General features: G+C 45.6%; 5 protein-coding genes and 1 long non-coding RNA gene across 8 annotated transcripts in view; 2 read left to right on the top strand and 4 right to left on the bottom strand.

The window, feature by feature from the left end:
* Positions 1-53,666, bottom strand: part of LOC106737636 (dual specificity testis-specific protein kinase 1) — a 73,417-nt gene extending 19,751 nt beyond the window's left edge. Inside the window, exons 1-2 of the mRNA XM_019475870.2 lie at positions 53,545-53,666; positions 5,482-5,681 (exon numbers count right to left, since the gene is read on the bottom strand). Coding sequence (XP_019331415.2) covers positions 5,482-5,670 — 189 coding nt within the window. The 5' untranslated portion in view covers positions 5,671-5,681; positions 53,545-53,666. The remainder of the gene's footprint in view (positions 1-5,481; positions 5,682-53,544) is intronic.
* Positions 53,667-58,656: 4,990 nt separating this feature from the next.
* On the top strand, positions 58,657-85,808 carry DPP7 (dipeptidyl peptidase 7). Of its 2 annotated transcripts, XM_014608171.3 has the most exons (13): positions 58,657-58,799; positions 58,905-59,018; positions 62,732-62,871; positions 63,549-63,712; positions 66,755-66,890; positions 68,661-68,742; positions 70,100-70,266; positions 71,525-71,585; positions 82,486-82,604; positions 82,684-82,840; positions 83,481-83,545; positions 84,459-84,529; positions 84,675-85,808. In XM_014608171.3, the coding sequence occupies exons 1-13, from the start codon at positions 58,730-58,732 to the stop codon at positions 84,814-84,816; spliced, it is 1,488 nt and encodes a 495-aa protein (XP_014463657.1). In that variant the 5' UTR covers positions 58,657-58,729; the 3' UTR covers positions 84,817-85,808. The 2 variants fall into 2 exon arrangements, with proteins under 2 accessions (XP_014463657.1, XP_019331172.1); XM_019475627.2 differs by lacking the exons at positions 58,657-58,799; positions 58,905-59,018 and adding an exon at positions 59,115-59,556.
* LOC102566914 (kelch-like protein 9) lies at positions 72,046-81,657 on the bottom strand. The gene is made up of 4 exons (XM_006264833.4): positions 80,342-81,657; positions 78,580-78,832; positions 75,862-76,022; positions 72,046-72,695 (listed from the first exon to the last, which is right to left on the bottom strand). The coding sequence occupies exons 1-4, from the start codon at positions 81,398-81,400 to the stop codon at positions 72,306-72,308; spliced, it is 1,863 nt and encodes a 620-aa protein (XP_006264895.2). The 5' UTR covers positions 81,401-81,657; the 3' UTR covers positions 72,046-72,305.
* On the bottom strand, positions 85,597-111,420 carry MAN1B1 (mannosidase alpha class 1B member 1). The gene is made up of 13 exons (XM_006264834.4): positions 111,222-111,420; positions 109,567-109,675; positions 108,693-108,829; positions 107,177-107,337; positions 105,305-105,414; positions 103,000-103,185; positions 100,503-100,651; positions 98,827-99,015; positions 97,703-97,893; positions 96,471-96,591; positions 93,007-93,204; positions 92,549-92,680; positions 85,597-91,269 (listed from the first exon to the last, which is right to left on the bottom strand). Exons 1-13 carry the CDS (start codon positions 111,339-111,341, stop codon positions 91,066-91,068), a joined length of 2,007 nt encoding a protein of 668 aa, XP_006264896.3. The 5' UTR covers positions 111,342-111,420; the 3' UTR covers positions 85,597-91,065.
* Positions 111,421-114,288: 2,868 nt separating this feature from the next.
* On the bottom strand, positions 114,289-135,689 carry UAP1L1 (UDP-N-acetylglucosamine pyrophosphorylase 1 like 1). Its single transcript, XM_059715527.1, has 9 exons — positions 135,134-135,689; positions 126,605-126,809; positions 124,002-124,177; positions 122,842-123,014; positions 121,802-121,995; positions 120,991-121,131; positions 119,062-119,247; positions 117,964-118,030; positions 114,289-116,751 (listed from the first exon to the last, which is right to left on the bottom strand). The coding sequence occupies exons 1-9, from the start codon at positions 135,429-135,431 to the stop codon at positions 116,665-116,667; spliced, it is 1,527 nt and encodes a 508-aa protein (XP_059571510.1). The 5' UTR covers positions 135,432-135,689; the 3' UTR covers positions 114,289-116,664.
* On the top strand, positions 134,719-138,194 carry LOC109286536 (uncharacterized). 2 transcript variants are annotated; one of them, XR_009455891.1, is made up of 3 exons: positions 134,719-134,917; positions 136,417-136,590; positions 137,790-138,194. It is a non-coding gene; the product is annotated as an uncharacterized LOC109286536 (long non-coding RNA). The 2 variants fall into 2 exon arrangements; XR_009455890.1 differs by having other exon boundaries at positions 136,417-136,640.
* Positions 138,195-142,333: the final 4,139 nt, after the last annotated feature.

Genomic DNA, 142,333 nt, shown 5'->3' with positions numbered 1-142,333 from the left:
ACAGATAAGGTTACCACAAGCAAATGAAGAGAACAGAGACTCGCATAACACCAGCTGGAACTGAACTGGTTTTATAAACACTATAAATGTTAATTATAAATACGGTTTTTGGTTGTAGCCATGTTGGTCTAAGGACATAGGCAGGGAAGATTCTTTGAGTAGATGTGATCTCTTCTATTAGATTAACTGAGTAGTTGGAAGAAAGTTCTTAGCAAGCTTTTGGGCGCAATCACCCTTCTTCAGGCATAGGGAGTCTCTTCAGGCATAAGAGTCTCCCTATGCCTGAAGAAGGGTGATTGCGCCCAAAAGCTTGCTAAGAACATTTTTCCAACTGCTCAGTTGGTCTAATAAAAGATATCACATCTAATCAACGAACCTTGCCTGCCTATGCAGTTATAAATAGAGCCACAAGAGAAATTAGCCTTGGGGGCATTGTTAACCTCTGCTTCCCCCATAGGAGAACACAACCTGATCCTCTATCCAGGGCCTGTCACAGCAACAATCTTATCTCTGCACTTCAGAGCAAATGCTACCATGAGTTTCCTGGTGTCTACAGCTGGAGGTTCTGAAAAACTTTACAATGAGCTTTCACAGGGCTCTGGGGTGTATTTGCTCTGAGTGATCTCTGCCAGAAGTCCTAGCCTTAAGGCAACCGATCTGGAGAAGCCGAAATCCAGGTCAGTCCACAGATCCAAGGCCCCATATAGAGCTCTCAAACCAGAAACAGTATCACGCAGTCACTTTACAAGACAGTACAGCACTATAGGCTTCACTACACTGCCTTCAGCAAAGCTAATTAGGCCCAGGCACAGATCAAGGTACACATGGCTCTACTACTTGTAGTTCAAAAAGCAGTACAACTGCATTCATGCAGCAGCATGCCCAGTTAATTAGCTCTGTCTTTTAGTAGATGTAGCCAGATGCTGCCTGACACCATGCAGCCATTTAAGGTGAGGGAGGGGGAGAGAAGTCAACCAATTTTGGAAAATTTGGGACAAAACTTGCATTTCAGGACTCCCTGAGCACTCCATGACACAGCCTGAAAATTTAGGACTGGAGCTTCCAAACTCAGCGAGAATCCATACAGAACTGATCGACGATCTGGGCTTTGGTGGTGTTCACAAACTCTGCAATGATTTCTGCAATGGGTTCCACAAATGCAGATGTGAAATACATTCTGCCTTTCTGAATCAGTGAAGCACAAAATGCCAGAGAACAGCTGATGAAAACAGAAGAAATACTCAAGCCAAAGTAAAAAAAATTGCTTAAGCAAGAACTCCAGAGCTGTAAATAAGTATCAGTAGCTGCAGAGGGAAGATAAAAAAAAATTCATATTTTCTTAAATTATAAAAAAAAAGAGATCAGATCTATAGCCACAGTTTTGCAGCACTCTGGGGTTAAAAATTGGGTCCATAAGTAATATACATTTGGTACATCAAAAAGACCAAAAAAAATATATAGTCCAGTATGGTCAGCTTGTCCAGGAGGCTTTGTGTGACCTGAGAGAGGACACAGAACAAGAAAGCTGAGAAACGTAGCTGACAGAAGCACATGGACATCTTATGCAAATTCCAACTCAAGTAAAAAAAGTCAACAAGGACATCAATTATTTCCCATGCCAGCTCAGCATATTTGGCCAGCACACCTCATCTGGGATGCAAAGCGATCCCAGCCTCCTTCCTCCCAACTGCCCCTGGGCTAGACCACGCTCGTTGTGGCCGCCAACCTACTACAGTCCTACAGACCTGTATAATGCTGCTCAGTCAGGTGCAAAATTGCAAAGCAGCCTTTCAAGACTGCTGGCATGGGGTGAGTCACTGGGGATTAAGTTTCACTACAGCGCCCCTGATTATGCAGAAAGGTTGTGCTGTTAGGATTGCGATGTAGTGCTTAATAAGCTGGTGCCATTTGCAATGTTATTCATTTTTAATTCATTTCCTCCTCTTTCTTTCTCCTAAGCTCAGTTGGCTCTGGCACTGTAACGAAGGTCATGAGGCAATTTCACAGCTTGGCCTGCCTTGCTCCAGTCAAATCTGGCTCTTCGTCGGGCTGCTTAACTGCTCAGTGACACAGTTTTCCTGCCCCTTTTATTTTGTTGGCTTCTCCTGTCACACACATGATTAGGGTACAGCAAAAGAGTCATTAGCCTGAGATCAACAGAACTCCCATCAAGACTTCACCCTAGATTTGAGCAGAGATCTCAAGTTCAAGGTTTAACAGATCAAAATATTATTTATACTATGGACCAGATGAGAAGGGAATACAGAGGTGCCCTAGCCAGACTTCCTGGATCCTTCTGAGGTAGGGGAGTCCCCAGGTGGTGCAAAGCCAACCCAGAGAGCTCTAGCCTTCTCCCAACCACCTGTCCCTCAGCAAAGGGGATTCCTTGGGCAGCCGAGGCACACAGCACTCAGCAAACCATTTTCAAAAGAGCAGTCCCTAGGGATTGATTTTAGCCAGACAACTTAGAGCAGCAACTGCCCTAAATTATGCCAGGGATCAGTTCAGCCTTGAATGGGCCCAAGTATCAGAGGAGCAGAGAGGTGTGTTCAGGGCTTTGCATATTCCTGGACTTGAGTTGATGGGTGAAGACAGACCTTGTAGTAAGAAACAGCAGGTGTAGAAAACTGAAGTTTAAAATTGCCCATCAAAAAGCAAAGGCTTGACAAGGATTTGTGAGACAAATTTAATTAGTGTATGTGCTCTTTGAGATCCTGTGGTAACAGGAGCTGAAGGAGTTCAAAGTCTTATCTTCAGTGATACTTAAGACCAAGACTAGCAAGGATCTTCACCCTTCATTGGCATCTTCCATCACCACAGAAATTCAAAGTATTCTATTACCATAGGTATCTGTCAACATATAAGCCTCACACTTGTTCTGAGATGGTATTATGTTTTAATATCCCCACACTAGATATAGGGAAACTGAGAGGGAAAGTATCTAGCCCCAAGATCGCATAGGAAGTTACTAGCAGGACCTGGAATGGAAGTCAGACCTTTTCACACTTGGTCTTTTGCTGAAAGCAATCCTTCCTTTCTAGCAAAGCTGCATGTAAAACTACTTGCTTGTGGGTATAAACAACAGCAAACAAAAGCTACGAGTGCCAATTCAGTGCCAATGTCAGAAATGCAGCCTTTGTGTACCGTGAGGCTTCATCAATGTGCATAAAGCGCTTTGAAGGAGAGCAGCTACCAGCAAAGAACTTCAAAGCATTATCTTCAATAGTGCTTACAAGCAAGACCAGCAGGAATGCTGGAGCAAAGGGATACTGGATCCAAAGGAGCCTACCAGACTCAAGAGGAATGCGAGCAAGCCATTAGGGTGCCTAGTAACAGTCACGCCAGAGTCTCCAGTCAAATGTCAAGTCCTGGTAAAGGACAATAACAGGGCCCCATCCTCCTCTGTGTTCCAAGTCTTTGACCCAAGGCATCTCATTCAACCTTTATTTTTTTTATACTTCTGCTTAAGAGTTATTGTATTTTCATTCAAACTCTGTCTCCGACCTGCCTACTGCTGGAATCTCATTCAGCAGCAAGACAGAATGGAAATGTCACGCACAACAGAAGCAGCAACTGTTACTACGGCAATTTGCTAAAGAAAAGAAAGGAAGGGAGGGAGGGAGGGAGGGAGAGAGAATGGCACTAGGCTCTCCATGTAGGTGGAGATAAGCAATTATTCACAAAGACTGCTGTGAGAAGTGAGGTGGAGGTGAAGGTATGTGTAGCACATTGCACACTCTCTCCCTGTCAGAAGTCTGCATGGATTCAACAGCGACAAGGGTACAAGAAGGTAAGTCAGCACTTTAAGAAGTCAATACACAGTGGTGTTTCCAATATACTGACCCCTTTTATACACTCCCGGGGTAAAATCGCCCACTAGTGCTAACTGTCATGGCTTCAACAGAGCAACACTAATTTACCCCAGCTGGATCTCGCCCCAAATGGCTGTGCAATGTGCACGTCCAGTTATTTGTCTGGTGGTAACCTCTTATGTTGGTATGGAGAAAACCAGAAGTCATGATCTTGTTCCTAAGAATGGCCACTGTAAGTACCCAAACCCTACTAAGTCATATTCATGGTTTATTTCCATTTCCTGTACATGACACAGCCATAACAAAACTGCCATTAGGTGCAGTATTCTGGATGGTTACTGCAAAAAAAACCAACCCCAAAACCCATATGGAGACACCTTTGACTGGCATGTGACATTGAGAATGGGGAAGAGGAAAAGGAAGCGTACAAATGTAGGGCAGGGAGGGACCTCAAGAGGTCACCTTGTCCAACCCTCTACCCTGAGGCAGGATCAGGTCTACCTAGACCATTCCCACCAGATGTCTGAATGGCAGACAAAGGCTTGAGCCCCATTTACCATCAGAAAACACTACTCTTCAAAGGTAGCTTATATGAAAGATCTGTGGCACTGTGGCCAAAAGGCAAGAGGTATAGTTCTTATCTGCAGACCTAAGCATTAAATTTACATGTGACCCATGGCCAAGTGTACTTCATACTCCATGCATGAGATACTCTAAGCAGCCTGCTACAGTGGGCACAGATGATAACTGACAAGTAACACCCTGGAATCTGGATTTGGACAGAAAGGGCTTTAAACTGCCTCCCACCTCAACAATGCCTGATGCAGAGTCACTCAGAGCATCCCCACTGCAGAACACAGTTGTGATTGTCTGGCATGTTGTTAAGCAACAAGGGTAAGCCCCCAGCAAGGTCCAGGATTTCTACCCTCAGAGCAAGAGAGAGAAATACCCCACAAAACAGCAGCCCTAAAGACTTTTCAGCTCTCCGATAATACCATGTGGATCAGACTAATACACTGTGGGCATGCAACAAGAGAAAAGCACATAGGCTGGTGCTTCCCAGGGGAGTGGGAGGCTGCTATTCTAAGAACCATGTGGGATTTAATTTTAGATTCTTTTTTCACTTTGTGCTTTGCCTTATTTTCGACAATAAAATATGCACAAGGGATAAATACTTTCCAGGCCTATGCCTGTCATTACCCAAGAAAAACGATGGCCCTCCCAAATTCCGACAAACACTGGTGACTTTGACGTAGGCCTCCTCGCAATGGGGAAATCAATGTGAAGACAGGGCAGTGATTTGTTCAGTGTCATCTACTGAGACAATACCAGAGCCAGGGATCATATTTCTGACTTCTAGTTCTGTGAAAGATCCTTGTCATAAATCAGAGCAATCCCCTCAGGGCTTCTCTGAAGAGAGAAAAATGGGATCAAATAAAGGGTTTCCTCTCCTGCCCCATCCCAAGCACTCTTCCAGAAAATGAAGCAGGAGAGACAATAATCTAGAAAACAACACGGTGGGAAGAGTCCTACCAAGAAATATGCTGGGAAGAGGAGTTAAACATGTGTAGGTCTGTCACACCAACACGTTTCTGCCACAACCTGCAAGCTGAGCACCACCCATCATCCAGGGCATCTTTAGTGTACCATACGCTTGCTGTCACTTTACCTTATACACCTTGGAGAAGAAGCCGCTACCGATCAGCTCAGCATTGAAGTTCTCCCAGAATTCCAGCTTCCTGACAGCCGTGCGGAGTTTCTGCCAACGGTCAACATGGTAGTAGGTATCAGAAGACTCTCCATAATACTGCGTGGGGCTGGAGGACTCCGAGGAGAGCAGGCCAGTCTCGCACATCATGGGGACAGCAACTGAAACAAATCACATCTTGCAATGAGCTGAGGGTGACAACAGCAGTAGAATTTACAGAAAGAACAAGAATCTGTGATGGATTAAGGCAACAAGTCCTTTTGGGCCTTCCAGTGAGTCAGTACAACGGTCGTTGTTGGCTCTACGATGTAGATTAGGATTACATGCATGATGTTAACATGTTGGCCAACAAATCTAGTGCGGTCACAGCATGTCACCTCTTCTATATGCTACACTGGTCCAATGAAAACTAAGAGGGGTGTCCCTTGTTTTGTCAGCCAGTTTTTTAAAATTTAGTATTGCCTCACCCACACTATCCATTTAAATTAGATAGTTAAAATGAGTTAGCCAACACACCAACAACAAAGTTTTCATCATAAACTAGATAAGATTTTGGACATCATATTATCTAGGAGTGCAGGCATTTTATAGCAGTCCTCTTATAGCATGTAAACACCATCGTGATTATCTAGTAATTCCATTTTGCCTCCTATTAGTAGGTCATGATTAACTTTAGGAGAGAGCCTAAACACATCATCAATCATCTCTTTTCCTAGTCAAGACAACCACTGAGACTGTAAGGAAGTGGGGGTGGGGGGGTGTCTCCAAACCCTCCCCATTCCTTCGTTCTCAGCTGCAAAACTTCTGTCATCTCACCCATCATCGACCACCCTGCCCTGGTTTCCTCCCCTACACTTTCAGCAGTCATTGTTTGTCATGCTGGTACAAGTGAGATATGGACTGGATGCTGTGGATTTATGGACACTGGCACAAATCCTGTGTGAGCAAGACCTGAATCAGGCTCCACTTTTGCAGCTTTTTAAAACAAATCACTTGTCTGCTACAGAGCGGTTTGACAACACTCCACTTGCAAGCATGTTAATGGGTAAATCTGGGCATGCTGTGTCTGAAGATCTCTGCTAGTCTGTATGCAAACAGAAGTCCTTAGCTAGATTGTAACCTAACAGCAGTGAAACAGAAGGGTAATCCTGCAAAGTCATCAACTAACGCACTTCAGGAATTCGGACACCCTCAGCACGCTACAGTACTACCTTGGCTTTCACCCCCAGTGAAGAAGAGGTGGAGCTCTAGATAGCAGGCCCCTGCAATCCGGCTGGTTAGTACACTGCTTCTTTATATCTGGAGAGCTAGAGCCAAATCTGGGTTGGCACATACATGAAATGAGTATCATAGTTTCAGCCTAATCCACTACAGAATTCAATGAGGAAAGCAAGCTGATCACTTCAAATGAGACTACAAGAAGTGAATTGGAGACTGGGAATTACATGTACTAGCAAGGCTAGGTAGAGGCAGAGGCAGAGGATTTGAACTTAAGCGACTCAGAGCTAAGATGCATAGACAGAGATGGGAGAGATGGTGGAAGCGCATAGGTGAAATAACACAGGATGCTGCGGACAGACTAGAACCTAATGCAAAACTGCTTTGGGACTTAAATAGCTGGGGCTGGGGGAAGGTCTGGGTTGAGATACATCACAAGAGCTGCAAATGGGCTCAAAACTTGATGATTAAAGCCCCAATACTGCATACATTTATGTGTGTTAACATGGAGTGTACAAGTATAGTCCCACTGAAACCAACAGATTGTGTGTACACGTAAAGTCAAACATAATGCATAAGCATTTGCAAGATGAAAGCCAAAAAGCTGCTAATGAAACAGAAGAGGTCCACTCTCCTTTTCCTCAGAAGAAAAGCAAAACCAAACAGCCAAGTCAGCAAGAGCTTGGATCTGGCAGATGGTATGAAAAGTCTGGCAGGGCTGTGTGAGAAATCAGCGCTAAATGAATCCATCTTCAGGTGGATGCAAAAAGCACTGACATTTTCCTTTATGAAATGCCACTGGAGATATTTGCTGATAGCTTTTCTCATCCCCAAGCCTCCGTACTGGGGGTGGATTTCCTGTTATTATCAAAGGCTCAGTTCCTGGCACTGGCTTTTCATGGAGGAAAGCTAATTGCTCTGGTCCACTGCTGTGACTGCAGAAAGACTGCTGTTGGCAGCAGCCAACCAAGTCAGCCTCAAGTTGGCACAAGCAATGTGAAGCCTAAAAAGTCTCCCCGTACTGGGACTCCACACCCAGCAAAACCTAGAAACTGAGGCTGATATTCCTGTCCTGCAATATATGGGTCCAAACAAGAGTGGAGCAGAGTAGGTTCACACAAGACGGGGGGAGCAGGGATCAGAACACCCTACTATAGCAGACCGGGTAAATCTGGGGAGCTCAAAGCACTTTCCAAAGAGCAATCAGTACTTGGGAGGTAGGGGCAGAAGGAGGATGTCGATGGCATTTCACAAGTCTTGTAGAGCCAAAATCCTTCAAGTGAAGCACTGCCAGTGGCTCCTACAGTGTCAGTATCATATACCATGAGCTGCTCTCTCCAAGGCTGTCCTTTTCTATTCAGACCTCCCCCTAGGAAGTCATTCCTTGTCTGCAGGCAGGCCAGCATCAGTAGTGCCCTGTTACAGATCGGGGACCAGGGATGGAGCCTGGCACTGACTTACCCAAAACCCAGTCAGTTAGTGGCAGGTCTAAGAATGGAATCGAGAGGTCCTAGCTCCCAGGCTGCTGCTACAGCCAGCAGATTCACAACAACCCCATCCCTCCTAGGACTACAAAAATAAAACCAGATCTTTTTTTTCCTTTCCTTTTTTTGCTATGCAAGCAGCATGCTTGAGGACTCCCCTTTTCCCTCTCAGCCATTCAGATTCCGCCCTGTTCCCTGCCTGCACGAGGCGCAATAGCTACAGGTTTCTCTTAATGAAACACAGGCTGCCTAGAGGTGGTTCTTTTTCAGGGAAAGGCTTCCTTTTTGCAGCCTCTCTGCTCAGCACTTTTCCCACGTACCATCTCCTCCCCGGCTGACCTAGTTCATCAATCATTTCTTTGTCTGCAGGAGAATTCCAGCAGCATCCTCGAAGCACTGGAGACAGCCCCTCCCATTATTCTGCTGAGTGGGAGCTGATTTTTTTTTCCCTAAATGCGGCTGGTTGTCCTCAGATTAGTGCTGACATGTCGGCTGGGTGGGAAATGGCTTTTCGAAATGCCAAGGGTTATTTCAAGGCCTCTTAGGAACATGTGGGTGCTTAGAGCAGCATCTGTACCATGATCAGGCTAAGCAAAGCCTGTAGCCTTTGGGAGGGTGGAGGACAAGGGGGGACAGAGCACAGCATTGTATCATGATGGAAGTTTATACTGCAGAAAGCGGGGCTTTTGTGCAGGCACAAGAAAGGGTTTAGTGGCTTCCACTGTATCCTTGGTACTCTCCATGAACACACAGTTCACTCCAGCTGAGATTAAATTCTACACTGAGAACCACTGGGCCAAATACAAAAGGGGAAGGAAATGAAGAAATTTGGGGGAAATTCAGCCTAATTCTCCACTGACTTCACTAAGTTATGTCAAGTTATCCCAGCTATAGAGCTGGCTGTTTAAATATAAAGCTGTACTTCAATACACTAGAGAAATGTAAGAGGGGCAATGTGGCCTGGTGCCAGCTTTCCCCTCCTAGCTAGGGAGACCCTTATATCCCAATACCTTTGAGTGCTGAACAAGAAGACCCAGCTCCTGTAATCCCACCAATTCCAATGCTGTGCCTCCGATAATAGCATGCGCTACAGAGAAGGAACAGGAAAGCAGCTAGAGAATCTCCAGGACATTTAAGCACTATGAAATGTTGTTCTGAGCAAGCGCTGTCACTCACCCACTGCCAGATAAAAAATTATTAAATCAATAATCCTTTTAAAGAGCTGATCTAAGACATCATCTTCCTCCATGTCTCTGAGTGTGTTGCATCTTTCTAATTAAACTGTAAAAGCCTCCAAGCAGGACCTGTTGCTTCTTCTTGTGTTTTCTGCAGCCCTATGCAAACTGTACTGGATCCTCAGTTGTGCCAATCAGCATAAATCCTTAAAAGTTCATGGAGCTAGGTTAATTTATGTCATTGGGGCCATAGCTCCCAGTGGGATGATTAACTAATTAATTAAAGAAACCGACAGCATGTCACACATACTCCACTCGGGACAGAAGCACAAATCCATATCCCTTTTGATTCTTGCACCATCTCCTACAGTCACCATGCAGCTGGGCATGACAGAAGCATAAGAAATAATAAGCAGAATGGAAAAGGTAAACCAGACACATTCCAATTTAACCTAATCCAAGAGCAAGCGGACAATGACAGTGAGAGGCAGCATGGTTAAAACCGAGAGAAGGGCATATCGTTCTAACATGCTGCGAGAATTAAGTCTGGGGAACTCTTTTCACACAGTATCAGCAAGGTCAAGACCTCAACAAGATTGAAAAATGAACACAAAAAGTATGCAGATAACCAGGACCTTCAAGGTTAAAATAGATAAGGCTCACCAGTTTTTTTAGATGGAAACTGTAAACCTTCAGGCTATAAACCAGTGACTAAGTGCCAAGCCATTACCCCTGCAGCTATGTTATTCCATATTTGCCTTCTCTAAAGTTTTTTTTTCCTCAGGAGCATCTGTGAGACTGGCCAGAAAAGCAACAATTCTAATTTTCAAAATGTTTCAATGTTTAGAAATTTGTTTTCAACCTAAAATGGAAGAAAAAGAGAAGATCTTTTGAAAGTTTTCACAAAATGGGGGCAGGGTAGGGAAGAGCTACTGGCTAAATGGCCCAGTGGTTAGGGCACTGGCTTAAAATGATGGATGGTCAGGTTCAAGTCCCCACAGGAATTTGGCTTAGTAATTGGTATTCACGCTCTTTCTACCTCGTGCTCTCTCCCAACACCCCACAACAATATTAGTCTTCTCTGACATCACTGTTGTACATATTCAGGCAACCCAAACCCACAATAGGTTGAACATTTCTAATCTGACACACACAGTGGGCTTCTGAAACAATGCCAGCCTGCTGTGCCTGCTGCTGGGGTTTGGAAAGGCTACCTGTTGTTTGAATAGCTTTAACGCACAAACTCATGTTTATATAGTAAACGTATGAGATACTCAGAGATTACCACAGTTACGTCCTCAGTAAGGGCCTGGGCATGCCAAGCACTCAAAATGCTCTCAGAAAGCCTCTTTGCAACCCAACATAGATGATAATCCCTTAAGCACCAAATGCAGATGAAAAAAAAATCCTGGGGATTAAGCCATCAGGGGCTACAACTAACAACACATTATGATGAACTACAGCAGAACTGACCCTGACAGACATTGAACCATCAACTCTTTCAGATAGCCGTGGTTTTTCACGTTAAAATGTATTCTTCACCACGCCATCTTTTCCATTGCCCTACAGCTACTTGCTACTTCTTCCTCTTCTTCTGGACAGCATGCAACACAGACTACACATTTCTTCCCCCAGATTGTTCTCAAAGTTTCCTCTTTGTGAACTATCTGGAGTTGTTAAAAATTTCAACTAAGGGGAGTATTCTTCTGGGAAACTACGAGGGGCAAAGGGGGCAAAGTAGAATAAACCACAGGGGGGAAATCATCTCAGCCCCACGGAGAGACTCCTGCCTTGCTCTCTGCATAGCTACAGTTACCATGCAGGGCTGAAGAGGAAGCTGGAGGGCTGCCTCTCTAATCAACAGTATGAGATGATAGGGAAGGGGGCGAAGATGTCCATCATCTGTTTTGTATTATGTTTACTAACAGTCACTGCCCACCCACACTTCGAAATGGCACAATCTGTCAGCTGAGTGCAGCTAGGCCTGACTGACAAAAAATCTGGGTGGATATGACAGGCTGTATTCTGCTGTCCACTTTCTGCTTTGCCTGTGATTGTCACTTATTAAATTACTTCCATTTCCTGACAAGCATCAGCTGTGGGTTATTCCCTAAATTTAACAACGAAGCATCCACGTTTCCCGAACAACTGCCCCCTCAGTCTCCTCTCCTCTGTCTCCTCCTACTCCTCAAAACATTTATGCTCTGGCCCTCTGGGAACAATCAGGCACCATTGATTCATGGCCTTCCTCTAATCCCATGTGAGGTACAAGAAGCCAACCTCCTTAGAGCATTCATTCTCTGAGGCTGCCCTCGCTCTGCACTCATTGCCAAGCCAAGGGCCCTGTCGTATCCTGTGCAGTGAAACAGGACCAGAGTCCTTGCTACTTTCAGGATCACTGCTTCCAGGACTTCCATTGGGTTAAAAAGGACTCAACCAGTTATGGGCCTGTTCATGGCCAAGGCTCTTTTACAACTACCAGGGAGGCTGGATTGGCTCAGGGTATTGCTAATAGGCTATGAGCTCATCTCTAGGTTGACTCTCAAGATTCAGGTCCACTATGAACAGAAAGCCTCAGCAATTGATGCTAATTTGCAAACTGGTGGTAACTGGTAATTCAGTGCATAGTGATCACGTCACCATCATAAACTCTTAGCGCTGGCATTGGCTGCTACATTCAGAGACCATCCTTGTCCTCCAGAACCCCTCTGGGAGAGGCAGGTTGGCAGGTCAGCACATAGTGAGTACATCTACAGGAGACATTTACTGAAGAGTAAACTAATTAGCTCTGCAATAAATATCTCACCACCTACATGTGTAGGGCTATTGGGCTGAAGTAAAGTAATAAACTGCAGCAGTGCATGTTGACACTGACCCAGCTGGCTGGGGCACAGGGGTACTTCAATGTGGGGGCTGGCTGCTGGCTAGCCCCACACTGGAGCACCCTGGTGCCCCAGCCAGCCCCTCTGCAGTTTTGCTGGGCCGGAACATCCCACGGCTGGCAAGCTGACCCCCTGGGCTCCCAGCCAGCCAGGGCTGCTCTGACCCAGCTCAGTATACGGTGGTCTCAATCACATTTAAACGCAGCACTAAGGAGCAATAAACTCCAGCATGATAAGTAGCACCACCCCTGTCCCAGAGAGAGCTCCTCTTTCACCCCACAAAGAGCTTGACCGTGATGTTCATAATCAGGACTCTTTCTAGTGGACAGCAATATATTTTGACCAAAGCCCATGCTTTTGGACCCTTGGAAAATGGACCTGATGATCCAAGTGAATTTTTCTCCCACTTCCTATTTTGATTCAGTTCTGCCCTGCCCTGTTAGACCAGGGGTTTAGTCTTCAGGGCTTTATTCTGTGCCCCCTAAATTGAAACCCACCATTTCAAATTTTCCGTCTTGTTACAGCGAGGGGCCTGATTTTTTTTAAGTCAGAGCCAGATTCTGCCCACAGCTGGGAGCAAGCTACCAGCAGGTTAAGTGGCCCCTGAGTTGTGGGGAACCCCAGTCCTTCCCTCCGCAGTGGCAGCACCCCCTTGGGCTGTCCAGGTGAGCTGTTAGCAGGCCAGGTGCTGCCCCCACTCAGAAACAGCACCTAGCCTAATCTAACTCTTCCTCAACCCCGAGCTGGGGCAGGAACCAGCCCGCTAGTAGCCCGCCCGGGCAGCCCTGGTGGGCACTGCTACTGTAGAGGGCGGGACTGGGGGCCCCCACAGCTCAGGAGCCGCTCGGCCCACTAGCAGCTTGCCCCCCAGCCGCAAGCGAAGTGGACAGGCTCCACCAAAAAATAAATAAATAAATAAATAGAAGGAAAAAGGATCAGGGCTCTCTCTGCTTCTGCCTTCAGCAGGCTCCTGTGGCTAGCAGCATGGTTGGGGCCACTTAGGAACAGGCTGGCTTGCCCCTGGGGAAGCACAGGAAGGTGGCAAGAGGGTGGCTGGGTTTGCTGAAGGCCAGAGAAGGTGGCAGGGATGGTGCACAGGGCACTGGAAGTCCAGATGGGCTCAGGAAAGCATTAGATCAGTGCCTCTGAGCTGGGGCAGCACTCAGGAAGCTAGCAACCTGCCTGGGCTTCCAGCGCCCCATGCACCATTCCCACCGCCTTCTCCAGTCACCAGCAAACCCAGCTGCCCTCCTGCTGCTTTCCCACATTACCCCAGGGGCAAGACGGCCCGTTCCTGGGTGGCCCCAGGTGTCCTGCCAGCCACAGGAGCCTGCTGAAAGCAGAAGTGGCAAGGGGCCCAAACGTTTTTTTCTGTGGAGACTGCCCACCTCTCCTGCAGCAGGTAGGGGGGAGCTGACAGGTGCATCATTGCAATTTGCAACATTGCAAACTCATTTAAAACCCCCAAAACTTGTGCACATGTACAGTGTGACACCATTAAGCCATACAAAGTGACATTTTGTCATGCGTACATAGTAACGGTGTTACGTGTACAAGCAAACTCTGACATCAGGGTGGTTCTACTATGTGTTGTAGTTTTATTGGTGTCAGGGAGTCAAGAATATGGCCCGTAACACTTGCAATCCCCTGTAAGCATACGCTAGCCAGCTGCTCCCTGCCTTCCTTCAGCAGCAGAGGCAGGTTGAGCGCAGCAGGAGGCAGATCTCTGAACTGTTCCATACAGCCTCCAACCAGGACAGTGTTCCAAAGTTCATGTTTCGGGCTAAGGAGATCTCTATCTGTGTCTTCAGCTTGCATGAAGCATGCAGTATCACCCAGCATCCAGTCCAGACCTCTCCTAATGAGTCCTGAGAGAGGAAGCCTTTAATTGCATACAGCAGGTAAACAGTGCAAACACTTCCTCCTCCTCTCTGGGCCTCCTTCCTGGATGGGTGGTGTCGAAAGGAATTCAGCCTTTTATACAGTGCTCATTTGTAGTGGACACAAGCCATTTCCATGATTTCATTCCTTTTGTCACAGGCTCACTCAGCTCTGGACCTATTTAATTAAGTCCAGCCTTATTGCACAGCCACAGCTCTTAGCCTGCACAATTGTTTTCATAATATATAATCAGACATCCAGCCCTAGCAAAGGAAGCTGAAATGCAAGGCGAGGCCACAGCCATCAGAAAAGGTCTCAGCAGCCATTGGATCATTAACCTTTGGAAGCTGGATGGGGGTTACCAAGTATTTTGTATTTGTAAAAGAGCCAGGTCAAAGCTGTAAATACTTTGTCAAAGCAAGGAGAACAAGGGAACATTCAAGTAGGAGCAGGACTTGATTGATGAGTCTGTGTCTTTGTATGACTGATAATCTACTACATGCCTCTCTCCAATATTCAGTTGAATGCCTGCCTTCTCTTCTGAGTTCTCCTCTTATAGCACCTAAACACCATCGTGACTATCTAGTATGGGACAAAGATTTCTTCAAGAACACATTAGCAGAATTAAGGTTAGAGCCTGAATTCCTGAACCCTTGTTCCATTCTTCCCTAAACAAACCTTCTGCATCCAAGACACTTCAGGCCTCAGCCTCTCCTCTTCTTGTCCACAAGTTATTCTTGAATGGCTAATTGTGACAGGAGCGGTAAATCACCTCAGCAGTTAACAATTACCTACTTTCTCCCCTTCCTTCCATGACTGCATCAGTTGTAATTTTGCATATACTAATTAATCAGTGATGGATGGACATTAAAACACAGGGACAGACAAACAGACAAGGATGGATCCAGGGGGAGTACAGTGGTGCGGTTATACCCCCTTTTGATTCCTTGTCCACTGAAAGATTAAAACCACCTGCCTGGCAGTGGCAGCAGCATTTCTATTCAGTTAGCAGTGAGGGAGTAAATCGACTTTGCGGATCATTACAATCTACCCAATTCCTTCTAAACTCTTCATTCCACAGTGTTAAGATCCTCTCTTCTTCCTAATGGACTTTAATCATTACACTAATCAAGCTATCCTTTCTTCTGAAATTCTGCCGTCTGTTAGCTGTTCTTGAAATGTAGCTCCCATTTCACAGCCCTGCAGACTGTTTTGAACCCTAGATAAATACATTAACGCAGGTATGGAAATGTTAACTCAGGTGAAAATAAACTCAGGCACAGAAATCACTTTCAGTGAAGCACTGGATGCATTGTCATGATGCTCAAAAAGCCTGAGCTTTGTTTTATGTATCTAGAAAACAAAGGTACATTTAATTCTACAGAACTAATGAAATAACATCTTTCAATTATTTTTGCCAAGTTTATCATGTTGTTATATATAAAAACACAAGATAGTAAGTTAATGCACATTCCAATAAAGTTTCTTTTTGCTTCAATCTTAAACTGAATAATATAGCTCTAGACCCCTAATTTATTAGTACAGCTTCTAGTTTCTTTTTAACTGGAGAAAAATGTTATATGTGATGATGTACCACACCATCTGAACCCCCCATTTCAAAATCTTAGATTCACTTATACAGACAGACATTGGGAAATGCTTCTCTGAGCTTCACAGAAATAAATCCAGAGGCTCAGATCCTAAACGTGCTTTAAAATGGATTTTCTCTCTGGGGTCTGTCTGTCTAGAATAGTTTCAGCAGTTACTTTGTAGCCTGATACGCATGAAGACCAACAGATTTAGGTACATACAGACTTTCTGATACAAAGATACTAATGTGCTGTACAATTGTAATGAATATTTACTGGCCTAGACAAAAAATAAACTAACAAACCCATATCATACTGCTGATAACATTTAAAAAAAAATTCAGGCAAGTAAAATTCTGTAAAGAAAATGCAGGTATAACAAAAAACCAAAAAATAATCCTCTCTGGACAAGAGGGTGACACTTCATACATCTGTGCTTTCTAGGTAATCTGAGGAAATCCAGAGAAAGCCCTACAACATTTTAACTAACAGTATACAGATGGCTTCATGATACATGTTTGAGTTTCTTCTGATAATGCAAGTATGTACGTTAATTAACTGTTTATGAATGTCCTCAAATTAAATTAAAATGCCTATTTTAAGCGTGTAGTACTTTTTTTTTTTTTTTTTTTTTTTTTTTTACAAGTTAGCCTGACTACATTCGATTGATTTCTCCAGTTATATAGAAATATTTTTCTCTTGTAAGAGACAACATTATGCATTATGCACAACACAAAGGCAAATTACAGTCAAATTATGTAGCACGGCAGGACAGTATTTTGCATTTGATTTTAATACAAATATATTTTTCATAAAGATATCACCTCGGCCATGAGTTCCGATTCATAAAGATAAGCGTGACAAACAGCCTTCAGATACACAAAGCACAGTCCAGGAAACAGGATGCTAAACTGTTGACATTTTGTAAACTGGTGTTACTACAATGTTGTCAACAGACCCAACTCCAAGCCAAAAAAATCTGGGGTGAAATCCTGGCTTCACTGAACGACTTTGGTAGAGGCAGGATTTTTGAGACTGGATTATGATCCAAGCTGACATTTTGTCAATGTTTACGGAGGTCGAGAATTGTTGCTGGATTGGTCAAACAACCTTAATGTGTTGGGTGCCAAGTTCTTTGAAATTCTAAACTTGATTTTGGGTGGCAAGCACTTGATAATTAGACCCCACATCTCTGGGTCCGATGTAAACAAGACCCATCCCCTCCACAAATCTTCTATTGGTTTGAACTAAAGCAGTAAGGCAGCATGGTACAGTAGCAAAAGCAAGTAGCCAACAATCCCAATACCTGGGCTCACTCCTAAATTCTGCCACTGATTACTGGATGAGTCTCTGTGCCTGCTGCCTCATCTGTCAGCTGGGAGTAATGATACTTGGCTGTTTTTTTATTAAATGCTTTGAAATCTACACATGAAAGCCAGAGCTATTGTTTCTCTTCTTTTCTGGAAGAACATTGTTTTCTCATTTTAATTCCATGTTGCAGGTTAACTCCACTACGTGCCATTGATTTCTTCATTACTGTCCTTGAAGCTATCCTTGATCTGATTGGAGCCAGACATATTTTGTGCTGCAGGATACATGGGCACTTAATAGCAAATAGCAATACTTAGCACTAACAATGTGTTTTACATTTTCAGCGAGTTATAACAGTGGTGCACTTTATTCACCACTATTTATGAAAGAATGAGGTGGAGATCCCTCTGAATCCAACTGTAGCTCCTTATAGATACAGGTTTCCCTTCCAAATCTGGTTTTCTTTCATCTTCAAACCATATGGAAACCATCAGGCTTTTGCCAGTTTTTATTATAGAGTAACCAGAATGTTAAGCACCAGCTGAGACACAAAGGGTGGAAATAACAACACACCCTTCCAACATGCCTCTTTTTGCAGACTCTAAAGCTGCTTAGGTATCTAAGCTTCACAAGCCTCCCTTAGCAGTAACTATTAATCTCATTATACAAATGGAAAATAGAGACACTGAATGAACTGCATGAAGACTATCCATAGCATGTTAGAGAGAGTGCTAGGGATAAAGCCAAGAAGCTCCGAGTCCCAGCTCCCTGCTCTAACTCCTTCTCCACAATCCTTAAGGACAGCAGAAATGACTGACTTAAGAGGATAATGTCAGCAGAATCAGCCTCCCATTGATTTGTACACATGCAGAGTGAAGCTTTCCAATCATGGACTACTACAGGCCCTTTCACCCCATCCTCTGAAGTATCAGACATGAGAGCAGTCAACAGGAGACTGGACCAGATGGTGCACAAGTCTGATCCACTATGGCAGTGTTTCTCAACCCGTGGTATGCATACCCCTGGGGGTACGCGAGATATGGGCAAGGGGTACGCCGGTGCTGCATTTTGGTCTTTGCCTGCTCGGGCCAGAAGTTCCAGCTGCCACCCCTCCCGCCATGTCTAGCGCGCCGGGGCTTTCACTCCCCAGCATCAGTGTGCTGGGGGATAGGGAGGGAGGCCCCACACAGGCGCTTCGCTCTGAGCCGCGGTAGAAAAAGTGGGACTTGGCTCACTAGCAAAACTGCAAGTGCCGTGGTGGGATTTCCAGTTTCGCTTTTGCCGGGTTGATCAGCAGGGGGTACTTAAGGTACCAAAAGGTTGAGAACCACTGCACTGTGGCACCTTCCGCAACTGATGAGTGAACTAAAAGGGGAGCATATATAAGAAGTGGAAACGGGGAAAGATTACCAAAGAGGAGTATACCTCCTCTGCTCGCACTTGTAGGGAGGCAGTTAGATGGGCCAAAGCTACCATGGAGCTGAGGATGGCATCCCAAGTAAAGGATAACAAAAAACTGTTTTTTAGATATATAGGGAGTAAAAGGAAGGCCCAGGGTGGAATAGGACCCCTACTAAATGGGCAGAAGCAACTGGTGACAGATGGGGGGACAAGGCTGAATTCCTCAACAAGTTCTTTGCCTCAGTGTTCCTAAGCGAGGGGCACGACAAGTCTCTCACTGGGGTTGTAGAGAGGCAGCAGCAAGGCGCCAGACTGCCATGCATAGACCCTGAGATGGTGCAGAGTCACTTGGAGGAACTGGATACCTTTAAGTCGGCAGGCCCGGATGAGCTCCATCCGAGGGTGCTGAAGGCACTGGCCGACATCATTGCAGAGCCACTGGCGGGAATATTTGAACACTCGTGGCGCACGGACCAAGTCCCGGAGGACTGGAAAAGGGCCAATGTGGTCCCCATTTTCAAGAAGGGGAGGAAGGAGGACCCAGGCAACTGTAGACCAGTCAGTCAGTCTCACCTCCATCCTAGGCAAAGTCTTCGAAAAAATTATCAAGGCTCGCATTTGCGAGAGCCTGGCGTGACAAATTATGCTGAGGGGAAACCAGCACAGGTTCATAGCAGGTAGATCATGCCTGACTAATCTAGTCTCTTTTTATGACCAGGTTACAAAACGCCTGGACGCAGGAGTAGGGGTTGATGTTGTATACTTAGACTTCAGGAAGGCCTTCGATACGGTATCCCACCCCATACTGGTAAACAAGTTAAGAGGCTGTGACTTGGATGCCTACACAGTCCGGTGGGTGGCTAATTGGCTGGAGGGTCGCACCCAGAGAGTCGTAGTGGATAGGTCAGTATCGACCTGGAAGGGTGTGGGGAGTGGGGTCCTGCAGGGCTCGGTCCTTGGACCGATACTCTTCAATATCTTCATCAGCGACTTGGGCGAGGGAGTGAAGTGTACTCTGTCCAAGTTTGCGGATGACACAAAACTGTGGGGAGAAGTGGACACGCTGAAGGGCAGGGAACAACTACAAGCAGACCTGGACAGGTTGGACAAATGGGCAGAAAACAACAGAATGCAGTTCAACAAGGAGAAATGCCAAGTGCTGCACCTAGGGAGGAAAAATGTCCAGCATACCTACTGCCTAGGGAATGACCTGCTGGGTGGCACGGAAGTGGAAAGGGATCTTGGAGTCCTAATGGACTCCAAGATGAACATGAGTCGACAGTGTGACGAAGCCATCAGAAAAGCCAATGGCACTTTATCGTGCATCAGCAGATGCATGACGAACAGATCCAAGGAGGTGATACTTCCCCTCTATCGGGCGCTGGTCAGACTGCAGCTGGAATACTGCGTGCAGTTTTGGGCGCCGCACTTCAAGAGAGATGTGGATAACCTGGAGAGGGTCCAGAGAAGGGCCACTCGTACGGTTAAGGGCTTGCAGGCCAAGCCCTATGAGGAGAGACTGGAGCACCTGGACCTCTTCAGCCCCCGCAAGAGAAGGTTGAGAGGCGACCTTGTGACTGCCTATAAGTTCATCATGGGGGCACAGAAGGGAATTGGTAAGGTTTTATTCACCAAGGTGCCCCCGGGGGTTACAAGAAATAATGGCCACAAGCTAGCAGAGAGCAGATTTAGACTGGACATTAGGAAGAACTTCTTCACAGTTCGAGTGGCCAAGGTCTGGAACGGGCTCCCAAGGGAGGTGGTGCTCTCCCCTACCCTGGGGATCTTCAAGAGGAGGTTAGATAAGCATCTAGCTGGGGTCATCTGAACCCAGCACTCTTTCCTGCCTATGCGGGGGGGTCAGAATCGATGATCAACTGAGGTCCCTTCCGACCCTAACATCTATGAATCTATGAACCTGCTTCACAGGGAGGTAGCAAGGATTCAGGGACTACTTCTCATTGAGAGCTCAGAGATGGAAGACCAGAGAAGTGCTCCTGTGGTTGTGTCCTCTCTGCAGGCACAGGAGAATCCTACCAGAGAAGCAGTATTTTCCAGTGCTGGGAGACCCAGATTCTGTTTCTGACAGGCTGTATAAACTAGGGCAAACCCTATGCTGTGCCTGATTCCTTTTGCATCTCTTTTGCTTCTTGCAGTTGTAAATCCTGCAAGGCTCGGATTCTCTCTCACTAGCTGAGCAGCCCTGACTCAAATCACTGCCGTCATGGGTGCACATGTGGACACTGCACCTGGGAGCAGTTTACTCCAGCTCAAACTGCTCCGGAGTTTACTGCTTCAAATAAATTGCACGCACTGCATGTAAAATGAGACTCAAGGCTTGGTTGGTACCCTTCAGGGTCCAGCCCTCCAAGAGCTGGGTGTTGGCCCATTAGACCCTTTAGAAGTAGATGCCAGTAAATCCAAAACTTAAAGGGGCTTGAATTGTGAAGCAAGTTTACCATTGCTCCGTTGGCATCCATTACACTCACAAAAAACTGAGGAGGCCTTATCATAAACACTGGAGCAAACACATCATAATAAAAACCTACCCGAGTCCTTCCAAACATCACCCTATCCCTCATCCCTAGCAAGCAAAAACACCCAGATCCTGAGATGATAAACCACCCATGGCACTTGATGGAGTGGTGACTTATTCAAGATGGTACAAAGCAATTAAACAAGCACTTTTTGCAGCAGACAGGGGAAGCTGTTGTTCTACTTATCTGCCAGGTTGGCAAGGTAGGCTTGCTCACAGCAAGCTGGGTGGGAGGGAGTAGGATTACCAGCCTTACAGGAAGGTTTTGCTGAGTGATCTTTTTATTGCAAAGGGAAACCGCACTCTTCAATTTCTTGAAGTGGATGCAGGACTCTTGAGAGTCTGGGATGCCGCACTGCTTGCATATCAGCAGCTGCAGAAGCAGGAGCGAGACCCATGGCTATTAGGTCAACTGCATTCACTGGGGAAATAAGCAATCGACTTCTTCCCTCTGGCAAAGCAAGGCTCCAACTTAGAGAGGCCTTGAAGCCTCACACCCCCTCCTACACCAACAGCTCCCTCCTCAAGAGAGATCAAGCAGCAAGGAAGGGAAGGAGCATATCTGAGGGCTTGTTTTAGGGGATTGTGCAAGGGCGGGCGATTATTCCATCTGGAGGGCCGCTAAACAAGTTTGGTGAGCTTTCGAGGGCTGCATGGGTAGTCCCACCCCCTGGTTGCCATCTTGGGACCAGAAGTCCCACCCCCTAACCCCTAACCATTGCCACCAGAAGTCCCTCTTTTTGCCTCCCAGAAATGCTCCTTTTGGAAGGGGGAGTTGCCATCTTAGAACCAGAAAAAAAAAAAGTCATACACTAAAAGTCAAACACCTACTTTAACATATTGAAATAGATTTCATAGACATGAGGGCTGAAAGGGACCTTGCAAGATCATCGGGTCCAGCCCCCTGCCCAAGGGGCAGGAAATCAGCTAGGGTCAAAGATCCCAGCAAGATAAACGCCCAAACATTTCTTGAAAGTGTCCAGAGTAGGTGCTTGCACCACCTCTGGAGGGAATCTATTCCAAGCCCTGGGGACTCGGACAGTAAAAAAGCTTTTCCTTATGTCCAGCCTAAAATGGTCTCCCAGGAGTTTGTGACCATTGGACCTTGTCTTTCCTTGGGGTGCCCTGGTGAACAGGTGTTCTCCCAGTTCCTGATGCACACCCCTGATGTACTTATAGGCTGCCACCAAGTCACCCCATGAGCCTGCACTTTTCCAGGCTGAAGAGTCCCACGGCTCTCAGTCTGTCCTCATAAGGCTTGCTCTCTTGATCTCTGATCATGCACGTGGCTCTCCTCAGGATCCTTTCCAGCTTCTCCACATCCTTTCTGAATTGCAGAGACCAGAATTGGATGCAGTACTCCAGCTGCAGCCTCACCAAGGCTGAGTAGAGCAAGAGGATGACTTCCTGGGTCTTGCTTGAGATGCATCAGTAGATGCAAGAGTTTTGTTTGCTTTGCCAGCTGCAGCATCATGTTGGTGGTTCATGTTCATCTTGTGATCAGTCATGATCCCCAAGTCTCTTTCCAGTCATGGTGCTAGCGAGCGTAGCACTGCCAAACCTATAAGTAGGATGCAGGTTTTTTCTCCCAACGTGAAGCACTTTGCATTTCTCTGTGTTGAATGCCATCAGGTTTTGAGCTGCCCACCTTGCGAGCCTGTTGAGGTGGGCCTGAATTGCCAGCCTATCCTCTAGCACAGGGTTTTTCAACTTTTGGGTCAGTGTAACCCTGGCAGCTGGACGCGGAGCAGTGTACCCTGGCAGCCAGATGCCAAGCAGGGGGAGGGGCACGCAACCGAACACGGAGCAGCGACAGCCACCTTGTGCGACCTTCCCCTGGTCCCTGCGTCTGGCCAGGCAGGCGGTGCCTGCACAGGATGGTGCATGGTGGTGCTCCATCCCCACCTGCCTGTGCATACCCCCTAAGGCCTTCTCAAATACAGCTGGGGGTTACGCGTACACCCAGGAGACAACCCCTGCTCTAGTGTGACCACACTTCCCCACAGTTTGGTGTTATCAGCAAATTTAACCAGTCTGCTTCTGACACCAGAGTCCAGATAATTTATAAATATATTAAAGAGTACAGGTGTGAGAACAGAGCCCTGGAGGACACCACGGGTAACCCTGTGCCACATTGATTCAGTTCCAGTGACTATCACTCTCTGATCTGACCACGGAGCTTGTTCCCCAGACATGAGACCAGAAGGTTGTTGAGGCCGCAGTTCCCCAATTTTACCATGAGGACATCATGGGACACCAGGTCAAAGGCTTTTTTGAAGTCCAAATATATGACAACAACCTCTTCTCCTTTGTCCAGGTGACGTGTCACCTGGTCAGAAGGAAATAAGACCTGTCCGCAACAAAGCCATGTTGGCTCTCCCTCAGAATGTTGCCTTCTGTTAGCCTGTTGTTAATGGTTTCTTTAATTGTTTTTGTCCAAGATCTTTCCAGAGATTGAGGTCAAATTGATTGGCCTGTAGTTCCCTGGATCGTCCTTCCTGCCTTTCTTGAAGATAGGCACCGCATTCCCTCTTCCAATCTTCAGGTACCTTGCCCGCGCGCCATGAGCTCTCGAACACCCTCGCCATTGGCTGTGCTATGTCAGCCAGTTCCTTTAGCAGTCTTGCGTGCATACCATCCGGGCCAGCTGATTTATGGATGCCCAGCCTCTCAAAGTGTTTCCTCACGAGATCTATGCCAGTGACGGGTGTATGTTCACCCTTACCCTAGTAATTCTGCATCTTGTCAGGCAGGGTAATCCCCTTAGGCTGGTGGAAGACTGACGCAAAGTAATCGTTAAGGAGATTGGCTTTTTCTTGGGTGTCAGTTATCAGCTGTCCCATTTGGTTTAGCAAGGGTCCAATGTTGCCCTTGTTTTCTTTTTCCCTGACTTCCCATGTAATTTTTGTTGTGTATACTGTATATAGAGGTGATTGCATAATAACTCAAAAATAAATTCTTAGTCTTGTATATTGTGTCGGGGGGTGTGGCGGGGGGGGCATAGGGTATGTCAGGGGGATGTATATGTGGGCAGGGTGTGGGTGGGTGGTATTTGTGGGGTGTGAGGGACCCCCCCCCCCCACTCCCTCCATGGTGCAACAGCAGCAGGCAGGGGCGCTCAGGGCGTTCATGCCTGGTGCAGGTGCTGCTGCCAGGTGGCGCATGGCTCCAGCCAGTGCTGCACAACACAGCGAGGAGCATAGCCCCCACCTGGCAGTCTCTATTGCCGGTGGCCCCTGCCATGCATGAGCAGCCCCTGCACTTGCACGCCATGGGATGGAAGCTGCACATGCTAGAGCCAGGTGCCTTCACTGCTGCTTCCTGCCATGCAGGTCCCAGGAGTCTGCATGGAAGCAGGAGCCAGGGCTCCCCTCCACTTCCAGTGGACTCCCAGGACCTGCGCAGCAGGGAGCTGAGTTCCCTCCCATGGTACACGAGTAGGGAGTGCCAACGATAGAGACAGCCCAATGGCAGCTGCACTCCTTGTCACGATGTGCAGTGCTGGCCAGAGCCACATGCCACCAGACACTAGCACCTGCACCAGGCATGAGCGCCCCGAGGGCCTTGCCTATTGCTGCTGCTGCCTGCCAAAGCTGCATACAATGGGTGGAGTGTGGGGGGCCCCCATACCTCCCACCATCCCTCACTCCCACCCACCCACCCAAGCAGTGAGACACAACAGGGTATGTTGGAGCTTGTGTATACGTGGGTGCCTTGCTCCCACTTTCATGGGCAGAAGGGCTGGGGGAGGTGCAATTAGTTGCTGGGTGCCATGGCTGGATGAAAGTGCCTGGTGGCCCAGATCCAGCCTGCCACCTGGGATAGTGTCTCAAGCACCTGCTGACCTGACATGAAGAGCCTCTTCTGCTGCAATGCTCAGTCTGCATATCTGGGATCCAACTCCAAACTATCCTGACAGGCATCAGTCTTGGGTCAGCCTATTAGATTCCCAAGTCAACTGTGCCATTAGGATCCGCACCCGCAAAACACTGGGGGAGATCTGGACCCACGCTTGTTTTAAACTCTAATGGCATCAAACCCATGCTAGAGGTAACCTGAAGAGAAAAGCTAAAGGGCCCAGGGTTAGCCTTACTGCCCTAGTAGTATTCCCCTGCACTGCTGGCATGTAAAGTTCAAAGAGATACCAAAAAAAAGCACTCAAAATGTCTGTTGATGCCTGCCCCCTGGTAGGATCCCAATCTCTCACACTCAGTCAGAAAAAAACACAATAAGTCATCAGAAAATGAGATGAGAATTCCCACCATTTTTACCACTTCATCCAGGATTATGAAAGACCCGCCAGGGTCAGGGACTCGAGTCAGGGTCTGATTTTGCCAAGGGAACCTGTAAAATGCCACCGTCTCACCCAGATACACCCAACAATTAAACATTAGGACAATCAATTTTAATCCTGGTTACTTTGGTGGAGTCACTGAATGTTTACACCAGTCTGTAAAGAATAAAGTTAACTCCCTTAAACTGAGATCCATTATAACTAGGTGAGAAGGGGCACAGTGGCAGAAGTTAAAGTATCTCACTATTTCTCCAGAGGTGAATTCAAGGCTCCTGCCAGAGGCTGTCCCTATCAACTAGGCTATACCTGGTTATCTTTGTCATTTGGCAGCTGGACATGATGCTAGCTGCATCAGCTACAGGAACTGCTGTGCCTTAACCAACGAACACCTTTGGGCCTTTTAACACGCAGGTAGAATGTCTATAGTTACATCTGCTCTGAACCAGGCCCTTTGCTTGGTTGAGCAACCAGCTCTGTCTTCATCATCTTGTGTTCTCCATTCATCATGTCAAGCCATACAACTCTGCTTCCTTATTTCATACCCCTAGAACCTGGGGCTATACACAAAGCACTAAAATATCAGAAAGTGACTCACAACAGACCAAATTTAACTCAGCCGTATCAAGAAACAGCTTGATGTGGTGCTATTTTTCCTCTCTTTCAAATGAGCTTCAAATCAGAATCAAAATCAGTCTCTCTCTCTCCACCTGCCCCCATGGCATTTCATTGGTGAGCATCTGAACACTGAGTGCAGTTTGCTCTGTAGATGAGTATGCAAGGAATGGCTGTACTGGCTAACTCAAAGCAAAGAACAATTATTCACAACTCAAAATAAATGCCAATCCATTTGGCACCCAACACATTAGGCTACCAAGAGATTTAAAACCATTAACAAGAGAGCAGGAGGGATGTAATATGCCAGGATAATACACAAGAAGTCTGATCATCCTCTCATGCAAAAAGCAGAGAGAAGGAAGATCTTTTTCCTGCCTGACTGCAATGTTCATTTCACTGTACTACCTGCACACCTTAACCTGTGTGATGGAAAAATGCATCAGAGGTATCAGAAGTGTCATCTACAGCAGCCCTGAGCAACAAGGAATGGGTGATGTGTGACCACAGGCCTGACCCTGCAAAGAGAGATCACTACTCAAAGTGCATAGATAAGTGAACACATAGGATTGATTCCAGTCCAATTAACCCTTCATCAACAGTGCCAAAGGCTGCAAATGATCTCAGGGCCTTGTTATACCTTACACTGAAAGCTGCACAAATGTTGTCTTAGTGTTGCTTCTCTTAGTGAAGCAGTCACACCTTAAGGCACAAATCCTTCTCTGACTGTCCTTTACCTGCACAGCTGTGACTTGGCACTAGAGGCTGGTGAGCAGGGGCAAGACCAGGAGCTGCTAGGGGCAGGACCAGCTCACTGCTCCCCCCGGGCAGAGAGCAGGCCCACCACTATGTTAGCTGCAGCAAAACCAGTGACCCAGGGAAGCAGTTTGGTCTCATAGAGCTGTGACAGCTCCGGGCTGACAGCAGGGCTGCCAGGGCTTAAGCCCAACAGCACGGCTCTCAGTGCAGAGCCACTCTACCAGTTTCAGCAAGACCAGAGAGACCCAGGGGAGCTGCAGCTATGTATGATGTGAATTTTGAAGCAGGGCAAAAATTCTCTTTTTAAAGAAAAAAAATGAAAATAAAATTTTCCTCTACCTTGTCTTTATCTTTCATAAAGAAACAAAACCAAGAAGGACACCAATCCAATTTCTGTGCACAGGTCACCTTTAAAAAAGGGAAACATTTGTATGCAGACACGATAAAAATCTGCCTCAGGGTTCTGCCTTCTGCAAAAAGAACTAAGTAGAACAGCAGCCCTCATCCCTCTAGCAGGTGGCGGGGTAGCTGACTGAATGAAATTTAAAACCTGCACAGCTCAGCAATGGCTGGCCAGGTTTTACTCAACCTCCTATGCCTCTTTCCTCTTGTGCTCCAAGTTTGTCAGCCCAAGAAATTTGCACTAGTTTATAGTTTCATAGTAGGTAGGGTTGGAAGGGACCTGAGCAGATCATCAAGTCCGACCCCCTGCCATGGCAGGAAAGAGTACTAGGGTCAAACGACCCCGGCAAGTTGTTTGTCTAGCCTCCTCTTGAAGACCCCCAGGGTAAGAGCCAGCACCACTTCCCTTGGAAGTTGGTTTCAGATCCTAGCCGCCCTGACTGTGAAGTCGCACCTCCTGATGTCTAGTCTGAATCTACCCTCTGCCAGCTTGTGACCGTTATTTCTTGTCACTCCTGGTAGTGCTCGGGGGAACAGGGACTCCCCCAATGTCTGCTAGTCCCCCCCCCCCAACTAGCTTGTAAATGGCCACTAGATCCCCCTCAGCCTTCTCTTATGGAGGCTGAACAGGTTCAGGTCCCTCAGCCTCTCCTCATAGGCCCTGCCCTGCTGCCCCCTGACCATGTGAGTGGCCTCCTCTGGACCCTCTCAATGCTGTCCATATCTCTCCTGAAGTGCGGCACCCAGAACTGGACGCAGTACTCCAACTGCGGCCTGACCAGTGTCGCATAGAGGGGGAGGATCACCTCCTTGCACCTGCTCGAGATGCATCTGTGGATGCACGACAATGTGCGGTTAGCCTTACTGACCGTGTCTCCACACTGACGACCCATGTTCGTTTTGGCATCAATAATGACTCCAAGATCCTTCTCTGCCTCCGCACTGACAAGAAGGGAGTTCCCCAGCCTGTAGGTATGCTTCTGGCTCTTCCTCCCCAGGTGCAGCACCTTGCACTTGTCAGTGTTGAAACCCATCCTTTTCTCATCTGCCCGCACCTGTAACCTGTCCAGGTCCAATTGCATCCTATTCCTCCCTTCTAGCATGCCCACATCCCCCCACATCTTAGTGTCGTCTGTGAATTTGAACAGGGTGCTTTTTACCCCCTTGTCCAAGTCACTGATGAAGATGTTGAACAGCGCGGGTCCGAGGACTGAGCCCTGGGGGACCCCACTGCCCACATCCCTCCAAGTCGAAAATGACCCGTCCACCACCACTCTCTGGGTGCGGCCCTCCAGCCAGTTAGTGACCCATTTGACTGTGTAGGTGTCGACGCCACAGTCCCCTAGTTTTTTAATGAGAATGGGGTGAGAGACAGTGTGGAAGGCCTTCCTGAAGTCCAGAAAGACTACATCCACTGCTACCCCTGCGTCTAAGGATTTTGTGACCTGGTCATAGAAGGCCACCAGGTTGGTCTGACAGGACCTGCCTCGAATGAACCCATGTTGGTTGCCCCTAAGCATAATCTCCCCTGCTGTCCCCTAGCAGACATGTGCCAGGATAATTCTCTCAAAAAGCTTACCGAGGATCGAGGTAAGACTGACTGGCCTATAGTTTCCTGGGTCCTCCTTCCTCCCTTTTTTTGAAAATAGAGACCACATTGGCCCTTTTTCAGTCCTCTGGCACCTCGCCAGAGCACCACGAGTGCTGTAAAGCTGTGCCAGGGGTCCCGCAATGACCTCTGCCAATTCCCTCAGCACTCTGGGGTGGAGATCATCAGGACCAGCTGATGTAAATGCATCCAGTCCCTCCAGAAGTTCCCTGACTAGGTCCTCACTGATCCTAGGCCTGGGTGCGCCTCCCCTGGGGCCTACAGGGGTCCTGGTGGGGGGGGGGATGACCCTATTCCTGCTCAGAAAAGTGGAGGCAAAGAAATTGTTAAATAGGTTAGCTTTGCTGTCTGGTGCGACAACCAGATTTCTTAGCGTGTCCTGCAGAGGACCCATGTCACCCGGTACCTTCTTTTTACTACCTATGTATTTAAAAAAGGGCTTCTTGTTGTCCTTAATCCAGGTCGCTAATCCCAGATTCATCTCTGCCTTGGCCTTCCTGACCGCCTCCCTACAGCCCCGAGCAACAGAGGTATAGTCCTCCCTGGTGATGGCCCCTCCCTTCCATTGGGTGTACGCCTCCTTTTTAGCTAGGAGACGCTCCCGTATGCTTTTGGTGAACCATGGGAGCTTTTGTGCCCTCTTGCCCCCTTTGATCCGTGTTGGGATTACCTCCCTTTGGGCTTGGAGGATCATCTCCTTAAGAAACGACCACTCTTCTTGAACACCCAACTCCTCTCCCCTCTGGGACCTCAGTGCCTCCCTGACTATTCTCCTTACCTCATTGAAATCTGCCCTTCTGAAGTCCAGGGCTGCTGCCTTGCTGCAGACCTTTGCCACCTTGCGCTGGATGGTGAATTCCAGCAGGCAATGATCACTGTCACCCAGGTGATCGAGCACCCGCAGACCCCTCACCAGGTCGTCGCCTGTGGCCAGGACCAGATCCAACAAGGCATGTCCCCTGGTGGGGCTGTGCACCTCCTGGGTTAGGTGGAGGTCCTGTATCTCAGCTAGGAACCTACATGAGCGGTCAGACCTGGCTGACTGTTCTTCCCAGCAGATGTCTGGAAAGTTCAGGTCGCTCATGATGACCACATCCTTTGACCTAACTACCTCCGTGAGCTGACTTAAGAATTCCCGGTCTAGCTCTTCCCCTTGGTTGGGTGGTCTGTAGTAGACCCGCACCATTAAGTCCCTTTCCCCTCGACTTACTTGTATTCTGACCCAGAGCACTTCAGTGTGCTCTTCCTCTGACCTAGTGCCACTCGTCGAGGATGTGTATTTCTCCTTGACGTAGAGTGCCACACCCCCACCTTTCCTCCCTGTCCTATCCCTCCTGTACAGCCTATAGCCCTTGATATTCACCGCACAGTCGTGCATTGAGTCCCACCACGTTTTGGTGAGCCCCGCTATGTCTGGGTTGGTGTTAGCTAGCAGGAGGGTAAGTTCCTCCGGCTTGTTCCCCATACTACGAGCATTAATGTAGAGGCATTTGAAGCCCCCTGAAGATGCATGCACTGGCCCCCTAACCTCAGTACTACCCAGGCCCCTGTTGCTGGGTATTTGTTTAACTTGAAGCTATTCAGTTGAATACCCTGGGGGTCTTCAAAAGGAGGCTAGACAATCACAAGCATCCTTTCCTGCCCATGGCAGGGGTTTGGACTTGATGATCTGCTTAGGTCCCTTTTCACCCTACCACCTATGGAACTATAATTAGTATAGGTGACTTGGTGGGCATTCTTCTTCTGGTTTAAGAGCAGCTTGTTGAAGCTCAGTTTAAATCCTGATTGGTGGACCATGGGTTTAAACTTGGGAGACCCATCTTTAAATCTCCCCTTCCTTTGGGGCCCTGGGCAAGTCACTTAAATACCCAGGATGCCGCTACATGAGCACGAAAGCTGCTCTGATGTGCTGCTATTACAGTGCATCAGAGCAGGCTCAATTAATTGAATCTGCTGGACTCTGAGCATGGGAATTACCGCAATCCAGAAGCCTCCCATGTCTTGTGTATCAGTTTCCCCACACTTCAAAATGGCAGCAGGAGCATTTGAACTAAAGCTCATTGAACAGAACATCTCCCAGCTGTCACCTGGGAAAGATCATGCCTCCCTGAACAAATTAGTCTCTAAGGCGTGATTCTCAACCAGGATACCTTGAGATCCTTTGAAGAGGATCATGGGGTACCATGCAATGTTAGCACTATTAGGAGCCACTCTCATAAAAACACTGCTTGCCCCTCCCCTTAAGCATGTGTAAAAGTGCTCCCAGTGCCTTGGTTCCCCATATGTAAAATGGGAATAGCCACTCTGCCCTAACCCAGCAGCTTGTTGTGAGAATAAATTCATTACAGGTGCTCAATGGTAGGCCCAAACACAGGGCTCAAGATAAGGTCTGCACCACTTCAAAATAACACCATCAGTTAAGCTGGGGTATTTTTCTTGGGCAAACCAGACTTTTGGGAGAGAACAAGACCTTTAAGACCCAAAAGGGTTATATCTTTTCACATGCTTGTAAGAATGAACACTGAGATGGCAAGAAGATTTCTGTGGCAAGTTACAAGAAAGTTTGACTAGGAGTAATAAGATGGTATGGGGTTGGGGTGGGGAGGAAGCAGGGGGAAGAGTTGAACAAGAAAAATGTCCCAATGCTGAAGCCTATAGAGGATCATGGAACCAACTGAAGAAGCTGATAGGAGATGCTGCAGTTAGGGACATTTAGAAATAGAGGAGAGATCTCCCTGGAGGGTAAGTGTAGGGACAGTCCTGCTTTGTGCCCAGAAGGTAGAGTAGATAGCATCTTTCAATCTCTGATTTCAGCCTCATCTGCAGCATCCCAAGAATGATGCAAAATAACATACAAAGATGAAGTGCAGGAAAATGAAGAGGCTCTTTTGACTGGAAAAGGATAAGGAAGGAGCTGGTACACTTTAGTACTGCACCACTCCCAAAGGTGTCCCTCACTTTGCCACAACTAATCCTCACAGTGCTGGATCCATTGTCCATTATGAACAGCCTGTGCCCCATGCTCATTTACTACAATCACAAGCAATGCCCTGCATTCCCAGTGTTGTACCCTCCAGCACTGTAAACAGCAGCAATGCCATTCATTGTCACTGTGCGTTTAGGACCTTTGGCTGGCCCTGCTGCGACTGCCAGTACCCACTGGCCTCTTCTGCAAACTCCCATGCCCGCTTGCTACAAGGACCTCAATCAGCTGTGGTCCACCTTCTGCCACTGCATCCTTGACAGGCCCAGCCAATGTCACCACCACCCCAGACTCTCATGCCCCATCAGTGTCTGATTATCTGTGCTGGGTGGAAAGAGACAGCCCAGGGGCCAGAGCTCTGCCTGGGAGCCAGGCAAGTCTATCTGACAGCTTCATCCTAGCATTGCTCTCTGTGTCCCCTCCATACTGCTGGACCCACATATTCAAGATCCAATCTTTACCCTCTCACCCACCCCCAAGAACATGGCTATCATCAAGTAGCAGTTAATAAAAATGCAAAGTCATTTGTCAAGGTAATTTCCATTACTCTGAATACCATTTTCAAACCAAGGAGTGAATTCAGGCCCCATGAAAGGGAAGCATTAATTTTGTGCTGCTTGAGAAGGGAACAGTGTGGGAAGGAGCTGCGTTCACTTTCCCCACAGCTGTGCCAAGGAACCTTAGTCCTGGCCTGCCACAAGCCCCCCGCCCCTCCTCAGCTCTGCTAATGCACCTCTATCCTGCAGGTCTTTCTGATCTTGCCATCCTGGATTCTTCATAGAGCTCAGCTGATGGATCATAGTCCTGACTCTCAGCCCATGCTGATCGTCCATTTTTTTTTTTCCACATCTTATACACAGTTTTGTTAATGCAACTCTGCTGTGACCCATAGCATCCTCTGCTGCTAAACCCCACAACTCTGCTGAGAAGAAACTCCAGGCAAAGCTGTGGCTCTGTGACAGGCCAAACTGTGGACAGAGGCACGAGCACTATGCTCGTTCTCTCCTGTGATATACACAGGATTTAAATCACAGTTTCAGAGATGCTCTTTGGGGCACAGATCATGTCATGCATGTGCCCAAAGTCCTCTAAATTCATAGGCAGAAAACACAATGGGATTTATGGGAAAGGCAGGTCTGAACAAAGGCAGTACTAAGAGCTATAGATGAATTACTCATTGCTATTAGCAGAAATTGCCTAAGATCAAAGTCAAACCACCCACCCAAATATTTCAGCTGTGCATAAAAATGAGAGAAGCAGCAGGACCACATGGCTAGAGTAGTGCTATGGCATTTCAGACCCCTGGACTGTACTCCTAGCTCTGCTACTGACCCAGAGGCTGACCTTAGGTAAGTCACTTCATCTGTTAAACGTTGCCCTTTCTCTCCCATATGTGACTTGGGTTGTCTCTGGAGAAAGGGCAGTACTGTTCAGACACAGTACCTTGTGTCTAAACAGTGCCCAGGACCAGGCAGTCTTGATCTCAACAAGAGCCTAAAGTGCTTCTTTAACCTCAGTCATCCTGCACATTTAAATTTTGTGTTTTGGTCTCTGTAAGATTATTCCAAACTTGAAGGCCAAATCCAAGTCTGATTAAGAGTTTAGGGAACTCTGGATTAGATACCAAGCACAGACCCACCTCTAACAGTGACCACTTAGAAGTCTGGGGCTGAAATCTGTTGTTGATATCCATCTCAGCAGTCCTGTACAGCACCAACACTCAGAGCTTTTCCCCTTTTAGAGTCCTTTTTCTTTTTTTCCAGAGCCATCAACAAGAACCAGACAAGTCTTCTACAATTGCCTTTATCCAACCTTGGAGATCTCAGAACAGTAGAGACTCCCTATGCCGAAAGAAGGTTGATTGCACCCAAAAGCTTGCAAAGAATTTTTTTCCAACTACTCGTTTGGTCTAATAAAAAATATCACATTTACCCAAAGAACCTTGCCTGCCTTACCCAACCAGGCCCTCTCACCCTTTGTAAGCAGCCCAGAACCTTTCCCAGCTGGGTCTAATAACTGACTAGGGCCATTTGATCCTCTGCTGATAAGGACTGGCTGCGGTGGAGGCAGTGGATGATCCACTACTGGCTAAACTGACTTCCCTTAAACAGTCCACCAGGCTCAGTGTACTGGCACCAAGATGTAGTAGGAGAGGTGGCAGGGAGGAAACAGGAGGCAGTGAGCTGAGAAGCAACCAGAAGTGACATAGGAAGTGTCAAGAAAAAGGTGGTTGTGAAGAGAACAAGTGGATGGAAGGGGCACTGATTGTAGAAAGAGAGAAGCCCAAAATCTCTAGCTACTTCTGCCCTGGGATCAAATCTTTGGGATGTGATGGTGCTGCAGGTGCCAGCTCCACACCCTCAGTCCCAGAACTCAGGCATCCTCTATTTAAATCTATTAAGTCAGGTCTGAAGCTCAGATTTAAAAAGAAAGCTGTGACTCACTGGTTCTTGGACAAGTAAATTCTCTCCCTGAACTAGACCCTTGCAACAGGCTGGCAAAGAAACATTACCCTTGCTGCCAGCAGCAATGAAAAACCCAAGCCAAACAGAAAGAAACCTCAACAAATTAAGTGGATTTAGTACTGGTGAGAGGTTCTGGGTCAATAGCCCAAGCAAATAAAGTTCTCTGTCTACAGACATAGCAGGCACCACACAGGCAGCTGGCACCTTCCTCTAACTGCCCCACAAAAAGGGCTCACCCCTGGCCTGCAAGAAGCAACTCTGAGGGCGAGAAGGGCATTCAGTTTCCATGGCCCTGTCAGTCCTAAGCTCCTCCTCTGAGGCTGCCAACAAAGAGCCCAGTTAATGCCATCTGTGGGCGTAGCTTCTGTCCTGCTTTATACAGATTCCATCAGACTCTCCAAAACGTAATGATCAGAAGGAGGCACTGGCATTAAGTCCCAGGCCAACAAAGGATAGCGTGGCTATGGACAGTGCTCTGGCCTCATCACTGCCTGTTCAAACAGCTCTGTCACAAATACAGCAGAAATGTTAATGGGATTTTTACCATACATCATACTGAAGCAATTCAAGATACTCTGTGTTAACAGAGCTCCACAATAACACCACCTTGAATCACATGGAGAATCAAGGTCTTTCCTTCCTACACAGCTGAAGATGCCCTGTGTGCTCAGTCCTTGTCTTAAACTAGGAGACCTCCATACACTGCCCCCCTGACTACAAAAACAGATGCTCGCACATTCTTCCATCTCTGCCTCCTACCCAGCCCAGATGTTAGAGCAGAGGTTTGTGCAACTGGCTGGGGGGATCGGGGAGGTGTTACATCCTGCAGTCTGGGGCCTTGGAAAAAAAAAAAAAAATGAAACATGATCAAATGATTTTCCAAGAGCCCCAGCTAGGACTGAGCTGTGCTGCTTTATGACATAGATGTGTTTCCATCACTCCAGAAAGACTACAATAGCTCCATCAGGGTAAGTTATGTTCAGGGATCTGGGTTTTCTGTCTGCCATGGAAAAATGTGGATTTTCTCCTTGAAAAGAGAAAAACACAGGAATGGCAGGTTCCCCTTACAGGCTAGCAGAGTTCAAGCTTGCAAGAGGCTGCTTGGGGCTGGGGGGAGCAGGACACAGGGGGCAGAGGCACCACATGCTTGTGTGCATGCACACAGGCATGTGGTGGCCAGGCAGCAGTGGAGAGCAGCTCCCACAGCTCCCTCCACGTAAGTCTATAGGGGTGGGCAGAAGTGATACATCAGAGAGGTGGAAGGGGGCACATGCCCCCCCAGATTTCTGTGCCCACAGCAGGATGTGGGGCTGCAGCCAGGCCAGACTAGCTCCAGGAAGAAGCCACCTCCGCAGTCCAGTGGACAGGATTCAGTGCAGGAGGGAGCACCACACTGCCACAGCAGCCAAGGTGAGGTACGGTGGTGGTGGCAGCAGAGTTGTGCCCCTGCTGCTGCTGGGTGGGCAGGGAACACCTCACCTGGGTGACCATGGCAGTGTGGTGCTCCCTCCTGCACCATATCCCATCTGTTGGGCTGCAGAGGCGGCTCCTGTCCAGAGCTGGTCTGGCACAGCTGCAGCCCCGCAGCCCACTGTGGGTGCAGAAATCCGGGGAAGCATGTGCCCCCGCACACCCCTACATGACCTATGCTCCTCCACTCACCCCAATGAGGCCCCTGTGCCCACAACCCCCTTCCCCACTCACCCACCTTCTTCCTTATACCCTGGGGGGCTGGGGCCTGGGCATGGTGGGGGCAGCAACTTGGTAACGAGGGATACCAGCAAGGCCAGGGGACTGTGGGTTGGGAGTGAGGGACAATGGCATGGGCAGAGGCAAGGCACTGACATATCAGGGCTGCTCAGCACCACAAAGCAGCTGGGGGAGGGGGAGACAGTCACAGCTAGACCCTGGTGTCCTGGGGAGTGAAGAGTACAGGGGGAGCTCTGATTTTCCATGATTAAAAAAAAAAAAAAAAAAAATCAAATGCCAAAATATATAATTATTTAGAATTGATTTTATTATAATGATTGAGGCGTTATTAGGCTTCCAAATTGCTTTAAATTGTAAATATATCAATAAAACATTGTGCTCAACTAACTCCTATACATATATATAGTGGCCTTTCATTTTAATCACAGATTTTGGGAGTTTTAATCAGAGAATTTGGGATTTTTAAAAAAGAGAAAACCAGGATACCTGGCTACGTTAGAAAGGAGTTTCTAGTCAGGAATATCATTGCAATAAGCCCACATTCTGCAAGGGACCCTGCAGCACTTAAAGCCATCCATAGTATAACCCCAGAGGTTTCTCCAGTGTTACATGGGGAAGGAATTTTTGCCCAGTAAACCATCAGCCCCTTAAATCAAGTCATTTACAGTTCTCATTTACAGCACAGGTGAAATGGGAATAAACTGTCAGCAACACAGTTAATATTCAATTAGGGCATTTCAAAAGATATTTTTGTTATAAACACTGGAAAATTAATGACAGCAGCCCCATCGATTCTGACTGACACTTGCATCCAAAGCTCAAACTATGGTTCTCAGGCAGTTAACCAATTTCAGTTTGCAGGAGGCTCAAAACCAGACACAAATTCAATAAGAACAAAGGATTTGTTTTTTAGGCGAATTTTATCAGCTATAAGTAGGGATGGGAGAAGGAGAGTGCTCTGTTCTTTAGCATTTTCCCTGCAAAAAAGCTATAGCACAAATTGTTCTAATAAATCTCCCAGAAGTTGTTGTGCTTTGAATATTTCTCAGCATTAAGAAAAAAACACTTTCAAAGCCCTTTTTATTGCATTATGTAGTACGTTCTCACATACAAAATGCCTGCTCTCCCAACACAATGAGGAGATCAGTCCTTAATGAATTCTGTTGAATTCAACTTGATTAAAGAGTGTTCAGTACAGTTATCACCCATATTTAAGACTATCACACAAAACCCCTGTCCAACATGATAGACAAATACGCAGCCACTTACATTTGTTTCTCTGACAACATAGCAGGATCAGCAACACAACTTCAAAATTTTGGTATTTAATGTAGGAGAATGGTCAAAATCCTAGGTCTGAACCTTGATCCAGTTTCTGGAGTCCAAGAATGTTGTTCTTTATTGCAACACATCAATTTTCTTTCAATAAACAAGTAAACAAAATGTGATGTGCTGCTACTAGGCAAAGCAGCTAATTCATGCCCCATAGAAAAAAAAAGGTCAAAAGTTCCCCCGGGCATAATAGCCCATAGGATATATGTGGTAAAGGCACTCTACTTTCTGTAGCTAAATGGCACACAAGGGAGCCATGCGGCTGGCACCATATCCGGCTGCTTTTGATTCCCCAGACTAATGAGCAGGTACCCATCTGCAGCTCGGTCTACTGGGAACCATATCTGGCATGAGTCCAAATCATAGTTCAGACTCACGTTATTGGAACCAAAGCAAAATGCTTTAACGGCTCTGCTACCTGGCACTCCATGGTGGGAGGTAAATGAAGTTACTAGCATTGCACTTTATTTTAATACCTGACAGGCATGTTGGTCACTTTATGACTCATACCCACACTGGATTACCCATACGCACCTGTTCACAGAGGCATGGTGCCTGGGAGAATGCAGTGATGGGAGATGATATATATATACTGGTTATGAGGTTAACCTGAAACTTGTGAGAGCCGAGTTCAACTCTGCTTTGCCACAGATTCTCCATGCGACACTTAGTCTCTGTGTGCCTCAGTTCTCCATCTGCAAAATGGGGATAATATACCTGAGCCACCTCCAAAGGTGGTTGTGAAGTGCATAGATGTCAGACTAATTGCAATTATATAGGTCTCTTATATAGATAGCCATGCAGAGGGAATAGAATGAATTCTCCATTAGCATTGTTTATATTACTATAGCACAGAGTGGCTCCAACTGCAACAAGGTCCAATTCTACTGGGCTTTGTACAGACACAAGCAGAAGGAAGTTCCCACCTTGAGGGGCTTCCAATATATGCACAAGACAGACAAGGGGTGGCAGAGAGGAAAGATTTCACATTCCCTCCCCTCTATCCCTGTCCCCCCCCCCCACCCCCTCCACACACACACACACACACACACACACACTTCTCAGATGTGAAATTGAGGTACTGACAGACCAAAGATTGAGAATCACAACCCCACACAATTTACACTGGCTTTCGCACTTCTCACTCCTTCTGGTCCTTCAGAAAATCCTCACCAAAGATAGACCAGGGCTAGGGACACAAGTTACACATAAACTAGTTTAAAGTGATCAGAAACTGGTTTAAACCTGTAACAGAACAGAAGTTCAGTGCACATAAACTAGTTTCAAAATGTCTAAAACTGATTTAAGATAAACCTGGTTGAATGTAGTATCAGACTTAACTGATTTAGGTCAAACCTGTTTATGAAACTTCTGTCCCAGACCCCTTCCTAGTTTAAATTAAATCAGAGTCCTCCAGCATCCCAGAATGCTCTTCAGCCCTGGACTGGGGCTCGGCTCTGCTATCTGTTTGACTCCGTCCCTCTGCTTCCTAGCTGGAGCAGTGAAGGCTGGCTCACTGCCCACTCCCACCCCCCGCCAAGCAAACCATGGCTGGGCCTAGGGATGGGGTTTACACTTACCTTCCCCCAAGTACAGAGCTGCCCTGCCAAAACTTACTGCCAGCTGCAACTGTGGACTACAAATCCCAGAGGCATCTGGAAGCAGGAAACAGAAGTGACAAGCAACGCTGAGAGTCCTGCTGCTGTGACTGTGGACTGCAAATCTCAGAGACCTCAGGGGCAACAGGAAAAGTAAGTGAACGCACAGCCCAGGCTGTGTTTATAGCTCTTCAATTTATAGTTTTTCAGAGAAAGAGCTATTCTTGTCCAAGCTTTTATTAATTCAATATCACTACCTTCTCCCCCGCAGGCCGATGGGGGGCTGGGGCCTAACCATGCCCCCTCCGCTCCAGCAGGGCTCTCTCTCTTCCTTCCCCTTTGGCAGTGGCTGGCAGGCGTGCTCTGGCACCCACCAGCTTCTGCCTTCAGTGACTGCAGGCATGTGGCTGCATTTTCCGAAACAAAAGTGAATGAGTGTTTGTTTGCTTATCAGTTCAATTTCTTCAGCTCATACTAAAGCTGCAGTCTTCTGCAAAGACTGAATCAATTTAGCCTCGGGCTTTTTGACTGTCTGTACTTAGCCCAGGAGTCTGTGACCAAACTGGGAACTGAAGCCAGACCTCCTGGGTCTTAGCTCATTGCCATAATCTGAGGCAGTAGCCTGAACTGTGAGTGGGTGAGCACTAGCCCCAGGCTCCAGTTTAGAGCAGGTATCATCTATAAGGTATCTAGCAAGCGTATCTAAACTAGACTTCCTACAAGCTTATGGTGGGGAACACGCAGCTCCCAGATAACAGAACACCAGAATAGCAGCAGCAGTCATTGCAAGTGAAGCCCACACCATGGTCCCAGCAGCAGAAGCAGCCCATCACTTGGCATACACACACTCTTTCCCATAAGTCCTAATTAGCCTCCAGCCTAAGGATCACCTCCATCTTCCTGCCTCTGTTGACTGATAAAGAAAAGTAAGGGAGAAGTCTCAGCTTGTCCCTGCTCCTCCTCAGTTATCTAGTGATTGTATTCAAACTACAATCACTAGCTTCCCTGGTTGCTGGTGGTCACGAGAGCTCAGCTTCCAGAGAACAGACACACGGAGCACAGCTGCTGAGTGGGAAAGTGCCACTGCCACACAATCACTCTCCAAAGCAGGGTCACCCCAATGTTCCTGACCACATAAGCCCTGTAAGAGAGTACCAGAAAATACAGTGCAAACACACCACAGCTGTTCAGCCTGAAGGGGCACTCCCTTGCTGAGCCAATAGTCCCTCCCTAAACCAAAATAAACCCAGCTGAGAGGCAGCTGCCTTCCTCATCTGTAGATCAGGCTACCTGAGCAGGCTTTGAGGACCAACTTGAAGCCCTGTGTAAACACATTCAACTCTGCTGGCTTCAACAAAGTCAAGCTACAGATGACTTTTAGTACAGCAGCACCAGGGATGTCTGGTTCAAAGAGTGAGAAATGGCTCTTTAAGGGAGTCCTGAGTACAGCACTTTCATTAAGGAGCAGCTCATATTGTACTGCTCTAATCTGCCAGCACTTTCCCCCTGACTGCCTCCTGCCCTATCTTATCTGCTTGACTATTGTGAGGCATTAAAACTTTCCTATGGCTTTTTGCCAGTAACCTATACACCTCCACAATAGGCTTTCCCTCAAAGTCAGGTCATCTGTGCTAGAGGAATAAATCAATCATTTACCCAGGTTAAATCCACTTCCACATGCAACAGGGTACAAACTGGGAATATATGCATATCAACCCATATAAGAAGTTTCTCAAGGCAACCAAGTTGTTTCCAGGAACCCTGCATGCAATGTCACAATACTTGCTTGTTGCTAATGTTGGACGCATTCACCATAACAGATCTCACGCTAGCGCACAACAAGCGGGTAGGCAAGAGTTCAAGTAACCTGGCAGATCACATCATAGTAATACAGGATAAAGTTGCTTAGCGCTACATAGAATTAAACGTCTGTGCTAACATAACCTTGTTAAGCTTTACAATCCACACATATGAAGCTGGTATTTTTTTTTCTCATTTTACAGACAGAAAAACAGAAGCTGAAAGACAGAACTGGCCACATAATAAGTCAGTATCAAGACAGGACTGCAACTCGGGAGAGATGATGGTGAACAGGATTGATGGGACACACTCAAACACCTCACAGTTCCTGCTGTCTAGCTGATCCTAGTTCAACATCCACAGGGAACAGCCTTTTCCATTTGCTTTATGACTGTGTCAGCAAGGAGATCACCCAGGACTGAGGCACACCTACATGACACCTTTTCTACAGCCATAAGCCTTTTCTCCACCTTTCACTATAGACGAGCTCTGCAGGCAGAGGAGTAGACTCGCATATGCTATGCCTATCTCAGAGTGCTTAGTCCAGTCCAGAAAGCAGACTGACCTTAGCACACCCATATATCTGACTCTACATTTTAACTACTGTACATCCTCCAAAAGACATTATCCCTTCAGAGTCAACAGGCTCTAGGAGACTGAAGTGCATTGCTTCTATCTTATATATAGCATCAAATTGAATAATTCACTTCATTTTTGTTAGTGCCTGAACCAGAAAGTACCCTGTGTAGCTTTCAGCTCCCAGGCTGTTTGTGGGGAAGCAGTCTTTCCAATTTTAAATCTGGCAAATTCTCTTTAGAGTTACTAAATAAAAACCACATGCATACAGTTACACTGACAGACAGTATTACTGATAGGGTATATTCACAGCCTGCTTACGCCTATGTCACTTACAAGTAAGAATATAGATTAGTATCTGACAGAGTAGGCTGTCCCCTAGGAAAGATCATGCCTCTCTGAACCAGTTAGCTTCTAAGGCGTGAATCTCAACCAGGATACCTTGAGATCCTTTCAAGGGGGTCATGGGGTGCCATGCAATGTTAGCACTACTAGGTGGGCAAACAAGATAAACCCAGCAGCCACATCCAGACGAGCGGGGGCATGCAGTTTGTGGCACCACAAACTACACATGTTTGTTGTGACGTTGCATGCACAGTTCCTGGAAACAATTTGGTTGCCTTAAGAAAACTTCTTATATGGGTTACTGGGTTGATGGGCAAATACTGCCTGTTTATACTGCCATTTTGCAGCACAGAGCCAAAATTTGCTACCGAAAAATCCTAATAGAAAAAAAAACAAAACAAACAAACCCTGGGAAAGAACATGGTGCGGTGCACGCAACACGAGCACGTACCCAAAGACGTGGAGGCTTAGTCCTCCAGGGAGACACTGGCTGGCAGCCAGAGTGTCTTCCCTCCTTCAGTTGTACCCTGGCTCCTCCCGGCTCCTGGCGTGCTGGAGGAGCTGGGCCCGGGCAATTTGATCAAAACAAGGCAATCTGTCCCATCACAAAACGCACGTGCAGCAGCACGCGCTGTGGCAGAAAGCAATGACACAAATTTGTGCCGCTACTATTTTTGCTGCTGTAAGTACACGCCCCTGTACATCTGGACATGTCCAGAGATTTCAAACAGGAATCCACAGTGTTAAAAACATTCTGACCTACCATGGGCTTTCTGAGTTCTTTGCAACAGAAGAATGGCTCTATTATTTTTTTCTATAGTCAAAAATGAATGAAAGCCAAGAGCTGGCATTTTCTGAGGGGTGTTTTGAATTTAGAAAGGCTGAGAATCACTGCTCCAAGTGCCACCCTGCCTTACCTTTGCCTAACCCAGTAAACTATATCTCAATTGCCACAGCCTCCGTGTAGCCAAAAATATAGGACCAAATTCAGCAGCTCAGCTAGCTTTGATGAATAGGGGTGTCTTTGAGCCACAGGCTATACATTTTAAACTCAGCTGTCATCTCTCTCGTTACAACCAGACATGTTGAAATATTGATGTCACTAATACTGTTACTGATGAAATGGAAAGGGAAAAATCCCAAGCAACCATTCATTATACAGCAGTGACACTTAGTATTCACTGGAGAGAGATTTAGGCCCCTAGTCCTGAGTACTCGTATTAAGGATCTGAGAAACAGAAGCCAAAGAGTTTGCCATCAGTACTCAGGACTAAATGTTATCTTACAAACTCTGATCTCAGGGGAAAATCTCCATGGACCACATGGTGTTAAAAGTAGAATAAGGCAGGCTATTTTACATATATTCCTTGCAAAAATTAGCACTGAAGAAAAGAGGAAGAGAAAGATTCTACTGGACATCCCTTTAAGGAATGACTTAGATCAGAAGTTCTCAAACTGCGGTCAGCGGACCACCACTGGTCTGCAAGCTCCATTCACGTGGTCTACAGAAAGGTGACCAAAGACTAAAGCTGACAAACATTACCAACTTCCCAGAGCTTTGCTCAAAAAAACAGGCACATCCATTGCATTAGAAAGGTAAGACTACTGATATTAAAATATAAGTTGTGTGCTTTGATTTGTAGAACAAAAGAAGTTTATTAAGTGGTCCACCGAGACCCTCAGCAATTTTCAAGTGGTCTGCGGGAAAAAAAAGTTTGAGAACCACTGACTTAGATATCTTGTTAGAATTCAAAGTCTGAGGGCCCTGAAATGCTCTCTTGAAAGATCCAACAACACCGCTCCTTCAAAAAGTGACTGAAAAAGCTCCCAGTCTTCAGATCTCCATGAAAAAGAGTGAAGGTGAGCTTAGACATTCAAGAAGTGAAAACCAAGCAGTCTCCTACATATATCATAAAGAAAAAAAGTGGGAAATAGGAAAGATCACAACCTCAGTTTTTTAAATGTCTTTTGAATGTCTCTGCTTAAAAAAAAGTTCCCTCAGATCTTTACCCTGTTGGGTAGAATTTATTCCACATTGCTGCCATGATACACCCCAGAAGTGGCTGCATTGACGTGGTGCTGTACAAACACAGAATCAAATCCTAATGGCCTTGCTGACTCACTTTGAAGGGAGTTTTTGCCTATGTTAGGACATCAGATTTCAGCCCATAAATGTTTAATTTGCTTCTGGATCCTTTGGAATGACAGGAATTAGGGAAAGATCAAGCCCCATTATTATAGGTTAATAATGAGAAAGCCAGTGATAATACCTTTACAGTTGAAAAGCGGGATTTATCCCAACAAGCAGAACATCATGTGGCAACAACATGAGCAAGGACATTGTCTGTGCAGCTGCATCTGTACACCATTGCCAAGGATGGTGATGGCAGTGCTCTTACTGAGCATGGGTATCTCTCAGTCAATGGGGTTAACATAAGGTTTGATAGAAAGATGAGGGAGATGGTCAGGGAGAGAAGAGTAAATATGATGTAGCTGCCTGAAGGACCCTGATCTAAATCCCAAAACACTTCAATGGGAGTTGAGTGAGGCCCAGCATAGGAAGAACCTTAAATAAACAGCTCATCCCACTGAAATCAGTGGAACTATGTTTAACGTCAGCTGTGTGGTAAGAAGCCTTGCTGAATCAGTCTTACTATGTCCAAGTCTAACGCTGAAGGTTCTTGAATGGCAGCGATCTAATGATTCTGCTTTCAAATGATTTGATTGCTTTTAATCTAAGCTCCAAATTCCTGATTTCAAAATGTTTGGGGGTTCAAATATTCTGATACAATTGGTTTCTATTAATGGATCTTTACTCTGTCTTATCAAGGGACCTGACATTGCTGGAAGCTAGGCATCCTCAGCTCCAGGCATGTGCCCATGTTGTTACTGACCTGGCACAATAATCTATTCTTTGCAGTCCCTCAAGGCTGGCTTTTTCGCAGCTTCTTTACGTGGTGTCTTTGCACTGTGTGCGCAGTCAGATTCCCCTGTTGTTTGTGTGGGTCTTTCACACAGTAACTGAGGAGAAAACTATTTTTTACAAATATGAAAGTGAGTTTGTCAAGCCACAAAAGCAGCCTGTAGCAGGGGACTCAGGTGAGAAGTACAGACTGCAACTTGGCAGCTTCTCTTTAAAAAAAAACAAAACTGCCACTTTTAAAACCGACACTGTCCCATTAACAGAACGTGCATGCTCCTAATGTCACAAAGTCCCCCGTGCTTCAGAAGAAGATACAGATAGACGGGGGGGGGGGGGGGGTTATGGAGGGACTAGGAAAAGGAACCAGGGAACAGAAGTCAAAGACTGAGTAGCAGCCAGGAAGGTGAATGCACAAAAGCCTGCTTTTGGGCAGTCCTGGAGTGGAGGTGCATAGGTACCCCACCAGAATTAATGGCCCACCCCCTCCTCTCCCAATGTGTAGGGGTAATGGCTCCAGCTTATCACTGGGTAGGAACCTGTGGAAAGAAAGAGGGAGATAACATTCCTAGTAGTGAACCATATATGGGGGGAGGTGAAGAAACAAACACACGTGAGGCAGATGGGATAACATCTGGGGAGTGAGGTTACATGCCTGGGAAGAATGCAACACAATCAAGCTGTACAACAGTGAACTTATGTAACCACTACACCTTCCTTCCCTGATCTCTCCTACAGCTTCTTACACTCACTTGTTGCATCATGTCCTTAATTAGACTGCAAGCTCTCTTGGCAGGAGCCATATCACCTCATGTGTTTGTACAACACCTAGAACAGAGGGAGGCCCCAATCCTAATTGGGGTCTTCTTCAGCTATTACCAGAGTGCAGAGTTTAAGCACAGCAATAATGATGGATTGGGGGGGGAATGGAATTTGTCTCTGTTTCTGGTCCTGATACCCAGTGGTTACTTTCCCCAGTATCTCTTGTGCACTGAAAATGCTGAAATTGAAATATATATAAGTCATGGAGAATGCTTAAAAATTCCCCTTTTGGAATTTCCTGCCTTGCTAATCATGGGTAACTCTGTGTGGCTGCTTATATTTCAATCACTCTGTGGTAGAAGGATGTCTCTGACTCATCTGTGGTGAGCAGCACATCATGAAGAAGGTGAAGAAGCAGAACCTTTTCTGCAAACAAACTAGCTGCACTGAAACCTCATCTTTCCTCCAGTGCTAAAATGTACACTAAATTGTGCACACAATAGGCATTAGCAACAAATTAGTTTTGTCAGTTAGATGCATCAGAGCAGTAATAAAGAAAAAGGGCTGACCACTAATTTTACACACTTTCTCTCTTGCAAACATGCCCACAGGCAAAACTACCATTCTCTCTTGCTGTCTGTCCTTTCCTTGAAGTCATAAAAAAGCCCAAGGACTTTTTGCCTAAGTGGGGGAGTGTTAAAGGCAGGCTACTGAACTGAGACCACTGAGCTGACCCTGGATAGCATCTCTTAGGCTGCCACCTTGCAGACCTAACACAAACATAGCTCCTACTGAATTCACAGGAGAATCAAGCCCCCCTGTTTCATTTCAAGCTTTGTTTCACTCTCCAACTGAGACTTTCACCACAACAGTAATCCCAGTCTCCCACTTGACACAGCTCCTTCATTTCTGAAGGCCACGGAAAAGTGCCAAGTAGGTGCCTGGGACAGAAGCTTTGGTAGCATTAACTCACCTGCCACCTTTAATTAACAAAAACAATTTTTGCCCTCCTCACAGCCTTAGATTTTAGTATGCTTTATAAACTTTCATTCATTTAATCCCACGCATCTCCCACAAGGTACATCACAAATACACTGGGATCACATCGTCCACCTCCAATGTGCAGAGCACTCTGGGGCAGAAGAAAGCTACTTAACAGCATAGGGACAACAGCTGAGCACTTACCATGACTACAGGCCTCACGTTTGAAACTTCATCACTCGAGACAAGGCCACATCCACGCTAAGCATTCCCAGTGGTCTCCGGGCAGCCCCAGGAGTTTGGACATAATTTAAGATTTGATTTGAGAGGAGAAGGCAGGAGTCTGGGGAGATTCCTGCCCTCGGGGTAAAGCAGCAGCATCGCAACATGACCCACGAGTCTGCGTGCAGTCAGAAACCCAGGCTCGGGGTCAGCCCTGGCGCGGTCCGGAGCAGGGCCCCTCAAAGGCGAGGGACGCTGCATCCCACTGGCCTGAGGGCTGCAGCCCACCTGTGTCGGCCGCAGAGCGCGGAGCCGCCCGCGCCGCCAGCAACGGGGCTGTTCACTCTGAACCCTACTGAGGACGACGGCCGGGCTCCTCCTGGCACCTCCGCAGGCGGACGCCAAGCCCCTGCCCCGCTATTATATTCGATCATAATAATTAATAATAATAATGGTGGGCGGGGCTTGCTCGCAGGTGCCCCCGGGCTGACTCCCCTCCCGCCGCGGACTCACCGGCTCCCGGCAGCGGCAGCGGCAGGTCTCGGCGAAGCCCCCGCGGGCGGCGGCTCCCAGTTGCGCGGCTCCCGGCAGGCGAGCCCGAGCCCGAGCCCGGCTCCTCCTCCGGCGTCCGGGGGCTGCGAGCGGAGGCAGAGCCGGCATGGGGCTCGGGCAGCGCAGAGCCGAGCGCCTCCTCCGGGCAGCCCCCGGCGCGGAGAAGCCCCCGCCTCCCCCGATGTGTGCATCGCTCACACCCGCCCCAGCTCCCAGCCCCGGAGATGCCGCTCACCTTCCGCACGGCTCGCCCAACCTCCCTGCCCTCCTGCCAGGGCGAGGCAGCTGCCTGGGGAGCCAAGAGCGCCCCTAGCTTTGCCCCCCCTGAGCCGCCCCCGACACTGGGGAGAAACGCATTGAATCATCCCTCCGCTTCTGGGAAAACACTCCAGGTCCCCAGAGCCCTCCAGCACCTCCTTCTGCAGCCACTGCCAGAGCAAGGCCCTTCTCCAATGCACCCCATCCACTCCTGCCAGAGCAATGCCGCTGTCCCTGCCCTGCCGCAGCAATGCAGGGATGATTGTGACCCCAAAGCAATGCAACCATCCTGAAACAGTGCACCCACCCAGCACAATGTAGGGTCACTCTCCCTCCATCAGGAGACCAACCTGCCATCTTCCACCCCCCGCTTCTCTTTCCTGGCCAGTGGCAAAGAAATGATACCATCCATTACCCCTCCACTCGCTGTCTTCTCACTTTCCCTCTGCAGCTTGGTCTCAGACTTCATGTGCTCTGACACGGAAGTCATGAACTCCCTCCTACCTCTGTATGTCCCTTAAGGAAGGTGTTACAATTTGCTGAATATGAAAAAAAAGAAGGCATTCAGCTTGGTCTGCAGCTTGAAGACCTTTCTGTGGCCTTCACCACTGCCTGTGAACATTGCTAATAAATTAGTGTCAGTAGGTATTCATATCTGAATGGGGAAGTGTGAGGCTTTTGGGAGAATGCATTGATATCAGTGGTATTCAGTTCTCTGTTTAATGAACCCCTTGCTGGACAGAGACAAATTTCCCTGTGATCATTCTAAGATCTTGTATTTGAATCTTCCATGCCTTGTGTTACTGCAGCAGAGCTTGTATGATGAGCCAGGTGATGTAAATTAAGAGTCCTGAGTCTAATCCAGGCTCTGTGACCTCAGGCCAGTTTCTTCACCTCTCTGTGGCTGTGGTTTTCCTCCCACAAGTGGTCAGCCTTGTCCTTCTTTGGTGGAATCTGTCTGACACAAGGACTCCCTCTTATGATGTGTCTGTGCACTATTAGCACAATGGAGTCCATAACTCAGTTGAGGCCTCAAGGCACTGCAGTGATGCAAATAACAAGCTGTGGAGTTAGTCTTTTAATACTGGTGCTGTATTTAAGGACAGGAAGCCAAGCTGTTCCCTACAGTTAATATGAGATTACAGTGAGCTAAATTAGGGGGACAAGTTGGAGACCACCCCCTTCTACATTAAGTGATGACAGGCATTGACTTAGATGTAAATGCCACAAAGAATATGTCTTGTGATCAAGGAAAGCTGTTTGAATATCCTAGACGCTACCTGTACATATAGCCAAAGATATCCACTCCAGTGATCTATCCAAAGGTCACAGATCTCTATAGTGTGGAGCTTTGGAGAGGGTTGAAATCAAAGGCATGTCTTCAGTCCTCTGGTTCACTTTGGTTTCACCCTCATTCACATCTAGGCAAAATCACTGGTTGCTGTGTGCTTTGCTTTCTCTCTACTTTATAGCTCAGTTGGTTTCTTGGATATGTGCGGAAAACGTATCAAGGGTGGAAAACATCACATGTTCTAACAGTGTCATTTATGTCCATGAAATGACTCTATGATGTGATGGATAAGCATGTAGGAGCTGCGCAGTGTTTTATGAGTCACTAAATCATCACCAATAGTAATGAGTCACTAAATCATCACCAACATTAAAATTCACTAAAGCAGTGGTTTTTAAACCGTGGGCTGTGGACCTCTGGGGGTCTGCAGACTATGTCTAAGATCACTGTGATCAAAACTATGTGAATACCCACACTTACAATACCACCATTCAAGATTTCCAAAGTGGTCCACACCTCTGTTCAAAATTGTTTATGGGTCCGGAAATGAAAGAAGGTTAAAAAGCACTGCACTAAAGGCTACGGGGAAAGTTTGTTCTGGTGAGGTAGAAAGCAGCTCAATTTACAGCAAAGAAGATATAGGGTGCTTAGCTTGGAAAGTTTTCTAGCCGTTAAGAGTAGAGAAACACTGGAAGGAGCTGCCTAGAGATGCTGTGGAACTTCCTTCATGGAAAGTTTTAACAACAGATTAGACAGGCATTTACTGGGCATGGCTTAGGTCAGGGGTGGCCAATCTTTTTGGCAGGTATGCCACTAGTGGCACAGGCAGCCTCTGTGGGTGGCACACGGCAGATTAGGGGTGAGACAGGCAGCACACAGCGCAAGGTACAGCAGGATGCAGAAAGCAGAACAGCAGATTGGACAGGGAGCACAGAAAGAGCAACAGAGGAAGGGGATTGGAGTGGTACATGTGGAGGGTGCAGGGCTTATTTGTGACACACCTGCCAAAAAGTTTGGCCCCCACTGCTATACTTGGTCCTACCTCAGAGCAAAGAGCTGTACTAGATCATCTCCCAAAATCCTGCCCAGTCCTATGCTTTGATCCTTTAAGTTACAGAAACTTAATTAAGGGAAACAGCAAGAATGTATTGTCCACTGCCAGTTAATTCTGCCTGCATCTGAGAACACAGTCTTCTGGTTACATGTAGAAAGTAGATCTCAAAGCAGCCTCACCATACAGTCAAGTGACAATGAAGAGGAGATTTTAGTGTGGGTAGATATACCTCTTTAATTTAGCTAGCTTAGGTAACAATAGTAGCAAAAACAGTTTGGAGGCTGCCATACACCCACCCAGTTCATACAGAGGCTCTCTGGTAGGATTTATACTCTGGTTGCTAGCCTGTGCTAAAGCCATTACACCCCCATCTTCACTTCTATTGTTACCTCGAGCTAGATTAGAAGTTTATGCTTCAAAGAACAAAGGTGTCACAAACCTCAGCCCTACCCTATTTCTTTTCATGGCCTTCCATTTTCAGTGCAATAAACCCCCTCCAACTCGTCCAATTCACTTTTTTGCTTTCATTTTCCTCCTTGCAAATCACTCTTTGTGGGGCCCAAAAAGTGGCTGTATTTTATGTGGGAAAAAGAAAGAACTGGATTCCTAAGTGTGCAGGGTTTGTGCTATCATCAGTTAAACTGTGAACACTTTTGGAAGCAGAAACTCTCTTCATACAATGCACTATGCTGAGCACATTGTGGGCACAAAACAAATAAGTTATATGATGACGCCTTACTTAGATGAAGCGTCTTGCCAGATGTTTACCTTGACTGCTATACAAGAAAGATTTGAAACATCTCTGGTATTGATTGTTTTATTTTTATACCCAAGAGAAGCCAGGATTAACAGGTGTTGCTGTTGCTCAGGTAAGTGTTACCTCTTGTGCCGAGGTTCTGATCTAGCAAAGCACGTGCTTACCTTGAAGCATGAAAGACTTTTCCCTCTGCCTATTTTAATGTTTAACTTCTATGCTTGATCTAGGACTCAGTACTGAAAGAGAATGTAGTGAACACAGCTAGTAACATTGCTTTCAGAGGAACAGTATACCAAGCACAACCACTTACACTGATCCAAAAACCTGGGGCTAGAATGTCCTTAAACATGCAAAGAAAAATACTGAAAAATTCTGCACCCAAACACAGCTGCGTCACTGCAGTAAGCTGTAGGGCCTCAATTGGAGCTCTACAGTAAGATGTAGGGCCACAGGTGTAAGATTCAGTAAACTAGACTCCCTTATCCTTAGCACAGAGATGGTTAGCTGGGTTAGTAGAAATCAGGCAGAAGGCAGGGCAGTGTGGCACCTTAAAGACTAACTGGTTCAAAGAGGCATGAGTTTTCATATGAGACAATGTACTTTGTCAGATTCAGATGGATGGCAAAGATATCTAGAACTAAGACTGTGAGCGTTAATAGAGAAGAACAAAATGTCTAGAGGAGATACAACAACCCCTCTTAGTCTGTGGCATTAGTCAAAGTTTTAGATTACTAGAAAATGGGAAAACTTTTTCTTGGGGCAGATTATCTTGTCACTGTCTCCATCAAAGTCTCTTGACCATTCATCTCAAGCAACTAGCAATGACCCACTGTCAGAGACACACAACTGAGCTAGATAGAGGCCTGGTTTTATCCAGTCTTGAAATGTCTTTGATGCCCCTTGCTATAAATAGCTATAATGCTTCACAGTAAGAAGGGTCACCAAATTCAGTTCACGTCTGTCCTAGCAAACCAGCCTGAGAGAGAGACATTGAGTTCATATGTAAAAAGATAGATATGATTTCTCCAGGATGAATAAAGATCTTTTTAGTATCCTTTAAGTGCCTCAGAGTTATCAGAGTGTAGCTCAAATTAATGAGATGAAATGAGTGAACTAATAAGTGAGTCCAACTGAAAGGAGCAATCAAGAGACATAATCTTCCAGGTTGGATGAGAATTCTTTGTCTACAATTTCTCCTTTGCAATTCCTATGTGAGGTAAGAACACAGGTGCAGGTTACACATTGCCCCATATGCATGATTTATAAGGCTTTTCCTTTAGAACTTGCAGTGGAGTTATCTTCTAATCAATGATTGGCAGGACTACAGGATGAAGTCTCCAATGTATCTGCCAAATGTGCACATCATGAGCAACAGTTTCCCCCACCCTACCCTGGGGAACTCCATCTCCATGAACTTTTCAGCCCCTCCTGCTAAAAAGGGGGGAAATTACAAGAGGTATTTGTGACACTGTATTAGATTTGTACCAGAGGTGTAACGGAAGAGTACCAAGCCTCGGGAGTGATAGTGCATGGTGCAAAAGCAGTACTGGAGGTTTGCTGCTGTTGGGGGAGATGTCACCTTTTTTTGCTGCTGACATGTACATCAAGTGGACATTTCAGCACCAGTCTTGGTGGCAAGGAAATGAGATAAGGTCTCTCCCTGCAGCAGCAAACCACCAGCTGCTGCTCCTGCATCCCTTACCACTATTGCTGTTCTGCCCTTCCTACCACCAGAGCTGGAACCAAAGCTGCTACAGGAAAGGTGCAGGGGATTGAGGGGGGGGGGTGTGGAGCAGGCAGGGATGTAAGGCAGCCCCCTAGCTCCATTTCAGCACCCCTCCTTAGGCAGTGCCCATGGCTCATGCCCCTCTCACTCAACCATCGTTATGGCTACAGAGTTGTACTGAGATATACATGCTGTTGACTTTGTGTGCATCTGTAGGTGTCAGGAAAGATTTGAGGTTATTACTGACCATGGCTGGAGTTGGAAAGGTTAATAGTCTATTACCAGAGTAATGCAATCACCCTGTCACATAACATGTTGTATAGCTGAATCTCTAATGAGCCACTGGGGTTTGACCAAGTAGTTAAACAGAGTATAGCAGAGGCCAATTAATTCATATTACTAACATATAATGAATGGTCTTCTACCACAGTGACTCCTGGGCTTAATTTCCATATGTAGGTGTCTAAAATTAATCTTCTTGGTCCCTATATAGAGGTGTCAAAATACTATTTTAGGTATCCAGGTTTGAAAACTGAGCTCAGTAACAGACTGGTTTCTGTATCTGTGCTAGTGTCTACTAATGGATGGCACAGAACATACCTGCTGATGTCTGCTATACATGGTATGCAATGCATGTATCTGCTCTGTATATTTCCAGAGGATGGGGCTGAAATCTTTATATTGTAGTCCTATAAGGATCAAAATACTCCACAGAGCAACACCCAAAGTAGATCTTAAATCTATCTCATGTGTTTGTGGAGAGTGTTTTATATTCTTACACATATCTATATAACCTATGTATGTAACCTACTTCATAAAATGAAGCGCACACCCCCTGTATATCTTTGCAATTTATTTCAGCCAAGTGGACAATTAGTCTAAACCTTTGCAAAAACCACAGCTTGTTCTCTAGAATTTCATCTTGATTATAATAGTATGAAAAAAAGTCTTCCTCATCTCTAAAGAATTCCAGACCTCAAATGCTGAGCTCTCTTGAAGTTATCTCTTTTAACTATTCTTCTTTCACATTATCCTCTCTCCCCCCATCCCCTTTTTTTTTAATTTAGGGTCTAAATGCCAAAACATACTTAATTTGGTGCAGAATGGAAGGATGATGTAGATACCATCAACAGTTGGGGGGCGGGGGGAATCAGAACTCTCTCTCCACTGCTTATGTATTAATGCAAGATGTTACAGCCCAGACTCTTCCTGGAATTAAGATGTTCCAAGCACTGCCATCTCTCTTCCCTTCTAAAATCCTTTATTTGGCTCCCATAGAATTGCATATACTTTCTTCCTTTACAAGACCCACAATAATATCATCGTCTCTTCATTTCCTCTCCAGTTCACTTATCTGCTTGCTTGCTGAGATCTGAATCAGCCCCTTATTTTGCATGTGCCCAAAACAGCCCTGAAATGCTGGGAGCAAAAACCTTTAACAGCCACACACCAGCAGCTGTGTAATCAGCTCCTGGCTTGCAATCAGCCAGCTGTCTCCCCTCTGGGTTTTGTATCAAGGTTTAAAAAGTGTTTCCTTACCTTGTTTTCAATCACGCCAAGATTATAATCTGACTTGGTAACATCCATGTGTTTTCTTGTCACTGAAATAATTAAATATCTTTAAGGTCAAAGAGTCTAACTGGAGATAAGCTGTCACTCAGAGCAGTGCTTCTGAAGTATTGGCTGTCCAGGTCTTTATCAAAGGAGCCCTCTAGCGGTTCTTTCTGTATTTTAGATTTCTCACATGCAGTTTTAAGTGCATCCTTTCACAGCATGTGATGAAGTGAGCTTCAGGCCGCAAAAGTATGTGCTATATATATCTATCTACTTTGCTTAATCTATAAGGTGCAACTCTACCTTGCTTTCTTTCTATATTTCCAAGCAGCAGCAGCACAACCCTCTTTGTCACCACCCTTCAGATAGCAACCTTTAACTACCTGAAGGGTGGTTCCAAAGAGGATGGAGCTGGACTGTTCTCAGTGGTGGCAGATGACAGAACAAGGAGCAATGGTCTCACGTTGCAAGAAGGGAAGTTTAGGTTGGATATTAGGAAAAACTTTCTCACTAGGAAGGTGGTGAATGACTGGAATGGGTTACCTTGAGAAGTGGTGGAATCTCCACCCTTGGAGGTTTTTAAGGCCTGGCTCAACAAAGCCCTGGCTGGGATCTAGTTGGAGGTGGTCCTGTTTGAGCAGGGGGTTGAATTAGATGACCTCCTAAAGGTCCCCTTCTAACCCTAATTTTCTATGATTCTCTGATAATGCAAATCAGTTTGGCTTGAATCTTGTCAGTGGACCCTTAAAGACCCCTGTAGGACTTAGTGTCTAGTCATAAGGACTGGTGTGTCACTGTATCACACCACTGTAATGGCAAGTATGCTGAATTGTGAGGATTTAGTCCCAAGGTGTCAGTCTGAACAGAAACAGCTGTCATAGCCAGCATCACAAAATGCTTAATAGAATGGGTTCTTCATAAACTAAATCCACTGGGAACATATTGAACCCAGACTGAAGACAGAGATGTCAGAGTGGAGATGAAGTGATGAGTTGTGGTTCCATCCTGGCTGAAGTGTTAGCTACTTTTATGTCCTTTCCTTCAACACGTCAATCCTGAGGAGAGATGCTTGCTTTCAGCCTTCAGATGAGTGACTTCCAGGTATCCCTGCTGTGCCTAGAGAGAGGAGTAACCCAAAGGTGAACTGAGAGACAGTCAAAGGAAGATTTTTTCCAGGTAGATGATTTAGTCCTGGAAACTATGGAAAGGCTGCATAGGTCAGGGCCAGAACCCATCCCATAGGTCATTTGGTACAATATAATGAAACTGCTTGGAAATATATTTGTTTTGCATCCTTGGAGCAATTTTTGTTTTCAAGTCAAAGGATTTAGTAATGCATAATGTGTGAAATAACACAGTTGCACTTTAATTTGGTATGTTTTCAAGTCCTGGCAAAGCAACCTGCTGCTTCTTGTACAGCTAAATTCAATTACAAAATTAGTTTCTATAGCATAAATGATTTGCACACAGTGACTTCTTTTATACTTGCTAAGCATGCACACCTATAACACTGCAACATATCATCATAATACAGAGGTTGTTTTGAATCAAAATTCCCATTCCAAACACACCTAGATGAGAGAGAAATTTCTATGTAAATGGGAAGTTTATGGCTTAGGCAGATCTCTACTTTCTACTTTCAGTATCACCCTGTGTATTTTCCTAGCAAGACAGATAGCTGGAATCTACAACCGCTGCAATGTGCTAGCTGAGCAGAGGTAGATCTGCATAATAAACTGCTAAAGGTTTAGAGATGCAGCAGATCGCTCTAATTTCAAAATGTCAAAGCAGGCTTTTAATTATTGGATGCTGAGGCTTTGTTTGGAGAACATATTCCATTTATTTAACATTTGTCAATTCCCATAAGATTTGGGCAGACTTTTTTTTTCCCCAAGACTGTTTAGGGCTAGAAAAATCAGCATATAAATGGCCTGTTAATTAGGACTCCATGTGCCATCACTCCAATACTTTCAAATACAATTTGCTCCTGTCTACAAATCAAATAACTATTCTTTTTCTAGCCCAGCCCCACAAACTACTGTGTACCTCAAACAACTGAGCTGTGGAATTTATGTTGAGTGTGTGCATCGAATATCACTTAGCATTCACTGTTTCTGGCATTGGAAGTTGAAACTCTGCTAATGATTTTATTAATTATTTTGATTCACAGGCATGGATGATGGCCTGAAAGTCCTGGCTCACATTAAAATATGAAATAAAAGGATGGAAGGAGCTTAGATAAGGGGATCCCTAGGTTGTAAGAAGATGTTCTTGTGAGAAAATTGGAGGATTGTGGGCTTAACTGCATGACAGTCAGGTGGGTATGAAGCTGGATGCAGGGTAGGACCCAGAGAGCCTAATGAATGGATCTGTGTCGTCCTGGTGAGAAGTGGCCAGTGGTGTCCCACAGCGGTTTGTGCTTGGTCCAGTACTTTTCACCATCTTTATCAATGATTTGGATGTGGGGGTAAAGAGCTCACTGGCCAAGTTCACAACACCAAGTTATGGGGAAGTGTAGTCATGCTTAATGATAGGCTACAGATACAGGCAGATCTAGACAGGCTAGCAAGTTGGGCGAGTCAGAACCAGATGAAGCTCAACATTGGGAAATGTGAAGTACTCCATCTGGGGACGAACAACCCCCTGCACACCTACAGCTCTGGTGATGCCAAACTGACCAGCACCACGAACAAAACGGACCTGGGGGTAATAACAGACTGCGATATGAACTCGAGCCAGCACCGTGACGCTGTAGCCATCAGGGCAAACAATACCCTGGCATTCATCAATCAGTGTATCTCCAGCAAAACCAAGGAAGTGATTCTCCCGCTGTAGTCAGCATTGGTGAGACGGCAGCTGGAGAACTGTGTCCAGGTCTAGGCGCTGCACTTTAACAAGGACATGGTACAACATGAGAGAGTTCAGAGAATGGCCACCCATATGATCGGAGACTTGCACAGCAAGCCATACAAGGAAAGGCTGAGGGATCTGGGACTCCTCAGCCTGAAAAAGAGAAGGCAGACAGGGGACTTGGTAACAGCTTACCGCTACATCAGGGGAGTACATCAAGGGCTCAGTGAACATCTGTTCACCAGTGTACCCTTGAGGAAAACCAGGAGTAATGGCCACAAACTCCTGGAAGACCATTTCATGTTCAACATTAGGAAAAACTTCTTCGCAGTCAGGGTGTCCAGACTGTGGAATAACTGATTGCAGCAGAGGTGGTGCAATTGCCTACCCTGGAAATCTTTAAGAGGAAACTGGATCTTGCTGGGGTCACCTGGCCCCGGCTGTCTTTCCTGCCTGGTGCTGGGAGGCTGGACCCAATGATCTTCCGAAGGCCCTTCCAGCCATACAATCTATGAATCTATAAGATGCAATTCCCAGTGCATGCAAACAGAGGCTGGCAAATTATCTTGAAATGTCCATTCCTAAAACTGAAGAGATCCTTTCGGAATCCAGATCAGTGGATCCAGGGTATCTATCATTGTCTGCCTGATTCTGCAGCACTAAGAGCCATTGGGGCTCCTTTACAAGCCTGCTGTTGCCTCTACCCTGTCCTTTTTGCTCAAATTACAGACAAATAAGTGCATGTAGTCCCATAAGAACTTTTTTCACAATATCCTTTATGGCCATGACCATCCTTTAAAACTGGACTAGAAGCCTGTATAATCAGCAATTCTACCTTCAAATGAGAGATCTCAGACAGACTCTTCTGATGGGGTCTCTTGCTTCACAAGCTGGCTGACTGGAAGTGCCCTGGAAATAATTCATTTGACACTAACAGAGGAAAATCATCCCCACCCCCCTGAAAAAAAAAAAAGAAGCAGGTTTGAAGAGTTTTTCCTCAAACTTGGTAATATTGGCTTGGAGTCACAAAATGACACTACTACAGTCTTGAGAGTTCTGTTTGACTGTTTCGGCATTTAGAGCTTAGAGAGGAAATACCGTGATTTTCCAGTTGTGATGTAGTTCTCTTGTGATGCTCAGAACATTGCTGGCAAATTTTATCCACTGCCTTCACCTCTCTCTGACTGAATTATCTCTGTGTAGGTGGCAACTCTACAATCAAGGACAGACTCACACAAACATTATGTGGTGTCAAAATACTAAAAGCCGTAACGAAAACACCATCACATTAGGGCAGTGCAGCTATATGTGACCGGGGAGAGCTGGAATTGGGCCCAATTAGGTCAAATGTATTTTTCAGGGGGTGGGGTGGGGGGAGAGAGGGGGAGCGAAAAAAGCAGGGAGGCGAAGAGGGTCATTTCTAAATGTGTTCACAGTGCTGCCGCTTTGCACAATTCAGAGAACCAGGTGTTTCCTATTTCTTTCTCTGTGGGTCACTACAGTGCCCGTCGCTATAGTAGCTACGTGCCGTCGATCCATCTTTCTCTTCTGGAGACGGGCTGCTTTGCTTGCATGTGCATCCCTGAAAGGAGTCGTGTCATTATGCGGATGGGAAGGACCGGGGATCACGGACCATATCTTGCTTCTCTGATCTCCTGCTCCCGGCAGGGTCTGAGCCCAGGTGGTCGCGGCCGATGGGAACCGTGTCATCCTCACGCCGAGCATGCTGGGTGCTGCCGTCAACGCCCCGCATGCAGGGGGCACGTCCACCAGGCCCCCACCCTGGAGCAGCATTACAGCCTAGCCCTTGCTCCCTGTTCGGGCTGGGCACCACAGGCCACATCCCCTGCCCCGCACCGTGTCCTGGGCTGGTCGCTGCCACACCTGGCCAGCCCTGCGGAGAGGACCCACCCGCCAGGCCCAGATGTTGCCTCAGGGGCTGCCCCTCCTCCTCCCAGCGGTGTGCGCCTCCTGGGCTGCCAGGGCTGGGGGAACAGCCTGCTAGGTCTTAAATATGAAATGATCCTATTGGAAGCTCAAAATTATCATATTTGCTGAAAAACTATCTGAAAAAATGCAAATAATTGAAACTTCTTTATTTTGAAGCAAACTGTAGTTCCCGCTGGGGAAGCCCCGCCCCGCTCCTCCCCGGGGGCGGGGCCACGCCTCGCTACACAACATGGCGGCGCCTCGGTAGCAATGGCGCTCTGCCCACGTGACCGGAGCCGCATCACATGATCCGGAGGAGGGGGTCATGTGATTCCCCCTGAGCCGGCGAGTTTCGGGGCGCGTGCGGGGCTTCCGCCGGGGCGCTGTTGCCATGGGAACGCGGCCCGCCTGCCTGCCCGCGCTGCTGCTGCTGCTCCTGCCCCTGCCCCTGCCCGCGCCGGGTAGGGGAGGGGAAACGGGGGTGCCCCTGTGAATGCCCCCCGCCGGGCTTAATTCGGATTAAGCTGTCTGCAAACCGGTTCCCTAACGCCCCTTGCCTCCTCCAGCCCACAGCGCCCGCGACCCCGGCTTTCAGGAGCGGTACTTCGAGCAGGTCTTGGATCACTTCAGCTTCCAGACCTACCGCAACAGGACCTTCTTCCAGCGATACCTCGCCGCAGGTAGGGCTTTCGCCCGCGGGCCCTAGGCAGGTGCAGAGCCTGCGTGCGAGGCCCCTTGGGAGCCTGGCAATGTTTTTGCGGTAATACCGCTGTCGCGGGGTCATCTCCGTGGCACGTCGCAGCTATGGCGCGGTTGACTGGTCCGGCGTGCGATAACTGTCAGCCGGCCGCACGTGCGGAAGAAGGGGCGTGCGTGGCACTGGGAAGCTGCTCCATAAATGGCACCCGGCGTGCAAAGGAGTTTCAGATGATAAACAGAAGTGACTGTCCAGCAAAAAAAACAAAAACCAAGCAGCTCTAAAGTTAGTGCTTGACAATGTGCAGCACCTTGGAGCTGGTTAGTGCTCGACAGTGTGCAGCACCTCACTAGTTACATTAGTGCTTGACCATGTGCAGGACCTGCGTAGCTGGTTTCTGTCCTACTTTCATTTGAATGCGTGGCAGGGCCCGGCATGAATTGGCGCCCAGATTTCCGCCTGGCTGAGGGAGCGCAGCAGCAGCTGCACTTCCGTGTTGGTTCTCCTGTTGCTGTCGCAGGGTAAGTCCATCCTAGAGACCAAATGAGGAACGGAAAAAGTGCCCTTGCTTGTTCCCCAAGTCTGAGTTTCAAACGTCGCGAGGGATGGGGCTTCTATTCCGGCTTCGCCTGCCCTGCAAGGGTCTTCTGCAGCCTCAGACGCAGGGTGCTCAAGCTTTTGGCCCCGTGAGCCATGTGAGTGGGGCAAGGCTGGTGCATAGGATGGATCAGGGCCTGATATTGCCTCCGCGCCAGGATCAGTGCCACTGCGCCCCTGCCACCCAGTTTCCAGGCTCGTGGGAAGCTCCACAGGCTGGATGATGTGGTACCCAGGGCCAGATTGGGACTGATGGGTTGGGGATTGAGCATCCGTGGTCTAATGTCACACTGTTATGTTTTTCTGCATTTTAAAAGCAACTTCCAAGCCGTTATCCTCCTGCATTAATATAATTCCTCTCAATGCGTCCACACATCAAATACTTAAAAACAGGATAAGCCCTTCCCATTTCTGATTCAAAAATCAAGCCATATGGGTTTAGCTTTTCTAATCTGTCCTCACAAATCAGGTCTTGCCCCTTAATCATGTACACTGCTCTTCTCCAGGTTTCATCCCAGTTGATCTGGTAATGAGGTGCTCAGAGCTAAATCCCTGGTGATGGCAGAACTGAAGAGGGGGAGCAAAAATGACCACCAAGATAAGACTCACCATGGGGCTTTTGTTGCCGTGTTGTTATTTGTATCCAACTTCTACATCAGCCCTTACTGGTATAGCTTGATGCTTTAAATACAGCAGAGAAAACAAATGGCTGCTCAAATATTAAACGATATAGACGTGTCCTGGAAGGTTAGCCAATTCAGAGTCTGGAAGGCTGAGGGGTATAAGTTCCAAAAGTAGTCAAGTAGGGGGGTTTTGGGGTTTATTTTTAACCAAAAGTTCTTTTACTAAACACAAAGAGCTAAAGTGAGTCCTATATAAACCAGGGGAAAGTCTTTTGGACTGAATGGGGTTCCACCATATTCTAGTCCAGCATGTACAAGCTTTGTTCACTTCCAGACGACATGAATAGCCGAGATGCGGTAAACTAAGTAACTTTTTTATGTACAGTGCTTTAAAGTCTTAAATATTTTGGACTGCACTGGACTGCACATAGAAAAAAACAGTGAAAAGTCAACAAATGTGTTGTTTGTTATGTCCTGAAAAACTAGATAGCAAGTCATCTCTTGTGTTGCAATACATCCTTCTGAACCAGATGTTTTTCAAGCATTGAGTTAATAAATAGAGATACTGTAATAACTGTACCAAACACTGTTTTGAATTTTAATTCAGAATGGGTTTTTCAATGGGAAAAAGTTCTGTTAAACAATGGAAAGAACAAAGATCTTTTGGGAAATAGTTGGGAAAAAGGATAGAGACCCTGATTTTAGGCAGGGAGGAAGAGATGAAGTTGAGCTTAAGCCACCAATAGCCTCAGTTGATTATCTTATTTTCTTAGGGGCTGAAGGAAAAAACATCCTTAGCCTCTGCTTTTTTCTTCTCCTCCCTCCCTTGGAAGTGACTGCAGCAGCAGCCACCAACACCCCACACATTCATTCAGTTATGTATGAGTATATTACATGTGCACACAAGTTTTATATATATAACTTATGCCAGGGAATGGAAAGCTGACTTTAACTGTGTTCCACCACTTTTTGGATTCTAGTGCCATGTCTGGCCAAGCTCTAAAGTAGAGATCAATAATCATTGTAAGGTAAATGGAATCGGCATTGTGGTTTTGTTGCTTTGCAAATAATTTGTCTTGCTGGTAAGAGTGACTCATTTTAGCAAAATGTCTGTGAGAGTGCTGAGGGTTATTTTGTTCCTCTTTCTTCTATCCTGCATGGGTCTTGTCCAATTTATCAATCAGGATTTGGAAGAAAGTTGCTTGCCGGGAGCTGCCTTTACTTTAGTCTCTCTCACAACTAAATCAGCTCATTTTCTCCATAATGAGATTAGTTGAAAGTTGTTCAAAGATTGAACTGAAAAATAAGTTTAAAAAGAAGAACAACTCCTATCTAGTCTCATAACCAATTTTTGTGGCTCTTCAAAGAACCTTTAATAATACTGGTAATCTTACTAGTGTGTTTATGTTTCATTATGGTTCCTCTTGGCAGTACTTTCTTTTTCTGATCTTTCTCTGTCGATTGCTACCCAGCCCAGCCTTCTCTCAAATGTCATGCAAAGAGAAGATTCCCCTTTGCAAATAAATCTAACTCCTATTCCCCGAGTTAGTTATTTTGTCACTGTCTTTAATGTATTTAATTGTTTTGGCAAGTTTAAGGATCTATTGGGATGGAAAGTTTTAGTCATGTTTAAGTTAATTAGTAAAAGTCTAGTGTTGTACATTAGAGCTGGTATTCCTGTTGGCTAACATGTTCTAATGCTAACCAATTGCCAACTGAAAGTTGAAGTCTAGACATGTCCTAACAATTTGACAGAAAGCAGGAAAGAGGGGGACAATCAACATATGGCCCCTTTCCATATTATTCTTCCATAAACATCAATGAAATCAACAGGCCCTAAAGATGCTCAACAATACATGTGCAGCTCTTGGCACCATACAACTTCTTACCCTGCTACACTAAACCTGCTTTCAATTGTAGGTAAATATAGACATTTGATCTGCTATGGTCTTCATAATACCAGGCTCAATTTTGTATCACAGTAGGAAGGAAGGATCAGACAAATACATGAAGGCATCAAGCAGCTTTTCTCCGCTTCTCCCTACTCACCCATGGTAGGGCAGTAAAGATGTGCTTAGAAATGATTAGGGTTCCTATGGGCTGAAATGTACTTTGTAAATGCACATTTATTTCTATTGGGGGAAACAACTTCCAAATGCCCTGGAGTATTCTGCAATTCTGGGAATTTTGAGGTATAACTGGGAAACAGTAGTCCATATGCTGCCCTCAGTAGAGCGCATTTATCACAGTTAATTACTTAGAACAGGGGAGACAATCCCTAGATCTAGACTATCTGTGTTCCTCAGTATTGTGTCCCCCCCATGTAAACCGCCTTTCAGTGCCCCATCCAGCTCTCTCCTATAGTCTTTGCTTCTACAGAATTCCTGATCAGCTTCACTGAGAGCAGAACCTTTAGATCCTTTAATTGGTGCATTTTTGTTTGCTTTAACATGTTCCTAATTACAACCTCAAACAGAGAAATTCTGGAACAAGGAAGTTGGCCCGATGTTCTTTTATACTGGGAATGAGGGAGACATCTGGGAATTTGCTCAGAATTCTGGGTTCATCCTTGAGCTGGCAGAACAGCAGCATGCACTGGTGATCTTTGCAGAGCATGTAAGTAGTTTATTAAACTTTATTAATAACAGGTTTCCTCCCTATGTGGCATTATCAGCTTTAGCCTCCAGTAGTCCCAGAACAAATAGAGGAAAAATCTCACACCCTGAAGTTAATGTGCAGCTGCTCTAGAGTCTAGATATTGTAGTAGATCTTCCCTGTAGAACTACCTAATTATTTATTATGCCCATCCACAGCACTGTAAGAATAATAATTTATTCACTATAACCTTGGCTGCATTTTCTTGTGCTATAGCAAGCATTTTTCCCCAGTTCTGAGCATGCAGTAAGTTCAGAGCAGAAGAATGATTGTGCAAGGTTCATATTATTGTGCATTAACCTGCCATGTGCAGAGGGAAATTCTATTCTGGTTCGCCACCTTAATAAGTCCTCTGTAGCCTGCAAGTAGTCTTCTGCCTATAGAAGAAGGGAGGGTAGGATGTACATTGCCTATTCAGTCCCTGGGTGTTTCAGTTGTTGGCTTCCCTGCTAAGATGGTCAACAAGGGGTCCAATAAGAACATGCCCTGTGACTACTCATCTGTTAAGGACCAAAACTGCTTTCACAATTGATGTAGGCCATCAAACAGCTCCTCCCAGCCCATTCAGGCTTGAATGTGGTGGCGGTGTTTGAGGTTGTATAGTCAGCATTATCTAATCTTTGTACCTCTTGCCTCAGAGATATTATGGGAAGTCTCTTCCATTTGGGATCTCATCAACAATTCAGAAAAATATTGGCCTGCTCACTGTGGAACAAGCCTTGGCTGACTATGCGGTGCTTATTACAGAGCTGAAACATCAGTACAATGCCAGGGACTGCCCAGTCATTGTTTTCGGAGGCAGGTAAATGCTCTTTAAAAATCGCTCTCTTAAATTTTGTTCCCTAGCCGTATACCACACAGACTTTCCATGATTTCTTGGGTTGTCTCCAATGTTAGCCTTTTTTCTGCTGAAGCAAGATGGGTACTTGCAGAAAGTGCATGACTTAAATACTGCACCTGCCCTCTGCCCTCTCTTTCTTTACCAATATGGCTACCTGGTATTTGCTCTTTATTTAAAATGCCTGCTGTTTGTGCAAGCTGTGACAGCTTAACATAGAAGCCTTTGGTCCCATGCAAACAAACAAGGATATGCATTCTAAACCATGCTGAGCAGTCTGTTCCAGCTCTCTTTCCTACCAAGGGAAATTAAGATAAGGAGATCAGAAGTTCCCTTAAAAAAAAAAAAAAAATTATATATCAGACAAAATGCATGTGCCTTAAGGCAGAGAAGAGGGTACTCGCAGTTATTGGGGGCTGCCATTCCAAAAGCAGATTTGCCCAAGTCAATCTTGGCTCCTGCTTAACTTAAAAAGAGGCACAAGGAATTGGGAAATCTCCAGGCAGTTTTAATTGCTGAGCTATAAGTCATTTCAAGCTTTGTGCTTGACATGGAGTTGCACTTTGTGATAGAGGGAGACCTTATTGGATTGTAGCAGGACGAATCTGGGCAGCCATGGTGCCCTCTGGTGGCTGTCCTGCTCCCACTCCAGCTCCTCAGTGTACCCCTTTGCTATCACACCTGCAACACCTTGATGCCACTGTTATAGCACATTGGGAGGCTGCCTGGAACAGTTGTGGTTGTGCTGCCTGTAGTCCAACTTCAGTTATTTAGCCAAAACCTTGGTCCTCCTTGTCATCAGACCCTCAGTCTGCTAACAAGCTATTCTACTGTGTTAGTATTACTCATGATCAATCACACTAGGCTTGCCCTTTGTGCATTAGTCATGGTTCTAATCACTTTAGAGGCATTAATCATAGTCTCCAGTCTCCCCCATAGCCACAGACATGCTTCACAGGTCTGAAACAACACAAGCCCAGTCCTAAGTCAGTTGTATTTAGAGGGTCTTTCTGCAGTCCTCTCCCCTAGCTCGTACTCAGGCACACTGGCTTCTCCCAGTTTGGGCCCTCTTGGACCTACTCACAAGCCTCTTAATCTCCAATATTGCTTCTCCACACAGTATAGGGAGTTTCTTCAGCAAAGATAGCCTAGGCTAGTCTCTAGCACTGCTTTTATCCACTCCTAGCAAGAAAACTCCCATCTCTGTCTCTGCCCTGAGAGGATAACACTACTAGCCATGGAGCCAGGCTTATATAGCGTATGATTCCTCCTCTTACTTCTGGTCACCTGACCCCTTCTCTCTCAACAGGGCCCAAGTGACACTAATTCTCTGTCCTGCAGGCTTAATTAAGCAATCTGCCATGCAAACCTCTCTGCAGGTTGCATTCTGCCCTTTCCTGCAGCCATTACTTAATTAGCTCCCTGGCCCCACTCTCAGTAACAGAGGTTGGGGTCCCTGTTACACTGACACCAAAACAAAACATTACCTACTAGGAAGACAGGACAGTGGTAACAGGCTGAAAGGGCTTTAGATTAGTAAGCATCCAATTCCCATCCAGACCATGCCCGTGGTTACTGGAAAGCGTTTACCACTGTCTCTCCTTTCAGTAACTCATGCAAAAGGATCCATTGATCTCAGTTGTGTTGGCAGTACAGGGAACACAACAGCAGTTGACAGGCTCAGGGGAGAAGCCAGGATCTGAACTTATCGTAGGGTCTGAATGTCCCAGTCAGCTGTGAAGGGGTCTGGAAAGACAGTGTCTAGGCTATATGGGGGAAACTTGTGCTGCTGCTTTTTTGTGGGTAAAGTGAATCCCTGTTTCCAGGGATTTCAGCCCTGCATTAACTTCAGATGAAAGCTGTTGCAATATGGCAGATGGGCGTATGGTTATAATTAAAGTTGCCCAATGCCTCCCCATTTCTAGTTGCTTACCACTGAAATTTGCCGTGCCAAATACCTTCCGCAGGCTGATTTAGTTTCAGCAAATATAGCTCTCCTCTGATTAAGAGAAAATGACATTGTTTTGCCTATGTTGGGGAGGGACAGGGGAACTTTTATAGCTTTGGAGCAGGAGGTGACATTGGGCAGAGATGATCCTTTGTCTTTGTTTTCCACCCCTCTAAAGCATACCCTGATTTGGCCAAGGTAAGCCTCTGAATATATGCACCCAGAATAACTGACTGAATAACTTGCTTGGCCTCAGACTTATCTGACAGTTTCTGTTGTATCCACAAAGCAGTGATGCCTGAAACAAAGGAGACAGACTGATTCACTGGACTTAGAAAAAAAAAAAGCCACCCTATCAACTTAGCCACCTTGCTACTAATCATCTTCCTTGCTCATTGGGAGGTTCATTGGGAGGTCATTTCCTGCTTCCCAGCACTAGAGAGGCCACCCATTCCTAAATGCTCCTGGACATCTGTTGCTGAGAACCTCTCTTGATAATCTTTTTAAAAACCCTTCCTGAAATTCCTTCCCCAACCCTATACAATGCAGTTTTGGCTTGACCTCCACTTGTGCTTTGCGTTAAAGTTATCAGAAGGTCCTTGAGTTTGTGCAGAACTGACCATAATGTTTTTGGCCATGATTTGCTTCTGTAATCAAATCCCAGTGATTATAGTCCACTATATTCCCATCATTACGCCTAGAGCTGCCCTGAAGGTCTGGGGAAAGGTCAGCAGGGAGATATTGTTGGATGCACTACAGACATAACTGGCTGGTTTTGCTTGTGTGTGTGTGTGTGTGATTTTTAGCAGCCCATCTATCCAAGTGGCTTTATGCAGAGACCAGCTGCTTGTCTCCACTAACTGGTTTATATTTGTTTTAATACTCTGTATGAAGGAAGGACAAGAGTTTGTGTGGGAGAGGAGACTCATTTAGATTTTCAGTTGCCCTGGGTTGGATGAGCTCACCACCACTGGCTCCTTCAGGCCTATGTTATTGAACAGGCTAGCATTGTGTCATGTCCATCGAGTGAAGTAATCTTCTCTCTCTTTTTTCCCCAGTTACGGAGGCATGTTGAGCGCTTACATGAGAATGAAATATCCCAATGTTGTGGCTGGAGCATTAGCAGCCAGCGCGCCTTTGTTGGCTGTGGCTGGGCTTGGAGACCCCACCCAGTTCTTTAAAGACGTCACTGCAGTAAGTGGAAATGGTGCATAATGGACAATTTTGTTTCTAAGCGGGCAGGCTAGTTAAGGTGTCTTGCTACTGATCTGAAGTCATGAGTTTGAGCCTCTCTTTAGACTTGCATCAAAGGCTGTCCCTACTTGACTCTACTGTAAATGGGTACCTGGCCATTTGGGCTGGGGAGCTGAAGGCATCTGGACATGGTGCTAGTAACATTGCTCTTTTGTATGTAGTGACTACAGAAATTGGCATCCCCTAGCCACTGTAGGCCAATATGTCATCTAGGCTCATGTTAGGTGAAGGAAAGACCCAGTGGAAACAGAGGAGGACTCTTGTGTCTATTTAGAGAGTGATAAGAGACTCTGGAAGTCACAGTTAATGCCAGAGACTTTAAATTGTCACATAGTAGTGTCTCTCAGGACTGCAGTTTAGGGCTGGTGTGACCTGCCTGCTGATAATTGTGTCAGTGCTTTGCTGCTGAAAGGTCCCAGGCTGCTGGCTTTGGAAGCTGAAGTCCTCAGTGCATCCACAGAGTGCTACTTACTCCTCTACAAGGGGAGTTGGATTTGGGCCACCGTGTTCAACCATGATTCTTTAGCTTGTAACTACAGCACCTATGATTCCACGGGGTCCCCTATACCAAAATGAGCCAGGCCCAGAACTGCTTAGGTGCACCCAGTATAGCATGGCTGCCCCTTAGTCTTGAATTAACTTCCTGTTAATTCAGCCCTGAGAATTCTCCCACATAACATTAAATCCTTCCTGAAAGTTGGGCACAGCTTTTTTGCTCTCTCTCCTGAGTTTGTTATTAACAATGGTTCCTGGCTGTATTACAGGACCTTCACCTTATCCAGGAAGTGCATAGCCCCACTAGGGGTAACGCCTTGCTGGACCTGGTCCTGGCCATGGGGGATGACCTGGTGAGGGGACTGCAGGTCCTTGACCACCTGGGCAATAGCGATCATCACCTGCTGGATTTCACTATCCAACGCAGGGTGTCAAGGGCTTACACCGAAGCTACAGCCCTTGACTTCAGAAGGGCCAGCTTCAATGATCTTAGGAGACTAGTGAGGGAGGCACTGAGGGCCCAGAAGGTAGAGGAGGTGGGAGTCCACGAGGGATGTTTGTACCTTAAGGGGGCAATCCTCCAGACCCAAAGGATAACAGTCCCTGAGAGAAGCAAGGGGGGTAAGAGTGCTCAGAAACCCCCTTTGCTCAGCAAGGGCATTCAGCAATGCCTGAGGATTAAAAGAGGGGCGTACACCCAATGGAAGAGAGGAACTATCACCAAGGAGGAGTACTCCTCCTCGGCCCGTGAGTAGGAGGGCTATTAGGAAGGCCAAGGTAGAGATGGAACTGAGGCTAGCGTCCAGGATTAAGGACAACAAAAAGTCCTTTTTCAAGTACATTGGGAGCAAGAAGAGAGCACCAGGCAATGTAGGGCCCCTGCAAGACGCAAACAGTAATCTTGTGGCTACTCCAGACAAGAAAGCTGATATTTTTAACAGTTTCTTTGCCTCTGTTTTCTTGAACAGGGACCGGAACACCGCACCTACCAGAGGTAGGGACAATCTCGGGGATAACTCTGTCAGGCCTTCAGTCAGTGCAGATGTAGTTAGGGATCTTCTGGAAGCCCTATTTGTGCCCCTTGGTGTTTTCTGCTGTTTATTACTGTTCTCTTCTGATATAGGCCCCATGGCTCATACCTGTGTGTTTGTGTGGATATGAGCATGTGTCACCTTGGCTTGGCTCTTTTCATCTCTCTCTCTTGCCTCACTTTAGGATTTCAGGAAGTCCAGCCTGGATTGTGTCAAAGCTGTGCATGAAGCTTTCCAGCAAATCAACAACCTGTACTTGAGTGAAGGTAAGACAAGTCTGGCCCCCCATAGCCTCGTGCTTCCAGAGATCTGGCAGGAGGTGCTCTCCAAGGCCCTGTCTGCTGGAGAAAGTTGCCTCAGCCTAACCTCAATCAACTCTTAAACCAATTTAGTTGAACCAATGAAAAAAACCCTGTGTGAACTCAGCTTTCAACTTAGGAGTTGCACCAGTTTCACTAACCCAGTTCAAACCTCACCTTAAACTAGCCTAATGAAAGTCCCTACTAGAGACAAGGCCTCAGGTGGGGTTTTTTTATACCATGAAGGCATGATGCACAGGAGGTTAGGCATTATGCATTGTTTTTGGGCTGGTAGTGATAAGGTCAGCTTGTGTTTAATGGTCTAATGCCACCCCCTGGTGGAACACTGATTGAGCGTTATTTTTCTCACTAGCTGCCTTAGCCCCTCCTTGACTTTTTGTTTTGGATTCCAGCTCCTTGCCTCTAATCAAATGACAGCCTGTACCAGAACCTTAAAGGCAGCCATTGCTGCTTAATCAGAAAAGGCATGATGAGTGGTGCAATATTCTGCATCCCTGATCTCATCCACCCTGAGGAGCCTGCACCAAGGGTCCTCTTCCAGCTAGGGTCATCTGACTCCAATGTGTGGGCTTTAAGGTGCATCTGCAGCCAGAAAAGTGCCCATGGTGCAGTGACATTGTGGGGTCTTGGCTTATTCCAGCTCAGTGACTTTCACAGCAAACAGGTCCCCCTCCCAAGTGTAAATCCACCTGTTTTCTCCTCTAAATGCTATTTGATTAATTAAACTGGGCCCTGATAATCGAGCTCGGATTTTCCTACCTTCATCTGTCCTGGAGTCTGCAGTGATAACTTAACTGATGCAGTAGTAAGATGCTCTCTCCTGGCTCTGCAGAGCTAAGGGGAATGACAGGCACTTTGTGAGCAAATTAAGGAGCCAAAACTGCAAGGTATCAGAACCTTCATTAGTCTTACAGGGGACTTACTGGTACCTGCTAGGGAGAGGCTAGAGGAGTACAGAGAAGATGTTTGCAAATAACTTGGCTCTTGCTAGGCCAGTGCTTTGGTTCTTGTTCTTCTTAGGCTGTTTTCTCTCTGTTTTGGAAATTTTATACAACTCAGGTAAATAGGAGCCTGTGCATTGGGTTTGCATTTGCAGTGTTGTTACACTGCATCTGGACACCCACGTTTGAGTAAGTTAATACATAACATATCTTTCCCATTAGAAAATGTAAGTCTTATGTTTAGAGCCTCATGTTACTCCTGGCTAGCCAAGCATGGAGGCATGAATGAAACATGGCTCTGCTCCACCGGATCAGCTTGCACTCTTGTGAGGCATGCGTATCCATTTTCTCTGCCTCTGCAGCCTATGATAAAATCAGCAGTGAAATGTCCACTTGCAAGAAAGTTTCGAACAAGAATGATGTCTACCAGCTATTTGAGTTTGCTAGAAATGCCTTCACTGTGATGGCAATGATGGACTATCCGTACAAAACAGACTTCATGGGCCACTTCCCTGCTAACCCAGTAAAGGTGAGCACCAGTTGAGAAAATGAGAGTTGGGTGCTTTGGGTGATTTTCTTTGACTCTGCCACTTAACCTTCTTTAGACCCATTGCTCTGGGATGGGTGGTGGTAGCCAGACTTTGTTTTCACTCAAGTCACAGAGTCATTGGGTTAAACTAGTCATACTCAGACTGTATCACCTGTGGTTGTTGGTAGAAGATGTTACCAAATTTTGTTTTTTGGGTGGTTGTTTTTTTTGGTGGGTTTTTTTGGATTTTTTTACTGCATTTCTTTCCTGCAACTGTGACCAGTACAATATGTGAAACTACAGTAATGCACCGTGTTAACTGCAGACTGGAATTTTTCTTTCTGAACTAGAGAGGGTTTGTCACAATTCCCCTTCAGGTGTCTTTGTTGTGGATTTCTGGTAAGCACTGGCTGTTCATGTAGTACCTGTGCCATTTAAGACTCCATGCTACTGACTTGAACTTTCAAATGCTGTTGGGTGCCTAATCCAAAGGACCTTAAAGAAGCCTTGTTTCTAGAGGGCTAGTGCTGAGTGTTTTGCCATGATCAGTTCCTTCTGGCAGTATCCCAGGTTGGATCTTCAGTCACTAGTTGCTCCTAAATAGTCTTTCTATTCCAGGCTGGCAGTATGGATTCTTCTCTTCAGACCTCACTTGGCCAAACTTCTCTAAACATGGGCTTATAAGGGCGTTTGATTATTTTCCCCCATGTTAGTCCCAGGGGTCTAATGGATAAGGTACTGGTCTCCTTAGCAAGGGAATATAGATATGAATCTCAGCTAGGTGGAGTAAAGTTTGTACAATTTACGGGGCAGAAAATAGTGCACTAGCCTGAGGTTCAGGAGCCCAGGGTTCTGTGCCTGTCTCCACCACTGATTTTCTGAGACTGGGTAGGTCACGACTTTCTGGGCCTCAGTCTCTCTATTTGTAAAATGGAGGTTGATGTAAATTGATGTCCTTAGTAAAGCATCTGTTGATCCTAGACAGGATGTGGTCTCTTACCTCAGTTGCTCCAGGTGAACTTCTTCTTTTCTGGTCAGTCCCTCCAACATTCTTTTTAACTGGAGATGGAAACTCTTCATTAATCCTTTGCAAAGCAGCCAAACATAAATAAAAATGTTTAAGTCATGGTCTTTTCTTGATTAACTTTTCTTAGAAGCTTCCATCATCACTGAGTTCCTCAACTTAACTTCTCATCACTTGTCATTTAAAACCCCTGCCTGGAAGTTGACCAGTGTGTGCATGTGTGTTTTTATTCAGGTTGGCTGTGACCAGATCCTCGCACATCAGGACCCTATTAGAGGTCTGGCTGCTCTTGTTGGTGAGTTAGCTTCATCACTTTAATTTTTTTAAATTCAAAACCCTTTTGAAGGCATTTGATCCCATATTATTTCATGAGTTTAAGTCTGAACAGCTAATGAGAACCCAGAGTTCCCATTAGAATGCTGGGCTCATCAATGGCACGTTCCATCTGAAGACCTTGATCCTGGGCACACCAAAATTGTGCTGCTCTATCCTTAAACTTGCATTCAGGCTAGATGATCATAAGAATCCATTTTGGCCATAATCTATGGAACTTTGTGTTAGTAATGGTCTCATCAGTGGGGGGAAGGGGGGTGTTCATCTTATCTGCCTAAAATGATTCATGAGATGCTTGCAAAATTTACTTTGTTCTTTTACAATCCCAAATAAAAAAAAGCACTGAGAGTGTTTATAAAATAATCTTGGCTCCCTTTTTGTTAAAACAATCTACTGTTTTAGAAAAGAATCAGGTTTAGATGTGTCAGTAGTTTTTTTTATTTTTAAAAGAAGCCCGGGGTTCAGGCCAGTGCACTGGTAGTGGGGGACTGATTCTCTTCCCTGCTTGTTCTGCTCTCCCTGCCACTCTAGCAGCGCACAGGGACATATTAAGGTTAATCCAAGAAGGCACTGCTCCAAAATTCCAGGTTATGGTATTTGGCCAGAGAACAGAGCAGAACTGTTACAATACTGAGTGGGTTTCCATGGAGCAGCTACCTTGCGCATCCACTTCCCGCTCCCATTAAGACACTGATTGTGGCTCTTGTTTGTTAGTGATGAACAAATTGAGAGTGGATTTTTTCCTCCTGCAGCTGGGTGAGCACTCTTCTCCTCTCTCCTGCTGGTTGGCTATAGTCTCATGTGACAGTGTAATCATGCAGGAAGCATGGTCAACCAAAGGGTTAGGCAGAGAGCCAGCTTTCTTCCAGATCCTTCCCTCAGGCTCATACACAAAAATGCCATCCTCTTTACTCATGTGTCGCAATGATCCTCCCCCTGTGATGTAGAGTCTAGATTGGTGTACAGTGATGCTGAACTGGCAGCAGTCGAAACGTGACAGAGTTAGTGTGGTCCACTGGTCAGTGCCTGGACAGTAACACTCAGTCTCGTTGACATGGATCCATTCCTCTGCCTGCAAAGAATCAGATCAGCATTGACTCACCATGTGGCAATCTGGAGGGGTGTTGCTATCATGATTGCCTATTTCAGGTCACAGGGACTGGGGAGACCAGTGACTTGCATGCTTAAAGGCAGACTCGATATATAAACTGTCCGCTAGGGGGCTTAGGGTGTTTGCAGTTAAAATTCAGCAAAGCATGAGACTAAATGGTAGAAAACCCCAAAGAGGCATCAGCAAACTGCTCTGCAATGCATTCATTCCTCTCTTGAAAGTAGAGAGAGGTGGGCTGAAGCAGATGCTGCAGTGAAAAATGAAGTGCTCTGAAAGGAGCTGAAACTGCCTAAGCTCTGTCTATCCTCTTTAGACTTAATGCATCATAGAGGGGCACCTAAAAAGATAGCAGCCAAGACTGGACTTTGAGGCCATTTTGTCCCCAGATTATCTACAGTAAAGGCTTCAGAGCCAGACTTTGAACATTTGCTGTATGTTTTGCATCTAACCATTTCACTCTTAGGTATTTAAGTTACATAGGTAAGCTCCACTGGAGGCACAAAACCAGTAGGGTACATTTAAGCGAAGTACCCAAAAGCCAGGTTAAAATACAGTACACCACTGACTATCCAAGATCCTCCAATCTGATCCTGATACCAGCAATAATACAGGCCATGTGTATCTCGGTGAACTCACCACACAGCACTAGAGTCTGAAGCAAGGGGGTGAAGCAGATTGGAGTCCTCAGGCCCTGGTAGTGCAGTATTGTGCCTGTCTTGATTCAGGTATGTTCTTTATAAACTGAATTCGCTCTTCTTGGGAAATCACCACATTTAAAGGCTCTGGATGCACCCAAAGAATCCCTTTGGAAGGAATGCTAAGGGGTGAAATTGTGCTCTAAACCCAAAAGAAGTCTTTATCTGGGCTTACCCTCTGAAAGGAGTAAAACTGAATGAGCTTATAGAACCTGACTTACTGGGTGCATCTACATGTTCATTAATGCACCGTAGTTTCTGCACATTAAGTTTTAAGTTTAGTACTTAGATAACCATGTCATAAATCAATGCACAGTAACTGGTGCTACTGCGCAGTAGCACCGATTAACAGGTTTTTACAGACACTAACTGCACAGTAGCCTAATACTACTACACAGTAATGTCTTAGCATGGGTTTTGCCCAGCACACTACTGTGCAGTCAGCATCTTGTGTAGATGCACCTACTGAATAGCACTTGATCTATTTTAGGTGCTTATCTAGCCCTTATTTTTCTTGCCTCTGAGCATCTCACAGTCTGTAGTGTATGTAGTTTCACACTTCTGGGAGCAGGCTTGTGTGATTAGCTTCATCTTAAAGGTGAGAATGGAAGCACAGAGAGACCAAATCTTAAGGTCACACCAGAGACCAGTCGCAGAGCAGGGACTTAAACACAGATCTCTCAAATTCTAGCTTCATGCTCTCACCATTGCACCATCCTTTCCATCTCAGTACTGCTTGGTTTCTTCAGGTCTCCCATTGGAGAAGGAAGATCAGGCAGTCACCTTTACTTTTTGATTCTTCTGCAGGATGTGCAGGTTAAGGAATGTTTGTTTGGTTTTTAAACAATTTCCATTAATGTTTTAAACAATGGGAGTAAGTAGAATCTGATTACTAACACAGCAGCAGCTAGTGAAAACAATTCTGTTGACCTTGGCCTATGTAGAAATTAGCTGGCTTGATTCAACGCCTTGTCATTCTACTTTAAGACTAAAATCCATTGAAATCAATTAAGTTATTCTGCCACATATCTGGAATAGGGATGGGCAATTATTTGGGCTGGAGGACCACCTAGGGTGTTTGGATGAACTTTTGCGGGCCAGGTTATAACCCCCCCCCCCCCCCACACACACACTTGCAGCAGCTCACCAGAACTCCCTCAGTGGCCCTCCAGCCCAAATAATTGCCCACCCCTGGGCAGAGAGAACAAAGGTTAGGGGAACCGAACCTTTGTTCCCTACTTGTTCCTGGCATGTGGCCGGGCCAGGCCAGTACTGTGCTGTGTTCCCTTCCGTCACCTTGGGCCGTGTGGGTGCAGCTAGTGTGGCTCCTGCCTGACTCAGCCACATGCTGGGGACTTGGGGTCAGGGAGGGGATGCAAGGAGAAAGGGCAAAACAGAATATGGCACTGGCCTGACCAGGCCCGGATGACCTGTGGCTCCTGGCCCCTTTCTCTCTGCACCCCCTTCCCCATCCTGAGTCCCCGGCCTGTGGCTGGGTCAGGCAGGAGCCATGCCAGCTGCATCCATGTGGCTTGAGACGGTATGAGGGAACGCAGCATAGCACCGGCCCAGCCACATGCCATGGACTTGGGGTTGGGGAGAGGGTGCAGGGAGAGAGGGGCTGAGATCTGTAGATTATCTGGACCTGGCCAAGCAGGTGCTGCATTGTGTTTTTCCCCCTTCTCTCTGAACCCCCTCCCTTACCCTGAGTCCACAGCACACGGCCACACTGGCGCTGTGCTGTGCTCCTGTGCACTGCTTTGGGCCACACCACGTGGATGCAGCTGGCATGGCTCCTGCCCAACCCGGCTGCATGCTGGGGAGTGGGGACACCTGGTCAGCCAGGAGCTGCACTAGCTGCTCCAGCTCTGCTCACATGGCGCAGCCAGAAGTGGCTCATGGAAACACAGCATGGTACCAGTGTCCATGCCCCTATCAGGCCGTGGCCCAGCAGGACGTAAATAACTTGTGGCTTTTGGCCATCTTCCCCTTGCACCTCTTTCCCCTGCCAGTGGGGAAAACCTTGCTTGAGCTCCAATTTACTGGGCACAGGGTCAGAGCAGTGTGCAGACAGCCTTGCCAGGAGCTCAGTGCCCTCTGCCTTGCAGTTTACACTGGGGGCTGAGTGCAGGATGGGGCTGAGTGCAGGATGGGGTGGGCCAGCCAGGGAGGAGAGAAGAGTGGTGGCAGCGGCTGCTGCTGCTGCTGCTGACTGGCATGGGGAAGGGAGAAGGGCAAGAAGCACTGAAATCCAGGGCAGTCACTGCCCAGATACAGTTCTTTTCAGAGAAGCAGCTGTAGGTCAGGCAAAATCATTTGGCAGGCCAGATTTTGCCCACTCCTGATCTGGAGTGATGCAGTGACCAGTCAGGAGCTCTAGTTGCAAAGACTGCATTTCAGGTTAGCTTGATCATTTAAAACAAAAAACTTACAGCATTTAGAGTCCTTCCTCCAATACAGAAGATTCTGTCTTTGACTGTGGCCATTCCATGTTCGCATCGGGCAAAGGTCATAGCCCGGTTACCCACCCAGCGTTGCAGGCGAGGGAGGTAGCTGCGTGCATCTCGCAAGGCTTTACCACCAGAAAATCCCCCTGGAGCAGAAGCACAGAAAGAGAGACTCTTTGAGCAAGTTCCTCACCAAACACTCTGCAAAAAATGCATCAGGAGAGCCTAGGTACCATTATTGCCAATCTCACTGTGTAATCAAAGTGTTTTGTGACACTTGAAGCCTTTAGAAGACCCCGACTTTTTCTGTTTCTCAAAGGTGTGAAGAGGGGAATTTTCTTGATGGAGGGGATGGAAAACGGGTACAAAAGGTTCTAGCCTGATGAGCAACCAGAAATGTGGAGGCTTTGAGCACTGAACTTGTTGGGTGTGCTGCTAGGTGTGTCCTAGAAGTAGACTCTTCCCGCAAGATTTTCAAATGGTGTTTGGGGTATGTCCAAACCCAGCCAGAAAACAGGAATAGCCCTTCTTAAGTGTCTGCTTCCATCTGGAACCAGAATGTACCATATCACAAAGAAAATCTATTCGCTTTCTTTGAATTTCTGAAGTTTTGTCCAGTTCTCAAATATGAGCCAATTTGTTGCTTCCTCTTATCTAATCTTTCTGTAGAGCACATGGGTATTTTTGTACTATATTAAACAAGGCTTCCTCTCACGGAAGGAGGAGGCTAACAGTTGACTTGACACACCCCTTTGTACTTGCTGACGTTTAGAGCAGACAAGTCTGTATCTTGTAGTATAGACAAGGAACAAGGAAAACGCATATCAAATCTGGCTGACGCAAGAGCTAACTCAGCGTCTTTCTGGGCTTGCTTTGTGCACATAACCTCTATCTGCATGGTTCATAGATTTCATAGACGTTAGGGCTGTAAGGGACCTCACAAGATCATCGGGTCCAGCCCCCTGCTCAAAGGGCAGGCAGTCAGTTGGGGTCAGATCACCCCAACAACCAAGATAAGCATCCAGATGTTTCTTAAAGGTACCCAGAGTAGGTGCTTGCACCATTTCTGGGGGGAATCTATTCCAGACTCTGGAAACTCAGACGGTAAAGAAATTTTTCCTTATGCCCAGTCTAAAACATCTTCCAGTAGTTTGTGACCATTAGATCTGGTCTTTCCTTGGGGTGCCCTGGTGAACAGACATTCTCCCAGTTCCTGATGCACACCCCTTATATACTTATAGGCTGGCACCAAATCCTCCCTGAGCCTTCTCTAAGCTGAGGAGTCCCATGGCCTCTCCTCATAAGGCCTGCTCTCATGAACGTGGCTTTCCTCTGGATTCTGTCAACCTTCTCTACATCCTTTCTAAAGTGCAGAGCCCAGAATTGGACGCAGTACTCCAGCTGCGATCTCACCAAGGCTGAGTAAAGTGAGAGGATGACTTCTTGGGTTTTGCCTGAGATGCATCGGTAGATGCAAGCCAGAGTTTTATTTGCTTTGCTGGCTGTGGCATCACATTGGTGGCTCATGCTCATCTTGTGATCAGTTGTGACCCCCAAGTCTCTTTAGGTCGTGGTGCTAGTGAAATTACAGTAAGTCTTGTTTAAAGTTCTTACACTAGCATTGCATACTTAATTTTTCAGTCTAATAGAAGAGGGATGGAGACAAGTCCACGGTCTGAACTGTCTTAGACTATTTTAAGGTTTTGTATTATTGTAATACTATCTAAACAGTTCATGATGTTTTTAATGCATTTCTCTTCAGAGCACCCTATGGCATAGGGAAGTGTGTCCATCCCCATCATACAGATGGGGAACTGAAACACAAAGACACTTAACATGACCAAGGTCACGCAGGAAGTCTATGGAAGAGCAGAGTTGAACCGCGACTCCCAAGTTTAGGGCTAGTTCCCTGTCTGCTAGACTCTCTTTCCTCCCTCTTGCATATACATTGAGTTGATACAAGAGCATTGCACTGGATTCAGGGCTTTTTAAAAAAGGCTGTTTCAGTAGACTTGTCATTTCAGACTTGCTTTTATGCCTTACTGATCCTCTAAAGTAGGATCTGTCTTGGAAATAACCCTCTTAAGGTTACAGAAGTGTAATTGCCTATTAAGTGCACCATTAAGATGGCACAGTTACAATTAAAGTAAGGAGGCCAGCCTAGATTATCACAGTGGTCTCTTAGGGCCTTAAAATCTATGAAAAGCTAAAGCAAAAGGGTTCTTACGTCAAGTCAGTCCCATATCTTACTATATCACTGCTGTAACACAGTGGGCTTTTCACAGGAGAAGACAGGAGTAGATTCAACTGCACATATACCATGCCCAGATTAACAACTGTGATTTTTATTTTGTATTTCCTAACATGTTAGCAACATTAATGAAATGTTTTAATTATTAAATGTACCCAAATGGTCCCTGTAAATATTGGAGCCCCCATGTGTTGGGTACTGTACAGATGCATTGGAGGAAATGGTCCTCAACCCAGAGGAGCTAATTGTCTTTGCCCTGCTCTGACAGCAAGTGCAGTGGGAATTCACCTGGATCCCAGTTTTAAGTCTTCTCTGCAAGATGGCACCCCAAGTAAAGAGCAGCATTACTGAGTACATTAGTGCAGAGGGAGCTGATTCAGTAGGATGCTCCATATGGGTTTCCCTTACTGAGCTATCCAAGCACTGGCCTAGGTGACGCAGCTGCCTCTCACCTGAGATGTAGAGGATTCCTTTGTGTGTGGTGCCTGCGTGATCAGCCACTGGCATTGGGCAGGGAGCCATAAACTGCCACTTGTTCTCAGCAGGCTGGTAGGATTCCATCGTGTTGGTGAGGTTCCCCAGTAGTGTCCCGCCACCCACGGCCAGGATGTGATCAGACATCACGTCTACGTGGAAGCGCGTCCGCCTCTCTAACATGCCGGCCACCTGCAGCCACGAAGCATTACGGGGATCAAACCGGAACACCTAGGATCAGTGTTTAGAGAGGAAAGCAGTCAGCTGGCCTCACTTGTGCATGATCATCCAATGGGCACTATGGCTTTAAAGACTGTTACTCTAGGCAACAAGGGTGGTAATGCCAAACCTGAATGGTTCTGTTTTAAAGGTGCTTAATATGCTCAGAAGAGAACCCAATCTGCCCTGCCTTACCTGTATGTAGACTGCACTAGATGTCATACATGTTTTCTGAATCCAGGATGACTTTAAATATCCCTCTCTCCATCCAGTTAAACTTGGTGAATTCTATGCTTACTCTTTGCCCTAGTTATGTAAACACAGCAGATGCTAAGAGCCTGTTACAAACTGCTGCTCCAGGATGCTTTAGATTGCTAGGGATGTGACAGGGCCACTTGGGAATTCTCCCATGTAATTCCACCATGTAAAGCCACCGCACCGAAAGCTCTCAGAACAAGGCATCTGCATGGAAATCTTTGCTTTCCTCGTCACTGAAAGTGTTTGGCTCACTCTGTGCATTGTGATGGCAGCCAGACTACAAGTGTTAATTCACACCTAGTTGTTAACAGTTTTCTGCCAGAAGTCACAGTACCGCTGTCACCTGAGCATGCTTGCATCAGACACTGAAACAGCTTCTGGGCCTTCCCCATCCTGGGATTTTCTAGCTCCAAGATGAAGCTAATTGTTTGGGGTCCCACAAGTGGAAGTGACTATGATGGAAGGAGTGGCGCACTCTCAGCTCAGCACAGGGACCTGCCGTCCAGGTTAATCCTGTCTAGGGAGTAGAATTTACTAGAGACCTCTTAGAGCAGCCATTTGCAACCCCACCAGAGCTAGCAGTTTTGACAAAAAACAAAAGGAGGTCTTCATTCCTAGGCAGGGTAAAGGGCTGTTCATCTTTCATGGGCAGGAGAAATGCTGGTGCTGTTCTTAGCTGGACACAGTACTTTTTTGGATTGCTAGAACCATTCTGCCTGCAGAGGATGCATTCTGCTTCAGTCCCAAATCTGGCCCCACTTGTGTAGAATCAAGTGAGGTTGAAGTAGACTGGAACAAGCCATTTCCCAAGGGAATGAGGGAGCCCCATCTCTAGGGTGTTTGCAGAAATGGACAGAATATTAGGACGCATGTTGTAAGGAGAAGTCCTATGCTGAGCTCTGGCCAGACTGGAGGGAGTGATTCCAACCCTGTGTCCAACACAATTTTTCATCTTGCACCTCTTTGAGAGAGCAAATGTTGTGCCTCATTCCCCTGCCAGCATCCTCACAGTAGCTCTGAACTGGGAGAGGGCCATTCTCATCCCAGGCAGCTGCTTTAAATAAAAACATCTCTAGCAGCCACTTGTCTCGAGTTAAAGGCTAGTGCTTACCAACCCCAGGCACCTAGGTAACTTTAGACACCAAGGTCATAAAGTTGGCCTTAGCTTATCTGAGCCTCTGTGTCCACAGTGCTGTAGTGCCAGCACGCTTCCCTGGGTTCTGGAGTCTCTCCAGCCTAAGGCTGTTTTATTTCAGGCCTTACCTCATTTGAAGGATGTTTGCCTGTCGGATCGAATCTGTACTGGCCCCCGATGACAAAGAGGAAATTACCGATTACAGCTACACAGTGGTTGTATACAGGTGTGCAGAGTTCCCCGATCTTTTGCCATGTGCTGAAGCTTGCGTCTGCAGCCCACATGTCACTGCGCACGCTGTTGTCGAGGGTTCTGCCCCCAACCACAAGCAGGCTAGTGGCACTGGAGCGGATGTTCGTGTGCTGGGTCTGCAGGACTGGCTGGGCGTAGAGCTGGGAGTGGTAGCACACAGCCTGCTGGAGGTACTTGTGGCAGTCGGAATTCGTCCTCATAATGGGCATCCCTTGTACATATCTCTGTAGATCCCGCAGAGGAATGAGAGGCAGTCGGATTCTCCTTAAAATATCTGCTGCTCCTTTCATCCTTGCATTGTCATGCTGCAACCAGCATATGGCGGCATTGAATAGCTCCAGCTCAGTGCACCCCTCCATGTCTGTCTTGTCTAAGATTTCACATAGGGTCACTCTGTCCAGCTCTTTCACATGTCGAGGATCAGCCAGTATCTGCTTGTAGTGCTTCCCTATGTAGCGTGTGGCTTTCTGCCTCAACTCTTCTGGTCCAAGCCTCTTAGCAATATTGAGAACATCCAAGCAGTTCTTGTGATTCAGGCAGTCTTCCAGAAACCGGAAGCACAGTTTGATCACTTCCCGGATAAGCAGGGCTTCTGCTGCCTTGAACGTCTCTTCAATGTTCTGTAGCGAGAGATCCAGCGTGTTGGAGTAAATGAAATTGAGAACGTTCCTGAGCCCCCTGGCACTGATGGCTTTCAGCTGGATGTTCGCATCTGTGTTCCCGACTCTTGCTGCATTTCCAACAAACAAGATCTTGCAGTAATTGCTGACTGAAGCCAAAATGATCTTGTGCGCTGGAAAGCGAACTCCATCTGCCTCCAGCGTGACGTCACAGAGTGCGTTCTGGGACCGGAGGCTGCTGACTCCCTCCAGGAGTTTGGCCAGGTAAGTGTCTGAAGTGAGACACGACCCACAGCTCTGGGTGCTGAGCAGCATTGCTTTGAAAACCGGACAGGTGGAGAAATCTTAGCTGGTGTCTGTGAGGAGTCAGTCTCCCACATAGGGACTTTCAGGAGAGCCTTTAGTTTCCCCCTGTGGGGGACCTATATCACAGCTGACTCAAGTTTCCAGAATCTTGCCTGAAATTTAATGGTACTTCGCTAACCTGTTACTTGCAACAAGTCCTGGTTGTTGCTTCTGCAGGAGTGCTGAGCGCTGTGCCTCGCAGGGCTGAACAGTCTTGTTGGCAACGATACTGTCTAGGGGTAGTTGTCATGAATGTTTATCTGCAGTGTTTTTCTTTCCAACTAGTCTGGGAGCAGGCTCGCTGACGGCCACTCAAACAATAGCGTGTTTCTTCCCTTCCGTATTTGGCAGCTATTCATCCACACAAAAGCAACTGTTTTCTCTAGCTCCCTTACCACGGTTGAGTGGCTCATGTTGGCCTAGGTATTTGTGTTAATCTGGGCGAGTCCAGGCATGTTACCCTTCCTTTTCTAAACAGTGATCAAAGAGAATTCTTTCTTGGATGGGCTGGCATTGACTGTCATACTGAAAGTGGCTATATTCAGGCTAAAGAGCATTCAGGTTGGGAGTGGGCATTCACTTAACCGAGTATTGAGAATTTGGGTCGGCTTCCCTGTTGTGGCGTCTTGTATGTGAAATAAGGACCAAGTGCATCGAAGAGTTAAAGACAGTACACCATGGGCCCGAAAAGTTTTCAGGTGATGTGTGGAATGAGATGGAAAAGCCACAGAAGGAAATAAACCTAGGGAAGCTCTCTCAAAGAATGGGCATTGCAAAGCAAGCTCTCAGGCAGCAGAGAGACTGCAGGGGTTTTGCTGATCTAACAACCAGGCAGGTACAGGAGCTGTGGTTGCCACCACTGGCCACCGAAGAACGGTTCAAATTCTCTTGGATCCATTATGTAACCCCTATCCCCTGACCCACCGTCTGCTGCATCATCCTGCTCCAGCTTGCCTTTGGATTGTAAACTGTCTCAGGTTAGCACATGGGGCTCTGTTTTTAATGCTGAGATGGAGGTACTGACACTGGCTTAACACTAACCTTCTGCTTGGCAGGTGTGTTCTACAACTCAAGTGGGAAAGCATCATGTTACGACATCTACAGCCAGTACAGAAAATGTGCTGACCCAACAGGCTGTGGTACCGGCTCAGATGCTGAGGCATGGGACTATCAGGTACACTGTTGAGGGGCCAGTAGAGTTTTAAGACGGGGTCCCTGCATTTCTATAATGACAATTCCCACGTCTGTCACAGGCCTGCACCGAGATCAACTTAACTTTCAGCAGCAATAACGTGACTGACATGTTCCCTGAGATCCCCTTCACTGACACCATGAGACAGAAGTACTGCTACAACAAATGGCTTGTGCAACCACGAAAGCATTGGCTGCAGATCAGCTTTTGGGGCAGTGGTACGTGCTATATCAGGGCTGGGCATTTGGATAGGATTATGGGGTGGGGCCTACTCAGTGCTAACAAGCATATGCGCAGTATTGCTGGGAGCAAGTGAGAGCAGCTGCCCTTGCCCTTGAACACCTGCAGAAGGCAAAAACCAGTCCCCAATCCCTCCTTTTGTCCTAGTTTCTCACTGCAAGGCTCACCCAGTGCTCCCTGTGAACCCAATCTTCCTTATGCCAGCCACCCCCTCCCCCCAGCTATGACACTTGCTGGCTTTCTCCAGTCCTCAATTGGATGGCTCTCTCTTCTCCCTGCTGATTCCTGTACTAACAGTATGTGGAAACATCGTGCTAGAAAAGAAGCCAGTTCTGCCGGTCTCCTTTCTGGAAAAAGACAGCCATTCTTTTATAGCAGAGCTTTGTGCCTCATTCCCCGCTCTGTGCCTCATCACATGCAAGTCGGGTAAGGAGGAAGGTGCCTTGGCAGCCTGGCTTTGTGCACGTAGCCCAGATTTCACAGCACTTAAAAACGAGTGGAAAAATCAATGTACCTGCCAAAAACATGTTTTATTCTTATCAATTTTCCCCCGTTGTTCACACTTTCTAAAGCAGTTTGGGAAACGGGCCTCTCCAATATCATCTCTTTGAATTTCAGACCTGAAAGCAGCAAGCAACATCATATTTTCAAATGGAGACTTGGATCCATGGGCCAGAGGTGGTGTAAGTATTTGCACTTCTGTTTTGCAGAAAATATGGGTGAGCAGGGCATGAGTGTCAGAGGGGGCATTAGCCAGTCCTGCTCCCCCCTTTCAGTGTAGCACTGACAACCCATTGGTAGCCAGCTGGCATTTCTAGAAAGCAGCTGCCATGTAGTCAGGAGCTGCTTGTGTGTGGAAGATTCAACAGATTTTTTTTTTTGCTATGCTAAATCATTTGATAGCCCCTGGATTTTTATGACAGAACAGTAAATTTAGTCTTTCAGGCTGCCAGAAGAAGGATTAGATTATATTAACTCTACTGCAGGGATAGTATATTCAGAGGTAGCTGTACTGTGTAGTGGTTTAACCTTAGGTTAGTTTATAATCTGGTGAAATTTGACTAGACCAGCCCATGGCTATCACACAGGCTGTGTGGCCTCCATCACTTCAGCTCATCTGTCACTTTGTTACAAAGCCTATCCCCTCTCTGTCCTGTGATGGTTTTTGATGGAGGCTTGCAGCAGTAGTTATCACACCTGCAAGTTCAATGCAGACACCCACTTTCAATAGCTGAAGATAACTTCTGTGCAAACTGAAGTCAGACCCCTCAGCAGACGGATGTAACTGGTCATTCCTGGTAGATTGATGGATCCTGTTACTACCACTTGTTTACTGGAGAAACAAGTCTTACCTAGTAATTGGTGCCTTCACCTGCAATGGAAGAAATGGTAATTTTTATCTGGGGCAAAACACTTGAGCTACTAGTAGTAGGAGAGAAGCAGGAATCTAGGACTCCTGCTCCTGATACACCAGTAGCTGTTCCCAGTGGCCTAATCATCTTCCTTTTGTTGTCTGTCTTTATTTCTAATTTTCAAATTCCTTATTAAATTTTACTTATGTAGAAGGGGGAACTTGACTCATAGATCTTATTCCAGATACGCAGTAACCTGAGTTCATCACTAATTGCAATAACCATTGAGGGAGGTGCTCATCATCTGGATCTCCGGTATGTATTTTGTGCCAGCAAGTCCTTGATTACCTTCTCCCCTTTTACCTGTGCATTAGTAGGAGCATTGCCAGCAGATTGAGGAAAGTGATTATCAATGTATTCTCACAACTAATGAGCGTATATCACTTTGCCTTCTCCGCAGAGGATATAATCCATCTGATCCTCCATCTGTCACAGAGGCACGCAAGCTAGAAGCAAGGATTATCCATGACTGGGTGAAATCTGCAAGGATTGAGAAAGCTTGGGAGAAATTTTCTGGAGTTTCTTCTAGTTTGTTGCCATAAAAATAGCCATGCAGTCTTCAGCAGGAATGCTGTGCTGTTAGTGTTTGTACCAGAAAGCATAAAGGGCAGTAGCAGCCTTTTGCACTAAACTTGAACCCAATCATTTGAGGAAAAATGGTCAGTTTAGGTGGTTCTGCCAAGGCAATGGAAATTGATCTTATAGCTTCCTACCCTGAGTCAATCAAGAAAGCCATTAAGCCAAATCCTGTGGCAGGCCATAACAGCACTTTGTATGGGTCACATATTGCATCAGAGTAATTGTAAATGAGAAGGACAGAATAAAAAGCTGGTGTAAAACCAGCATACTATTCAACAAGAACTGGGCCATACTTCAACAACATGCTTTCCAGAACGTTGGAGGAAAGGCTGTGGCCCTTCCATAAACACCAAGTATTATCATTGTAATGCTCCTCACATAGAAATCATCACTGTGACAATTATAAGATAGTTGTAGCCCCTGCCTTCTTTCAGCTCAAAACAGAGCATGTATCTTCAAAGTAAGTAGGTAGTACCTGATGACTGGGAGAAGTCGAGTGGTGATTGCTAATTGTAATGATCAGTTATGGAAATTGGCTGAAGAGACTAGTTTATCCAAAATAATTAATTGTCAGCGACTGTTCCAAGACTTAAAAACCTTAGTAATGGTCAGCTGCATAGTAGAGATCAGATTTTGGTGAGCAAGTGGCCTGCATACAGTAATGCCAAAGGGAACTGCTAATATACAGGGATTGCAATATTATCGAGTAATAAATCACACTTCCAATTAAAACAGCTCCACTCTTTTTTTAAATAAATTATAAGTTTATTAATTAAACTGTGTGATAGAATTCCATGGTTTGGCTTTAAGTATAACCAAAGGGGATACAAAAAGGATCTCTCTCTCACCTTTCTAAAAAGGTGAAGCAAATTCATCTTTGTACATTAACAAATGGACTCTTACCTACTGGAATCACTGTGTACCAATAAATACTAGCAAGACTGCAAAAATCTTACTACTTAGTAATCAATTATATGCCTTAAAATAAATTGTATCCATTGATAATGATTACACAGGTCAGGAAAAGCCTTGTAGGGCATTCCAGGCTCATGTTACTAGGTAGGCAAAGTACAGCCCTGGTTCAGTTTCTAATACGTTGTTCAAAATAAGATTTGGTGTTAATATGTGCAGTGGTAAGGCCTACCAACACTCCCTATTTGGTTCACATGGATCCTAGGCCAAACCTTGATGTTGTTTCACATGATCCGAAGTAGACTCTCCATGCAAAGAGAAGCTTCTCCACATACAAATCCAACTAACTCCTCCTTACTCCTAAGCAAAGCTAAAGCTTCCCGGTTTCAAACAACTAAGCTTTTCCCATTGCTCCTAGACTTTATAGTACCTTTGAAAAGGAAGAGCAGACAGAATTACTTCAGGACATCTGAAGCATTACAAAAGTGGCATGAATGGAAGACCTGGTTGGCCAAATGGCAGTTTCAAACAACTAAGAGTTATATAGAGACCATCTGAAAATGTCTTTGCTGTGCAAGAGCTTCTGAACACCAGTCCTCAGCTCTTTCAAATACAGTATGCCATAGCTTAATATATCAGGAGAGACCAAGGTTTTCCTGTTGGAGCCTGATTGCACTGAAGTTTGGGTTTTGTCCCAGTTGCACCTGCTACATGTATTGCCTTGCCATTCCCAACCCTAGTTATGAGCTCAAACCTAATATTCATGCTTTGAAGCCTAGAATCCCACTACACTCAGAGTTTGGACGTGACGATTGGTAGGGTTTGGTGCCTCATAAATCTAGGGAAGAGATGCCAGATGCCTCAGCCTAGAAAGAAAAGGAAAGGGATAAAAAAAAGCCACCCCCTGATTTGGGGAACTCCTTCTAATTTCCAGGCTAAATAAAAAGTACATGCCTCATGGCAATTTATCCTCCTTTTTCTTTCTTACTTTCTAGTATTTTGAGCCCCTGAAATGCCACAAAATGAGGCCAACTATTTGACCATGGCACTTAGCTGCTTTGTTGCACTTGCCCCAAAAATAATAAGTGCCTCTTAACTTTTTAAGCTCAAACCCTTAGGCAGATGATGGCCTTAGGCTTGCTCTCTGCCCTAAAAAATGAACACAGACATTGGTAACATTTTCTAGCTTCTACTTCAGGCAGTGGGGAGGGGAGAAGGAGAAGGGTTTTCTTACTCTCTTGCAGCAGTGTGAAAGACAGTAAAAGTGTGCAAGAGAGCAAAGTAGAAGATCCCAGTCAGCAGATGCATCCTGGGAGGAAAAAGGAGCTGGGTAATCACAGTAACTGCATCCCTTGGACACAGCTCCACGGCAATGTGGTTTGGAGAAATATGGAAAGAGCCAAGAACACTGGCATGGATGAAGACATGAACTGAGCAGCTGGAGAGGGATGGCCAGAGCACTCCTCCCTTTAATTCAGCCCCAGTGCACTGGATTAAGACCTAGAGCAGTGGCTTTAAGAGCAGACATTTCAGTTTATCACCATACAGCAAGAAAAGGTGCCTCTGTTTACAGAATAGGATTTAAAAATCTACGTGCAACCATAAGTCATCGATTCCAACACAATTTTGACTTTTGTAAATGAAAAATTCAAGTTTTTTCAGGGCAAGAGGGGCAAAAAGAAAGCTGAGGGAAGCCTTGGGAGAGCAGAAAGTTGCCCTGTCCTCACAGCCTTTTAGGAGGCAGTGTTCAGTCCCTCTCAGTTGCTGGAGAGAGCAAGGGGAATTTGACATCAAACTTGACTCCAGCTATCAGAGGTCCACATAAAATACGGGGGAGCCCCATTAAGAAGACTCCACAGACAGCACCCTGGTAGAAAGCCCTGTGCCAAGGGTGACAGTGGGGCTGGTCTTCTCAAAAGATAACTGAATTTTCACTCTTGCCCTCTCCCTAATCATCTTCCACATCTCCCTCACACTAATAGATGTATTTTTCCATTAACCTGGTTTAAACTCAGAGGTAAGTAAGTGTGGCTCACTACTAACCTTCCCCTGAGATGAGCAGTACTTATGGCAGTAAACAGACCAAAAAGCAATTTCCATTGCTCAGGGAACACAGACACTGACTGGACAGCAGTGCTGTTTGCATTTACGTTTTTCCAATATGCAAAACACATAAGCTCTTGGAAAATAAGAAAGTCAGCTCTCTGTGTAAGGAGGCTGAACAGCACTGGATTAAGCAATAGCCTTTCTACACGATCCCCTTACCTAGTTATCCAAAGGCATCTCAATAAATGGAGATGCCAAGGAGCTGAATTGTGTCCAATACACTTAAGGCTTTGGGTTGGGAGGATCATGGTTTAAGAAACTTCTCAATGGCGAGTCATCACTGGTCCTCTCATGTCTGGAGAAACACCAAGAAATATGGTATAATGAAAGGGAACACAGTGGTCAAGACAGAGAACCTTTGAGGAAGTAGAGGAGCACTTCATGGCACCAGCAGTTAAAGCTTCACCCTCAGCAGTCGGAAAGAGAAGAACCAGACGGCCCCAAGGGTTTCCAGGTGCAACGCACGTTAGTTTGAAACAAGCAATTTATTTCTCTCCTCTCCAATACTGCACACGAAGGTGATCAATGCGAAACACTGTGTTAACGAAAGGTGAGAGCTGACAATGAAGAGACCCTCAGCAACAATAAATTAGTTTCCAAGACAGCAGAAAGCCAGAGGGAACAGATCAGGATTCTAGGGCGATACGTGAAGTTAAGATGCGCTCTTCCCTCCTCTTTGTTTATACACAGAGAAACTCCTCCCAGACCTGTGTGTGTGGAAGCTGAGCACAAGATGTGGCAGAAATAACAGCAGAACAGACATGGAAACCCACAGTGCTATTTTCACAGTCTGCTGCCTTTAAGACCTTAACACACAGCTTAAGCGAAACACAGGACATTGCAGAAGCTCTCACCTGTGTGGAGTATTTTACCCTTTAACTTTTGAGCCTCCCCACCTTCACCTTAACCTAAGAGGTTAGGGCCTCAATATCAGCTCCAGGACAAGGTAACAAATCAAGAAAGAAAAACAAAGGACCAGTATTCTTCATCTTTCACCCTTCAACTTTCAGTCAAAACGCGAGTCTGAGGTAACAAACATTAGTTCACAACTGAGTTAATATTCAGGACATTGGAGTTGCCACTGAACATGTTTCATTAAAAAAAAAAAAAAAAAAGCCTAATTTTAAAAGTCCCTTTGGATAAGGATGCACAATTTCACATAAATATCAGTGTCACTTCCCACGTTCCAGTAGCATTTGCTTTCTTTCTCCATTGTGTCAAACAACAAAAGACCAGCAACAAAACAACTGTTCAGCCTTTGTCTATGGCTTCTAAATTCCAATGTGCACTTAAGTGGAAAAAAAAAACCCTCAGCAAACCCAATATTACTAAAACCCTCTGAATTGGTGGATCACATAATTCTGCATTAGCCTGTCTAATCAGCAAATCCCCCCATTCCCGAGATCAAAGGACATTTTAGGAAGTGGTACATATACATAAATTTGAGAATTGTTTCCATGAGCCATCAGTGGGACAAGGAATGATAAATATTGCCTAAAGGAGTAAAAACAATGGTCCGAAGGGTAACAGTCACACTCCAGCAAACAGAGACCAGATAAATGTAAAACAACTTGGAAAGACATAACTTACTCTACCAAAAAGAAGGTTACAGTTAATGTTAAGCCTGTAAGTATAACTGAAAGTGAACTGTTGAGTCACGTTCACGCTGCCACTATTTCTCAGCCCCCAAAGAACAGAGGCTGTTGTGTTTAACCTCCAAAACAAACGTGGAACTTTCTATAGTTCCCTCTTGGCGAGAAAGGAATGGATATTATGATAAGACAATATACCCTAAAAGAAGTGAATGTATGCTTGCTCTGATAATGTATTTGTGTACATGGACTGCCCAAAGTTACCCACAGAACGAAAAGGAAAAAGCATTTTAGAATGTCACTTTCAAAATTCATGTTTTAAAATCCAATTTCCACAAAAAATAAATGCAAGACTCCTGGGACCCCATGAGATCTTCTTATACACAAACACGGGGTCTATTTTCCCCCCTCGGAGTGCCCAGACAGGTCTTGGTAAGTCTATAGAGAGCATTAAGTGTCACTTAGACCGTCCACATTTAATTCTACTAGTGAAAATATTTTCACCAGGATATTTCTAAGGAAAAAATTACTGCAGATTTATCCCTATTAATCCACTGTAAGACAAATAGTAAGAATTATTCTGTACAACAATAAGCCTGATTGATTTAACATTTTACAATATGAGATATGAGAAAGGAGGTTGAGTTTGAATACAAATGTGCTCACAAGCTTTTCCCATAGCTCAACCTCTCAAAGCAGCTTTCAGTCAGAATACCTGAGTCTAACTGATGCAAATATATATAATGCATGTGTGTATAGTATCATTTGTTTTTCACATTGCCTCCTGCATTTCTGCAGATCCAGTTAAAAAACCAAACAAACAAAAACAACTGCTATACCGTACATCTACAAAATTATATATCACTGAGCCAAACCAGCAGCAAGTTCTGTACGTAACTCTCCACCACTCATTTTAACCACAGCTCTAGCATATTATTCAAAGTGCTCTATAAGATTAAGATATTGTACTGTAGATGCATTTGTAACAAACTTGCTTTTGTCACATAACTTCCTTCTTTTGACATAATGCAACATAGCATAATGGTCTGGAATGAAATCAGAGCATCAGCAACACTACTGATTTCCACATCTTGAGCTGGTACAGTGATAGTTCTGTTTCATGTACCATCTGGAGATATTATAAGCTCGTACAATGAAATGAAGCCGTAGCCAAGGTTTTCAATACGTCCAAAATAAACCAGTTCTCTCTACCTTTATTCCTTCCCTCCAGAGATAATTCCATGTTGTAAGACAATTTGCTGCTTTCCTGAAATCTAACCATCTCCCAAGAATGGCACCAGTAAGTCCCTAGTTCCCTAGCGACCAACATACATCAGGGTCCATATTGCAATTGGTTTCCCAACCGTGATATGTGCAATCAAACCCAGGTAAAGCAGCAGAGTGCACACAGGTTGTCCATCCCAGAGCCAAAGCACGGGGTTAGATTTAAGACTGACAAGACTTCTCTAAATCAGAGATGCTCTTAATTTTTTTTTAAACCAAGAAGTGTAAATATAGCCTTCTTGGCTATTTTAGTTCAAACCCTGAAAAGTAAAGTGACTCAAAGATAATGTGCCACTGTGGAAGGTATACACAGCACTTCTATGCTGGTGCCCAGATAGGAAGGGGATGAGCTTCTGTGTTAAACACATATTTGTCGAGGTTGATTAGGTCTACATCATCTGAAAACAGCAGGAACATATACTTGAGCGTTTCCCCAAGAAAGAAGCTTTCCATCTTATCTCTCGGCTCTGGGTTGCTAGGATTCTGGACGTTGTTAATGGATGTATAACCACCTGTAGGCACCTGTGCAAGACAGAAAGTGTAGACAAGTTCTTCTTGATTCATAGAAATACAAACAAACTCTCTTTCTGTTATTAAAAAAGTGAAAGCACTAGACAGCCAGCACAGCTCTGAGAATCATATTTTACATGCAGAAAGCTTTTTTAAGTCTGATGGATATCAGAGCACTTGACTAAGTGATACAGAAACCATGTATAATAAAGTGAGGCCCACTCTGTAAAAAGTAGCACACTGACCGGCAAAATAAGGGGGGAAAATGTTTGGCTGAAATTTCAGCAGAACTTTAAGGAACAAATTACCATAATTACTAGGTGGGAGCTGGTCAGGAGTGCAATGGTACCATCCTATCCTGCTTTTGAGCCACAAGCTCTCTAGCAACTGAGTAGTCTGGACCACAGAGTTTGTTAGCTCAGTCAAGAGATACATTTTTAGAAGCACAACACTTCTCTAAGGCTATGTTGGGACACTGGTTCAGTTCAAGAGTGCCTCCTCCTAAGTCATTAACATTACTTCTAGTAGCAGCTTTCTTACTCTCATTCAAACACCATACCTGTCCAGCTAGATCTTATTTACTTTGAGGGATCATGGAAGACATTTGTGTAGCTTCAGAGAGAGCTTAAGGACACCTAGCTGCACTAAAGTTTCATTTATCAAATTATTTTTCTTAAAAAGAAAAGTTTTACAGGAGTGATATTACCCTCCATTATAAAAACTCTGAATTACATAATATACAATGGAGAAATGTGTGTTCACGCGCACACACAGCACTAAAAACACTGATCCTTCACAATCAGTAAAATTACCTTCAATGTATTTTGTACTGCTGTACAAATAAAACAAAAATAAACAACCCCCTTAGAAGTTGTGCCTATTATTAGAGGGGATTCAGAGCCACTTGAAAAATGGTTAAAACAAGCAAACAAGTTTACTTGGATCTGATCCTAGCTCAACATTTTTTCCTAAAGAAAAAAAACCCATCACAAGCAATAAGAATGCCTCCCCTCTGCCCAAATTGTTAATAGTCTTCATAAACAGACAGCATTTCCGTGATGCTTCCTTTCCTTTTTTAAGCAGTGGGATGATATGCAATGAATACAATTGTATCACTGGTCTGAAGGCATATAGATTGGAATTCTCTGTTGGGTCCTTAAAAGCTGTTTTATCTATTAGATATGTTTATGATCTTTGGAAAATAGGCAACTGCAGAACTGGGAAAAGTCCCTCTTAAAGGACTTTGCCTTGATATGCTTGAAACCATTACAGTGTGGTAGGCTGGCCTTACCCGTGTGTATTTATTGAAGTTCTGCAAGATTTCCCAGCCCCAGTCTTGGTATTTCTTATCCCCTGTGAATCTGTATAGGTAAAAAAGACTTTCCACAGTTTCAGGTCTCAGCAGGTTGTGTCTATCTGCAGGCTGGAAGAAAGTAAAGATTGGAATTCAAACAAGACACAGGAAATGAATGGAGAGGTAAAATCACTGACTGCTTAACCTCCTTCATTCTAACCCCAACAGCCCTCAAGAATTTACTATATACAAATCAACTTCTAAATATGTTGCAGGAACCATGTAAAGAACTAAAGATTAGGGGTATGCATGTGAAGTGAAAGAGAGGACTATGCACTCAACAAAACAAAGAGCATCCTCCCCCCCGCTACTAACCTGCTGTTGGGACTTTCACAGGACAACATGTTACATATACAGAGTTTTTAAGCTGTTGCCCTGCTCCACTGGTTGCTTACCTTTATCTCCACATCTTTGTGACCCTTTTGTGCATGTAGATTGAAGTGTACAATCTCTGGGCTCAGGCCTGTCTCTACTTGAGCATACATCTGGTAACAGGTTTCTATGAGGGCTTTGGCCAGCTCCATATGATCAGCAGTCAATCCATTATGAGCTCCAAGAGCCAGGGTACCAGGCAAAAAGCAAACCAGGTGATCCTGCAAGACAAAACACACCTCTCACTGCAGGGAACGTGGAACAAACAAATCAAGACAAGACTTAACGACATTATGGCATTGAGGACTATGTGTTCTTACACTCTGAACCTATGTAAACACGTAGAGGCATACGTGGACAACATCTATTTGTTAAAAATTTAGAGCAGGGCAGGCAACAAAGGAATAAGACTGATCTGAAATAAGGTGTTGTACTTAGTACTGTAACATCTTATATTGCTAAAATAAAAAGTAGCTAACTGAAGGGGGCAGAAATTTTCTTCCCACCCCCCCCCTCTAGTTTATATAAATGCACATGGCTAGCGAAGTCAATTCCTCTCTCTCTCTCTCTGAAAAGTCAATAAGGCAAGAGAGAAACTAGCTATATGAGTGACCCTAGAGTTAAGGGGGAAACAAAAGCACCATTTTACTGATATTATACACGCACGCTTTAAAAGCTGATTCTATCAAAATTTGATAATTTTCTCTAAAGAATTCCTTTTAAACATTGTAAATGATCCAGAAAGATTAAAATTAAACTACTGGAATAAACATAAAAAGCAGACAAAAAAAGGATTAAGTATATGGTAAAAATGATAAAAAAATTACGATAAAAGTTATATCTGAAGGTAAGTTTCATAAGCTAACTTTTTTTTTTAATGTCAAACAGGAATAAGATGGTGAATAGAAGTCAGCCACAGAGAACAAGTGCAAAAAAAAAAGTTTCAGAAAGGATTTGGGGGAGACTTGTATTGTTCTGAGCCATCAATGATATGAAGGAAGCAGAATCCTGCCACTAGCTTTTGTAATTAAGTTTCTTGTTAGACACTGGAATGTCAGAAACACCTTGTAGCTTAAACAAAACATCCTCAGTACTGGCTATATCTCACTCCTCCTCCTCCTCCTCCTCCATTAGGCTGCAATTCCACACAACAAGACTGGATTTTATCTCTGTCTAAAACAGTGGTGGGCAATTATTTTGGGCGGAGGGCTGCTTACCCAGTTTTGGCAGGCTGTCGAGGGCCGCATGGGTAGCCTTGACAGGTGCCCCGCCCCCTGGTCACCATCTTGGGACCAATGTCCCAGGGTCAGCACCAGTGGGGCCCAAAGCAGGGCGCAGGCTGGCAAGGGTCTGTGGAGCGGGGCTGGGCTGCACCAGCAGGGAGAGGGGGGAGCTGGTCTGGCTCCATGGAGCCCCTGATGGCTGGAACCCTGCGCTCCTGCCACCCTGCTCTGGGCCCCACCGGCACTGGCCCTGGGACACCGGTGTGGGCCCCATGCTCCTGCTGGCTCCCTGCCCACACACTCCCAGTGCCCACCAGCCCTGCGGTACAGGCAGGGGGCAGCACACAGCCCCAACCCCCTGCTTGCTAGCAGGGAAGAAGCTGGTGCTGAGCGCAAGGAAAAGCAGCCCGTCGCCTGCCCCATGCCTGGTGCTCACTGATGCAGCTGCTCACAGCCCACGCGGGGCTGTCTGGAGCAGGCATAGGCAGCCCCACGCAGACTGCAAGTGGCTACAGTGCGGGGCGCTTGCCACAGGACAAGCAAGGGGCTGCTTTTCCCCGTGCTCAGCACCAGCTTGTAACCAAAGCCCTGCAGCCAGCCTGGGTCCTGCGCCGGCTACGGGCTTGCCCGTCAGGGCTGCGTGCAACAACAACAGCTGCAGGCCCCCCGCATGCCGCGCTGGGCAGTGTTTGCTGCTGCTGCTGCCCACCCAGAGCTTGCATGCTAGGCAGCCCACAGGTGGCGATGACAAGCACTGCCTGGCATGGCAAGCGGGAGCCACAGCTGCTGTCACCACACACAGCCCCAACGAGTGAGCCCGGAGCCAGCGCAGGGCCCAGGCTGGCTGCGGGGCTGGGTTAGAAGCTGGTGCTGAGCGCAGGGGGAGGAAAAGTAGCTCCTCGCCCGCCCCATGCCCAGCGCCCTGCGCTGCAGCCACTCACAGCCCACATGGGGCTGCCTGTGCCTGCTCCGGACAGCCCGGCGGGCTGCGAGCGGCTGCAGCAGGGAGTGCCAGCCACCGGGTGGGGGAGCGGCCGCTTTCCTCCATGCCAGGAAGGAGCTGGGAAGGAGTCCGGGGAAAACCTGAGCGCAAGTTGGGGGGGGGGGGAGCAGCCCCTCCCCTGCCCTGTGGCCAGCACTCCCTGCTGCAGCTGCTCGCAGCCCGTGGGGCTGTCCAGAGCAGGCACAGACAACCCCAGGCGGGCTGCGAGCGGCTGCAGTGCAGGGTGCTAGCCACGGGGTGGGCAAGGGGCTGCTTTCTCCCCCGCCACGCTCAGCTTTTCCCCAGGCCACTTTTCCCTGGGCTCCTTCCCTGCCCTCCCCCACCCCCTTTCCTGTGGTTCAGGCACAGGGCAACCACGTGGTCTCAGGCCAGAAGCCCCAGATGGGGCTTCCAGCTGGGGGGCAGGGCCAGGAGGGCCCTGCTGTTGAGGGAGCCCACTGGGCTTCCCTTGGGCCTTACTGCCTTTGGTTCCTTTCATTTTTGACAGGAACCGAGGGCAGATAAATGTTAATTTTCTAATTTTTTTTAGGGGTCCCACAGGCCGGATGGAATGACCTCATGGGTCGAATCTAGCCCGCGGGCCGTGTTTCGCCCACCCCTGGTCTAAAAGCTGCAGCAGTGAAAGAGTTCCAGGGATATGCCCGCCCTTCCTGGATTCGACACACTACAACCCTACTGTTATTTGCTCAAGGGAGAGGAGAATCGCTATTACCACAAATATTGCAAAACATTCTCAAACAACAGAAGGTAAATTCAGTTATCTTTCTGGGAATAACTCAATTGTCAACAAAGTCCGTTCACAACAAATTGGACAACCACTTCATATCAAACCCCTTCATGTTTCTGTCTACAGCAGGGACTGTTATCTGTAACTTGGTTACTCAGTATTGTCATTACCATGACTACAAACCCAAGACATTCTTTTAAAACAAGACAACACCTGCCCATAGACTTGCAGCAAACCATATATATATTCATGTGTTTCACACAGCACAAGTGTGGCCTAAATGTACAAGGCACGCGCAGATTTTAAAAAGGTCCATACCCCTTTTCATCTTTTAGTTTTTGCACCTTTCAGCAGCCGGAGTCAAAAATCACTAGTTCACATGTACCGGACAGATTTCAGCTGACAGTTGTAACAATGACTGCCCTCAAGTTCTCCCCCATAGGTAAGAGAGAGAGCTCAGAAACATAACAGCACTAAAAAATATTCACTACAAAAAAAAGAGAAAAGAAGAAAAAAATCAGGTTGGGTACTTACCATCTTGGCACTGAAGTGGCCATGGGCAAACTCTCCTACAAAAGTAAGCTTCTTCGGTTGCGACCTCTGAAGCAGATGCTTTTTTACCCCTTCTATGGCTCTCATGTAATCTTCCAACAGCCTGTGAATAGAAGTCATTCCCAGTTGATACCAATAAACACATTTCAAAATAAGTCTAACCCTTCTTTAGGTACATTACATACATCTCAAAATACCATGCTTTTTGATCAACAGAACCTTGCAATTTGATTTAAGCAAGCATTAGTGAAGATATTTAACCCAATATAAAACACTACAAGAAATCCAAGTCCCCATGATTGTAGAAAATGAATTGAGCACATATCTGTAGCTTTCTTTTGAGAAACCCACCTATAAGTAGTCATAAAGGTTCCCATTTCATTTGCATCTAATCACCTTGGTTTCTTTCAAGGGTACTTAGGAGCGCAACATTTAAGCATGCCTAGAACTCCAAGACTATCAGGAAAAAAAACTATTTTAAAAACGAAAAAAAGTGTTCAGTGAATGTTACAGCTTGGGAAAGGTGATGGAGTCGCAATTCTGCAGCGAGAAGCTCTCTCTACAGAAGAGGTGCAGCAGAGGCATCTCTGCAAGCTTCCCCTAAAGGAAGAGGTATGCCCAGATCTGGAGGGACTCTGTAGAAGCAAGTCAATCTCCAAGGTGCAGTCAAGCCGCCTCCTGAGGAGGCTCAACACCGTAACCTCCCTGCCACAATACTTCCCCAACCCCAGACTTCCAAACCCTTCCTACTTGACTAAGGTAGGAAAGCGAACACAAGGAAAAGGCTGGCTGGACTCGATTTCAGTCCTGTAACGGATCTGAGAAAAATACAATTGTCATTCCAACAAGAACCCTTTTTGCGTATGACATACCACCTTGCCATCCCTTTAACAGATCCTGTACTAAGTCTAGCACCTATAGAGAACCAGAATAGATGTGATGTTTCATCCAGACGAGAACAATGTAGCAGCATTTGTAACATAAATATAAAGCTTTAAATCCCTCCCACAGCTTAAATATTTCTGATCCCTTTGCCCCCCACCCCCTCAAGGAGAGAGAAGCAGAAATCTGATCCACATGCTCTTTTACATAGATTTACCCAAGAGATTAAAAAATAAGCTCATAGCAGTCTTCCCTCCAAACAGCCCAATGGAGTAAAAAGATGTATAGCTTGCTTCATTTATTAAATTATACTAGAAGGGGGAAGAACTTACTCATTTTCTTGTTTCCCGCCCTGAATCCACTGCTTAAGCAAATACTCGTAGTAGCTGTCAGCTCTGGCTCCCAGAGTGTAGACACCCAGGTGAGTGAACTGTCCGCTGTTTGTGTTTATGAACATGGGCACTAGCCCATCATTTTTCCCTGAGAGAGCGTGTACATGTTTCATCACCTCATCTACTGCTTTCTGCAGGACAAAAAGAAAGCATCTCTCTGAACAATACAATGCTGCTTTATAATCTCGATTAATCTACAGCAAATCTGCATTGGGAATAGCTAAAGATTTTCATCAGCTTTCCTTCTTTGTCATTTAATTCTTTCAAGCGAGAATGTGACATGGTTGTATGTCCAGGAAAACCTCCCACTATCTTTGGAATTGTTAATACCCTGATTTACTGTATTGTGTCCTGGAACTTGAGATAAAAGTCTTTACAACCAGGCCCTTAACTAAAACATGAGTCACCAGATAAGCTCTCTGGAGGGCATATGAAGGGAGTACTAGTCTCTGCAACCTTAGAGTAAGATCTGTTGTGTAAAAACATTAAGATATTTTAGACAATATTAAGACGAGGACAGTTGAATAAAATTTCTCTTCAGATTGCCATTTTGTAAAGCCAGTTACAGTAACCTAGTGTAAAGTATTATAAAACTTTTACTTTAAGTGCAAAACCCATTTTTTCTTAGATGTTCCTTTTGAAGGACAAAGGAGCATGCATTCATCTACAGCATGGGCTTTCTACACTTACTTTAAATTGAGAAAGTAATGGACTCTTTCTTTTCCATTCCCACCCCCAAGTACAGGCTTCTATTACTTCCACTCTGGAGGAATTATGAGAGTCAAAAATGCATTAGTAAGCTGAAAGATGGACAAACTACTCAGAAGTGGTTTATACAGCACCACAATGTATAAAATTGCTCAATCCAAGAATTTTAAGAGACTGCACTTGCTAAGACGTGGTTCAGCAATGCTATGGCATTCACTTACTTTCATCAACCTAGGGAAACCTGCTTCATTTGCCACAGAACAGAAACCTCTCTTAGAGAGGCAGTTTAAGTGAGCACTTCAACTAATGTGGTGGAAAGAGGAGAAAGAAAGAGGATGAAAAGTGGCTTTTGATACCTTGAATTTCTCATCTCCGGTGAGACGAGAAAGCTCCCTGAACTCCAACTGAATACTGGTCACTTCAGCCACAGTGCTGTCAGATGTCCAGCGAGGAGGATGAGCAGTGCCTCGGCCAATGTTGACATCTGAGTATGGTATCTTGGATGGTGTGTTGAATGCCGGCATAAGCCTATTCCCAATATCTTTCTAAAGAAACCCAAGAAACATGGTACCAGATGATCTTTGTCTCTCTCAGTCATCAAAAAAGGGAGAAAAAAAAACAACCCAGAAGCTTGGTTTTAACTCTTGCCTCCATGAGGAAGGCAACAAAAATTAAGAATGGGTAGTGTGGTGCAGTTCATCCTATAAATCCCACATAATATATTTTAAATACAAGGTTACACAATAATCCTTAATGTGAGCTCAGGCCCTCTGTATGTTTGCCCAGCAGTTGGAGCAGATATGTGCACTTGGTTTGCCAAGAATTATTGAGATGCATGGATAGGATGGAGGAAGAAAGCACTTTACTCTCCTCCAGCCCTTTTTTTTCGTATCCCTTCTCCAGCTCACACATCTCATCTTCCAAACCTCCTACTACCCTATTTTTAGCAACAAAAGGAAACACAACTTTGTCAAGATTCCATTTTTCTGTCAGGACCCAGCTGAGCATATCAAGTTAATGTGACACTTAATACTCCACATTTGCCTTTCCCAAAGCTTCAAGGTAGCTTTATTTCAATAAAAACAGATGGTGGGCCATGAGCAACCAGGAGGGGAGGCCAGTGAAAGTATTAATGAGCATGATAAATTCATAATTCAACCAAACAACATGTCTCATTTTACAGGCCACCTATTCCCAAGTAAAGGCCAACCCTTTCCCAGGTAGCCCTGTCGATAGGAAGCAGCATAAGCTTTCCAGCCATACTCTTACATGATGAGCTGGAGTGGAGGTGTCAGCTTTGCCCAGCCCCTTGGGCTAGATCCCAACTACAGGGCTCATCATGTACAGGATACAGCCCCACCTTGAAAGCAGGGTGAATGGTGGTAGCGCACAGGTTGATGCAGCTGATTTGTCCCCTTGTTGCTGATTGTCCCCTTGTTGCACATATGCCTACCAAGGCTCTGTGCCCCAGATTTTGGAGGCAGGCCTGCACCCCACCTCTCAATTCCCAGTCCCTCCAGGAATCCTGTGGGCTGTATCTTTGACATCTCTGTCAAAAATACAGGAGTATATTTAATTCTGCTTTCCTCTTACCATATCTCTGCACTTTCCAGAACACATTCATTAAACATGACTAACATGTCTCATGTGTAATTCTCTTGTTATCTCTATTAATCTCTGAAAGGAAAATTATGTGAAGGGAGTTTTTAAATCTCTTTTCAAGTCACCATGTGTGTTTATTATTGTGAGTGAGAACAAAGAAGTGTATGTTTCACTTGTAATGAGAACTGGTGCTGCTTGAGGTAGTTCTTTTAGACCCTGCAAAAGTTTGTTTCATCACCTTAGACTGGCCCTAGGAAAGCCATCTTCTGTACAAACAGGCTTTAGCCAAGCAATGAACAGCTTCATTGTGCCGGAGGGTCAAATCTATCACCTCCCCTCTGCAGTAATGGTAAAATGCAGGGGCAAGGTGGCCAAGATTAAACTTCACCCAATACAAAGGACACCTTTACCAGCAAGACTGACCACTTACAGCTTTTTCCAGGAAGAGGCTATCTCCAGATAAATGGTAGGTACTCAACAAGCCCCCCAGAATACGAATTGTGCTCTCAAAGAGATTCACATCCACATTCTTATCAAACAATAAATCCGTTGCCACCCACTTCCTTGCTTCTTCAAACTCTGCAAGACATGAAAGAAAATAAACTTTGGAGAAGACTCAAAGTAGCTACAACAACATAGTCTAATGACCAGCTTAAAAGATACAGGTGTGCTAGGCTCTATTATTCAGCACATAAAAGGAACCTGGAATTTTAAGGGGGAAGTGAGGTGGTTATAACTTGCTGAAGAATACACACTGGGAGAAGAGAGGCCTAGTATCAGTTTAATTCCTGTGGCAAAGTGCCACAAAGATGTGCAAGGAGACAGGTATTTGGCAGAGAAACTTTATGTTTAATGGGAGTTGTGAAGGTACACTCCTTCCTTATTAAAATAATGCAAGGACTGCTACCTCATGATCCTACCTCTCTCAGCACAAATCCATTATCTGTTACATTACTACTAGTAAAGTGGGTGGTAAGTTAAAAACTTTCACTGCAAGACTTCAGGTTTTAGCTAAAGCCACTTAAACCAAAGCTACTGCCTGTCTGCTACCTCTCATACTATGCTTTCAGACATTAGTCTTTAGCCTCTCAGCATCCCAGTGAAGTGAAGTAGGAAGTTGCATTATTCCCCATTTTGCAATTGGAACAGACAGCTTCAGAAGCTGCAAGACTATTATTCAGGTTAGAAACCAATGCCCCAGTTTAACTGACACTTCTTGATATTTAATCAAGAGGAAAGCTCACCAAGGTTTGTCATTTATCAGATTGTTCTCTATAAAACACATGCCATTACACTTGCCTGCAATGAGGCTGACAAAATAGGCTTGTCTGTGTTGTCAGATAAGTTATCACTGTCTAGTAGTAGGTGGAACAACACAGAATTCTGAGATTTTCTTTCACAAGTAGAGTTTACATTTATGGAGTTGTTGGGTAAAGCTTAACTGTCATGATTTTCACCCTTTTCATTTTAATATCTTGGGGCTTTTTTGTTTTTCTAATCTAGAAGAATCCCAAAGAGCTTTACAGAATCTATAACAATCACTAAAAGCTAAACTGCAATAAAAAATAAAAGTTTCCAATCAAGAGTCCATTTTAACCATGTCTAAATGACTAATAATTTATTTTAAAAGCTGTATGTAGTTCATACTGGTTTTTTTGTTTTTTGTTTTTTTTTTAATAAAGTAGCTACCTTGTCAACTTGATGAAGCATCAAGACAAGTTGCTGAGACCTGCAGTTAGACACACTAAACTGCAAGATTTCCAATTGGGATTTTGGTTTGATTTTAAAATTTTACATGAATGCATACACTGAACAAAAATAATAAATAAAATAAAATAGAAAAACAAAGCAGTGTGTATGACTTTTGCTGTTCCCAGTATTCTGCAGGGCAGTTCTGATCTTCCTGCCTTTAACACATACTAGACTGTGCGTCTTGTATTATACAGGTGTCTACTTCCAGAGATGACATAGCTATATCCAATGCATACCAACAAACACATTTGCAGGAATTCTTAGAAGTACCACTTGTAGATTCTTTGTTTAACATCACCTAATCAGCATGTGCAAATTTTCTATAATCATTTAAGACAGCAATTTAAAAATATTCACAACAGTAAAGTTCTGAGGCTTAAAACCAAATGCCAAAGTAGAGCCACCTCTGTTCTGGACAGAAAAAAAACATACAATGTGACTTGCATACTGTTGTTAAAGTGAATGAAAATAGCAGTAATCCACTCAACTGAAAAGTTCTCTGTGTGAACTGTACAACCTCTATTTACTTCAATGACAGTTATTTTTTTGTAATAATTTTATTTCTTTTGGCACTGCTGAGCCAATACAGCACTGATACACGAAACAGAATTTCTAAGTTCCAAATGTGGAATATCTTCCTTATAGGTGACGATATTCCAATTAAGAGGTCTCTCAGACTAAGTTTATGGAACCTCATGCTGGCAGCAAGAAAGGTCTCTCTAGCACCATGGTGTCCATAGCACTATGCTGGGTATTAGCTGCTAGTCTGGAACAAAGGAAGCTGGCAGGTCTAATAATCCACTCCTCAATTTCTAGCAGAAATACCTAGTTCTTAAAACAAACAAAGCAAGTAAAATTATTCCACATGTACTTACCATCTACCAGGTCCGTCTGGAAGGAAAATCTTTAAGTATCCCTTAAAGGCATATCTGTTTTGAGATTTTACCTCTCTCACAATATGAACTTCGCCTAGCCAAAGAAAGGCTCATAATAAACTGAACTTTCATGAAAGTTCATAATAAACTGTCACCGTTGAGAAGCTCTGAGCATCGAACATATTAGTGAAAGCCCCAGCATATCCCAAAAAACCTATTGAGATAAATCATCATACGTTTTACCCACCAGAACCAAATACTGATGCAAGAGAAAAACAGCAGAGGAAAGAGAAAATTTACCTTCTTTTAAGCCTAAAATCCACATAGTATCCAAGGCATCAATTAGCGTAAGTCCAAGCCCAAACCACTCACTGTACGATTTGGACAAAGGCTTCAGCTCATCATGTCCCCAAGCAAACTCTTTGTATCCTTTCCACGCATGGCGGAATGCTTCTATCACAGCCATCTGACGTTCATTTATGGGCACTGTGAATGGAAAACAATACCATGCTCAGGAATCCTACAAGCCCGGAGTTATTCAGTTATGCAAGACCCCTCTCCACTGAGTTCTACCTGAAACCAGGAGTCCTCATCCCTGCAAATACAAGTCCCAGTATCCCAAGCTGCAATTATCTGAAACATAGTCCTTCATAGTGGGGTCCTGCCACCCTGCTGAGACATATACAGAGCTCTCGCATATGCAATGATCTCATCTCTCCAAATGCAACATTAAGATAGTTACTCAAAAATTGTATTAGAAAAACATTATTGAGGTTGCAAAGCCACACACTCAGAGTGGGAAATACCAGAACCATGGATGCCTCCAAAACCAAAATTAGCCACCTTGTACATATGCTTAAGAACACAGTATTTAGTCACGTGATCACATATTTTTTCCACAGGACCTCCACCGCATTCATCCCTTGCTAAATTTTAAGTATAAAGCATGAGAGAGCACCTAAACTTTACACAAAATAAACTTCTAATACGAGCAGAAACAACCTATTTTTCCCCTCGGCTGATTTTTTTAAACGGTTGACCTATTTCGGCTAAAAATTTCCACTAAAAATTCTTTCAAGACAGATACCTGGCATGGAAAGTTACATTCCAAAAGAACTGAAGTCTGGCAGAGTTATAAGCAAATCAAAACTGGGCCTTATCTTGTGCAAGCATCAAGCAACAGGCTGTGCTACCAGACCTCATGTATAGAAATGCACTCACACCTGGGTAGCAAAACATTGCATGGCATTATGCAGAAAACCCAAGCTTTGGAATAAACATGAGCTCCCTCCTACTAGCTTAGAGAACAGATTCCCAGATTCTTTGCTGCAAAAGGAAAACAAATCAAGTGACAGCTGCAGCAGCTGCCAGTTTCCTAGTAATCATCAAACAGTCTGTGATTAATTAATGAAGAAAGTCACTTTCCCCTGGTCTCCAAGGCTGCACTAAACCATAGCTTGGAAAGGAAAAACTGTGCTTTTCAAGCCATCATTCTGAATAGCTATTCCTCCTTTGGGGAGGGGTCGAATGAAACAGAGATAGTTAGCCATCAGGCCTCTTTTCAGCAACATTTCCATTTTTCTTAGGAAGGAAAAAAAGAATCAAACCAAGAGGTGGGGCATGTGCCATGTTTAAACAAAGAGGAGAGAGGAGATTGTGCACCATGGCATGCACACAGTAAGGAAACTAGAAGAAAATGTTAACAAAACAAGCTTCACGGAAGGGAAACACACACACTGCAGACTCGAAGACGGGAATCTGCAGTTCTTTCCTTAAGGCTAATCAGAGTTTAAATTTACTCAATTTAAATAAAACAATTTTCTGTTTATAGGCAATTGTAGTTTGGTTTTGGAAGTGAAATTATACTGTCTTTATATGCACCATCAAGGACAGGGTTACGGTACAGATGTATATGAGAAATACACCATCAAAAAGAAACATGAACACTTTGGGAGTAGCAAATAGCACAGAGGCTGCAACCACAGCATTCAACCTCTTGGTATCTGATCTGGCAGTTAAAGCCAGGTGGGTTATGCTGCGACTACAACTGGTGCTTCATCTGATTCACAATATTTGTGCATGAGAATGTTCCTATTCTCAACATTACTTGAGTCAACAACATAAACCCTGAAAAAAGCAAGCATCTCAGATCAAGAATTCTGCAGGACTTGAAAGTTTCAGGTAAACCTGAAACAACTTCTCTATTCACTCCTTGTTCTCTGCCCCTTTACCCTGCAGGAAGTGAAACCATCTCACCTAAAAATAGGAGAGCTCATTAAAAACAGAAGGAGATAGAGTAGGGAAGTGGATGGCACAATGTTCACATGAACGTGAATGAGAATATATAAATACCTAGACCTTATAGTCAGCAAAAAGATCATAGGAAAGCAGGGTTGGAAGGGACCTCATGAGGTCATCTTGTCCAACCCCTGCTCAAGACAGGATCATCCCTGATTTAAACCATCCCAGCCCAGGAATGGAGACTCTTCTTTAGGTAGCTTATTCCAGCGCTTGGCTATGGCTACCCTCACAGTCAGAAAGTTTTTCCTAACATCCAACCTAATTTTCCTAAAATTTAGAGAGCCGCTGCTTTCTCATGTGTTACCTGGCTCTTTCTGGTCTTCCCCTTCTAAAGATGAAGGTTTTTCTGGTTCCTTTATTTTACTGGAAGGAGGTTCAGTGCTTTGGTCAGGTTCTATCACTGCTCCTCTCCAGCTGCAAATACAAATATTTAACTAGATAAGAGATAAAAGTTAAAATGAATTAGCCTTATCTCTACTATCAAAAGTTATTTCTTTCTTATTTCACAACAGCCTGATAAACAAGATGCTAAAGCGAGATGTTGATTAAGGCTAAAAATAGTAAAAGGTCACTTGCAAGCTAATTAATTTTTATTTGAACACAGTGATTTCTTCCAGGGCAAACAGTAATACATCTTTTATTGGATTAATAAATGCCTGGCAAGGCTTGTGGGACTGGATGAATTTCTACTGTCATGGAATTTCATAAAAGAATGAAAGACATACAAACAAAATGTCTGAAAAATCAGGTCATTCAGAAATAATCCTAACTCTTATTTTCTGGTACTGAAATTACCATGGGAAGTCTCCACTCTATACTGGAATATCTGCATACACATGAGCAGTGTTAAGAGCTCAAGCATGAACACAAGGTAAGAGCAGTATACACTGCTTGTTTTTATTTCCAAGATCCCCAGTAAATCACATGCTTCCCCCACCACAGCGACAGCAGAAGTCAGTCCAGAAAAGATTTACACATAGACAGGCTCCTGAAGGTACGACATTTCACAGACAAGATACGCTGAGAGCCAAGAACACTGACATGGCTGTTTTAGATATTTGTATATTATCAGCCCAAAAGAGCAGAGTTTATGGAATCTCCAAAGCTTATATGGATTGTTTTTTTTAAAGGCACACTCATAACAGATCTACAGCATACTACAAACCTACAATACATCTGAGGTCTGGTCTATGTTAAATTCTCTATGGTTGTTACCACTTTTGCAGCTCCTCTAATGGTAATCACTAAGGGCAGATAACGTTTGCAGCCAGCCTTAAGAGGCTTTATATAATCCAACTGCTAAAACATGGATACTAAAACATATATGCAAACAAAGCCACCATCAAAATTGCACCAGTGGTAGCAAATATGGAGAAAAAAAATTCAGGAAGTTAAGCCTAGTTTTAAACACGTCCTACATGTCTCTGACTGCTACTGATTTTTTTTTATATCAAACACGAAGTCTTATCCATCACTGATCCCAAATCAAGTAACTACCAAATCACTAATACCCTAAAAAAACCTGTACTGCTCTTAAATATGTTGGTAAAGCTAAAGTGACAAAACTCTTTGTCTAAATGCAGTCCCATCAATACTAACGCAATTCATACCAGTATAGCCATTTTCATACAGGAAGAGAAACAAGCCATAGCAGTATAACTGCATCCACACTAGGATTTACTAGGTTTAGTGGTACAAACAAAAAAAAGTCAGACCTCTAACCACTAGTTAACTTGGTAGACTTATGTGTAGGCCAGAACTAAGATACTGATAACTGCACCACGGTATCAATATTTTCCAAGGAATAACTTGAATAACCCTACAAAGAGATTGCAAACCCTTCTCTGCACTGTGTCAGTTTGGTGTTTCCATGATGCTTAGTTTGGCAGGGTCCAAACTCTGAGGGTATCCTTTATATGCTGCTGAATTGCAAGTAACAAAAATAGTGAGACCACAAACACACGCAAACCAAACAAATTATTCTGACAAAAATCAGCAGCATGCTACTACAGAAGGTCAAAGAATCATGCATAATTCAACAGCATCGTGGACAGACAAAGAAACTACCTCATAATTATATCCACTAATTTTATTAGCATAATATCCTGAAAAGAAAACCAAAAAAAAACCTAGAACACTGCTCCATCAAACTATCACTTGTTGAAAATACGTCTACCTAATAACAGACTTCTCCGTTTTCTCTTCTTTATCAGCAGGGTGAGGTTCTTCCTTAGCCCTGCCGGCATCATCTTGGGTTTGCAGCCTTGCTTCTCTCCGTGGTGGTCTGATCTGCAGATTAGGAGGACCCCGTCGGACATGAAGAGGTTTCAGATGTTTCTAGGATGAAAGTAAAGCAAAGGTAAATCAAGATGCATGTAACATACTATCACAGTGGCCAATACCCAGCCTACATTTCAAAAGTAGGCCAGAGCTGTACTTTGCAACTTGAAGAAAACCTAATTTTTAATGTAGAGATGGAGCCCACGGCACTACAAATCGTGTCATGCAATACTATCTTGAGCTGAAGTGCGGGACGTAAACAACAATCACATTTCAAATTTTAGCTCTGATAAAACTATACACAGACTTAAGCAAAAACCTTTCTCATGAGGATCCCTTACGGTTACTGCATCTATATCATTAGCAGATATGTATTTAACAGTGCATTGTCAACAAAGTGAAAATTAAATGAACTCTTTAACAAAGCATAAGTGTTGCTAGCTGTAACACAAAGGCACGTTATTAAGGGTTTATACAAGGCAGAGGCAAGTCAATAACAGGAATCTTTCAATAGCAGCTGTACATTTACAGAAAGCAAGAAAAAAAAAACAAGACACCCACTACACGAGAAAAACAGAGAACTGTGAATTCCCAGAGGTAATTACATGAAATTCATGTGTATGAGCAATCACACTAACCAGCATTCCTTTTCCCATTATTCCTTCACTGCATTTATTGGAAAACAATCAGCTTGTATGTTACTTTAAAAGGACATCCAAAAAATAAAGAAAAAGAAAACTAACACACACACACACACACACACACACACACACACACACACACACACACTGCACAACCCAGCAGGCTTTTCATACTTTCACAATCCTGCAGCGAATCTGCTTGATTTACTGCTGTTTTTAGCTGGCTGTCAATCCTTCTTGAAACCGATTCCAGTTTACCAGAAATAAATGACTGCACTCCTTGCAATCCCAGTGATCCAAGCACAAACAAATTCATCAAGGTAATGAGGTGGAACCTAGAATACCAGGTCACAAAAACCTGAAGTACTGGTGCTACTAGGCACAACAGTGGTTTAGAAAACCCATGCTGTACATTTAAGATCACTGCTAAACAAAGCCCCTATTAGGTCAAATAAAGTTTCCAGCTACATCTTTGCTCCTAAATATCCCAAATGCTTTCACAAGATATCAGTGTTCTTGGTAAAGAGATGGCCAACTCTTTCAGAAAAAGCAAAAAACAAATTTTCAAAAATCACAGCAACTGTCTTTAAGTTTAAGGATACAAGTTAAAGCTAGGAAATCCTATTCTGAAACCAAAGGTTCTCTGGACAGGAACTAATTGTTATAACTGGCCATAGCTTCTTTTTTTCTTACTGCTGTGCTCAAATTAGCACTATTTGCAGTTCTCACAAATGCAAGTAAATTTAAGAGAAATCCTTCTCTTTGTAATACCTGAGGGGAAAGCGCTTGGTAGTCTCCAAGGTTGGCATCTGCTTTCTGGGGTGCTGGCAAAACAGCAGGATTTGCTGGTTTCAACCCAGGAATTTCTGGTTCTGGCTTCAGATCTTCTGAGGATTTGTTTGTTAGGCCTACACACATAAAGTAACTTCAGTACACAACTACTGGGCATAAGGAATTAACAATTTAGATTATAGCTGGAAATCTAAAGGAATTAACTCTATATGGTAAGTACATTAAAAAAAAAAAAACCACAACACACTTGCATTCAAGAAAACACCGAATGTCAGATCTTTCAAACCTAAACAGAAGCATTAAATTACCAAACCTCTGATATATAAGGGGAATGGTTCTGAATTTTTTTTTAATCTTCAATGCAAAAAGTAAAAGCCAGTGTTGAAGACAAATTTGGACCTATCCCAAAGAAATGCTTAAAAGTTCAACCCTGCTGCATAAACACAATGAAGAGAGGATTATCTTACCATCCAGTCTTGAAGTCTGGGTTGCTGGTTTAAGAAAAAACAAAAACCACCTATGTCCTAAGGATGACCACAACCTCCAAGAATAACTCGCCAAAACAAAATGACATTTCCAACCATAAACAATAAAGAACCAGAAGAAGTGAAACTGGTTTTTTTTGTTTGTTTTTTTAAAGATTTTATACTGTCAGGGTATAGGAGATGATAGAGGCTTGTTTCTAACTGAACACTTCTATTAAAGTGTATAGTACATTAACTTATCTGATTGAGCAGAGCTTGTCAAAATTAATGTTTAACAGAAAGATCTATTTACAAAAATTAAGAATATGCAATCTATCAACTATTATAGCATGTATAAAGGTAAATCTTGAGCTTTATGGAACACATACTTTTCCACTGTTCCCCCATGTTTGTATATGAAATGACTCCACAGACTGCCAAGAAGGCAAACAGGAAGAGAATTACACTCCGCTGTAGTCGAGACAGCTGCTTCCATTTCTTTAAAAAAGAAAATAAATATGAGGAAGAAGATTTTTTAGCATGACATGGAGAAAATCAGACCCCCTACAGTCACAAATAAACCCACCTAATTATTTTGTATTCCTTGCTCTGAAAGAACTCAAGTGTAGGTTTTATCCTGTTTCTTACTTTGCACATCCATCACTTATTTTCTTTGAAGATGTGGAGGATGCATGTAATATGTCAACATGGCAGAGGATGTTCAAAAATAATACTGGGGCCACTCACTGCCAAAGTCAATCAAGAGTAAGAAATTGCAACATGCGAAGTCTCCTGGAGAGAACATCAGCTACAGTATGCTGATTTTTAGAGTAACCTTTTGTTGGCTGATCTGTGCATCTGCTCAGATGTCAATTTGAGAAAGAGCCAAGAGACTCTTCCTTTCTGTCCAGCAGGGTGCAACAAGAGGGACGTGCAAAGTGGAAGCAAGGAATAAAGAAAATGGAAGGGGGAAAAAAAAAAAGGAGAAACAAAATATTAGTTCATGAAAGAAGGATGGGTCAAAATAAAAAGATGCATCTTAAGCTGGACAGAAAGGCACCGGCCACTAACAATCCCCTTTTGTGAAGCTGTTATGTGAAACACAGGCTACCACAAAAAAGAAGCAGAGACAGCCACCAAACTTCAGCCATGTGAAACGGAACCAAACCAACTGCAGAACTAAAAAGGCAAGAAGCACAACGCCTGCAAAACTACCCTTGGGAAATACAACCTATTTTTACAATTAAGGATGGGTGTTTCCAGCAAGCAGAAGTCTTATCAAACTGTAAGCCTGAACACAATAAAAAACTGCCTTCTAACAGGGATCCTCAGCAAGCTGCATGGGGCTCTGTACAGTTCAGAAACCCTTCACCAGCCTCATCTTGAAACCTGCCCCTCTTCAGTTACCTTCTGGGGCAGAACATGACAAGGCAGCAGTTGGCCTCTGCACTGGGAAACCTTCCCCTCTCTGCCACAAAGCACCACCTGGGCACACCCCTTGGTTTCCCACCTGCTCTTCTGCCCCACGATGCTCCCCACAGACTTCACCTCCCAGTGGGGAGACGAGCCTGGCTGCTGAATGCAACCAACCACCAGCTCCAACTACCTCGCTGAAAATTCACATCAGCACAGTGCCTGGAGCCTCGGCCCCAACCTCTCCTGCCGGGGAAGACCCTAGCAAGGAGGGGGCGGCTGCCTGCAAGGAGAAGAGACCCCCCCAAACGAAAGCTGAAGGAGCCCTCGCACCCCTCAGGTGTGCACATTGCAGCTACTCAGCCCTTCTGACAGCTGGAGCGTCACGCGCGGGTCTGCCAAGTGGTTGTTGCGTGGGGCCGGGTTACATCTATTGCGCAATTTGCCCGTGCACTGCGTAATAAATGTAACGGGTCGCAGGTGCCTCCCCCAAGCTGTCACTGGCATCCCCCCGCCCTGCCCTGCCCTGCTCAGCCCAGGCAGGACCAGGGGAGGTGGAAACGTGCAGGCCCCCAGGGCAGAGCCCACCCCCCGTGCCGGGCCCCCGGCCGCCAGGGGGCGCCGCTCTCACCCTCCAGCAGGAGCGCCGCCGCCAGGCCTTGCTGTTGTTGTAGCCGCCCGCCGCCTCGCCGGGGCTCAGCGTCACTGAGATGAAGTCCCGTCTCTGCGGCGGTGGCAGCGCCGAGTACATGGTGGCGGGTTCAGGGGCCCGCGCCCGCCGCCATTATCCTCCAGCGCCCAGCCCGAGAGCCGGGACAAACCTGCCGCTTCCGGATGCCGCTCTGGCCTTCCCGCTTCCGGAACTCTATGGCGTCCCTAGCAACAGCCGCCTGCCGGCGTGTCCTAGCAACGGGGGGAGGGGGCGCCCAGGGAGGCCTTAAAGGGCAACGACCCGCTCAGCCGCACGAGCATTGCGTGAGCAGCCGTGCGGAGAGCCGGGGGCTGGGTTTCTCCCATTAAAAAAAAGAAAAATCCCCAATTTTCAGACTAAAAAAGGCACCCCCAAATCCACATCTTCCCATGATTCAAATGAAACACCACTATATATAGATCTATATATTAAAAAAAGTAACCCCAAATCCACATTTTCCCATGCTTTAAATGAAACACCGCTATATTGGTGCACCCATATTGGTGCATCATGACACTATATAGACCTATATATAGCGGTGTTTCATTTAAAGCATGGAAAAAATGTGGATTTGCAGTTACTTTTTTTAATCTAAAAACTGGGGATTTTTTTTTCAGAGAAAACCAGGATCCCTGCTAATAGCCTGCTGAGGCGTGTCAGCGTGACGAAAACGTGCACCAGCGCTACTGCGCAGTAACGCTAGTTACTGTGTATTGAGTTAGTACTTCATTAAACAAGTAGTGAAGTAAATGCACAGCAATTAGGGTCCATTAATAAATGCATAGCTGTGCCCACCAGGCAGCACAGGAGCCGCTTGCGCTGATGCAGCTCTGCAGGCACGAGGCGGTCGGAGGCCACGTACAGCGCGAGGATGCTCTGCCTTACACGGGACACTGCCGAGCCCCGGGTGTCCCCTACCTATCTCCATCGCTGGCAGGAAAGCCGCAGCCACCCCCTGCCCCTTCACATGCCCATGCAACCGCTCTGTATTTAAAAACGGATTTCTTGTTATCCTTGATTGTCCCAGTCCATCTCCGCTTTGGCCTTCCTAACAGTCCCCCTACAACCCCGAGCAACGGAGGTGTAGTCCTCCCAGGTGATGGCTCCTCCCTTCCATTGGGTGTACGCCTCCTTTCTAGCTTTGTGACGTTCCTGGATGGTTTTGGTGAGCCGTAGGGGCTTTTGAGCGCTCTTGTCCCCTTTGATCCGTGTGGGCATTGCCACCCTTTGAGCTTGGAGGATTGTCTCCTTTGGGAACGACCACTCTTCTTGGACTCCCAACATCCAGTGCAACCCCCTGCTCAAAGCAGGACCATCTCCAGCTACATCATCCCAGCCCAGGCTGTGTCTACCCCAGCCTTAAAAACCTCCAGGGTGGAAATCCCACAGCCTCCCTTGCAGCCTGTTCCCGTGCTTTACTGCCCTCCCCTCCCAGGGGGAAAGTCTTTCCTAATATCTCCAGCAATCCTTGCTTCTTCCATGCTGCTGTTCACTGCTTCTAGTAATACATTTCACAGCCCTGCTGTCTGTTTTTTAACACTAGCTAAAAACATTAGCTCCGGTATGGCAATATTAGTTCAGGGGAACATTAGTTCAGGTGGAAATCACTTGCAGTGAAGCACTGGAGGCACCCTCCAGCTGCTCAAGGCTTGATTTGGTGTTATGCATCTGGAATGAACTACAAGGACTCCAGGACTAATGAAACAGCAGCTTTGGATTATTTTTGTTTGTTGTGTTTTTATATGTAATATGCTACATAGCAAATTAATGCATATTCCAATGAAGTGTCTGGTTCTGTTTTGTTGTTTTCCTTCAGTTTTAAATTGAGTACTAGAGATTTAGGCCCCTGCTTTTAGCAAAGCTTCCAGTTTCTTAACTGGAGGAAAAATGTTGTGTGTTATATGCAGTGATGCACCACACCATTTGCAACCCCCTTTTGGAAAGCCTAGGTTCACCCATGTCCACAAGTGAGCCCCATCCCACAAAGCTGATATCACACTGGGATTTGGAGCAAGCAGAAAAATCACAGGACAGCTCAGAGAAAGGGAGCAGAGTATATTCAACCTCAATCCATCCAGAAAGAGAGCAAGGAAAATTAGGCTCACAAGAAGAATAACATTAACTTCACTTGCACTATATTTAGTAGCAACACAGCAGGGGGTATATGAAGCTGCTCCTTTCCCAGAATGGAGGAAGGGGCATCCTGTGCCTGCAAGCTTGTCTAAAATCTCTTCCAGCTGGCCCAATAAAAGAGCAATATCACCAAACAAACCTTGCTTCTCATCATTAATTCAGGCAGCATAACAACATTGCTTGTTTTGCAAGCGCTGGTGGGTGTAAGAGGGAACAAGCTCTGTGGGTGGGGAAACATGCTCTGCTCTTTGAACAATCTGAAACGGTGGATCACTAAAGCATTACATCCAAGGAATTCAGTAGAAATGCCACCCAACTCGCCCTTGTGAAGAAACACTAGGGCTTTTTTACAGTTTTGTTCCGTAGAGCCACAGCTTTCTTTAAAAGTGATTGTTGATCGGTGATATAGTAAAAGTATGATTCCACTTGACACCTCGTGGTGCACTGCTGTATAAACAACAGCTGTGAAACACTGACTCAGAGCCATACCACTGAAGTGTATTTTAATAAAGAGGCACACCATTCATTTTAGATCCAAATTTAACCTCATCCTACATTAAGTCTGTTAGCCTAAGGAAAATTAAAGCTAACAAGTCTGAAAAGGGAGGCGATGAAAAAGTGTTGTGTTGGAAAATACTTCCCACATAATGTCAAACTCCCTCCTGTATTATGTTCTCTCGTGTCCCATTTTTGAGTTCTCATATATTTGGATCTTGGGAAAGCTTACAGTATACCTGCATTTGTAACAGTTCTTCAGCAGCACTATGTCAGATTTCCATAATTGCAGTAGAGACACCCATAACTGTGCAGCAACAAAGAACCAGCTCATTACCTTTATTTCTTTCATGTCATGTGCGTTAAAGATAGAGATGAATTAGAAGTTGCACAGTATCTTTATTAGAGAAATGTATTCAAGAAAACTTGATGAGACCTAAAAGAGGGATCTCCTTTTGTTTTTATAAAAAAAGCTATTCAGAATAGATGCTGGAATCATTTTACCAAACACATGATAAATGATATGTATTTAGTATTTTTAAAGTTCCTTTAAAATCCCTTTTAATATTTCAGTTTGAAATACAAGAAAGAACAGTCAGCTCCCACTGGAAAATGCATGATAAAAAACATGTAAGCAGCTATACATTCATGAGATGAAAGAGTGTTGCGCTAAATGGCAATTCAGGCTCCAAAGAGAATGTACCCTTTTAGCAAATGCACACAAGGATGCAGGACAAATTTTCTTTCGATAAGGCAGAATGCATCTTAAAATAAACTTTTGCAAGAATTAACAGAAATTAATCATAAAGATGCTGTGTGTTTACCCCCAGATTTCATTCAGTAACTCAACTGACTGAAATGGAATCATCACAGGAAAATTATGCAACAGTCAGTATTTGCCTTTGACAATTCAGTCTATAATTTACCTTGACAATCTTTTATAATTAACATTTTCACATCCAAGCAGATTAATCAGGAGTGTGATTAGCTCCTCTCCATGTGCAAATAGTCATTTGTCTATATCTATGCAAATACAGCTCATACAAAAGCAAATTTTGTAGTTGAAATGTAGATGACTTCTTTCGAAACTATGAGCCTGTGGTAAAAAAAAAAAAGTTATCACAAGAGGCCTTTCTTATATTTCACCAAATTCACCTCAATCTTACTTTATAAAAAAGTTTATTCTCAGTAATTTAGGTGCAATGACTATTGGTCAGAACAGCTGAAATATCAAAATCCAAACAAAACATATGGCCAAATACTTTCTTTAGTTTTAAAAAGACAGCTGTTTGGAAGAAAAAAAAAAAAAAAAGACTCGGTTGACTAACTGTGAAGCTATCTGCAGAACAATATTGAGGGAGGAAAGGATTTGGTTAAGAGACCATCATTTTTTTTTTTTTTAATAACCAGAAAAAGTGAATGTGACCACCTCAGTCAGGTTTTTATATCAGACAGGTATTCACATCATAAAATACACACACACACACAATCAAAAAGGCCAAAGATTACACAGTACATGAAGAATTAATTCTTCTCTCAACTAGATGTGTGCTTTCTATGCCAGGACTGAGGTCCATCTGTTACATATAATTTTGATAATTAACATCTCTGGTTAATAATCTGGCACGTTCAGCTCAACAAACTTGAAAAATAACTTTAAAAAAAATGAAGACAATGATGAAAGTAAGAGGAACGCAATGCTTCGAGAGGTGCAGGAATGCTGGATACCAACCCTGCCCTCTGGTTACAAAGGCACATCCTGGCTTTTTATGGCTTGTACCATTTATGCTAAGATTAAATACCTTTTTACTTTAGAGCATTAAATCATACCCCCCTGGATTTACTCCATTTATTGCTTTAAGACACTTATAAAAAGTCTAAAAGTGAGGCATGTTACAAAAACTTAGACAGCAAAATAAAAAATATAGCGTCTCCCAGGACAGAAGGAAGCTAATGTTAACGTGAAATATTTCTGACAATTCTTTTTAAAAACTATCAATTTACAATTTAAAATCCAACCAATCCACAGCTGAACTTGAAGGTGTAAGTCTTTTAATCTTGATTCTACAACCTGAATGCTAAGTCACGCTTATTCTCAGATAAAGCCCCACTGAAGTCACAGGTCTATAAAATGGCGTTACCTGGGTGAACACTATTCATTATCTGAATGGACTCTCTAATCAGAGCAAATACAGGACTAGCTGCCAAGACAAAGCTAGGACAAAAGGGGCATGGACTCTGGAAGATATAACTGTAGTTGTGTATTCAGCATTTTATGGGCCTGGACCTCAAATTAATCTCTTTCACATTCCTACATTAACATCAATGAGAATAAAAAAAAAAAAAAAAAATCTAGTGAGAATTACAGTTTAATTAATCTAATTATGTGACATGCAAAAAACTGTTTTGGTCCCAATTGGCTCTTATCACTTATCTGTATAACTTAGAAACTAGAAGGATAACAGTTTTGATTGCAGAAATAAAGCCTATTTAGTAACTGGATTAACAAATACAAATATCATTCATACCTGAACCTCCAAATAACAGTGAGGTAAGGATGTAACTTCTGAAGTTATCACATAGCATTGGAGTGTTTTTCTATCTGTAAACATACTCACTACTGGCATTTGGCATCAACCTGATAATGCAATCTAATTATTGATAGCATTTTAATAGTAAAGCCAATGTTTAATTAGTGCCTGTTCCCATCATGGAGCTGATGGTCATATGTATTGGTTCCAGGTTTTCCCCTTGTTCAAGAGTTTTCTGGCATTTCTGTTTTGCTTTCATCAAATATAAAGGGTGAAGGGATGTCTTTATTCTTCATGTATGTTTCCAGCCCCTGCAAATGTGTGAAAAAATACAGTTAGCTTGTAGATGCATCAAACCTAGTTATATTTGCCAAAATTAAGAGCTGGTATTGCTGGGGGAAGGGTAGCTGACAGCTCAGCAGGTTAAGATCTTCCGTTTACAGATTAAGACAAGTACAGCCATGAATAGCACAAGCCTCAATGATACACTGAAATATTGACCCTGTATTTAGAAACAGATGCAAAGGGTTTTAGCTACAAGGCTCTCATTAGAGCAAGTGCAAGTGGCAGAAGCAAACCCCTGTGCAACAGATGTCTAAGCATGCATTTTCACTGGGGAAAAAAAAACCAACAGTATTGTTAATTCATGTCAGTTCACACATGGAAACTACTGGAGAAAGGGAAGATAATTATGTGAAAGCCTACTACCATGAATTAAAACTCCAAACTGCCTTGTCTGTGCTAAGATTATGCCTCCAACCAACTGCCATGTGTTAGCTACCAAGAGTTAACAGCACATCTGATGAAGATAAGGCCTAGGTGTATAAGAAAACCTTCCAAATACATCTGTGCTCCCACTGCTGACATCTAAGTCACCCTCTGCAGTTCTCATGGGGCTGTTTCTCCCCACCCTACCTGTCCCAGATGAGGCTCTACACTACATGGTCTGCCCTCATTCACTAAGAAATATCATTCTTTGCTTTTTGACTTTCCTTTACATCATGCTTCTGGCTCCTAACATGAAAAGGAAGTCTCCGACTGTGTGGCTCTGTGAATCCCAGCAACAAGAAAAACTCTCTTCCCCCTGCACGAAGAAAGATCTCTGTCATGACAACTTTGTTCCCCAGGCAAAATTCCAGAAATCTCTGAAAGCTGGTCCCTAAAAGGGTAGAGCAGGTACCTAGCTTTGGGTGTTTAGTGCTTGCTCGCTCTAGAAGAGATCCCTTACTGCTCTAAATGTGTGTGGACTTACACCACTTATGCATTTGGCCCCAGGGATTTATCTATCATGATGACGTATTCCACTACAATAGACCTTTTTTTTCAGGAGGCCTCAAAACATTTATGAACCTTAATGAGGTTGAACAGCTCCACTAAAAAGTGGGCAACTATTATAAATGTCATTTCATAGATAGCAAAACTAAGACACAGAGGTTATGTGCCTTGCCAAAACTATACTGACAGGACTTAGAGGTTCTGAACTCCAGGTACTTAAAAATATCTGCTTAGACAATTAGTCTCACCTCTCCGAAATAAGACACCAATGGAGAAATTTCACACACAGCAGGAGGGTCTTCAGTTCCTGATAAACTAAAGAACAGAACAGGATTAAGTCCACTCTTCACATGCTTGTAAAATGACAGCTTTCCCATGGAAACTCAGAAAACAGGACATATCACCAAAAAGGGAAGAGAGTGTATGATCACCTACCCCAGAGACTGTTTGAACCTAGGTTATGGTAAAAAAAGTTAATATTTCCTAGTTACTTCACATCAAAAATTGCATGAAGATTTCTAGGAAGTACTTTTCAACAAGAGACCAACGGTTTTAGTTTTACTGAGCTATGAGGCAATGAGGCAGAAGCCCTACTCAGGGTAAAAGATCTCTGTGAATTAAGCATGACAAAGGAAGCATCTGGGACAGGATTTCCTATAGAATGACAAATGTTGGTGCCCAAGAGAACGAGAGATTTTCTATGTATCTATGAGTCCAAGATCTATATTCAGACAAGCTGTAAGTTACACCTTCTCAAGCTGGCCAAGTCCTTCCTGCCAAGAAGAGAACTGACTCAGAGACAGAGAATATTTTTGCTACTGCTTTCTCTTGTCGGTGCTTCCACCATAGGGAACAGCATTAAGCCTTGCCAGAGCTCTGTGGCAATACAGAGGTTAAATAACTCGGCATCAGGCTGTACTTCCAATATTTGGAGATGCACTGCTCCCAACCCCACTGTGGCACAACTCAAGTTACGACCCCTTCAAGCTTCTGGAGCCTTATTTATTGGTGGACATAGCCTCTGCTGAAGTGATTGCCAGGCGGTAAACCCGTATCCGTGACCAAGCAGATATGCTACCTACATGCAGAATACGATGTGCCCCCCAGGGAAAGCCTGCTTCAATTTACACAATCTGTGATCACTAATGCACCAGGAGTGGTTGTAGATATTGATCTCAAGCAGTGTGTCAATGAAAGGCCTGTTGCAGAAGAGGAACCATGCCAATTACCACCAGAAACACTGACTGAGGAAGTCACAAATTCTCTGCACCAGAGGACATGCCAGGAGCCAGCCAAGAGTTGGCAGTGACTGGAACGAAGCGAAATACCTGACTAGACGTGTTTACCTGATTTTCTCTGGAATCCTGCAGCCATTTTCATCCAGGAACCTGGCTCCAGCCTTCAGAGCCCAGCGGTAATGCTGGGACAGGAGGGCTCTCCGAGCTGTGGTAGGAGTATCTTTGTCACCTGTATCTGCATTTTTTAATGGGGAGAACTCTTCTTCCCTCAAAACTTCAAATGCAACAAAGTTCCTGTCAGCAAGCAGTAAAGAAAGGAAAAAAAATGCCTTAGCGTAGGTTCCTCTTGACAGTAAAGGCACGTATAAGATTCCATAGGGGATGCCGTATAACCTAGACAGCACTAATGTAGCAGAGCCCACAGCAGACAAACCAGGCTAAGCTTGCTTCCCTACGTGGAAAGCAAAGGAGTATAAGGATCAGGTCCATGGGGACATGGGCTGAGAAACCCAGCCTGGCGGGGAACTGGGAGTCTGAAGAGGAAGCTTGCTAAGAAGAGGGCACGTGACAATTCTCCAGAGGTCCCAGACAGAAAGCCAAGAAGAAAGAGACCTTCGGGGCAAAGGAACCTGGTGACAGCAAAAAGTAAAGGTGGGGCATAACTGAGGGAAACTGAGGCACGAACAGGGCCTAAAAGCTAGAAAGGGAAGGCCTTGCTCCACTGTCTGTGATCGACCCTTATGAAAGTCTGTTACAAATAAAAAAGTGCAGCTCTGAGCTTCAGTTTTCTATCCCACAAAATGGCTGTTAAATCAGGGGTCCCGTGGGACAGGGGCAAAGTACAGTTTCATGAATACTGCTTATGGAAACCCCCCCGTCCTCCCTCTGCCAGATTTAGTCACACTTTATAAATAGCTGTTTTTCAGTCATGGGAAGGCAAACAAAGGCAGCAACTGCGTGTTTTTGCATTTCAAATATGAAATGCATCCAGCAGTGTCAGTTGCCATCATTGTTAAAAAAAAAAAAATCACCGCTGCAATTACCATTTCAAAACCTAAAGCTCATATCTGCTTTTGACACCAAATGATTTTGCTTTCTTGGTCTCCTGCTAAGTTACTGTAGGGTTCCTCATTAGGGCTGGGCAGCGCAGCAGCTATGCAGATGTAAGATACGTTTAGAAAGCTTTTTCTTTTCTTTATTTTGTTTTTGGTCTGAGGGCAGAATCAGATTTTAAGCTGCTCAATCCTGAATTAAATCCATTTAAAAATGGACAGATGTAAAACCCCCAAAGAGAATGATATCATGCTCCAGCTGATGCTACTTTATGCTTATGTTTCAACCTGGCGAATCTTTGCTGTCAAATTCTAGAGCCAGGAAAGCAAGGTTTAAATTCTAAATGATAGAAATCATGCTAAATCATTAAGCTATTAAATGCAGCACCCCTTAAATAAAAACACCACAGGGTGTGTTAGTGGCATAGTAAGATAGATCTCTTACATGCCTTAAAAAGTCAGGCAATGCAAAATTTACAGTTCACACAGCAACAGTAATTTGGCCACATGGTGCTTAAGTAATGTATTTTAGGTCTGTATAATATAGTATGCTAACAGAAGCTTGACTTGATATGCATGTAGAGTGTAACAGAGTTACAGTTGCTACAAGAGCCACAATTTTGAATAGGTCATCTTCAGTGGGTTTGAATTCTCCATCATGGGATTAATATTAAATTGAGGCTCCACCCTGAATTCCCTTGACACAAGGTAAGCAGAGGCTCTCTCAGCCAAACCACCAACACCCAAACGCACAGTCGCTAACTTGCAGGTATTCAAAGTAAGTTTTACAGGTGCAGGACCCCTGCCCCTTGAAATACAAGGCAGCATTGTCACCAAGCATCAGTTTGAAGCAGGCCTAGCATCCTTTTCATAAGTTACCCATAATGTCAGCGTTCAAAAATCTGCCCTCCCCATAAATACATGTTACAATCTAAGGTCATGGAAAGGAATACTGAGAAGGAAAAGATTCACATCTACCACTAACTTAGAGAACTGGAACACATCAAACACAAACTTCTCCAGCTTTATCCCGTTCGGTTTTAGCGGCTTTACCAGATTTCCCTCCTCGTCAACATATGGCACCTTCTTTATGGCTACATGCTGCTTCAGCTGAGGCTCAAGTTTCCTGCCAGGGTGAAACAGAAATAAAAATAAGTTCATGTATTTTATAAAGAAACAAGCAAGAAGATTCCCAGCTCTCAACAGCAGGCAGCTTATTGCTACCATTAGCTCATCGTGGGCTTAGAAAGTGCTGCTCTTTCCTTGCAACACCCAAACACCCACTGTTGAAAAACAACAAGCCATACAGAATGCCCACTGGATAGAATAAAAGGGCACACCATGGTGGCAAACACCAGGAGAGAGTCAGAGTAACAGTACCATGCTGTTTAAATGGGAGTGGGACTGAACTGTACAAAGGCATGAACTAACTTCTCTGGTTGTAGACCTCCACTCCACAACTCTCCAGCAGGAGACCCATTCACTCAGGCAAGAAAATTAGTTCATTCTAATGATTTTGCACACTGGCTGACTACTCGGCGAGCAGGAAATAGTTAAGATCATCTACATTAGACACCTTCTTTGGTGTAACTAAATTCATTTTTGGCACAGCAGGGCATAACTCATCATTGATCAGTCCTCATTAAAAGGATCCTAAACACTTTAGTAAGAGAAGACAGCTGTTTTCAGCAATATGAGCAATTTCCCCCCAGTAACAGAAACCTACAACCCACAGCGGCTGGGACAGTCCCTGCTTAGTACATTTTTAGTTTGTGAAGCCACCTAGCAAAACTTACTGTGCCACTGCCTTGAGGAACTCAAGTGTGAAGAAGTGAATACAGATGTTGCCAGCACTGTAAACTAGTTGCCCATCAGGGCTCTGCTTCTGTGCAGTCTCCAGGCTGATTTCACTGTATTCTACCACCTGAGAGACTCCATCAACAAGGCAGACTACCCCAACAGGCTCTGTAGGGTAGGCTTTCTCCACCACCTGCAGTGACAGGACAGAGGATGAGGGTAGCAGTGAGGAAGCAGGGATTCAATTCAAGTGGGCTTCAAACCTTTTCATGCTGCCAGATGTTAGGATAGCTCTTATACAAACTGACACTTGTGGAGGTTCTGTTTTATGCTAGTGTGACACAGGAGAATCAACCCAGGAGACACATTGCCATGAGTATGGGGTAGCACTGGAGACTCATTTTGCCCCATGAACTTGGCATTCAACTAGAAGAAAATGAAACATTTAAAGTGATCATACTGGATCCAAGATCACACTGGGGCACATTTTTCCTATTAAGGAAGTTGGTCCAATGCTAAATGCAAAACATTTATAATTACTGCTTTAAGATTTCTTCTCTTGCTAAGGCTGTTAATTATTAAATGTTATGCAAGCTTCTCTCCATAGATGTTCAAAGACCTGTTGCTTTTGATCTACAAAGACAAGACAGCCTTGCTCAATCTCCTACGTCCCCACTCCAGAGGTATCTGGACTAGAATAAAAGATGAATAATACGACTCAGTCTAGACAGCCCTCTTGCCTCTAGGCTTCTCAAGTATGCTTAAAGGGCACAGTGTCCTACAGATATACCTACAGTTCCACAAACTGGACACAGTTTGCCGCTAGCACAGTCACCACCTAGGGAACATTAGTGGGGACTGCACATGTGGAGCTCAGCTATGTTTGGTCTTCATGTCACACTTTCTCTGAGAATGATTAGAGGACAAAATGGTACACACACCTGAGCACACCAGAGCCCTGGCTACCCAACAGCTTCCAAGCAGGGGAGAACACAAATACACACACTGGAGAAGTGGCTCAACATTAGTATTGGCTCACCTTAGCACCGCAGTCTGCTCCTTTGGACACACAGAAGCCAATGAAGACCGGATCGGCCATTTTGACAAGAATATTGTCCACACAGTAAACATGGATATATTGGATCCCACGTTGTTCCATGTCATCTAAGATCTTGTTGTCCACCATTGCACGGTATAAACCTCCATTGCCATCTATAATCCAAAGAAATAACAAAGCCCATTTTGTTAATGTCCAAGCATCCAAACCACACAGTGATGTCAAGAGCAGAATCTTTAAACCATGAACAAATAAGGAAAGCTGGGATGACATTATTTAGTGGCTGAAACACAGGACTGGAATTTAGCATGGCTAAATATTATCCCAAGTTTACCACATGTTGACTGTAGCCCTGGGAATGAGTCACATAGTTTCTGTGCCTCTGTCTCCCCACCTGTAAAATGGGAACAGTGATAACTCCTGCTATGAAATAGGTGAATATGAGGGATTACTCAATGACATGCCAAATACACTTTAAGATCCTTAGAGGAAAAGTACCAGAAGGAAGCTATTAGAATTCGGGAAATAATTATCATGTTCCTCATTTTCTAATACTCTAGTTTCAGACACATTTAAAAATAGAACTTTAAAAGAAGTTCTTACTCTCCATGGTGTTTCAGCACACTGTCTCCTTGATGCATCACACTGGGTTTTGTAGGAGGCACCTCAAGCACTTGTGCCATACACACAGGAAGCAGATCACATTCTTGGTGCTTGGAAAGGGATCAATAGCACAAACTTTGAGGTAGGCATAGCACAGGCAAGGAGATGTACTAGCTTCTCACCTCTGCTAACACCCTTCAATCCTGATATGTAGCATCCCTTTGCTACTGCAGTCTTGACCCCCCACCAATGCTCTTTTATCTCAACCCGCAATAGCCTATACTTTTCCAGTTTGGCCAATATTCCCAATCTGCAAGAAAGCATTTGTGACATGGGCAAACTTCTAAAAAGGATGGAGCCGAGATCCTCACACCATGAATGTGTCTGAACACCACAGTACCAAGCTAATCAGCAACTTTCACCAAAGCATTAACATATGATCCTACAGAGAACTCCTCTGTGCCAAGGTAGGGATGGACAGCTCTGAATTTCAACATGCTTTTCCTTACTGTGACAATCATAGGTAGACAGCAGGGTACCTGGTGCCATGGCAATTTTCCCCTTCTCTTCCAAGATAGCTTTCCCATCAAATGTTACAGCTGGCAGCATCCTCTGCTCAAACATAATCACATTAGACTTGTCCAGGTTAAAGTAGTCATGTTCTATGAAGAATTTCTCCGTTGGTCCCAGTGTAAACTCACTTGTCATGATGTACCTGCAAGTGAACAGAAACTGAACTAATAAGAATAAACACAGTTCAAAATAATGGCACATAGGAGATACCCTGATCAAGTCTATCGTTTGGGTTTTTCTAACAGGGAACCAATATTGTTCTAAAAGAGCTGCCTGAAACACCCTCAGTGTTTAAATAAGATGGATATCCCTACAGTGAAACTCATACTGATTTACAAGTTCTCCAGAGAGGGGCCATTTCTATTTCCTATAGCTGGGTGCAATTTTGGGTGCCGCACTTCAAGAGGGATGTGGATAACCTGGAGAGGGTCCAGAGAAGGGCCACTCGTATGGTTAAGGGCTTGCAGGCCAAGCCCTATGAGGAGAGACTGGGGCACCTGGACCTCTTCAGCCTCCGCAAGAGAAGGTTGAGAGGCGACCTTGTGGCTGCCTATAAGTTCATCACGGGGGCACAGAAGGGAATTGGTGAGGTTTTATTCACCAAGGTGCCCCCAGGGGTTACAAGAAATAACGGCCACAAGCTAGCAGAGAGCAGATTTAGACTGGACATTAGGAAGAACTTCTTCACAGTTCGAGTAGCCAAGGTCTGGAATGGGCTCCCAAGGGAGGTGGTGCTCTCCCCTACCCTGGGGGTCTTCAAGAGGAGGTTAGATAGGCATCTAGCTGGGGTCATCTAGACCCAGCACTCTTTCCTGCCTATGCAGGGGGTCGGACTCGATTTATTGAGGTCCCTTCCAACCCTAGCATCTATGAATAGCAGTGGTTTCCAAACTGCGTTCCATGGAACCCTGAGGTCCTGCAACGAGGTTGACAGTAATGGCAGATCAGGCCAGGAGACAGTGTACCACCACTGCTGAACCAGGTCGCCTGGCACCACACCAGTCTTTGGGTAGGGGCAGGGGTTCTGTGCCAGAAGAAGTGATGAGAAAGGGTTCTGTGATTTCAGAAGTTCAGAAAACACTGTTCTATAGTACGCCTGTGTGAGTCGGCAGCAATCCAATCCGGCTTTGGATCCGGCCACTTCAGATGGCAGAGATCTGATCTGGAGCTCTGGACCAGGTTTCCACCTCGATCCGGCCAAAGCAGCTCCGAAGCTTCGGAGCTGCCTCAGAGATCCAGCCATAGGGTATAATGGGGAAATCAATTAAATATCTATAACTTTGTTGTTTTTTATCCGACTTGGATGAAACTTGCAGGGATGGTAGCTTCTGCTGAGAGCATGAAACCTGCTATGTTTCAAGAAGATGGGTGCAGGGGCTTGGGGGTAACTGTACCCCAAATTCTTGAAAGCAAAACTCCTGTCATGTCTATGTGTTACACCACAGGGAGGTCAAAACTGTAGGGCTGGTAGCTCTTACTGAGGCCACAAAGCCTGCCAAGTGTCAAGAAGATCGGTGCAGGGGCTTGGGGGGGGAACTGCCCCACAAGCTGCGAACAAGCAAAACTCATGCCATGGGTGACCCTGCGTGTGTTAAGGTGCAGCAGGGTGACAGCTGCAGGGATGGTGGCCCCTGCTGTAGCCACGACGCCTGCCAGCTGTCAAGAGCTGAGTGAACAAAGCTCTAGGCAAATACCAAATGCAATCAGTATAAATCAGGTCAAATATATGTGGCATAAGACACACTGGCCCCAGTGAGCTTTCCCAGAGAACAACCTGGAGCCATGTCAAGTTAGTCAATTATTTATAAACAGCACCTGGACAAAGTCTCAAGGTGTTAAATTCCAAACCTCAGGGATACTCTGGGGCCTTCACACTCCTCAACTCCCTCCTATGACCGAGCAGGACAGGGTGGCGACATTAATAAAATGCTTCCTGCTGACACCTGGATAGGCATAGCAGGAGGTAAAAACAGAGGAAATATGTTGAAGAATCACATGCAGGATTCTCCTGATGGAGCCAGAGGTTAAGTAGGAAGGGAAGCACTTATCTTTGTGGGAAGAAAAAAAACCCCACTGTTTACTGTGGCAGAAACAGTACGTGCTGGGTTCTTGGAAGCTGCACAATAAGATTTCTCAAGCCCAAAAAAAACCCTCAGAGAAAGGCACAATACATTTTCATCTTACCTGCTCTTAGAAGCCCTGGTGGTTACTTATGATAGGCCTGAAATAGATGCCTAGATATCGCAGAGATAGGTGTTGTATTAAAAACTAGATGGAGAGATCACAGTTGAACCATGCTTCAATTATTTGGACACTGGTCTGGGATCCAAGAGGCCAGGGTTCCTTTCCTAGCTCTGCCACTGCTGTCTGCATTTGGGAAACTCACTTCCCTTTTCTGTGCTTCCCCTCTTTGTCTGTCTTTATTATGAACATTTAAAAGCAACGAACAACCCATTGTTTCCATTAGCACAGCACCTCACAATACCACTGGAAGCTGAGTGAAAGCATGTGGGTGGCAGCGTAATACAAAGACATCTGTACCATATACACAACATGTCATGCCACCTACCAGGGGATGGTACACTTGGTGCCATATTTCTTGCCGGCAAGCTGCTCCACTTTGCGGATTCTTTCTGCCTGAATCTGATACAAGGTCTTGCCACTAGGCAACCCCACGTTGTACATCCCCTTGGGATAGGTCACCCCCAGGCGTGTTCCTTGCCCTCCAGCCAGGAGCAGCACTGCTACTTTATTCTGAGAGATCTGATGAAAACCTGGTTGGGACAGAAGTCACACAAGAGAAAAAGAAGAGAAGGAATGTGAAGATCAATAACCATTAAAATCACAGGCCCTTCTCATGTGCCTTTTCAACAAAGGGGCTCACACATAATATTCTCTCCAATTTTAGGTGAGGATGTTGAGGCAGCAAGAGACAACGGGTGTTCTCCAATGCTGTATGCAACTGTGCTTCTGGGTTGGCTGCCAGCATTGGGCGCTGAAATAATGACCTCTGGATCCTACAAGAATGTTAGAGCCAAAAGACCCAGCTCTTTAGCTAAGAGTGTAGCAGACGCTATCAATGACTGTGGCTTAGCAACCATGATGGATGGGAACAGATTACTAGTAAGTAGTGAGATTTATATGCACAGCAAAACCATTGCAAAGGGGAACACAAGCCAGAAGTCCTGAACCTGCATACTCCTATCAATAGACAAAAGCCACTCCCACAAAAATCCCAGTCTTTAAAAATTTGGAGAAAAATTTGATAGAAGTTCTTTCATTTACCCTCTTTTGAATGCACCCTGACTTCCCACTGACCAGAGCTACACTAGTTAATAGCAAGAGTCAAACATTTATGGCAGGCATTTCCCGTGAGATACTACTGGTGCAGCAACCTCAAACGTACAACTTCCAATATCAACTCAGCAAAAAGTGTTCAGTAGTACCAATTGTTGATAATCAGCATGGTGGGTATTATGGTATTGGTGAGTACTATGATATTGTGTTAGTCATCTCAGATCTGCAAGGCTGCAAAAAGTCAAATCTTAACTTTGACTCAGAAACACACATGGAACAAAGAACACTGAACAAAATGCAGCACTTCTCACAGGGTCAATCCTCTGACAACTGTAACCCTTCCCCCTCAATCCCATCCAATCATCCCTCCAAACTGGTGACAAGAAGGAAAAGTCTATTGCCATCTCAATACCCTCCTCTGTGGTTTGAGGCTGGCCAGAGATTCAGCTTCCAACAATCAAAGCAATGGGACAGACTCCTGCCCAATATCATATAGCTGATGATATTAAAGGATGATACTAGGGAATCCCGGGGGTGCTTTAGGACTATGTCCAGCTCCTAACAACTCTCCTTATACCTTGCAGGGCTGTTGGGAAGGGTGACCACTGAGTTGAGAGGAGTTAAGGGAAGGCAATGCTGCAGGGAACACATGCTTCAAGGGTTATAGGGCTCTAATCCACCATAGCAATAATATGTTCTTTGCTTAAATACATTGCTTCCAAGTTGGCAACTAATATCAAGTCAAATGCACTTTGGAAAGCCAATTACACGCTATCATTACACAGGCTGGTATCATTGTTCAACTTGCTACAGTTAAAGGGACATTGGTCCAAGGGCCAGAACAAACATTTAGGCAGATGCTTCTTTTCCACACTGCCCAGGTCTGCAGAAATTGTGCAAAGTTTACAATACACTCTTATAAGGTTCAGCTACTTTGGGCATAAGTAAAAGTGGTAACCGCTAAATAGTACAGGAAAGAAGTTAAAAAAAAGTGCTGCCTCTCCACAGGAGCAGAGGAGGGGAGATACAGCAGCTTTTTCACAAAGCTCAGCAGGCTCCCTTGTTATGGACCCCCTCCCTCCTGCCCTCTCTGCTGCTCTCCTTTTCAAGGTGGATCTATGGCAGGTTTCCTCACCTATCTGCTCTCTGAGCTACAGCAGTCTATTCTAGGCAAACAGACAAACACGGGGATTGGCAGGATGCCAATAAAATCCTCAAACAAGTTACTAAAACCCTACTATTAGGGTTGTGCGAAGCTTCAGGTGCCGATTCGATCTGAAGGAGATTTGGCTCAATTCGGTGGTCGAATCTCCGAATCCGAATCGAATCAGGGCAAAGATTCGGAGAGTTTTGATGATTCGGGCAGTCCCCAGTGGCTGCAGCAGCGAGCTGCTGCTGACTCCAAACTGGTAATTACTAGGGGTGGGGAAGGGGGAGCTGGGGGAGGGGACCATGTGGGGACCCCTGCCAGCCCCTTGACACCCCCCGCTCCCCCAGACCCCCTCATGGCTGCCCCCACTGGCCCCAGCTCAGTACTTTAAAGAAAAGCTCCAGTGCTCACTGGGTGGTGCTGGGCGGGGGGGCAATCCCCACTGCCTCCCACTGCATGGGGGGCTCTGCACAAGCCCCCCAACCCCTCCACTCCCCCAGCCCCTCCACAGGTGCCCTGCCCACCCCAGCTCTGGCCCTTTAAGAAAAAAAAAAAAAAGCCAAGAAAAGCCCCAGGACTCACCATTCCTGCAGTGGCCTCGGGGCTTTGGGGGCTCATGCAGAGCCCCCCACATGGTGCAGGGCAGCAGGGATCACCCCCCATGGACAGGAGTGGCGAGTTCTGGTGATTTTCTTGGTTTTTTTTTTCTTAAAGGGCCAGAGCTGGGGCAGGCAGGGCACCCATAGCGGGGCTGGGGAAGTGACAGGGGGGTGCCGGGGACTCGTGCAGAGCCCCCCATGCACCATGGGGCAGTGGGGGGGTAGGGGGGATCACCCCCCACACGGCAGCACCTGCTGAGCACTGAGGCTTTTTTTTTTCCCCCCCAAGGTGCCAGGAGCTGGGGCCGGTGGGGCAGCCATTGCTAGGCTGGGAGAGCGGGCAGGTGATGGGCCTGGCCGATTCGGAGATTTGGCAGCAGCTGAATCTCCAAATCAGATTTGGCCGAATCAAATCAGGACAGTGATTCAAAACACCGAATCAAATCACTGTCCCCCGAATCGGCCAAATCCGAAGCGAAAACTAACTGCTTCACACAGGCCTACCTACTATGAAAGCACTAATGCAAACAAAGGGCCTGATGCTGCAGGCCTCATTGGCATAAGCATTACTAGCTCTTTACAAGGTGTTCATGCGAGCAGTCCAATAGGACAAGTGTCCAGTAGCAAGACTGAAAGTAGTTCCACGAAGAGATATTGTTCAAAAGTGTCACTTCAAGATTTCAGAAGAAACTGGACCTTGGGACAAAAAGAACCTGACAGGAATTTAAACACAGCATTAGAAGGCACCTAACCTGGACCAAAAGTGTGTGCATATGACATGCTACAGAAATTATTCTAGTGTGTGTCAGTGAAGGCCTGCTGAATCTCTAATTCATTTTGAAACAGACTTCTGCCCATGAAATTTTGCACAAGAAATTGAGACAAGCAACTGCATTAAATATTCCGTTGCATATTTTGGAGCCAGCAAAACACAATGATTTGCTCAAGGGGAGAAAAAGTCAATGCTTGAAACTAGAGACAGCATCTTAAGCTGAGTCTACCCGGAGCTTCTATACCAATTTGACTATTTGTAATAGTGAAACAGTTAATTGGTACAACTGCTAATGTGGATGCAGCTTTACTGGTATAAAACTGCTTTTGAGTAATATAACTTCTTCCCCTTCCAGTAGTGGCACAAGCACCTTGATCCTACAATCAGCACTCCCACACAAGCAAACAACTGTGCTGCTATCACAAAATCAGTACTATTTGGCTGTATAGAAAAGTCCTTAAGAGAACTGGTTCAGTGATCTCAGGAGGGAAGAGCCCCTAGAATAGACAATTTAATCTCCCCTTCTAAAGTCTCTATTGCAGGAAGACAAAAAATGATGCCTGGTTAAGCCCCTGAATGCCAAGTGAGCAGGAAAGCCCCCAAGTCATTGGTGTTTGTAATAATGTCTGTCATCACTCTTGTGTATAAAGTCTTGGCTGGATTTGTCCACCCAATTATCTGCAACCATAATAAAAAACAATGGCAGATGGACTCAGGCTTGAAGCCTCTGTGCAAAGCTAACGTAGACTGACGATGACAATGCTGTGGTTTTGCATTGCTAATAGGGTGGTTGTTCCATGACTGACCCAATGCCACAAAACAACAGTGTTAGGACTCTGTCAAGTCTAGCCTTAAGAGAAAATTAAATAAAATGGGCCTATTTTATCAAGCCGAGAGGATTTGATAAAGTAGAAATACACTGTACACATTTAATTGGCTCCTGCCATTTTCCCTTCCAGCAGCTATTACTTTCTTTCTGATGCAAACGATTGTCTGTCACCCATGGGTGCGCAGCTCACTACACAACTCTGCCTCTGTGATGTCACAGTGAGGAAAGCAACTAAAGGGACAGTGGTATAAAAATAAGTGCAGTTCCCTCCACTTGGGACCTGGTGCCCCATAAGAGAAGCTCAATGTTCCTTGAGAGCTCAGAGAAGTGTACCTGAACTATTTCACCTCCATTCCCAAGGTGGTATCTTTGACTGAAAAACTGAATCTAACTTCACTTAAAACCTTAGTAAAACTCATCTGCCCTTTCATACATTTGCATTGGGATTATTCTGCAGTATCATCCCTTAAAGAAATGCCAGGCATTTAGCCCAAGTGGCATGGTCCAACTCAAACACAGGTATTCTTCCTCCATAAATTCTGGCCATCATCGCTCATCATTTCCTCATGCCCACCAATCTGTATCACCCTGGTAGAATTAGTCTTGTACTTGGGGCCTCTGTTCACTGCAGCATTAACTCCTCTCAACTCAGCAGTCACTCATCCCAACAGCCCTGCAAGCTGTAAGGAGAGCTGGCATGAGCCAGACAGTCCTAAAGCACCCCACGGAGTTGCACAAAATGTTTTTGGCCAATGGCAGGTTTGCCTGACATGTGGGTTCAGGTTGAAATTCGCTAATATTTTGGTTGGGAAAAAAAGGGAGGAAAAATGAAATTAAAAGTGTATTGAAGTGCTTTGTTTAGACACTTTCTAAACAAAATTACAATATTTAGTTTAGAAATAGTGGCTTTTTTTTTTAATATAAAAATGAGACACACCAAATAAATGAAACTCAAAATTAAATTATTTTGGAAGGAACAAAAGAAGTTAAAAATGGAATGTGGCGATTTATTTTGTTTTTTGTCAACCCCAACACCCTCTAAATTACTATCTTTGGTGTAACTGAAGTCACACTTGCTCCCCCCAATTTGTTTGTTAGCAGCTAAACCAAAAAAGACATCATGTGTCCAGCTGTGGTGGATGTAGCATTATTAGCTCCTAGGTCAGCCATACTTAAAGCCTCAACTCATTCCCTTGATGGTACAGGGATGTACCCAGAACTATTACAGCTACCAGTGGAATATAAATAAGTACTATTTCAGTTTTCTTCTCTTAGGGTTTTTGAACAAATGAACTGACATGGGTCTGCTCTTCCTTCTTTATAATAAATATATAAAATGCTTGAATGCTCATGATTAAGGACAAATGATTCATCCTACTGCCAATTCCCACAGGCAGTGGAAGAATTTGCAGTTTGCTCTAGAAAAAAGAAGATCCAATTTGTTTTCCACAGCATATAAAAAGCGTAGCTGAAAAAGGGAAAAAAAAAAGTGTTGGCTGACAGCTGCTACAAATATTGCTGTAAGACTCATTATGCATATAATGTCAATATAACATTAGAACCTGCAGGACGGACAGATCCATCTTGCAAGAACAAATTGAACTCTCCTGACAAACAGTCTGCACCTGCACGAATACAACTGATTGCAACCCTGCCCAGGGAGAAAAACTAAAGCAAGACTTCTTGAGGATGCAGGGCACTTTTGAGCAGAGCTCGCTGAACAGCTGTTCAAAGTTTAGGGTGAAAAATAAAATTAAAAAAAAATCCAACCTGAGGTTGAGTACTGGGGTTTTTCCTCAGGTTTTTTTTTTTTTTTTTTCTTAAAGGGCCAGAGCTGGGGTGGGCAGGGCAGCCATGGGAGGGGCTGGGGGAGCAGGCTGGGTATGGGGGCTGGCAGGGGTCCCTTGTCCCCTCCCCCAGCCTGCTTCCCCACCTCTACTCACCAGCTCCTAGTCCGGCTGCAGCTCCCTGCTGTAGCCACTGGGGAGTGTCTGAATCATCAAAGCTCTCCGAATCTTTTCCAAAGATATGGAGAGCTTCAAATTGATTCGGACCTTTTAATTGGTTCCTTGATTCGATTCAGATTCAGAGATTCAGCCAGCAAATCAGGCCGAATCTCCTCTGAATCGAATCACCACCCAAAGCTTTGCACAGCCCTAATAAGCATTAAGCAGGATAAAAAGAACAAGAATTGCACCCCCTCACTGTGATCTACCTCTCCCAACCCTAAATTATCCCAGTATACCATGGGATAACTGCAGGAATAGGGGTAGCTACCAAAGAGCAGCTAAAAGGCAATAAGTCCCTGCCCCTGTTAATTGCAAACTTGATGGAATTAGGAACTCTGTAAGACCCACTTGGAACCCCAGCGATGCCTAGTTTAGAAAATGCTGCTCTAGATGAAGAGCAGATGGCAAGGCAGGATGGACAAGGTGTTTGTTGAAATAATTCTTCTCTGGAAGTGTTTCCAAGGTTATGAAAGCTGGGCCACTCACCTACCTACTTGCCAAGAAAATGAAACCAATCACATTCATTCTGCCCTGCTAACTTATCACAGCCATGGTTCTGTGCTTCCTGCTAGCCCCTCACATGTTACCTTAGCTAGCACATCACCCACTGTAGAAAATGGTGTTCTACAGCATCACTTGTTATCAAGGGTGCCAACTTTCACCTTGTCAAGTTATCTTTCAATCTAAGGTGAATCCTCAGAAAGCCACAGCTGTATAAACTGCCTGCTGTCCTACAGCTGGCCAGAAGACCATTCCACTTTCAAAGAATCATAGAAAATGAGGGTTAGAAGGGACTTCAGGAGGTCATCTAGTCAAGTCCCTGCTGAAAGCAGGACCATCCCCAACTAGATCATCCCAGCCAATGCTCTGTCTACCTGGGTCTTAAAAACTTCTAAGGATGGAGATTTCACAACCTCTCTGGGTAACTTCTTCTAGTGCTTCACTACCCTCCTCATGAGAAAATTTTTCCTAATATCCAACCTAAACTTCCCTTGCTGCAACTTGAAACCAATGCTTCTTGCTCTGTCTCCTGCCACCACTGAGAATAGTCTAGCTCTAGCTCCATCTTCTTCCAACTCCCCCCTTCAGGTATTTGAAGGCTGCTATTTTGTTCCCCCTTGCCACAGTGAGCCACCTATATATGTGATCTATGAGCTCAGCTCTTGTAGTTTATAGGTAGAAATATCCAATTCTTACTAATTAATGCATCCCATCAAGGTGGTACCACAAGGCATCCCAAATACCCCACAGTAGGACAGTGCTCACTTCTCTGCACTGGTTACCCATGGGACACAATCCAGATCTCTGCCAGGATGACCAGAGCTGTTCATATGACTTGCCTTAGTCACTGGGAGTATCTCTCTGCTCAGGATTAGATCACCCTGAGCCAGCTCTGCTCTACCAGAACAAGCAACTCCAGAGCAGGAGGGAAAGGCTGTGCGCACAGAAGGCAGGTATTCACTTTCCTGGTGTAGGTCTGCCTTCTGTATCTCAGAGCAAACCCAGCCCCCGTCATTATACAGACAAGCCTGGTGTTCTGGCTCTGGGCAATCTTGAACTAAGTCATTAGCACTCAGGGTGGCAAAGGCTTTTTTTTTTTTTTTTTTTTTTAATTTTCCATATTTCAAGCCAAATTAGCCAAAACAAATTCCAAATCCGTGAGTCAGTCCAGAACCATAAGTGGCCCTACTACCAGCAAACATCCTCCACCCCCATCTGGGGCTTCAGATGTTTCCAAAACTTTTGGCAGGCATCCTACTTGCACGCCCAAGCCCAGAGGCTTGGGGTTCAGATGCCCCTAAATTTTATTTGCCCTCAGCCAGATGGCCACAGGAGCAAGCCAAGGAGGAGTCTCCCCTTTCCATAAACTCGGCATAAAGCCAAGACCTTCCCACTCCAGCAGCTCCAGTGGGAGGTTTACTATACATTACCTTGGTGGGTACTATCCCTGCACCAGTAGAGTGGTCTTCCCTGGGTATGACTAGGAAGATGGGTTCTGTGGCCAGGTAAACACAGACTAGGCTTGATCCAAGCCCTCAAGAGGGAGGCAAAGAAGAGTTCAGTGTGACCAAAGTCCAGACTACGTGCAAACCTGCAGCCAGGCCCTTCTCCCAGGCCTTGTCAGCGCAGAGGCCAGGGGCAGCTGCAAAGGGAAGCGGAGCCGGCTGGGGCAGAAGCGGGGTCCTGCAGCGCACAGCAAGCCCGCTGCCCAGCCTGCACGAGCGGGTGAGCAGCCGCAGCCACAGCCCCGGGCGCTGGTCCCAGCCAGCGGCCGGCATCAAGGCCGAGATGCAGCTCGCCATGACCGTCAGCCCGCGGCGGGATTTGAACGCCGGTGGAGCCCGGCTGCAGGACGGTGCCTCCCAGCAAGCAGGGGAGCGGACCCGCGCGCAGGAGCCGGGCAGCCGCGCTCGGGGCGGGACCGTGCCCCGCGCCACCCACCTTCCGCCTCCCAGCGCTGCAGCTCGGCCGGGGCGCTGCGGCGGGTGCTGCCCAGGCCGCCGGCGGGCACGGGCTGCATCCTGGCGTCCAGCCGCTCCAGCGGCCCCTGCTCCCGGGCGCCGGCCGCGGCCGCCCGCCGGCAGTGCTCGCCCAGCTCCTCCGGGCCCAGCCGCTCCAGCTCCTGCAGCAGCGCGGCCGCCCGCGCCGGCCCCAGCTCGGCCCAGAAGCGCAGCAGCTGCGGCTGCCCGGCCTGCTCCAGCCGCGCGCGGGCCTCCCGCAGCCGCCCCGGGCCGAGCATGCTGCGGGCGCGGGGAGAAGCGGCGGTGCCCGGGCGAGCGCGGAGCTCCGGCGCAGCCACTCCCCTGGGCGAGGCGGCTCCGCTGCCCCAGCCCCCTCCTGCTAAAAGAGCCCGATCCTTCCTGCTTCAAGGGAAGGAAGAGCCGGGCGGGGAGCCTCCCGGCCGCTCGCTCATTGCTCTCGGCTGAGCTGCCCGCTGCTTCCTTCCCCGGCCCGCACCGGGCGGAGTTTCACCCCTCCAGGGCGTGTGTGTCACTCAGTGGTGTCTGCTGCCCTCCTACAACCCTCGGGTCTGCTTGTGTTGGGTGTCAGGGTGGTGGTTTTCATAGCCAAGGATCAAATTATAGGCCAGGTTTGGAGCAGCTGAATCCCAGCTGAATTCTGTGAGGGCCTCCTGGCATTGGGGACTTGGAGCCACGCAGATGTGGAGGGGTGTTAGCCCAGCACCTGCCACTTTTTCTGGTGGGGGCCAGGAGCTCTAGTCACAGCCCAGGGGGACTGTGTTGTGGTAGGCACTGCGTAGCTTTGCAGTCCACCCTGTTCATATCTCATTTTCTCTCTCCTCTACCACAAGTTTTTCTTTTGCCATCATATGACTTCAAGGCTGTCTAGTTTCCTGGACTGTCAGCCTGGCTTTTTCCATTCCCTTTGACCTAGCAGTGAGGCTTGCCTTTCAGAACCTGTACAGCCCTCTCCCTCCAGCTGCATAATGCTTTTCCACGTGTCATGGCTTGTGTATAGCGCTTGCCTTCGACATATTTACTAACGGCACTAAGGGGTCTCCTGTGGCAGTCTTCCCAAAGACACATTGCTGCAGTCATTTTTTTTAATTAAATACCATTTATCTAAAAGGATGTGGCTAGTTAGATTGATTGATTGAAGCCCAGTATTGATATCAAGAAGAACACCTGGAATGTATAAAGATAAGAAAAACTGTACAAGAAGCCAGTTCTGACCCCATTATCACCTTGTGTTTGTATGTGCAGTCGAAAGACACCTGCAACATGAGACTGCGGCATTTACATCTTGCTCCTGCCCTGCTGTCAGAACTGCTGGTGAAACGCCCACCACCAACACGCGGCTGCCACAGACCGTGCCCACCTGTATGCTTCTGGTGGTGATGGCTCTGCATGGCTTCACCCAGCAACTCTGCTACTGAAGTATGAAGTGCACTTGGTGGGGGCACCTGCTGCTGAATGAGCTGTGGCAGGTAGATGAGGCATAGCCATGTCTATCAGGATTTCAACCAGCTGTCAGGTGGCAGCAGAAGTCTTACTGAGTTAAGCAGAGGTAGAGTAGCTCTGCTGGTACAAAAGAGGGGTCTGAGAGCAGAATAAAGCTACACAGTGTAGTATAGACCAGGCCATAGCCTTGGAGTAATATTCCTGCCCATTTGCCCCAAACAGGGACTCAGGCAGCAGCAGTGGCAGCAAAGCAACTAAAAACAATGCAGAGGAAATAACTGTGTACAAAGAAACAGTTCTGGAGCACGTGCCTGGCTGGAACCCTTGCCAGTGCTGCTAGTGGAAAGCTCCAACCTCATGCTTTTCCCTTGCATACAAGGATGTGAGCACAGGTCACCCGTCTTTCTCTGAGACATCCTGTTTTCAGCAGGAATTGAGGCTAGGCAGTTTCCATCACATGCTCTGTGGCTAGGATGATATTCCTGTTTGAGGGCTGAGCTAGAAAGGGCCGGCTGTGAAACAACAAATACAATCCTGCCACGTCAATGAAATGCAGCCATGTCTGGAGGGGAGCACATCCAAGCAGAGCAATGCTATGCACTAATTTAGGCCAGGAAGTGAAGAATAAAGTTTCTAGCTGAAACTGCAGTGGATCATCTTACCTGTGAAACAATTTCAAATTATTTTCCCGCTTAATGCTGAATGCAAGACCTTTGCTTGTGTGACAGTGTGTAAGCCCCATGCACGCTAATACAGTATTAATGGATTGCTAAGGGCTCAATTAGTTCACCTTGTTACACCTGCAGACTTGTCCAAAGGTAGTGGGTTGTCACCCGGAAGGGTATGATTGCTGGGCTCATTTCAGCCTGACATTTCATCAAGGGCAGGGGACACTAGGTGGTTGCCATTAAGAAATAACATATGCTCCCTGCTCTTCTGTAATGGTAAAGGATGTCAGTTGCTTAACATCCCAGTTTCCTCCTTCTGGGAAAGGGTTTCACGAGTAGGGACAAGAAGTAAAGGTATTTCCAATGGTGATTAGCATTAGTAAGTGACACTGGACCCCAGGAGGTGATCCTGTGGGTCAAACTCCCACAGATGAAGTCAGAGATGGTCTCAAATCTACCTTGGCAGGTGTAAATTGTTTTATTTGTTTGTTTTTTAATTCCTGCCAGGCAATTCTAGAGGGACGCTAGGAGCTGATGCTCTGAAACAAGAGTGGAGCCTTGAAGGGATGGAAGATGGTCCGTGGAGGATATGTATTGTGCTACATCATCTGCTTCGACTACTGATGAACTGAACAGGGATAGATTTTAGGGGGAGATGATTGGAGAGTCCAGTAACAACACACCAACACCACCACCACCACCACAGAGGACTTGGGTCATCCTGGAATAGTGACAACTCCTAGTCTCTTTATCCATTTCAGTAAGGCTCTCCTTGCCAAATAGTCCTGTCCCTGAGTGCAGATGCACAAATCTCTGCAGATTAATACAATTCATCCAGTTTTTGGCTTTGGATAGAAGCTGAAAATCACCCTCCATTGAGTGGAGAAGCAATAAACAAAAATGGAAAAAATATCCTACAAGTGCACACTCTAAGGTTTGGAGCTAAGGCCATATCACAGACTTTTGTCCCCGGATTTTTTGTGCTAGAGCGCCTGAATTGCATGATAAAACCTCACCAGTGGTGGGAGAATAACATGAGACAACTGTAATGTCAATACTACCTCTTACGCAGTATGTCAACAGATCACAAAGCACTTTATATGGGGCATCAGCATCTTGCCCCCAGCATACAGATGGAGAAACTGAGGCACAGAGCAGTGAAATTGCTTGTCTGAGGTAACTGAGCAGCCAAGTGGAAAAGACAGGACTAGAACGCAAGTCAACTGAGAGCCAATCCGCAGTCCAGAACGCTGCTCAGTGTTAACATTGATGTCCTGGCTGCATTCAGCACCAAGCTATCCTTCTGTGCGTTTGCTTTGCTAGTAACATGTTCTGTTCCCTGTAGTGGAAAGGCAAGTTTCTAAAAGTTGGAAAACAGAGAAATGCCTGTAGTACCTGGGTACAGGGCTCGGGAACACAGTGCAACCCATGTGGAGCTTTCAGAACAGGCATGAACAAGCCCTCTGTATAAAGCATGAGTATTTTGCTCTGCCCCTGCGCAGGGGTGACAGCACATGGAGCTTGCCTTGTTCCCTCCACAAAGGCCCAAGGTATGAGCACAAGGACTGCTCTTATATGACCCCTGGGATTCAAACCCAGGCTGTGGGAAGGAGTTGGTGAGATGTCATGGTTGAAGCACTGTGTTCTTTCCTACTGGGCACGTCTACATGAGACGTTTATTGCGGAGTTGCCTAGCTAGACAGTAAACGTCTCGGTGTCTACATGTGTGGCCCTATGAGGCCCCAGGAACTTAATGTAACCCTTCTTCTGAGCACCTGCCAGCAGCAGCAAGGGCTGGGTTCAATTTGGGTTACTAAATATATTTCACCTTCGCTCGAGTCCCCACCCAGACCACCTGGGAAACACTAAATGAATCACTAGGATGTCCGGGAAACACTAAATGAATCACTAGGATGTCCAATAAAGCCAACAACCTTTCCCTCCAAGCAGTATGGACACAAACCCCTGATTTATTACACAGGCAAACACCAGAACATAACGTATGGTCAAGCAAAACAAAAACACTGTCCTGGTTCAACGTATACCCCGTATCACCCATATCCCTATTGGGGAAACTTTGACCCCAGGCTTGGAAGCCTGAGAGTGGGGAAGTCTCAACCTAAAAGATCTTAGTCCCTGGGAATCTGGGTATGTCATCTCCCACACTGTCACTGTCCATCCCTTCTGCACTGCAAAGGGCTCTTCAGTGAGTTGATGTAGCTCTGCCGAGTTAGCGGGGGTGCCAATCTCTTCTCCTGTCCTGGATTCCCATTGATGCAACTCTGCCGAGCTGCTGTGGAGTGCTGATCTCTGCTCCTACCTGAGTGACTGTAGAGGTGAGCTACCAGCTCCTGCCCTGGACTCCCAGTCCAAAACCCCCACATGGCTACTTGACTTGAAGCCCTGGCTCTCTGTACCACCTGGCCTGAAGCTCCAGCAAACATTCTAGTGTTCCCCCTCCCCTCGGCAGGGGACCCAGGGGAAAAACAAAGAGCAAGCCCCCAGCCCAGGTGGCCTGAACCTTAAATAACTTTTCTGATCCCAACACAGCATCACTGGAACATTGCTAATGCAGACCAATCCATTCAAAGGTGGTCAGCAGCACTCCAGGATTTGGCCAGAATCACTAAACTGGTTTTGTAGGTTCTGTTGAGAAATCTTAAGGCAATGGTCAGGATACAATGAAGGGGATGGGAGGTGGTCCTCTCCAGTCCTAGAGGAGGGACAACATACAATAATTATGTTACACAAAAAAACACGATCATGCTGTACAGCCAAGCAAGATACATGGCAGCATGAACTCACTTTATAGCACAGAATTACTTGTACATTTTGGGTGTGCTACAATAATAAACTCCACAGAAGAGTAGTACTTGTAAATAAAAATACTATCCTGCTGCAGAGTTTTCTTGTGCACAGCAATGTACTTGTAGATGCTGACAGGGCTGGCTGGGGCAGGAGGGTGCATCATTTGGGGGTTGCCTGCCAACTAGCCCTGCACTGAAGCACCCTCATGCCCCAGACAGCTCCTCTGCAGCATGCTGAGCCGAGTCAGAGCAGTCCTGGGCTGGCAGGCTGACACGCTGAGCCCCCTACCAGCCAGAGCTGCTCCGACTTGGCTCAGCATACTGCTCTCCCAGGCACACATTCAAACATGGCACCTGGAAGCAATAAACTCTGGCACAATATGCACTGGAGTTTACTGCTGCATGCTAATAGCACGTGTAGACAAGCCCTCTGTGTTCTTTCCTGGACAGCTGCAGAAGAGGTGGGAGAAAACTGTGGCTGTGCCCTGGAGTGGGAGAGGGCAAAGACACATTTAAACCTCCTCTGCATACCCCTAGCTTTGGCAGCTCTGGGACCCAATCTGTCCCCAGTCACAAAATAAAGTAGCTTTAGGGGCTGCTCTTACAGCATTGTTGTGTGGCTTGCCAACAAGTTGCCTTGGAGGGCAGCCTATGGCTGCCTATGTTGGCCCTAACATAGGGCAATGAGGACCAACCTTTTTGGCAGACATGCCACAAATTAGCTCTGCATCCTTCTCAAGGGTCACTGATCCCTTTCCATTATCTGATCTGTTGCTCAGCTGTCCTGTGCTCCCTGGCCAAGATGCTACTCTGCTTTCTGCTTCCTGTCCTGTTCTCCCTGCCTGATCCAATGCCCTGATTTCTGCTTCTTGCTGTGCTGTCTTCCTGTCTTCCACATGCCACACACACAGGCTGCCCATACCCATACCACTTGTGGCACCACTGCTACAGGCCGGACAACTCTGCACTAGGAGGAACTTCCTTAAAAAGTCATTCCACTTCCTACACACCATAACAAGGGGCCAGAGACAAGCCCGCTACAGAACAGTCCCTTGCTCAAGTGAGCAGGTGCACTGATTGCTCCATTCATCCCCAGAGAAGTAACTCTCATTCCTCTATTCTCTATCCTGCATATCATTCACACCACATCCTTTCCTTCCATTTAATATCTTTGTCCCCCGTGAAGCAACAAACAAAATTGTTGTTTGTACAGTGACTGTGACTTTAAAAGCCTATGTCTGTGCTTCCTCCGCCTTTTGTTTTCCTGAAGGCCCTCTATGCCTTGGTATTTACATTTGCTGGCTGCCTGATTTATGAGTAGGTGCAAATTTGCATTTATTTACAGCTGCAGAGACTTTCAGATGTAGTGGTTGTGGTACCACAGTAAGCATGACCTCTTGGAGCCCCTTTTCCAGCTGGCTTCATGAGTACCTAGGCTTTGTCATACCCAATCAGATAAATTCAGCCTCCACCTTTCTCTGAAGGATCAGGTATTCGTGGCTGCTGAGCAGCCCTAATTCTCCTGGCTGGCTGTGTTGCTCTGCACAGTGGGAGAAAAATCCCTTCCCTACACTCAGTGATCAGCTTATGTCCTGGAAATATGTCATTAAAGACCTGCAATATCTTCATTTGCTTAGCTAGAAATGCTGTTAGTGCCCCTGGGTGATTCAGCCTTTGAAATGCATCTGCTCCATGGGACATGGCAAGTGCCAGCTGTAGGAAGCTTCACCCCTCAGGTAAATCACTTCTTTCTCTTCTTGCTTGAAGGATAACAGGGGAACACAGGTCTCTCATCAGCTTTACAGTAATAAGGTGGATCTATACCAATTGAAGGGGAAACACTGATTAGACATTTCGAAGCTTATGGTCCAGGCTCTGTACAAAGTATGATCCAGGACTGGCCCCCCTTAGCCTTCTAGTCAGATTAAAACCTTTGTGGCTTTCAGTGGAAATACCAAGCCCTGATTTACTATCCAACCACGGTGCAGACGAAAGTAGCTTATTTTAGCTCTGCTTCTCCTGTCACCAGGCAAACCTGCTCCACATGACAGTCTGCGAGTAGCCAGCCTGCCAGACGGCTTCCTGCCCAGAACATCTCTGGAAGGAAAAACAGATGGAGGGAAAGAAAAGTGGCTTTGTGGAAAGTGCATGCCCTCCTCCAAAACAAACAGAGCTGCCTGAAGAGGCTCCACAAGGTTGCTGTGAGGAGCTAGAAGAAAACATCATGGGATCTTGGTATTTGGC

This window comes from Alligator mississippiensis, chromosome 12, assembly GCF_030867095.1.
Source record: "Alligator mississippiensis isolate rAllMis1 chromosome 12, rAllMis1, whole genome shotgun sequence".
NCBI classification, from domain to species: Eukaryota; Metazoa; Chordata; order Crocodylia; family Alligatoridae; genus Alligator; species Alligator mississippiensis.
This window is presented reverse-complemented; position numbering and strand designations above follow the sequence as displayed.

What these genes read in the sequence shown, in the direction of transcription:
- UAP1L1 (XM_059715527.1), bottom strand. Translation starts at nt 135,431, where the DNA reads ATGCTCGGCCCGGGGCGGCTGCGGGAGGCCCGCGCGCGGCTGGAGCAG. An exon ending in GAAAATTGCCATGGCACCAG is followed by an intron (nt 123,015 to 124,001) that starts GTACCCTGCTGT and finishes TTTGGATTATAG; the next exon opens with ATGGCAATGGAGGTTTATAC. An exon ending in GAGCAGACTGCGGTGCTAAG is followed by an intron (nt 121,996 to 122,841) that starts GTGAGCCAATAC and finishes CTGTCACTGCAG; the next exon opens with GTGGTGGAGAAAGCCTACCC.
- DPP7 (XM_014608171.3), top strand. Translation starts at nt 58,730, where the DNA reads ATGGGAACGCGGCCCGCCTGCCTGCCCGCGCTGCTGCTGCTGCTCCTG. An exon ending in TCTTTAAAGACGTCACTGCA is followed by an intron (nt 66,891 to 68,660) that starts GTAAGTGGAAAT and finishes GCCTCACTTTAG; the next exon opens with GATTTCAGGAAGTCCAGCCT. An exon ending in CTGAGGCATGGGACTATCAG is followed by an intron (nt 82,605 to 82,683) that starts GTACACTGTTGA and finishes CGTCTGTCACAG; the next exon opens with GCCTGCACCGAGATCAACTT.
- MAN1B1 (XM_006264834.4), bottom strand. Translation starts at nt 111,341, where the DNA reads ATGTACTCGGCGCTGCCACCGCCGCAGAGACGGGACTTCATCTCAGTG. An exon ending in GGCGGGAAACAAGAAAATGA is followed by an intron (nt 96,592 to 97,702) that starts GTAAGTTCTTCC and finishes TTCTATTCACAG; the next exon opens with GCTGTTGGAAGATTACATGA. An exon ending in GCCACTTCAGTGCCAAGATG is followed by an intron (nt 93,205 to 96,470) that starts GTAAGTACCCAA and finishes TTTGTCTTGCAG; the next exon opens with GATCACCTGGTTTGCTTTTT.
- LOC102566914 (XM_006264833.4), bottom strand. Translation starts at nt 81,400, where the DNA reads ATGCTGCTCAGCACCCAGAGCTGTGGGTCGTGTCTCACTTCAGACACT. An exon ending in GCAAACATCCTTCAAATGAG is followed by an intron (nt 78,833 to 80,341) that starts GTAAGGCCTGAA and finishes CACTGATCCTAG; the next exon opens with GTGTTCCGGTTTGATCCCCG. An exon ending in GAGGAAGGACTCTAAATGCT is followed by an intron (nt 72,696 to 75,861) that starts GTAAGTTTTTTG and finishes GATTCTTTGCAG; the next exon opens with GCAGAGGAATGGATCCATGT.